A 144179-nucleotide genomic window follows, 5' to 3' on the forward strand; every position below is an offset into this window, starting at 1 on the left:
CATCCTAAGTTGAAATTCTGTCCAAAACTAGTCTATCCTAGTCAAAACTCAGTCCATCTCAGAATTGGTCATACTCAGTTGTCATACTCAGCTATTGAAAAACTTAGAATTTTTGTCTAATCTGAGAATAGTCATACAAATCTGATAATTTATCATCCTACTTCATATCCTATGTCATACGAGTCTAATTATTTGTCGTCTGAGCTCAATCCTCTATCATACGAATCCTAATACTCTATCGTATAAAGTTGAATCCTATGTCGTACGATATAGAATTTCCCTGAATCTTCTGTCATCCTAAACATACCCATCTGTCATACGGTACTAGGCAACAACTCGTATGAAACAAAACTGTTATCGTCCTAAAGCTATTAAATTGTCATCCGACTCAGTAAAACCTGCAGTACAAATCTCTGATTTTGTCAATACAAAGCAGTCAAACTTGCCTAAAAGAGTTTATAGCAAACATAATACTGGTTATCATCATCCTAAGCATAAACAGATCAAGACAATGTACCTCTGCCATTTGTATTGCACGATTTGGTCGATCATCTTCCAGCTAGTTCAATTAACTACTTATCAAACCTAAGTCACTTAGATAACATCTTATACAGGATAGATCATTCCTGAAACCAGACCGAATCTTAGTCACTACTCTCAGATCAACTTAGATAAATGTCTTATACAGGATAGATCTTTCCTGAAACCAGACTAAATCTTAGTTGCTTCTCTCAAACAATACGTTAATCGAACAACTAGCTTTGAAATTGATCTTGACCTCTGCATCACAAATAGCTTTAGGTCACACTAATCCATAAAAAATGCCTATTCAAACTCAGAGTTCTCATAAGAAAGAAGCCAAAGGAAAAGGACAACCCTTCACATATCAAGATAACCCATACTACATGAAGGACCCGCTCACTGACAAACCTTCATCATCAGGGGTACCAGTTTTTGATGAACCTGAATCTCCCACTATACATGAGATAGAATACAATGAAAAAGACAACCTTAGTATTCATGAAACCGATAATGATTCCTCATTAAGTGAAGCTGAAGAAGACACTGGAACTCTAGAAAAAGATATTCATGACTATCAAAAGGATAAAGACTTCCAAAAAATGATGAAATCTATCCTGGCTCGAGAAAAGGAAGACTATTTCTTAGAACTAGCAAAACAAGGTGCCAAACTTCCTACTGGATATGATGTTCAGACACTCATTACTAAAAAGGAATAATCACCTATACTCATGGTACACAAACAATTACAAGCCTTACAGACTGAGTTCATAGAACTGAAGAATAAGGATAAGTCCCCAAAACAATATTCTCTGGAGAAAATATGCCCCTTTCCATTTGACAAGAATCTATACATGCCTCCATTTCCTTCACGAGTTGAGATCCCAAAATTTGACTAATATTATGGTACCTTAGATCCTCAAGATCATGTTAGGGAATTTTGTGCTGCCTGTATGGAGTTCATGCACGATCAAACGTACCTCATGCACCTTTTCCCGAGGAGTTTAGGGGGTCAAGCAATGGAATGGTTCTCAAGTATCCCCAAAGGAATAAAAATGTTTGAAGAACTAATCCAACTGTTTTTACAACAATACTCATACAACATTCAACATCCCGTGACTATGATCAAGCTTTGCAATACAAAATAGAAAACAAGGGAGCCTTTTCTTACTTTCCTCCAACATTGGAGAAAGATGTTCTCTAGGTATTCTCAGCCTATCCCAGACTCTGACAAAATGGATATATTTGTCAACAACTTGATCCTGAAATTGAAATATAGCATCCAAATGCAAGTAAACCCATAATTTAACAAAATGGTAGAAAATTCTATTTGAATGGAAGATGTGCTCATAAAGAAGGGAGATATCTCACCTTGGAAAGAAACACAACCAAGATCTAGCTCTAAAGAGAAGACCAAGTATTGGAAATTTGGCAAAGATAACAATAAGAATGTTGTTAATGATGGAGTAGTAGAAACTGCTAAAACCAACTCAAAGCCCATGATATTCAACTTGTCTAGTGGCACACAAGCACTCAAAGCTGTTGAAGCTGTAGCAGAAAATTATCCAAAGAAAACAAAAGAGTGGTTCTGTTAACACTGATTAAAAATGGGCTTTTCTTTTCCCATGATTGGCTATGGTTTGTTGATTTTTTGAATAGGGTGCAGTTTCAAATGCTTCAGTTTTGTTTTTGACCTCAAGGGTTTAAGGGTTTTTGATTTTAGATCCTCTTGTGTTTATTTTAAACCCTCTGGTTTCTAATCTTTCATTACTTTATTCACTTAAGTAATGGGTCGTGGGGTCGTAGGAAGTGTCCCCCCTTTTTGTTTGCCTAGGCGGTCATGTTAATTAATCAAAAAATTTATGCCTCATATATTTTTCTCCTAAAGCTGTCGGGCCCAGTAACTGGTGAGCATCCCGTGGGTGGATCCACGGCTCACGTTATTTTGCTAGGCAAAGTTGCGCGTAATTTAAAACCAGTGAAGTTGCAAAAATGACATGGCATGCCACATAGACAGTCCAGCTGGTTGATGATAGCGAGTAAAATGGCAGCACGCGGCGTAAGTTACAACAGTCAGTGGGTCAGGATTAAAGGCTAAAAGGCAGGCCCCAGAGGTGAGTCAGGTCGCAGTCAGGAGATGACCTGGCAGGTATAGCTGTCAATAGTAAATTGTGGCCCCGTGGTTTTCTCTTGGCAAATGAAAAAGTGACAAGTCAGCTCCGAAGGTGACTGGACGCCAGGTGTTCACAGTGAGTCAGCGGGCCCACCCCTCCCGAAAGCCTTTTCAGATGATTAAAAGCCGATCAACTTAAGAGATGATCCGATGGCCCACGCTATTTCGCAAGGGTAAGATGCTTGTTCTTTATACCCCGCAAAATAGTGAGAGTGCATGAGAGCCGTCCACGTGTCATGATGGCGGTCCTGGAGGATACAGCTATTAAGAGTTTGTTGGGGCCCCATGGTTTTCTCTCGGCAAATGAAAAAGTGACAAGTCAGCTCTGAAGGTGACTGGACCTCAGGTGTTCACAGTGAGTCAGTGGGTCCACCCCTCCCGAAAGCCTTTTCAGATGATTAAAAGCTAATCAACTTAAGAGATGATCCGACGGCCCGCGCTATTTCGCAAGAGTAAGATGCTCGTTCTTTATACCCCGTGAAATAGCGAGAGTACATGACAACCGTCCACGTGTCATGATGGCGGCCCTAGAGGATATAGCTATTAAGAGTTTGTTGGGGCCCTGTGGTTTTCTCTTGGCAAATGAAAAAGTGACAAGTTAGCTCCGAAGGTGACTGGATGCCAGGTGTTCACAGTGAGTCAGCGGGCCCACCCCTCCCGAAAGCCTTTTCAGATGATTAAAAGCCAATCAACTTAAGACATGATCCGACGGCCTACGCTATTTCGCAAGGGTAAGATGCTTGTTCTTTATACCCCACAAAATAGGGAGAGTGCATGAGAGCCGTCCACGTGTGCGGCGACACATGGTCTAAGAAGAAAGTTGTGGGCCCGCCAAGGTGGAACCGGCGGTATAAAAGAAAGACATGCGGCCAGTATCAAGTGGAATGCGAAGGAAATTTCAAGGCCAATGGTTGGGTGCCACGTGGTATCATGTAGCCAATAGAAAAGTGGGACCCAGTGCGGAGCCAAAGCTGTTAGTTAATCTAACACTCGATCAAGTTTCTTTTGATCGGATGGTCGGCGCTATTTCGCAGGAACAAGCTGTCTGATAGTTATGCTTCGCGAAGTTGCGAAAGAGCAAAATGAACACTTGCAGAAACGTTGTGACCCGTTGGAGCGAAAAATACGAATTCTCTTATGAATTCAATTTTGAAGGGACGGTCGAAGCATGTGGAATCAATGTTGTAGTTAAGGCCCTGAGTATAATATTTGATTTCCTATCAACCGGGTGAAGATATCTTTTAAAGAATTTTGCAAAAGAGCGGATGCAGAGTTATTTTCTTCAGGTACAGAGCAAGTCAGTTCAGTTGCAGAGCAAATTCCTTCAAGCGAAGAACAGGTTCTCTCGTATTCTTGTGTAGCAATTCCTGTGTAGTGTTTTAGATAAGATAATTGATTCATCACATAATTTTTTAAGAGTGGTATTCATTTCTTACATTTTCAAAATGGCTCCTAAAAGAGAATTTTCTAGCAAAGTTAACTATTTAGAAAGGAGTGTCTGTGATAATTTTTTAGAACAGTTGACGTTATCAACTAATCAGGCATCAAAGGCAAAAGAATTAGTGCCCAAGGCTCCCCATTTAAAGATAGGAGAAGGATTATATGACAAGGGTAACTGGTTGAGAGACCCACAGGTTGGATTGTCTAGGTTGGGGTTGTTTAAAGTTGGATTCGGAATGAGAAATTCTCCTACCCCACAAAACAATATCTAGGAATTAGATGTCGGGAAATTAGTAGTCCTAGGGGTATTTATGGACACAAATTTGCTGACCCAAATTGCACTCAACTATGATCCAGTCACAAGAAGCATTCGAGATGTAAATGGGAAAAACCTTGTTGAGATTAATGCTAAAGAGTTCAGGACAGCTTTTGGGCTTAATGAGTTCACCAATTTTTAGAACCTATAAATTTCACATCATTAGCCCAAATTTACGGTGCACAAAGGAGTCATCTCAAGAACGGGCCTCTCAAGGATTTTTTTGTGAAGATAGGAGGGTTAACAGTTGTAGGACCCAACACACAAGAGCCCTTTTCATTAAGTATGTTCACCTTGAGGGCTAAAGGAATGTATTGGGCACTTTGCCAAGTTTTGGGAGAAGACGCTGAAGCAAATATGTCAAATCATTACCTATTAATGATTGCTCAGATTTTGAATCCTTCTCTCGCAATTACATTTGATTATGCCTCTTTCATTGCTGATGCTATTCATGGAGGGTTAATAGTCATCAAGAATGGAAAGGTGGATAGGCCTTTCAAATGGTACTCACTCTTGATGCATCTTTTTCTCTTCAAAGGTGGTGATTACTTTGCTAGTGGACTGGACCTTGTTAAGGAGAAAGAAGGAGAAAAAATGTCGGTACAATTATGGAGTACTGTGTTGTCATGGGATAGAGAGGATGCCAGTTTTTTTAAGTTTGATAAATATTTTGCATCCAAGATAAGGACTCTCCTCTGCTCTGAGAACCCAAGAATCCCCAAAGTTCTTCTGGAATTCATAAGACCAAAAGAATTCGCAGAGAACATAAAAATTGTCCATAACTGGGGTGACATTTACTTGTATCCAGTCTCCACAGTTTTCAGAGTGTTTGGTTTCAGAGGCACCCCATTTTTGCTACCTTACCAGGTCCCTCTCAAAGTGGGAATCGCAGAGATCCTTACACAAATTGGTGGCTTACAAGAGGCAGAGTTAACTGGTAGGGGTAAAGGGACTATTTTCCCTGCAGCTACCATAGCTTACCAATTTGTAATAACAAAAGGAGGCTGTAATTGCTTTGAGGATTTCCTCAAGCCTTATCATTTGTCCACTACAATGTCCAGGTGTGCTGATCCAGAAAACTTCTTCAACAGTATGTTTAGAAAGAAGGTAGCATGCAGAGGTAGGCCTCATCAATTCCAGTTTCCTGAAGACCTCATCAGAAATGAGTTTGATCTAGATGAGCAGGAGCTAAGGAAAGAGAAGTGGGTGGCTTATAAGAAAGCCTTGGATTTTGTGCATCATTTTGATGCCAGCTATGACCCATTGTCTAGCTTTTTCCCACTAGAGGAGAAAATAAAGTTTTTGATTGTTTGCTTTGAAGATGTGATGCAGACACTGAAGGAGAAGAGGGAAGTTGTAATCAAGAGCAACCCTAAGAAGGCAAGAATGATCCTAAGTAGGTCAGCTTCCAGCAAAGCAATCCCTCCTGGTGATTATAGACTGCATAAGAAATCTAGTTATAGTGTGTTGATGCCTACAACAGGGGAACCCTCTACCTCCAAAGGAAAGAGGAAGATACAAGATGTCATTGACATCCAAGAAAGCCCAAAGAAGAAAAGGGTGGGGAAAGAAGTACAATCAAATACACCTTTGTATTCCCCATCCCAATCCCCTATCCATATAGGAAATGAGCAAGCAGCAGCTGAGCAACTCCTACATTTAGGTAGTCTAGGGGAAATTGAATACACTTATGTTGAAGTGGAGGAAGGAATGCCAGAAAAACCCATTGCTGCTGAAATGGATATCACTACCACTAAACTCAAAGGCCAGGAGTGGGATCCTGAGATAAAGTAGGCAAGTAGTGCCTTTTTAGCTGATAACAATTTTGTCACATCAGAAGCATTTATGTAGTTTATATGGAAACAGCACATAGATAAATATAATGCTAGATGTGAAAAGAGAAAGGCTGAGCAGCCCAATAAAGATCCATCCCTGGTGGAAGTGGAAATCAAGCAAGAGATGATGGAAGAATTCAAAACCATTACCCCTGAGTAGGGAAGAGATATGGTAACACAAGCTGGAGTGCTTATCTTACCCATATGGGATATAGCAGACGCCCTGGTACTAAATGAAGTGAGAAAAGAGACTAAACCCATGGAGGGGATTACTTTCAATAAGGATAATGCTACACTCATCATGTGGTCTCTCAAGAAAAATGAGAATAAGAAAAGCAAAGACACCCTAGGGTCAAGTTACCTTGGTGGGATGATGGTGAAGAGAGTGCAGAGTACAGGGGTAATGGAGGCTGCTAGCACTGTGTTAGAGACTGCAAAATTTAGTGTTGCAGTAGCAGAGAAGGAAGCCAAAGAGAAAGAGGCCCTCCAAGTCAAGTTGGAAATAGTTTTGAAGGCCTATAACAATGCCAAGGAGGAGGTAAGAGGTAAGGATAGCATCATTGCCAAGCTGTAGAGCCAGTTGACTGGACAATACCATCAAGGTGAGTCTTCAACACTGATGATTTCCACTTCTCCTACAAGACCTCCACCTACTAGCCCTATCATTGAGTTTCCACCATCTCCAGCACCCTCCAGCTCTCAAATGGTTGAAATTACCCCTCAAGAATTAGAAAACCTGAAACAGGCTCAGGCCTTATATGCAGAGAAGTATGAGGAGAGAGTAAGGGCTACAATTTCTAGTTTTGCAGATACAATAAATGCCTCATTGCTCTACAACAATGTAGGTAAAATTATGGATATATGGAATGAGCTCAGGAGAGACAAGGCCATTTTGACATCTATTTTTGACAAATGGAAGCCTAGGGAGCAAGATTTAGAGTTTATGTGTGTATCCTGTGATGAAGCAAGGGCCAATCCCATCATCAAATCCACTTCTGATGTCGCTAAAGTCTTAGTACAATTAGCAGCAGAGGTGGATAATGTGGATAGGAAGGTTAGTTTGTTCAAAAAGGAGTACACTGATCAAGTTTTTGAGTTGCTCCTAGGAGTTTATGCTAGCCCGGATCAATTAAAGGACAAACAAATGTGGCTTAAGAAGATAGAAGCTAAATTGTCAGCAAGAGTTAAAGGAATTATTGATCTAGATGATGCTTCTTTCTTTGCTATGACAATACAAGAGATAGAGAAAATTAAGTCACATTATGGCTTTCTCAATTCAGAAGTCAACAAAATAAGAAATTCTTGGAAAAGGTTGACTAAGACCAAGGATAAAGTGATTAATTTCTCATGGCCGACAGAAGAGGTGTATGGTGAGTGGACAACTAAATATGCCACCCATGATCCAGAACAGTTGGAGAGCGCCCCTGAAAAAGTAGAAGAGGTTGCAACTGAACAGCTTGTTGAAGAAACTGCAGAGGCCAAAAAGAGCTTGTAACTGTTTTTGCGAAAAGCTTGTAACCTCTTTATTTTTGAAAGAAATGATTGTAACAAACTCTCCTCGAGAAGTCCGAAGCTTTGTGCATCCATGTTGTTATAAATGGATACTAGGACTAGAGGAAGAGGGATCACAAAGAATTGTAAGAAAATGCTGCAGAAATTAATCTGAGCTTTTCTAAGTCTAATGGAGAATACTCAAAATTTCTTGTAATATTTCTTGAACTAAATATCAATATACAGACCATCGGTTTTGAGTAAAGCTTTGTGTTGTCTTCAAGTGTGTTTACAAATTTGTTTACTGCTTTCATTTTGAATAATTTAGGGTTGTTCTGTTTGAATGGAATTGCAAAGCAATTTTAGTAGAAGTGTTCGTTAGCTTTTCTCTTTAGGAGGGAAATTAAAGATGCGGGGATCACTCATACCAGTAAACTCTTTGGAAGAGACTTTGAATTTTAATTTTCATAGCTTAATTTGGAATGAATAAATTCTTGTAGGTGTCAGGCATATACAAGGATTAATAGGAACCAAGCCAACGGGATGCATAAAGATGTTTTGTTTGAGGAGTATTATCTGAGTTTAGATGACTCTGTGACCTTGGATAAGGCACTGGTATTGATTGAAGTTGTTTATTGCATGTTTTGTTGATCGAAATGCTAAATTTAACTATAGTTTCCATTTTTTGTTTTCAGTTGATTTTAAGGTGAATAGATCCAGTGGTTTTCTGGACTAGTTTGCTGTGGGTTTATGTTCAAAAGTCTGAATTCAATTCACAAAGGTATACCCACCTGGGCTCTGAGTAAGTCCGAAGTGTAGGAGGTTCAATCAAACCTTGTCATATGTTGTCTTGAGAATTTCCTCATCTTTGATGTCTCTTCTGCACCGAGTTTAATCATATTATTTTAAGGATGTTAAAGGAAATCAGATTTTGAAGACAACAAAAGTGGCGACTCTGCTGGGGAGAGTTACAATAAAGATATAAACGTAGATCTGTGTTGAGGTTTATAAAGAAAATTGTAGTGTGTTTGTGGATAAGACTGCTTGTTTTCATAATTCCCATAGTTTTGTGGGTGGTGACTCTATTACTTTTGAACCAATCCTTGTGAGATACAAATATTTCTAAAAGGAAGACAAGCGAGATGCAAGGAGCAAAAAAAACAAGATCATTCATGGAGAAACATCCTCGTGAAACCTTGCAAGAAGGTTTGCTAGAATAGCCACAGAGAGGCCAGAAAAGATCCGTGTTGCATGAGCCATCAAATGCTGCTTGGGTACAAAAAACAATAATATTGGTAAGATGCCTGATCGACCTATTTATGCAAAGTCTAATTCATCTTCCAGAGTTTCAGAGCATGATATGTTAGGTTTCCATTCGAGATTGTTTGGAAATATTGATGATGCACCTATTTTAAATCAAGATTTATCTCATGTTAGTGTTTCTGCAAAAGATAGAACCAGTTCAAATGCAATTAGGCACTCCGTTCCTAGGACAATTGATGGGAACATTAGTCTGATTGACATAGATCAAGTTAATGCATCAGACTCTGAAGAAAACTTCCCTGATGAGGATAAAGTGTCTCAAGAGATTGAAGATTTAAATAGAAGAGTCCATCATTTAATCTCCCTAAGAGCTCAAAAGGAGGCAAATAAGGAGAAGGAAGTTAAAGCCAAACTAATGGAAAGAGATAGGCTTCTTAGATAGATAGCTGATCTTGAAATGCTTGCTAGGGAAAAGGAAAAAAGTGATGAGGAATGCCCTGTGATTAGAGAAATCCTAATCCCCAAAACTAGACAACCTTGTAAGTTAGTAGCCCAGCCAACTAGGGAAGTATTTAATGACTCCCAGCTTCCAAAAGCCAATCTAGATAAAGGAAAACAAAAATGGGTGGATGATGAAATAGGATGATGAAATAGGATGATGAAATAGAATCTAAAACTGTGGAAGAGATCTCTTATAGGCTTTTAGCACATGAGAAAAAAATGGAAAGGATGAGGAAAGAAAAAGAAGATCTCTAAATGGAATTGGAAAAGGCTGAGTTAGAAGCAGCGAATCAGGAAGTGAAAAGAAAGATTAATTACTTAAAGGCTCCCCCTATTACATTCCCATTAGAAGATCTTAGCAAGCCTAACCCCCAACACATTTCCTTTCCTCAGGTTAATACTCAACCTGCAGTACAAGCTAATATTGCCTCAGTAAGCCAAATACTTGTGAATAAAGAGTACACCCCAGTACCTCAATCTCCAATCCCAAAAACTAAAATGACCATGGGAAATAATAGTGCTATTACCCCTTTTCAAATAAGGCCAATCAATCTAGAACAATATAGATAATTGTTCTTTGATGGGATCCCGGGATATCCAAATCATGTTCCCACTGAGTTAAGAGACAGACTCCATAAATTTGCTGGGAACAATGCAATTAGTGCTGAGAAACATCTGAAATATTTTGGGGATCTGATAAATGATTATGAGATAGTAGATGAAGATGTTATTATGAAACTATTTGTTCAATCCCTGGTTGATGATGTAAGAGATTGGTATAGAGGTCTTCCAGTCAATAGCATAGGTTCATGGGAAGATTTTTAAAATTGCTTTCAAGAGCAGTATGGTGACAAGACTAATGTGAGTTTCTTGCTAAATGAGTTCAACAATATTAGAAAATCTAAAAATGAAATGGTCACTGATTTCAATGCCAGATTCCAGAAAGCCATGCACAGATTGTATCAAGTGATGAGGCTAGATGATAACATGTGTCTTAATACATATTACAATGCATTTGATTCCAAGATGGCCTATATCTTAAGAGATAAAAATCCCCATAACTTGAGAGATGCTTTTAGAATTGCCATAAATGTAGAAAGTAACAGAAAAGCATCTGGAAAATTAGGAAGAAGGACAGATGGTAGATTATGGCAAGAAACCAAACAGCAACCTAATAAAGTTGCTAAAGAGGATGATAAAATAGAGAAATTGGTTACTGCTATGAAAGATTTGACTGCCAAGGTTAACAAAAATGATAAACCTCATTATAACTGGCAAGATAGACCCCTTACATTACATGATATGCCCTATAATACCAATTGGAAGGATAGTAAACCCCAAATTGAGAAGCCCAAAATTACCCAAAGTCAAGACACACCGGATCCCTTAAAAGGGAAAACTGTTCACAATATAGAAAATACTCCTTGGTGTATTGCTTGTGATGGACCACATTCTCCTCATCAGTGTGCAGTGGCTCAAGCTCTTGAAGAATCTATAAGACCAGAAGCAGAGCCTGACATTAATATGTTTGAAACCATCGTAGAAAGTGATGAGGAATCTATGCAAAGCGAATACAGTGATGTGCTGGATAATGAAAAGCTAGTGCAAGGACAGTTAGCCTTAGGATGGCATCCTACATTGAATGTGGTAACAATTGAAGATGAAGAGGTTCATCTTAGGAGGCCCAATGAGGAAGAAGTTAGAAATCTCACTAAGGCTGCAATTGCCAAAGCAAAACATAATTATAATCTGAGAAGCATTAAGAGAGACACTGATCAGGGTGAGCCGGGTTCTGTGTTTATAAAGGAAGTTACAAAAAGGGGGGCATCAAGTAGTGCTACTACTGTTCCTAAGGTCAGTCAAGAAAAGGGGGAACAAGTTAAGGGTGTACATAAAGATAAATATGATAAAAATATTGGTGATGTACAAGGAGCAGAGACAATGAAAAGGGCAAGTCAATTCAAAATAGAAAAAGTTAGGGTTAATACTGGAAAATGCAATAGTTCTACATTTGATATGGCCCAAGCTTTAACTCAAATGAAGGTCACTGTTCCATTAGTAGAATTACTAAAGATTAAAGAACATAAGGATGCAGCTTTGTCTTTATTCTCTAGTATATCTGAGAGTGACATAGTATTACCCACCGGTTTAGCTAAAGTTGGAAAGGATCAAGACTTCCAAACCCCAGAGGTTTATGTTGGAACCACTATCACTCAGGAGCCTTCTCAGGTAGATCCCTTCTATGTTACCTTGTTAGTCAATAACCGGTTGATTAAAAACTGCATGATAGATTCAGGAGCCACTACCAATGTAATGCCCTATGGTGTTATGAAAGAATTAGGGTTATCAGTAACCACTGTGTATGGGAAATGCTATGCCATGGATAATAGAGAAGTACCTGTGATAGGTACAATGAAAGATGTAGAAGTACAAATAGAAGCATTCCCTGAAGCCACTTACAAAATGGATGTTATTGTTACTGACACTAAACCCCACTATGGTATGTTACTTTCCAGGTAGTGGGCAGCAGCAGTAGGGGGAAATATTCAACTAGACTTATCTTATGCTACCATTCCTATTAGTAGTAATCAGGTCAAATTATACAGAGAGCCACAAGCTCCTAGGGTAGTTGAAAATGTAGACCCTAATATGCTTAATTGTATGATCGATGTAGATTTGGATAACTTTAGACTTCAACCAATTTCACCTCAATTGAAGAATACTGACCCTATTGTGGTTGAGCTACAAGCACAGCAGTATGGATTGTGGCAGATGTATTATGATGGAGCTTGCTCTAAAGAAGGATCTAGAGCAGGGGTTCTTTTTGTGTCCCCATCAGGTATAACTTTCAAGTACTCATTTTTATTGGCATTCCAATGCACAAATAATACTGCAGAGTATGAAGCCCTCTTACTAGGACTTGAGGTTGCAAAAAGGCATGGAATCCAACTATTGAAAATAATGGGGGATTCAGAATTGGTTGTTTCTCAGGTGAGATCTAAATATGCATCCAAGAATGATAGATTAAAGCAGTATAAGCATGTTGTTTGGGATTTTATTGAGCATTTTGATGCATTTTCTATTAATTGGATAGAGCGAGCAAAAAATATTATGGCAGATTTCCTAGCTAATGTTGCTTTGAAAAATGATGATGCAATGCTAACCGGTATTTCCACTGTGGAAATAAAATCTAGGCCTGCTATTCCTGATAATGTGTACAATTGGCAAGTTTTTGCTGAAGATGAAGACATTCTTAGGTTTATCCAATGTGTTGATGATTATGATGGACAAAATATTGATTGTAATGCATTGGTGGAAGTGGTAGACAATAGAGAGACAGTGTTTGGAAATGATGTGGTTCAGTTGGAAACTAATGAAATACCTAAAGGGCTGGTGGAACTGGAGAGCATGTTTAGTTATAATGATAGTCATTTACATCAGCAGTCTACCACCAAGTTGGAAGAGTTAGAGGAGGTAAACCTAGGGATAGAATCATCCCCTAAGTTGGTATATATTGGAAAGAAACCACCCCTCATGTCAGGACTAACCTTATTAATTTATTGAAAAGGTATAAGCATGTATTTGCTTGGTCTTATGAAGACCTAAAGGCGTATAGACAAGATCTTTTTCAGCATGAAGTTCCTTTACTTTCAGATGTTAAGCCTTTCAAACAGAAACAGAGGCCTATCAATCCCTTGTTAGAAACTAAAATGCAACAAGAGTTGACCAAATTGAGAGAAGGGGGGATTATCAAACCAATAAGGCATTCTTCATGGGTCTCCAATTTGGTCCCAGTGAGGAAGAAGAATGGAGACATCAGGTTGTGTGTAGATTTTAGGAATCTAAATGTTGCTTCTTTGAAAGATAATTACTCATCCCCAAATATGGAAGCCATGCTACAGAGAGTGACAGGATGTGATCTTTTATCCATAATGGATGGTTTCTCAGGATATAATCAAGTGTTGGTAAAGGAGTCTGAACAGTTTAAGACAGCTTTCACTACTCCATAGGGAACTTATATATATGTGAGAGTGCCATTTGGATTAAAAAATGCAGGAGCTACATTTCAAAGAGCTATGGATGTAGCCTTCAAAGAATTCATAAACATCATCATGGTTGTTTATCAAGATGATCTAACTTGTTTCTCTAAAAATCTGATGATCATTGTGGACATCTAGAGAAGGTGGTCAATAAAGCCTTGGAATTTGGTGTATCACTAAATCCCAAGAACTGTCATTTTGGGATCACTGAGGGAAAGCTACTGAGACACATAGTTTCCAAGGAGGGGGTAAGAATAGACCCTGAGAGAATTGAAGCAATCAATAGGGTGTCTGAACCTAAAAATGTGAAAGGTATCCAATCCTTTTTAGGTAAAGTAAATTTTGTCAGGAGATTCATTGCAAACTTTGCAGAGATAGTGAAGCCTATCGTCAAATTGCTTAAGAAGGATACAAAATTTTATTGGGATCAAGAAGCTTCAAAAGCTTTTGCTGAGATTAAGAAGGCAATCCAGGAGGCACTAGTGTTGAAATCTCTTGATTATAGTAAGCCTTTTTCTCTGTTTTCTTTTGCTTCATATCATACGGTGGTTGCAGTATTACTACTGTAGCGTCCTAAAATTGCGACACTTGCAATTTTGACTGCATTTGGGTCTTCACGATGGCGATGCAACACTGAACCTGAATGGAGACCCCGAAACCTGATTATGACACTGAAAACTGCATTTTCTTGCACCCTGGCCTGAACCTCCTTTGCACCCTGTTGTCCCGGGAGGTGGGACCAGAGCGCCCAGCGCCCTGGTCCCTGGGTCCTATTTTGGGCCCAGTCTCTTTTGGACTTCGGGTCTTTATGTTTGCAAATTGGAAAATTATCTTTCTTGGTCGGCCTAAGGTCGGGAAAATCAGTCTTTTAACCCTAATTGGCAAGTATATAAACTACATTTTCCTCTCTCATTTGGACATATACATACATGAGGGAAAAAGCATGGAAACTATACTCAAGCATTCAAGCATTCAAGCATTCTTTCAAGCAATTGATCATTCTAAGTCTCCATTCAAGGCTAAGTGTTGCATTCAAGACAAGGATTCAACCATTGAAGAGGAGATCACATACTACATGCTACATACAACATACAACAATACAACAAACAACAACATCTATACCTTCGCACATAAGGATACAAACATCCTTACAACAAGGTATTAGTACTTGTTTTACATTACATACATTTACATCTACAGCATTTCTCATTTCTTGGTTAATTCCAAAACCGAGGTTTGACCTAAGGGCAAACCCCTAATCCCTAACCCCCCAATCATCTTCGCTTTTCTGTGTGTAGGTTGTAGGTACGCGGCTGAAATTGAAGATCTGGAATCCTTGTGTAGAGAGGAATAGATCCCCCTTCGTTTCACGGATTTTTCGAAGGACCGTGGCGTCGGGCGCCATCGTCCCGACAACTTTTGCTCAAATTTGCAGGACATCGCCATATCGACATTTTACTGCTAATTCCAGGTCCGCAGCTTCATCCTATATCCCTATCTCAGTTTATAAGCGAATCTTTGTCACTTTCTATGCATTCCTAGCTTAATTCTTCTATCAACATTCTTTACAAAAGAGGGTAGCCTTGCTGTCTTAACCCTTGAAACGCATTTAGCATCCAATCTTGCATTGTGTGGGATTGGATCTTGTGGGTTTCAACCCCTCTTTTGAATGTAAAGTCCCTCCTAAGTGAAAACCATCAACCCTAGAGTGACTCTCCCTTCTCTCTCCTTGGAGTTGGAAGAGGGGAGAGCAACTAGGGTTCGATCGCGATTTTCCGCTTTACATTTTGGTGAACCTGATGTGAACATCCTTTCTGATTATTCATAATTAGATCTGAAAATTGGATTCCTTGATTACATTTCCATGTTTGATCTTTTGCAAAATTTTAGAGGTTAATTGCATAAAAACCCTAAATTTTCTTTTTAAGTAATTAAACTTGTGAAATGTTTAATTGTTAATGCTTGTTTCAGATCTGCCCTTCGATTACAAATTATCAATTCATATTTGTGCATTAATTTTGAAAATTAAGTGGTTAAGTGTCAAAACCCTAATTTTTGAAACCCTCTTGATTCAACCTTTGTCCGACAATTTCACTGATCAAAACATCTCCAAATCAGCTGTAACTTTGGATTCCACAATAAAATCACAATATCTTTCATCCCTGAAAATTTGGAAAAAAGTTGCGAGGACCGTGTGCACTCCGAGCGCCATCGTCCCCGACATTTTTTCCGAAATTTCGGGAGCTAGATCTTACTGTATTTTTCTACTAAAATCCAGAATTTTGGCTAATTTTATCAATTACAACACTTTCAAAATTAAAGTCAAAATTGGTCTTGTGATTGCTTGGATTGAGGCTTCTAATCATTCAAAAATTGTTGAAATTGAAATTTGTGTCAAAATTGTGTTTCTTACAGTCCTAAATCTGAAAAGTGTGTTAGCATTCATTCAAAATTTCAGTGATTTATTCAAATTTTTGCAATTTGTGACTTTTGAAATTAAGTGCTTAATTACAACAGCTTTGATTTCCGCTTTCAAAATTGAATTTTGCATGAAATTGAGTCAACTTTCAAATTTCAAAACTTGCATTGCTTTTGGTATTCCCTCTAAAATCATAAAATTCAAAATTTCAGTTTCCCTCTCTTTTTCAAAATTCAAATTTTGCATTTTTCGACAATCTTGGTAGGGTTCAATTTTGAGATTGCAACTTTAATTTGGCCTATCTACAGATCATAAAATCACTCAATTTTTTCAGGTTAGCTGTAAAATCATCATAACTTTCATCCCTGCAAATTTCGAAAAAAGTTGCGAGGACCGTGTGCACTCCGAGCGCCGTGGTCTCGGACATTTTTTTCGAAATTTCAGGAAATTGTCCTGATTGTATTTAACAGCTTAAATCTGGAAGATTGGCTGGTTTTACTGAAATTTGCTACCTTTAAAATTCAAAATCTTCTCTCTCTCTTTAGTGCATGAGTTTTACAACAATAAGCCCTACCTACACTATTCCCGTTAGACGAAGCCTTAGAATTAAGTCTTTCCAAGGTTTAATTACTGAGGAGATGGAACCTAATTTGAATGGTCTTTTTAACGAGGACATGGGTAATTCCTCGAATCCTCTTAATGATGAAGAAGCTCTCCATGAGGTTTCTGTAGAACAACTTTCAAAATTGGATAACCAATTTGACGATTTTCGACAATGGATGTCTCAAGAATACCCTGATAGTCAAGCTCTTCCTTTAATTGAGGGTCTAAAATGTATGCTTCAAAGTGATAAGAATGGAATTGATATTTTGCGTGGTATTGCACACATTATGGATTCAAATGTGATGCCTATGAAAACTTGTGCCGAAACCTTAGGTTATACACAACCTCCTACTCAAGTCAATCATTCTATTCCTTTGACGACTCCTATTGCTAGTATACCTACTTTTACATCAAACATAATGACTACTTCAATACAAGACATTCCTCCTATGATCACTAATCATGGGGGCAATCCTTCTTCTTCAATCAACCCTCTTCCTTCATTCAATCTGACTTCTTCATTCATTCCTTCAATGAGTGTGCCTATTATATCACCACAAATGAACATGACACAAGGGGGCAACTCGTTTAATCATTCCATTCCTCCTTGTAGTGTTCCTCCTGTCCAATCATCTCCTATGACTAACTATCATAGTGTCCCACCACCTTACTCTCTACCTTCTTTCAATAACACAACACCTCCATCACAATCTAACACGTCTAATATGAACTCTTCGACTGAAGCGACCATTAACAATCTTGCACAAACTGTCTCTTCTTTACAGCAACAAATTGCCTCTATGAATCAATCTAAGTTTAGTGTGCCCACATTTGACGTTGCGAGCCCACTTTCTCTTGACATTGTCCAAGCTATTCCCCCTAAACATGTTGAAATTCCGCACTTGGAACTTTATAATGGTAAGGGTGATCCTCTAACACATGTTAAGACCTTTCAAACAATATGTACTGATTTTGCTTATGACCAAAGGTTGCTTGCAAAATTGTTTACTAGAACATTAAGAGACAAAGCCCTACAATGGTATTGCTCGTTGCCTTCCTATTCTATTACTTTTTTCGAACAACTTGCAAATGCTTTCATTCAACAATTTCAAAACAATATAAGTCCTAAAGTTACTTTGATTGATTTAATGCATTGTAAACAAGGTGTTAAAGAAAAAGTGATTGATTTCATTGGTAGATATAAGCATTTGTATGCTCAAATTTCTTTTCCAGTGCCTGACAATGATATTCAAAGAATCTTTATTTCTAATTTACAAAAAGACATTAGAGAAAAACTCCTGTTTTCTGAGTTTACTTCTTTCCAACAGTTGTGCGCAACTCTTCACAATTATCAACTGACTGTGAGTCAAATGGAACAATCACATCCTATGGCTCCGAGTGATAAGGGTGATAGTAGTCAACAACCATTTGGGAAGTTTAAACTGAACAGAGAGTCCATTAAATTTAATGAAAACATCATCAACAACAATGTGAATGCAGCATCAGGTGTGTCTCCTATTTCTAAGTTTTTCAAGAGAGAAAGAAAGTTTACTCCTTTGAATGAATCATTGCATAGTATTATGAATAAGTTATTGGAACAAAATGTGCTTACTCTTCCTCCTATAAGGAAAATTGATCCTGCAAAGATTAATTCACCTTATTTTGATAACAAATCCTTTTGTCAATTTCATTGTCAACCTGGGCATGATACTGAAAAATGTTTTGCTTTAAAGGGGAAAATTCAAGATTTGATTGATAATAATACTATCTCTGTTTCTAGAGTGAATGATAAAGGCAACAAATCTGTAGCTCTTCCTAACCAAAATCTTCAGATTTTTACTGATCCATTACCTTCTCATACCTCTAATGTGATTGACACTACTGATTCCTCTGTTTCACCTGATGATCTCGTGTCTATGACTCCGAATGTGATTAACTTTGTTGAGCAGCAGAAAATCCCTAAAGAACCTTCCATCACATTTGATTCTAGTGAAACCATTAGGGCACCTGATGGTCCTTTATATATAGTTGCAAAAGTCAAGAATACACCTTGTCGTGGAGTGCTTATTGATCCTTCTTGTATGGTTAATATCATTACTGAAGAATTTCTTTTTACTTTGCAATTGAATCAAGTGATCTATGACAAAACAGATGTGATTGTGAAATTATTTGATGCATTTTCTTCTCCTGCAATTGGTTCTATTACATTACCTATTGAAGTTCATAACAAATCCCTTGATGTGGACTTTGCTATTATTCCATCGTCCAAACAATTTCGTGTGAAGCTTGGTTATCCTTGGCTGTCTTCCATGAAAGCTATTGCTTCTCCTATTCATAAGTGCTTGAAATTTCCCCATAATGGTGAAGTTGTTACTATCAATCATAGTCTCTTTAAACCAGCTGAAAGAACTTCTAGCGTTCCTATTGATTACTTTTGGCCTAAACAATTCCAATCCCTTCCTCCGCGAAGTGATCCTCTTTTCAAATCTTATCAAAAGTGGAAAAAAGATATGATCCTATCTCTAAGTGAACCTAGAACACCCAAACTTGACATTCCTATCGTTCTTGAGAAGGAAGTTCTTCCTTTGAAAGATAAAACCAATGTCTTTCCTCAAGAAGATTCCCAACCCATCCCTATGGATGTGACTATGTCTATATCTAATAAACTTCCTAAAAGTAGACCTATCCCTCCTCGTCATGATGGACTTGGTCTCCTTCCTAAACCAAATATTCCTCCTTTATATGGAGCAGTTCCTCCTCCTTCCTCTTATGGAGAGAAGAGACCTTCCTCTTCTCCTATTGTTCAACCTAAGAGACCACAACCTAAACACCCAAGTGATAAGGATGAGAACATTCCTCCTCCTCAATCTTCTCCACTTCCTACTAAGACTAGATGAAATCGTTCTGCACGTGAACGCCGGCGAAAGCGTCGTCTTAGAGCTCAAGCTTTGCAATCCCCAAAAACACCTTCAACAAGCATTATTCCATTTTCTCCTCAGCCGATGATCGAGCCGAAATCTTCTAAGCATAAGATGCATGATGGTCTTGATCCTGTGCGAGTTAAAGATCCTATTTTTATAAATCTTGATGATGATATAGATGAAAATGTTATTCATGATGAAAATGTTACTCTTGTTCATTCTGATAGTGAATATGAACTTGTTGATATCGATGACCATTTATCTAATGAATTTTCTAAAGCACTTATCCTAGCTCCTAGACAAGAACACCGTGGCTTGGGATATGAACATAGCCCTTGTTTGGATCTTGTGATAGCTCCATCTGCTGTGTTGGATGTTCCTCCTCTAGCGTGTTCCCTACCTTCCCGAAACATTGATCAGCAAGATCGGGGGGTAGATGACGTGCTAGACTAGTTTCATTAGCATAGCAGATTCTCTCCTCCTCTCTTTTGTTACTTCTTCTATGTGTTATTCTCATTCTTCTATTTGTTGTCCTTAGTGTTGTCTACTTGAGGACGATGCAAAGCATTGAGATCTCTTTTGGTCTCTCTCATGTTGACTCAAAAGACACATGTGTTCCCTTCTTCTAGGTGACCTTCCTTGATTGGGTAATGAAGAACAATTATGCATACATACATATGATATACATGAATTATCATACAGCATACTGACCCCGAGGAAAGCGAAGTTACCTTGTGCTTTGTGTTTTGTGTTTATTATCCTTGGGCTTATCTCACACTTGGGGGCTAAATCCTTGCGATAACGTGCTCCTTTCCCTTCTCATTTCTTATATGTATCACTACCTTAAAGCAATCACCCCCGGTGAGGCGTGTGTGATCGCTTTAACGTAGGGGGGCATACATCCCGTTCATATCTTTTCAAGATACTTGAAAATTTCTTGACAAAGTTAGCTTTGCCTTGAAAATTTTTGATATCTTTCTTGCATGACTCATAGTGAGGGAACTTTACTACTGACAGTCATGGTTCTCCCTCGTGATCTTCCCTTTTACTTTGTCAATCGAAGTCGTAAGATCCTTAGTCCACCGGGGGCTTGGTGTATCTTGCGTCCTTGACATGGTGAAAGTTTTTCAATGTTGTTTCCTTGTACTTTACCGGAAGTATGAGCGTACGCTTATACTCCCGCTAAAGTGGGGGCTAAATTTAGCGTCCTAAAATTGCGACACTTGCAATTTCGACTGCATTTGGGTCTTCACGATGGCGATGTAACATTGAACCTGAATGGAGACCCCGAAACCTGATTATGACACTGAAAACTGCATTTTCTTGCACCCTAGCCTGAACCTCCTTTGCACCCTGTTGTCCCGGGAGGTGGGACCAGAGCGCCCAGCGCCATGGTCCTTCAGGACCAGGGCACCCAGCACCCTGGTCTCCCAGGACCATGGCTCCCAGCGCCCTGGTCCCTGGGTCCTATTTTGGGCCCGGTTTCTTTTGGACTTCGGGTCTTTATGTTTGCAAATTGGAAAATTATCTTTCCTAGTCGGCCTAAGGTCGGGAAAATCAGTCTTTTAACCCTAATTGGCAAGTATATAAACTACATTTTCCTCTCTCATTTGGACATATACATACATGAGGGAAAAAGCATGGAAACTATACTCAAGCATTCAAGCATTCAAGCATTCTTTCAAGCAATTGATCATTCTAAGTCTCCATTCAAGGCTAAGTGTTGCATTCAAGACAAGGATTCAACCATTGAAGAGGAGATCACATACTACATGCTACATACAACATACAACAATACAACAAACAACAACATCTATACCTTCGCACATAAGGATACAAACATCCTTACAACAAGGTATTAGTACTTGTTTTACATTACATACATTTACATCTACAGCATTTCTCATTTCTTGGTTAATTCCAAAACCGGGGTTTGACCTAAGGGAAAACCCCTAATCCCTAACCCCCCAATCGTCTTCGTTTTTCTGTGTGTAGGTTGCAGGTACGCGGCTGAAATTGAAGATCTGGAATCCTTGTGCAGAGACGAACAGATCCCCCTTCGTTTCGCGGATTTTTCGGAGGACCGTGGCGCTGGGCGCCATCGTCCTGACAACTTTTGCTCAAATTTGCAGGACAGCGCCGTATAGACATTTTACTGCTAATTCCAGGTCCGCAGCTTCATCCTATATCCCTATCTCAGTTTATAAGCAAATCTTTGTCACTTTCTATGCATTCCTAGCTTAATTCTTCTATCAACATTCTTTACAAAAGAGGGTAGCTTTGCTGTCTTAACCCTTGAAACGAATTTAGCATCCAATCTTGCATTGTGTGGGATTGGATCTTGTGGGTTTCAACCCCTCTTTTGAATGTAAAGTCCCTCCTAAGTGAAAACCATCAACCCTAGAGTGACTCTCCCTTCTCTCTCCTTGGAGTTGGAAGAGGGGAGAGCAACTAGGGTTCGATCACGATTTTCTGCTTTACAACTACAAAAGGACAATGAAGGATATGAACATCCCATAGCCTTCTACAGTAAGTCTTTATAGGCAGCAGAACTAAAATATGAAACCATGGAGAAACAAGCTTATGCCCTAGTTAAAGCTGTTAAGGCTTTTAGGCCATATTTAGTGAATGCAAACATCATTGCCTATGTCCCACATGCTGCAGTTAAAGATATTTTGTCTCAGTCTGAGGTTACTGGGAAGAGATGCAAATGGATTAATAGAATTCAGGAATTCAACTTGGAGATAAAGATCACCAAATTGGTGAGAGGTTTAGGTTTGGCTAAGCTCATGACTGAGTCGAATCTCATGAATGTAGAAATATACAATGTTGAGGTTAGGGATGCTTTGGTCACTAGTATTGAGAGGCAACCCTAGTACACAGAGATAATCCAAATTTTGAGAGGTGATACACTCCCAGAAGAAATGACATACAATCAGAAAAGAACTCTGAAACTCAAGTCACAAAAATATGTGCTCATTCAGGGTGATCTTCTCTGGAGAAAAAGAGATGGAGAGTTACTAATGTGTTTGGATGAATTTCAAGCTAAATAGGTGTTGACTGAAATGCATGATGGAGTATGTGGAGGTCACTATTCTGCTAACACTACTGCTGGTAAGATAATTCGGGCTGGGTATTATTGGCCCACCTTATTTAAAGATACCCATGCATATGTTCGGAGATGTGACCCATGTCAGAGATTCTCATCCAAGTTCAAGTATGAAGGAGCCTTACCCCTAAATCCAGTCTCTGTAGAAGCTCCTTTTGTCTAGTGGGGCATTGATTTTATTGGAGAAATTGTTGAGAAGTCAGGGAGAGGTCATGGATGGATCATAGTGGCCACTAATTATTTCACCAAATAGATAGAAGCCATCCCTAAAAGAAGAGCTACTAGTAAAGTTGTCATTGATTTCGTGATGGATAATATTGTAACTAGATTTGGAACACCTACAAAATTGGTGATGGATAATGCCATGTGTTTCAGATCAGAAGAATTTGTAGGCTTTTGTACTAGTCACGGTATACTCATGTCATACTCTTCACCTTATCACCCTCAGGGGAATGGACAAGCAAAATCTAGTAATAAAAGCCTGTTGAATATCATCAAGAAAATCTTAGAAGAAAATAAAAGATCTTGGGATCAAAAGCTGAAGTTAGCCCTGTGGGCAGATAGAATAATGGTTAAGAAATCCACTGGAATGTCACCTTTTGAATTAGTTTATGGTGCCCAAGCCAGATTGTCGGTAAATAACCTTCTTCCAGTGTATAATTTTTTGCAAAATGAGGACATGGAGGTATCTGAACCAATGGAAAACAGAATGATCCAAATTGTAGAAATGGAGGAGCTCAGGACTTCTGCCCATAAGAAAAATCAGAAGCTCCAGTTGTAGTCAAAGTATCTTTTTGATAAACGGACATCACTAAGGAAGTTTCAAATTGATGACATGGTTCTTCAATGGAATGCAAAAGGACAGGATAAGGGAAACCATAAGAAATTTGAATCACTATGGATTGGCCCTTTTGTGGTTTGTGACTTAAATGGTAAGGATTCATATTTCTTGAAGAATATGGATGATGAAATGCAGGAATTTCCAACGCATGGACAATTCCTGAAGCATTATTTCTCTTAATGTCCATGCACGGTAGGTCCTTTGTTTGTACATATTTTGTTCCTTTTCTGCTTTTCTGTTTTGGTCTGTGTTTTGGTCTGTTCCTCCAACGTTTCTGAGTTTTCTTGTGTTGACCTTGCGATCAACCATCCCTAGTCAGAGCCACTGTTATCACTGATTAAAAATGGGATTTTCTTTTCCCATGATTGGCTATGGTTTGTTGATTTTTTGAATACGGTGCAGTTTCAAATGCTTCAGTTTTGTTTTTGACCTCAAGGGTTTAAGGCTTTTTTATTTTAGATCCTCTTTTGTTTGTTTTAAACCCTCTGGTTTCTAATCTTTCGTTACTTTATTCACTTAAGTAATGGGTCATGGGGTCGTAGGAAGTATCCCCCCTTGTTGTTTTCCTAGGTGGTCATGTTAATTAATCAAAAAATTTATGCCTCATATATTTTTCTCCTAAAGTTGTCGGGCCCAGTAACTGGTACGCATCTCGCGGGTGGATCCACGGCTCGCGTTATTTCGCTAGGCAAAGTTTCGCATAATTTAAAACCAGCGAAGTTGCAAAAATGACATGGCATGCCACATAGATGGTCTAGCTAGTTGATGATAGCAAGTAAAATGGCGGCACACGGCGTAAGTTACAACAGTCAGCGGGTCAGGATTAAAGGCTAAAAGGCGGGCCCTAGAGGTGAGTCAGGTCGCAGTTAGGAGATGACCTGGCGGGTATAGCTGTCAAGAGTAAATTGTGGCCCCGTGGTTTTCTCTTGGCAAATGAAAAAGTGTCAAGTCAGCTCCGAAGGTGACTGGATGCCAGGTGTTCACAGTGAGTCAGCGGGCCCACCCCTCCCGAAAGCCTTTTGAGATGATTAAAAGCCGATCAACTTAAGAGATGATCCGACGGCCTGCGCTATTTCGCAAGGGTAAAATGCTCGTTCTTTATACCTCGCAAAATAGCGAGAGTGCATGAGAGTTGTCCACGTGTCATGATGGCAGCCCTGGAGGATACAACTCTTAAGAGTTTGTTGGGGCCCCATGGTTTTCTCTCGGCAAATGAAAAAGTGATAAGTCAACTCCGAAGGTGACTGGACACCAGGTGTTCACAGTGAGTCAGCAGACCCACCCCTCCCGAAAGCCTTTTTAGATGATTAAAAGCCGATCAACTTAAGAGATGATCCGATGGCCCGCGCTATTTCGCAAGGGTAAGATGCTCGTTCTTTATACCCCGCAAAATAGCGAGAGTGCATGAGAGCCATCCACGTGTCATGATGGCGGCCCTGGAGGATACAGTTGTTAAGAGTTTGTTGGGGCCTCGTGGTTTTCTCTCGGCAAATGAAAAAGTGACAAGTCAGCTCCGAAGGTGACCGGACGTCAAGTGTTCACAGTGAGTCAGTGGGCCCACCCCTCTCGAAAGCCTTTTCAGATGATTAAAAGCCGATCAACTTAAGAGATGATCCGACGGCCCATGCTATTTTGCAAGCTCGTTCTTTATACCCCGTGAAATAGCGAGAGTGCATGAGAACGGTCCACGTGTCCGGCGACACATGGTCTAAGAAGAAAGTTGTGGGCCCACCAAAGTGGAACTGGCGGTATAAAAGAAAGACACGCGGCCAGTATCAAGTGCGAAGGAAATTTCAAGGCCAATGGTTGGGCGCCATGTGGTATCATGTAGCCAATAGAAAAGCGAGACCCAGCACGGAGCCAAAGCTATTAGTTAATCTAACGCTCGATCAAGTTTTTTTTGATCGAATGGTCGGCGCTATTTTGCAGGATCAAGCTGCCCGATAGTTATGCTTCGCGAAGTTGCAAAAGAGCAAAATGAAACACTTGCAGAAATGTTGTGACCCGTTGGAGCGAAAAATACGAATTCTCTTATGAATTCAATTTTGAAGGGACGGTCGAAGCATGCGGAATCAATGTTGTAGTTAAGGCCCTGAGTACAATATTTGATTTCCTATCAACCGGGTGAATATATCTTTTAAATAATTTTGCAGAAGTGCGGATGCAAAGTTATTTTCTTCAGGTACAGAGCAAGTCGGTTCAGTTACAGAGCAAATTCCTTCAACCGAAGAACAGGTTTTCTCATATTCTTGTGTAGCAATTCCTGTGTAGTGTTTTAGATAAGATAATTGATTCGTCATAGAATTATTTAAGAGTGGTATTCATTTCTTACATTTTCAAAATGGCTCCTAAAAGAGAATTTTCTAGCAAAGTTAACTATTTAGAAAGGAGTGTCTGTGATGATTTTTTAGAACAGTTGACGTTGTCAACTAATCAGGCATCAAACGCAAAAGAATTAGTGCCCAAGGCTCCCTGTTTAAAGATAGGAGAAGGATTATATGACAAGGGTAACTAGTTGAGAGACCCATAGGTTGGATTGTTTGGGTTGGGGTTGTTTAAAGTTGGATTCAGAATGAGAAATTCTCCTGCCCCGCAAAACAGTATCTGGGAATTAGATGTCGGGAAGTAAGTAGTCCCGGGGGTATTTATGGACACAGATTTGCTGACCCAAATTGCACTCAACTATGATCCAGTCACAAGAAGCATTCGGGATGTAAATGGGAAAACCCTTGTTGAGATTAATGCTGAAGAGTTCAGGACAGCTTTTGGGCTTAATGAGTTCACCAATTTTCTAGAACTTATAAATTTCACATCATTAGCCCAAATTTACGAAGCACAGAGAAGTCATCTCAGGACCGGGCCTCTCAAGGAGTTTTTTGTGAAGATAGGAGGGTTAACAAGTGTAGGACCCAACACACAAGAGCCCTTTTCATTAAGTATGTTCACCTTGAGGGCTAAAGGAATGGATTGGGCACTTTGCCAAGTTTTGGTTGAAGATGCTAAAGCAAATATGCTAAATCATTACCTGTTAATGACTGCTTAGATTTTGAATCCTTCTCTCACAATTACATTTGATTATGCCTCTTTCATTGCTGATGCTATTCATGGAGGGTTAATAGGAATCAAGAATGGAAAGGTGGATAGGCCTTTCAGATGGTACTCACTCCTGATGCATCTTTTTCTCTTCAAAGGTGGTGATTACTTTGCCAGTGGACTGGACCTTTTTAAGGAGAAAGAAGGAGAAAAAATGCTGGTACAATTATGGAGTACTGTGTTGTCATGGGATAGAGAGGATGTCAATTTTTTGAAGTTTGATAAATATTTTGCATCCAAGATAAGGACTCTCCTCTACTCTGAGAACCCAAGAATCCCCAAAGTTCTTTTGGAAGTCATAAGACCAAAAGAATTCGTAGAGAACATAAAAATTGTCCATAATTATGATGAAGTGGAGGAAGGAATGCCAGAAGAACCCATTGCTACTGAAATGGATATCACTACTACTAAAATCAAAGGCCAGGAGTGAGATCCTGAGATAAAGCAAGAAAGTAGTGCCTTTTTAGCTGATAACAATTTTGTCACATCAGAAGCATTTATGCAGTTTATATGGAAACAGCACATAGATAAATATAATGCTAGATGTGAAAAGAGAAAGGCTGAGCAGCCCAATAAAGATCCAGCCCTGGTGGAAGAGGAAATAAAGCAAGAGATGATGGAAGAATTCAAAACCATCACCCCTGAGTAGGGAAGAGATATGGTAGCACAAGCTGGAGTGCTTATCTTACCCGAATGGGATATAGCAGACGCCCTAGTACTAGATCCATGAAAAAAGAGACTAAACCCATGGAGGGGATTAGTCTCAATAAGGATAATGTTGCACTCGTCATGTGGTCTCTCAAGAGAAATGAGAATAAGAAAAGCAAAGACACCCCAGGGTCAAGTTACCTTGGTGGGATGATTGTGAAGAGAGTGCAGAGTACAGGGGTAATGGAGGCTGCTAGCACTGTGTTAGAGACTGCAAAATTTAGTGTTGCAGTTGCAGAGAAGGAAGCCAAAGAGAAAGAGGCCCTCCAAGTCAAGTTGGAAATAGTTTTGAAGGCCTATAACAATGCCAAGGAGGAGGTAAGAGGTAAGGATAGGATCATTGCCAAGCTGTAGAGCCAGTTGACTGGACAATACCATCAAGGTGAGTCTTCAACACTGATGATTTCCTCTTCTCCTGCAAGACCTCCACCTACTAGCCCTATCATTGAGTTTCCACCATCTCCAGCAACCTCCAGCTCTCAAATGGTTGAAATTACCCCTCAAGAATTAGAAAACTTGAAACAGGCTCAGGCCTTATATGCAAAGAAGTATGAGGAGAGAGTAAGGGCACAATTTCCAGTTTTGCAGATACAATAAATGCCTCATTTCTCTGCAATAATGTAGGTAAAATTATGGATATATGGAATGAGCTTAGGAGAGACAAGGCCATTTTGACATCTATTTTTGACAAATGGAGGCCTAGGGAGCAAGATTTAGACTTTATGTGCGTATCCTGCAATGAAGCAAGTGCCAATCCCATCATCAAATCCACTTCTGATGTTGCTAAAGTCTTAGTACAATTAGGAGAAGAGGTGGATAATGTGGATAGGAAGGTTAGTTTGTGCAAAAAGGAGTACACTGATCAAGTTTTTGAGTTGCTCCCAGGAGTTTTTGCTAGCCCAGATCAATTAAAGGACAAACAAATGTGGCTTAAGGAGATAGAAGCTAAATTGTCAGCAAGAGTTAAAGGAATTTTTGATCTAGATGATGCTTGTTTCTTTGTTGTGACAATACAAGAGATAGAGAAAATTAAGTCACATTATGGCTTTCTCAATTCAGAAGTCAACAATATAAGAAATTCTTGGAAAAGGTTGACTAAGACCAAGGATAAAGTGATTAATTTCTCATGGCCGACAGAAGAGGTGTATGGTGAGTGGAAAACTAAATAAGCCACCCATGATCCAGAATAGTTGGAGAGCGCCCCTAAAAAAGTAGAAGAGGTTGCAACTGAACAGCTTGTTGAAGAAACTGCAGGGGCCGAAAAGAGCTTGTAACTATTTTTGCGAAAAGCTTGTAACCTCTTTATTTTTGAAAGAAATGATTGTAACAAACTCTCCTCGAGAAGTCCGAAGCTTTGTGCATCCATGTTGTTATAAATGGATACCAGGACTAGAGGAAGAGGGATCAAAAAGAATTGTAAGAAAACACTACAGAAATTTATCTGAGCTTTTCGAAGTCTAATGGAGAATACTCAAAATTTCTTGTAATATTTCTTGAACTAAATATCAATATACAGACCATCAGTTTTTAGTAAAGCTTTGTGTTGTCTTCAAGTGTGTTTACAAATTTGTTTACTACTTTCATTCTGAATAATCCAGGGTTGTTCTGTTTGATTGGAATTGCAAAGCAATTTTAGTAGAAGTGTTCGTCAACTTTTCTCTTTAGGAGGGAAATTAAAGATGCGGGGATCACTCATACCAGTAAACTCTTTGGAAGAGACTTTCAATTTTGATGGTCATAGCTTAATTTGGAATGCATAAATTCTTGCAGGTGTCAGGCATATACAAGGATTAATAGGAACTAAGCCAACGGGATGCATAAAGATGTTTTCTTTGAGGAGTATTATCTAAGTTTAGATGACTCTGTGACCTTGGATAAGGCACTGGTATTGATTGAAGTTGTTTATTGCATGTTTTGTTGATCGAAATGCTAAATTTAACTATAGTTTCCATTTTTTGTTTTCAGTTGATTTTAAGGTGAATAGATCCACTGGTTTTCTGGACTAGTTTGTTGTGGGTTTATGTTCAAAAGTGTGAATTCAATTCACAAAGGTATACCCACCTGGGCTCTGAGTAAGTCCGAAGTGTAGGAGGTTCAATCAAACCTTGTCATATGTTGTCTTGAGAATTTCCTCATCTTTGATGTCTCTTCTGCACCGAGTTTAATCATATTATTTTAAGGATGTTAAAGGAAATTAGATTTTGAAGACTACAAAAGTGGTGACTTTGCTAGGGAGAGTTACAACAAAGATATAAACGCAGATCTGTGTTGAGGTTTATAAAGAAAATTGTTGTGTGTTTGTGGATAAGACTGCTTGTTTTCATAATTCCCATAGTTTTATGGGTGGTGACTCTGTTACTTTTGAACCAGTCCTTGTGAGATACAAATATTTCTAAAAGGAAGACAAGTGAGATGCAAGGAGCAAAAAAAACAAGATCATTCATGGAGAAACATCCTCGTGAAACCTTGCAAGAAGGTTTGCCAGAACAGTCACGGAGAGGCCAGAAGAGATCCATGTTGCATGAGCCATAAAATGCTGCTTGGGTGCAAAAAAACAATAATACTGGTAAGATGCCTGATCAACCTGTTTATGCAAAGTCTAATTCATATTCCAGAGATTCAGAGCATGATGTCTTAGGTTTCCATTCGGGATTGTTTGGAAATATTGATGATGCACCTATTTTAAATCAAGATTTATCTCATGTTAGTATTTCTGCAAAAGATAGAACCAGTTCAAATGCAATTAGACACTCCATTCCTAGGACAATTGATGGGAACATTAGTCTTATTGACATAGATCAAGTTAATGCATCAGACTCTGAAGAAAACTTCCCTAATGAGGATAAAGTGTCTCAAGAGATTGAAGATTTAAATAGAAGAGTCCATCATTTAATCTCCCTAAGAGCCCAAAAGGAGGCAAATAAGGAGAAGGAAGTTAAAGCCAAACTAATGGAAAGAGATAGGCTTCTTAGGCAAATAGCTGATCTTGAAATGCTTGCTAGGGAAAAGGAAAAAAGTGATGAGGAACGCCCTGTAATTAGAGAAATCCTAATCCCCAAAACTAGACAAGCTTGTAAGTTAGTAGCCCAGCCAACTAGGGAAGTATTTAATGACTCCCAGCTTCCTAAAGCCAATCTAGATAAAGGAAAATAGAAATGGGTGGATGATGGAATAAAATCTAAAACCGCAGAAGAGATCTCTTATAGGCTTTTAGCACATGAGAGAGAAATGGAAAGGATGAGGAAAGAAAAAGAAGATCTCCAAATGGAATTGGAAAAGGCTGAGTTAGAAGCAGCGAATCAGGAAGTGAAAAGAAAGATTAATTACTTAAAGGCTCCCCCTATTACATTCCCATCAGAAGATCTTAGCAAGCCTAACCCCCAACACATTTCCTTTCCTCAGGTTAATACTCAACCTGCAGTACAAGCTGATATTGCCTCAGTAAGCCAAATACCTGTGAATAAAGAGTACACCCCAGTACCTCAATCTCCAATCCCAAAAATTAAAATGACCATGGGAAATAATAGTGCTATTACCCATTTTCAAAGAAGGCCAATCAATCTAGAACAATATAGACAATTGTTCTTTGATGGGATCCCGGGATATCCAAATCATGTTCCCACTGAGTTAAGAGACAGACTCCATAAATTTGTTGGGAACAATGCAATTAGTGCTGAGAAACATCTGAAATCTTTTGGGGATCTAATAAATGATTATGAGAGAGTAGATGAAGATGTTATTATGAAACTGTTTGTTCAATCCCTGGTTGATGATGTAAGAGATTGGTACAGAGGTCTTCCAGTCAATAGCATAGGTTCATGGGAAGATTTTTAAAATTGCTTTCAAGAGCAGTATGGTGACAAGACTAATGTGAGTTTTATGCTAAATGAGTTCAACAATATTAGAAAATCTAAAAATGAAATGGTCACTAATTTCAATGCCAGATTCCAGAAAGCCATGCACTGATTGTATCAAGTGATGAGGCTAGATGATAACATGTGTCTTAATACATATTACAATGCATTTGATTCCAAGATGGCCTATATCTTAAGAGATAAAAATCCCCATAACTTGAGAGATGCTTTTAGAATTGCCATAAATGTAGAAAGTAACAGAAAAGCATCTGGAAAATTAGGAAGAAGGATAGATGGTAGATTATGGCAAGAAACCAAACAACATTCTAATAAAGTTGCTAAAGAGGATGATAAAATAGAGAAATTGGTTACTGCTATGAAAGATTTGACTGCCAAGGTTAACAAAAATGATAAACCTCATTATAACTGGCAAGATAGACCCCCTACATTAAATCATATGCCCTATAATACCAATTGGAAGGATGGTAAACCCCAAATTGAGAAGCCCAAAATTACCCAAAGTCAAGACGCACGGAAAACTGTTTACAATATAGAAAATACTCCTTGGTGTATTGCTTGTGATGGATCACATTCTCCTCATTAGTGTGCAGTGGCTCAAGCTCTTGAAGAATCTATGAGACCAGAAGAAGAGCCTGCCATTAATATGTTTGAAACCATCGTAGAAAGTGATGAGGAATCTGTGCAAAGCGAATACAGTGATGTGTTGGATAATGAAAAGCTAGTGCAAGGACAGTTAGCCTTAGGATGGCATCCTACATTGAATGTGGTAACAATTGAAGATGAAGAGGTTCATCTTAGGAGGCCTAGTGAGGAAGAAGTTAGAAATCTCACTAAGGCTGCAATTGCCAAAGAAAAACATAATTATAATCTGAGAAGCATTAAGAGAGACACTGATCAGGGTGAGCCGGGTTCTGTGTTTGTAAAGGAAGTTACAAAAAGGGGGGCATCAAGTAGTGCTACTACTATTCCTAAGGTCGATCAAGAAAAGGGGGAACAAGTTAAGGATGTACATAAAGATAAAGATGATAAAAATATTGGTGATGTACAAGAAGCAGAGACAGTGAAAAGGGCAAGTCAATTCAAAATAGAAAAAGTTAGGGTTAATACTGGAAAATGCAATAGTTCTACATTTGATATGGCCCAAGCTTTAACTCAAATGAAGGTCACTGTTCCATTAGTAGAATTACTAAAGATTAAACAACATAAGGATGCAGCATTGTCTTTATTCTCTAGTATATCTGAGAGTGACATAGTATTACCCACCGGTTTAGCTAAAGTTGGAAAGGATCAAGACTTCCAAACCCCAAAGGTTTATGTTGGAACCACTATCACTCAGGAGCCTTCTCAGGTAGATCCCTTCTATGTTACCTTGTTAGTCAATAACCGGTTGATTAAAAACTGCATGACAGATTCAGGAGCCGCTGCCAATGTAATGCCCTATGGTGTTATGAAAGAATTAGGGTTATCAATAACCACTGTGTATGGGAAATGCTATGCCATGGATAATAGAGAAGTACCTGTGATAGGTACAATGAAAGATGTAGAAGTAAAAATAGCAGCATTCCCTGAAGCCACTTACAAAATGGATGTTATTGTTACTGACACTAAACCCCACTATGGTATGTTACTTTCCAGGCAGTGGGCAGCAGCAGTAGGGGGAAATGTTCAACTGGAGTTATCTTATGCTACCATTCCTATTAGTGGTAATCAGGTCAAATTATACAGAGAGCCACGAGCTCCTAGGGTAGTTGAAAATGTAGACCCTAGTATGCTTAATTGTATGATCGATGTAGATTTGGATAACTTTAGACTTCAACCAATTTCACCTCAATTGAAGAATACTGACCCTATTGTGGTTGAGCTACAAGCACAACAGTACGGATTGTGGCAGATGTATTTTGATGGAGCTTGCTCTAAAGAAGGATCTGGAGCAGGGGTTCTTTTTGTGTCCCCATCAGGTATAACTTTCAAGTACTTATTTTTATTGGCATTCCAATGCACAAATAATACTGCAGAGTATGAAGCCCTCTTACTAGGACTTGAGGTTGCAAAAAGGCATGGAATCCAACTGTTGAAAGTAATGGGGGATTCAGAATTGGTTGTTTCTCAGGTGAGATCTAAATATGCATCCAAGAATGATAGATTAAAGCAGTATAAGCATGTTGTTTGGGATGTTATTGAGCATTTTGATGCATTTTCTATTAATTGGATAGAGCGAGCAAAAAATATTATGGCAGATTTCCTAGCTAATGTCGCTTTGAAAAATGATGATGCAATGCTAACCGGTATTTCCACTGTGGAAATAAAATCTAGGCTGCTATTCCTGATAATGTGTACAATTGGCAAGTTTTTGCTGAAGATGAAGACATTCTTAGGTTTATCCAATGTGTTGATGATTATGATGGACAAAAGATTGATTGTAATGCATTGGTGGAAGTGGTAGACAATAGAGAGACAGTGTTTGGAAATGATGTGGTCTAGTTGGAAACTAATGAAATACCTAAAGGGTTGGTGGAACTAGAGAGCATGTTTAGTTATAATGATAGTCATTTACATCAGCAGTCTACCACCAAGTTGGAAGAGTTAGACGAGGTAAGCCTAGGGATAGAATCATCCCCTGAGTTGGTATATATTGGAAAGAAACTACCCCTCATGTCAGGACTAACCTTATTAATTTATTGAAAAGGTATAAGCATGTCTTTGCTTGGTCTTATGAAGACCTAAAGGCGTATAGACAAGATCTTTTTTAGCATGAAGTTCCTTTACTTTAAGATGCTAAGCCTTTCAAACAGAAACAGAGGCCTATCAATCCCTTGTTAGAAACTAAAATGCAACTAGAGTTGACCAAATTGAGAGAAGGGGGGATTATCAAACCAATAAGGCATTCTTCATGGGTCTCCAATTTGGTCCCAGTGAGAAAGAAGAATGGAGACATCAGGTTGTGTGTAGATTTTAGGAATCTAAATGTTGCTTTCTTGAAAGATAATTACTCATCCCCAAATATGGAAGCCATGCTACATAGAGTGACAGGATGTGATCTTTTATCCATAATGGATGGTTTCTCAGGATATAATCAAGTGTTGGTAAAGGAGTCTGAACAGTTTAAGACAGCTTTCACTACTCCATAGGGAACTTATATATATGTGAGAATGTCATTTGGATTAAAAAATGCAAGAGCTACATTTCAGAGAGCTATGGATGTAGCCTTCAAAGAATTCATAAACATCATGGTGGTGGTTTATCAAGATGATGTAACTTGTTTCTCTAAAAAATCTGATGATCATTGTGGACATCTAGAGAAGGTGGTCAATAAAGCCTTGGAATTTGGTGTATCACTAAATCCTAAGAAATGTCATTTTGGGGTCACTGAGGGAAAGCTACTGAGACACATAGTTTCCAAGGAGGGGGTAAGAATAGACCCTGAGAGAATTGAAGCAATCAATAGGGTGTCTGAACCTAAAATGTGAAAGGTATCCAATCCTCTTTAGGTAAAGTAAATTTTGTTAGGAGATTCATTGCAAACTTTGCAGAGATAGTGAAGCCTATCGTCAAATTGCTTAAGAAAGATACAAAATTTTATTGGGATCAAGAAGCTTCAAAAGCTTTTGCTGAGATTAAGAAGGCAATCCAGGAGGCACTAGTGTTGAAATCTCTTGATTATAGTAAGCCTTTTTCTCTATTTTCTTTTGCTTCATATCATACGGTGGCTGCAGTATTACTACAAAAGGACAATGAAGGATATGAACATCCCATAGCCTTCTATAGTAAGTCTTTGCAAGCGGCAGAACTAAAATATGAAACCATGTAGAAACAAGCTTATGCCCTAGTTAAAGCTGTTAAGGCTTTTAGGCCATATTTAGTGAATGCAAACATCATTGCCTATGTCCCACATCCTGCAATTATAGATATTTTGTCTCAGTTTGAGGTTACTGGGAAGAGATGCAAATGGATTAATAGAATTCAGGAATTCAACTTGGAGATAAAGATCACCAAATTGGTGAGAGGTTTAGGTTTGGCTAAGCTCATGACTGAGTCGAATCTCATGAATGTAGAAATATACAATGTTGAGGTTAGGGATGCTTTGGTCACTAGTATTGAGAGGCAACCGTGGTACACAGAGATAATCCAAATTTTGAGAGGTGATACACTCCTAGAAGAAATGACATACAATTAGAAAAGAACTCTAAAACTCAAGTCCCAATAATATGTACTCATTAAGGGTGATCTTCTCTGGAGAAAAAGAGATGGAGAGTTACTAATGTGTTTGGATGAATTTCAAGCTAAACAGGTGTTGACTAAAATGCATGATGGAGTATGTGGAGGTCACTATTCTGCTAAGACTACTGATGGTAAGATAATTTGGCCTGGGTATTATTGGCACACCTTATTTAAAGATACCCATGCATATGTTCGGAGATGTGACCCATGTCAGAGATTCTCATCCAAGCTCAAGTATGAAGGAGCCTTACCCCTAAATCCAGTCTCTGTAGAAGCTCCTTTTGTCTAGTGGGGCATTGATTTTATTGGAGAAATTGTTGAGAAGTCAGGGAGAGGTCATGGATGGATCATAGTGGCCACTAATTATTTCACCAAATGGATAGAAGCCATCCCTACAAGAAGAGCTACTAGTAAAGTTGTCATTGATTTCCTGATGGATAATATTGTAACTAGATTTGGAACACCTACAAAATTGGTGATGGATAATGCCATGTGTTTCAGATCAGAAGAATTTGTAGGCTTTTGTACTAGTCATGGTATACTCATGTCATACTCTTCACCTTATCACCCTCAGGGGAATGGATAAAAAAAATCCAGTAATAAAAGCTTGTTGAATATCATCAAGAAAATCCTAGAAGAAAATAAAACATCTTGGGATCAAAAGCTGAAGTTAGCTCTGTGGGCAGATAGAATAACGGTTAAGAAATCCACTGGAATGTCACCTTTTGAATTAGTTTATGGTGCCCAAGCCAGATTGTCGGTAAATAACCTTCTTCCAATGTATAAGTTTTTGCAAAATGAGAACATGGAGGCATCTGAACCAATGGAAAACAGAATGATCCAAATTGTAGAAATGGAGGAGCTTAGGACTTCTGCCCATAAGAAAAATCAGAAGATCCAGTTGCAATCAAAGTATCTTTTTGATAAAAGGACATCACTAAGGAAGTTTCAAATTGATGACATGGTTCTACAGTGGAATGCAAAAGGACAGGATAAGGGAAAGCATAAGAAATTTGAATCACTATGGATTGGCCCTTTTGTGGTTTGTGACTTAAATGGTAAGGATTCATATTTCTTGAAGAATATGGATGATGAAATGCAGGAATTTCAAGTGCATGGACAATTCCTGAAGCATTATTTCTCTTAATGTCCATGCACGGTAGGTCCTTTGTTTGTACATATTTTGTTCCTTTCCTGCTTTTCCATTTTGGTGTGTGTTTTGGTCTGTTCCTCCAGAGTTTCTGAGTTTTCTTGTGTTGACCTTGCAATCAACCATCCCCAGTCAGAGCCATTGTTTGTTAATTTTTTGAATAGGGTGCAGTTTCAAAAGCTTCAATTTTGTTTTTGACCTCAAGGGTTTAAGGGTTTTTTATTTTAGATCGTCTTGTGTTTGTTTTAAACCCTCTGGTTTCTAATCTTTCGTTACTTTATTCACTTAAGTAATGGGTCGTGGGGTCATAGGAAGTGTCCCCCCTTGTTGTTTACCTAGGTGGTCATGTTAATTAATCAAAAAATTTATGCCTCATATATTTTTCTCCTAAAGCTGTCGGCCCAGTAACTGGTGCGCATCTCGCGGTTGGATCCACGGCTCACGTTATTGCGCTAGGCAAAGCTGCGCATAATTTAAAACCAGCAAAGTTGCGAAAATGACATGGCATGCCACATAGACGGTCCAGCTGGTTGATGATAGCAAGTAAAATGGCGGCACGCGGCGTAAGTTACAATAGTCAGTGGGTCAGGATTAAAGGCTAAAAGGCGGGCCCCAGAGGTGAGTCAAGTCGCAGTCAGGAGATGACCTGGTGGGTATAGCTGTCAAGAATAAATTGTGGCCCCGTGGTTTTCTCTTGGCAAATAAAAAAGTGACAAGTCAGCTCCGAAGGTGACTGGACGCCAGGTGTTCACAGTAAATCAGCTTGCCCACCCCTCCCGAAAGCCTTTTCAGATGATTAAAAGCCGATCAACTTAAGAGATGATCCGACGGCCTGCGCTATTTTGCAAGGGTAAGATGCTCATTATTTATACCCCACAAAATAGCGAGAGTGCATGAGAACCATCCACATGTCATGATGGCGGCCCTGGAGGATACAGCTGTTAAGAGTTTGTTGGGGCCCCGTGGTTTTCTCTTGGCAAATGAAAAAGTGACAAGTCAGCTCCGAAGCTTACTGGACCTCAGGTGTTCACAATGAGTCAGCGGGCCCACCCCTCCTAAAATCCTTTTCAGATGATTAAAATCTAATCAACTTAAGAGATGATCTGACGGCCCGCGCTATTTCGTAAGAGTAAGATGTTCGTTCTTCATACCCCGCGAAATAGCGAGAGTGCATGAGTGCTATCCACGTGTCATGATGGCGGCCCTGGAGGACACAGCTATTAAGAGTTTGTTGGGGCCCTGTGGTTTTCTCTTAGCAAATGAAAAAGTGAAAAGTCAGCTCCGAAGGTGACTGGACGCCAGGTGTTCACAGTGAGCTAGCGGGCCCACCCCTCCCGAAAGCCTTTTCAGATGATTAAAAGCTGATCAACTTAAGAGATGATCTAATGGCCCATGCTATTTCACAAGGGTAAGATGCTCATTCTTTATACCCCATGAAATAGTGAGAGTGCATGAGAGCCGTCCACGTGTCCGGCGCCACATGGTCTAAGAAGAAAGTTGTGGGCCCGCCAAGGTGGAACCGGCGGTATAAAAGAAAGACACGCGGCCAGTATCAAGTGAAAAGGAAATTTCAAGGCCAATGGTTGGGTGTCATGTGGTATCATATAGCCAATAGAAAAGTGGGACCCAGCGCGGAGCCAAAGCTGTTAGTTAATCTAACGCTCGATCAAGTTTCTTTTAATCAGACGGTCGGCGCTATTTCGCAGGATCAAGCTACCCGATAGTTATGCTTCGCGAAGTTGCGAAAGAGCAAAATGAAACACTTGCAGAAACGTTGTGACCCGTTGGAGCGAAAAATACAAATTCTCTTATGAATTCAATTTTGAAGGGACGGTCGAAGCATGTGGAATCAATGTTGTAGTTAAGGCCCTGAGTACAATATTTGATTTCCTATCAACTGGGTGAAGATATCTTTTAAATAATTTTGCAGAAGAGCAGATGCAGAGTTATTTTCTTCAGGTACAGAGCAAGTCGGTTCAGTTGCAGAGCAAATTCCTTCAAGCGAAGAACACGTTCTCTCGTATTCTTGAGTAGCAATTCCTGTGTAGTGTTTTAGTTAAGATAATTGATTCGTCACAGAATTGTTTAAGAGTGGTATTCATTTCTTACATTTTCAAAATGGCTCCTAAAAGAGAATTTTCTGGCAAAGTTAACTATTTAGAAAGGAGTGTATGTGATGATTTTTTAGAACAGTTGACGTTGTCAACTAATCAGACATCAAAGGCAAAAGAATTAGTGCCCAAGGCTCCCTGTTTAAAGATAGGAGAAGGATTATATGACAAGGGTAATTGGTTGAGAGACCCACAGGTTGGATTGTCTGGGTTGGGGTTGTTTAAAGTTGGATTCGGAATGAGAAATTTTCCTGCCCTGCAAAATAGTATCTGGGAATTAGAAGTCGGGAAATTAGTAGTCCCAGGGGTATTTATGGACACAAATTTGCTGACCCAAATTGCACTCAACTATAATCCAGTCACAAGAAGCATTCGGGATGTAAATGGGAAAACCCTTGTTGAGATTAATGCTGAAGAGTTCAGAACAGCTTTTGGGCTTAATGAGTTCACCAATTTTCTAGAACCTATAAATTTCACATCATTAGCCCAAATTTACGGTGCACAGAGGAGTCATCTCAGGAATGGGCCTCTCAAGGAGTTTTTTGTGAAGATAGGAGGGTTAACAGTTGTAGGACCCAACACACAAGAGCCCTTTTCATTAAGTATGTTCACCTTAAGGGCTAAAGGAATGTATTGGTACTTTGCCAAGTTTTGGGAGAAGACGTTGAAGCAAATATGCCAAATCATTACCTATTAATGATTGCTCAAATTTTGAATCCTTCTCTCGCAATTACATTTGCTTATGCCTCTTTCGTTGCTGATGCTATTCATGGAGGGTTAATAGGAATCAAGAAGGGAAAGGTGGATAGGCCTTTTGGATGGTACTCACTCCTGATGCATCTTTTTCTCTTCAAAGGTGGTGATTACTTTGCCAGTGGACTGGACCTTGTTAAGGAGAAAGATGGAGAAAACATGTCGGTACAATTATGGAGTACTATGTTGTCATGGGATAGAGAGGATGCCAGTTTTTTGAAGTTTGATAAATATTTTGCATCCAAGATAAGGACTCTCCTCTGCTCTTAGAACCCAAGAATCCCCAAAGTTCTTCTGGAATTCATAAGACCAAAAGAATTCATAGAGAACATAAAAATTGTCCATAACTGGGCTGACATTTACTTGTATCCAGTCTCCACAATTTTCAGAGTGTTTGGTTTCAAAGGCACCCCATTTTTTCTACCTTACCAGGTCCCTCTCAAAGTGGGAATCACAGAGATCCTTAGACAAATTGGTGGCTTACAAGAGGCAGAGTTAACAGGCAGGGGTAAAGGGACTATTTTCCCTGGAGCTACCATATCTCACCAATTTGTAATAACAAAAGGAGGCTGGAATTGCTTTGAGGATTTCCTCAAGCCTTATCATTTGTCCACTGCAATGTCTAGGTCTGCTGATCCGAAAGACTTCTTCAACGGTATGTTTAGAAAGAAGGTAGCATGCAGAGGTAGGCTTCATCAATTCCAGTTTCCTGAAGACCTCATCAGAAATGAGTTTGATCTAGATGAGCAGGAGCTAAGGAAAGAGAAATGGGTGGCTTATAAGAAAGCCTTGGATTTTGTGCATCAGTTTGATGCCAGCTATGACCCATTGTCTAGCTTTTTCCCACTAGAGGAGAAAATAAAGTTTTTGATTGTTTGCTTTGAAGATGTGATGCAGACACTGAAAGAGAAGATGGAAGCTATAATCAAGAGCAACCCTGAGAAGGCAAGAATGATCCTAATTAGGTCAGCTTCCAGCAAAGCAATCCCTCCTGGTGATTATACACTGCATAAGAAAACCAGTTATAGTGTGTTGATGCCTACAACAGGGGAACCCCCTACCTCCAAAGGAAAGAGGAAGATACAAGATGTCATTGACATCCAAGAAAACCCAAAGAAGCAAAGGGTGGGGAAAGAAGTACAATCAAATACACCTTCGTATTCCCCATCCCAATCCCTTATCCATATAGGAAATGAGCAAGCAGCAGCTAAGCAACTCCTACAGCTAGGTAGTCTAGGGGAAATTGCATACACTTATGATGAAGTGGAGGTAGGAATGCTAAAAGATCCCATTGCTGCTGAAATGGATATCACTACCACTGAACTCAAAGGCCAGGAGTGGGATCCTAAGATAAAGAAGGCAAGTAGTGCCTTTTTAGCTGATAACAATTGTGTCACATCAGAAGCATTTATGCAGTTTATATGGAAACAACAAATAGATAAATATAATGCTAGATGTGAAAAGAGAAAGGCTGAGTAGCTTAATAAAGATCTATCCCTGGTGGAAGAGGAAATAAAGAAAGAGATGATGGAAGAATTCAAAACCATCACCTCTGAGCAAGGAAGAGATATGGTAGCACAAGCTGGAGTGTTTATCCTAGCCGAATGGGATATAGCAGATGCCCTGGTACTAGATGCAGTGAGAAAAGAGACTAAACCCATGGAGGGGATTAGTTTCAATAAGGATACTGCTGCACTCGTCATGTGGTCTCTCAAGAGAAATGAGAATAAGAAAAGAAAAGACACCCCAGGGTCAAGTTACCTTGGTGGGATGATGGTGAAGAGAGTGCAAAGTAAAGGGGTAGTGGAGTCTGCTAGCACTGTGTTAGAGACTGCAAAATTTAGTGTTCCAGTAGTAGACAAGGAAGCCAAAGAGAAAGAGGCCCTCCAAGTCAAGTTGGAAACAATTTTGAAGGCCTATAACAATGCCAAGGAGGAGGTAAGAGGTAAGGATAGTATCATTGCCAAGCTGCAGAGCCAGTTGACTGGACAATACCATCAAGGTGAGTCTTCAACACTGATGATTTCCTCTTCTCCTACAAGACCTCCACCTACTAGCCCTATCATTGAGTTTCCACCATCTCCAGCACCCTCTAGCTCTCAAATGGTTGAAATTACCCCTCAAGAATTCGAAAACTTGAAACAGGCTCAAGCCTTATATGCAAAGAAGTATGAGGAGAGAGTAAGGGCTACAATTTCCAGTTTTGCAGATACAATAAATGTCTCATTGTTCTACAACAATGTAGGTAGAATTATGGATATATGGAATGAGCTCAAGAGAGACAAGGCCATTTTGACATCTATTTTTGACAAATGGAGGCCTAGGGAGCAAGATTTAGAGTTTATGTGTGTATCCTGCGATGAAGCAAGGGCCAATCCCATCATCAAATCCACTTCTGATGTCGCTAAAGTCTTAGTACAATTAGCAGCAGAGGTGGATAATGTGGATAGGAAGGTTAGTTTGTGCAAAAAGGAGTACACTGATCAAGTTTTTGAGTTGCTCCCAAGAGTTTTTGCTAGCCCGGATCAATTAAAGGACAAACAAATGTGGCTTAAGGAGATAGAAGCTAAATTGTCAGCAAGAGTTAAAGGAATTATTGATCTAGATGATGCTTTTTTCTTTGTTGTGACAATACAAGAGATAGAGAAAATTAAGTCACATTATGGCTTTCTCAATTCAGAAGTCAACAAAATAAGAAATTCTTGGAAAAGGTTGACTAAGACCAAGGATAAAGTGATTAATTTCTCATGGCTGACAGAAGAGGTGTATGGTGAGTGGAAACTAAATATGCCACCCATGATCTGGAATAGTTGGAGGGCACCCCTGAAAAAGTAGAAGAAGTTGCAACTGAACAACTTGTTGAAGAAACTGCAGAGGCCGAAAAGAGCTTGTAACTATTTTTGCGAAAAGCTTGTAACCTCTTTTTTTTTGAAAGAAATGATTGTAACAAACTCTCCTAGAGAAGTCCGAAGCTTTGTGCATCCATGTTGTTATAAATGGATACCAGGACTAGAGGAAGAGGGATCGCAAAGAATTGTAAGAAAACGCTGCAGAAATTTATCTGAGCTTTTCTAAGTCTGATGGAGAATACTCAAAATTTCTTGTAATATTTCTTGAACTAAATATCAATATACAGACCATCGATTTTGAGTAAAGCTTTGTGTTGTCTTCAAGTGTGTTTACAAATTTGTTTACTGCTTTCATTTTGAATAATCCAGGGTTGTTCTGTTTGAATGGAATTGCAAAGCAATTTTAGTAGTAGTGTTCGTTAGCTTTTCTCTTTAGGAGGGAAATTAAAGATGAGGGGATCACTCATACCAGTAAACTCTTTGGAAGAGACTTTGAATTTTGATGATCATAGCTTAATTTGGAATGCATAAATTCTTGTAGGTGTCAGGCATATACAAGGATTAATAGGAACCAAGCCAATGGGACGCATAAAGATGTTTTGTTTGAGGAGTATTATCTGACTTTAGATGACTCTGTGACCTTGGATAAGGCACTGGTATTGATTGAAGTTGTTTATTGCATGTTTTGTTGATCGAAATGCTGAATTTAAGTATAGTTTCCATTTTTTGTTTTCAGTTTATTTTATGGTGAATAGATCCACTGGTTTTCTGGACTGGTTTGCTGTGGGTTTATGTTCGAAAGTGTGAATTCAATTCACAAAGGTATACCCACCTGGGCTCTGAGTAAGTCCGAAGTGTAGGAGGTTCAATCAAACCTTGTCATATGTTGTCTTGAGAATTTCCTTATCTTTGATGTCTCTTTTACACCAAGTTTAATCATATTATTTTAAGGATGTTAAAGGAAATCAGATTTTGAAGACAACAGGTTCAAAGAGAAACCTTGGCTTTCCAAACCTAAGTGTGGTTTCACTCCTCTTGAAGAATCATATGAATCCACTTTCAAAACTATGTTGGCAAACAATCTGATAACGCTACCAAATAATTTTAGGCCATATGATCCGGAAGTCAAACCAAAATGGTGGAGAGAAAATGAATACTGTGACTACCATCGGAATAAAGGTCATAACACAAACAACTACATGAAGCTCAAACATGACATTCAAGATCTCATAGACGTTGGTAAAATTGTTGTTGGGAATCACCCGACCAATGCTGATCACAAAGCATTTAAGGACCCTTTACCTATTTACGAACAAGCTGATTCCTCAAATACCAAAGGAGGTACCAAAGTAAATTATACTTATACCAGCAATGACAACGCCATTAACATGATTGAGCCTTCCCAATCTAAATATTGCAATGTGATTATAGTCCAAGATAAACCAAATGAATCATGATATGCAAGAGCTCTGACCCATTCTCAAAAGAAAGTCACTATCCAAGGAGCTAGTTCTTCCAACTTGGCTCAAGCAACATCAAACCTACCAGCCTCATCAAACAAACAAAAAGAATCAACCTTGGATAAATTTAAAAGGCTAACTTCAACATCATCCTCTGGATATAGCGTTGTTGAACAATTGAAAAGGACAAATGCTTAAATCTCAATCTTTGAATTGCTAAAAATCTCTTCTGCTCACAAAGAGATCCTGCCCAAAGCATTGCTCACCACTAATGTTCCAAAAGATTTAGATATTGTTCGGTTTCAGTCTATGGTGGGTCATCTAACTTCACCTCACTATCTGACCTTCTCTGAAGAAGATGACAACTCGCTAAATCATCCACATTACCAACCATTTCATATTGAAGCCATGATCCATAAACATAGAGTTAAACATGTTTTGATAGATGGAGGCACGGGGTTGAATATATGTACTTACAGTCTACTTACACAACTAGGATTTTCTGAAAATGTCATTGATCCCGCCAAGAAAATAACAATTAAAGCCTATGATGAAGAAGAAAGGACCTCTAAAGATCTGGTATCATTACCAATCAGGATGGGACCTATATAAAGAGATGTCATTTTTCAAGTACTTGATCTCCCTCTATCATACAATATCTTACTGGGTGGGCCATAGATTCATGAAATGAAGGCAGTTCCATCAACATACCATCAATGCTTAAAATTTCCTTATAATGGAATAGAAGTCAGTATTCCTGCTGATACAAATGTCACTTGTAATGCATTAACAAAAGGTGCTGATACTTATGTACCTCATAATAGGGCATCCTCTACATATGAAAATCCAGAAGATTTGATGAAAGAATTAGAAAATAAATTGAAGATTACAAATACCGGTACTTTCATTAGTCTCTCTCCCTCCATCACCAAAACAATTGGGCAAACCATCAAAGGCTATGAGAACACAAAATTCAACTCCGAATATCATATATGACAGTCTTATTGTACAGTCTTCTACTTCCCTAGAAGATGAAATAGAAGAGGATATAGTTCTTAAATGGCTTTTCAAAGAAGATAGTCAAAACGAGGAAGTATGATATTGTGAGATTTCCCCAACCCAATATGGTCTAGGCTACAAAATGATTCAACACATGGGATATTCAGGTACTGGTCCTCTAGGAAAACATCAAGAAGGTATTGTTGAACCGATTCAGCTACAAACAAAATCCACAAATGATAAGGCTAGACTGGGATACAATCCAGGAAAAACATCAGACCATAAACATGCTTCTAAAACAAAATGGAGGAAAAAGACACTGCCTTTAACATTACAGGTAGTAATCACTCAACAACTTCAAGACAACTATGAAACAGAACAAGAGGAACTAGCAAACAAGAGAGAAGGAATAGTTAGTGCTCAAGTTCCGATGGTATCAGCCACAATGCTACAAGAAGTAGAAGTCTCGAAAGATATGAAAGAGGAAGTAGAAAGATACAGGGAATTGTTTACACCGCTGAATATTCCAGTTACATACACTGGTAGGCAACAAGTAGAAGATTCAGAGACTGACTCAAATGAGTATGAATGGGGTCTAGATCACCTCTCAGATACATCCACTACAGAAACTCCAGAAGAGTCTACTAGTACCATAGATGATACTCAAGAGCTGATGTGCATAAAACTAGAAAAAGAAATATTGGAAATTAGACAAAAGAGACAAGAAAACTACAAACAAGGACTAAAGGAAGGAAGAATACCAGAAAGCTTTTCATCTATGTACCCCTATACTAAGACAAAACAAATCAGGTATAGCACTACACAAGAAGAAATGGAAGCAATAGAAGCAGAACCAGTCATCAGTCCAGAGGAAGGTGAATGGAGTAGACGACGGGGAATCAGAGAAACATCAAGATCATGTCAATAGGTATGTCAGATACAAATGATAAATGAGACAAATCTTGGAGGAACTTGTAGCATTAAAGATGTTGGTGTTGATACCATACATATACTCACTAAATCACTTAAAGAAGACTTGGAAACTTCATCCAATGACTTTGATGACTCTGACAATAGTCCTATTCATGACAATATCTACTCAGCATCAAATTTTGAATCATCTAATGTAAATAATGAAAATAAGTCTACTGATCTTATTGCTATTGAACCACGATATGAAGTCCAGTCTGGCATAGAGAACGATGCTACAAGTATGTCTATTGGATTAGGTCAACTAAATATTAATGTGCACTTTAATAATCATGTTCTGACTCTTCCTAGTCTCAAGACATTTACGCAAGGTATCCTTCTGGAACTCGACTTTTCAATCAGTAGTTGTGATGACAATACCGTGAACTCCCTTGAACCTGTCCAACATTTATCCTTATTACATCCAGAACTAATTGAATGTACTTTATAAAACCAACCCGTGAATATACCTACTTCTGCCAATGACTATACGTTAGCCTATTATCTCATTGCAGTTGAACCTATGGACTCTTCCACTAGTGAACAGAGTGAAAACATGACTGAAATAGATATCAAGTATCTTAGTCGCAAAAATAAGAAAATGAAAAATAAAAGATTTGATGGCGAAAACCACATTGTGGTGGTGTTAGAATCTAAAAAAGAGAAAATAAAGGACGTACCTAAAGGTGAAAACCTCTCTAAGGCGTTTGAAGGTGAGATACTTGATATAATGCCAAGTCATTTTTAGGAAAGGTCTTCTATATTGATTGAGACGACTCAGCCAATGAACATTGGGAGTCAAGAGACACCACACATCATTCATGTAGCTCAATCACTATCAGCAAAGGAATTGAAATATTTCACTCATCTATTTGCAGAAAAGAAGATCAATTTTGCATGGACATACTCTGATATGCCAAGCCTGGATCCTGATCTTATCATGTACTATCTTTCTATCACACTAGGAGTTAAACCAGTCAAGAAAAAACTTTGTAAGATGAACCCTCATGTGGCACTGCTAGTCAAGGCTGAGCTAGAAAAACTGCTAAAAGCTGGATTCATCAGAGCTATAGACTATGTTGAATGGATTTCAAACATAGTACCTGTGTCAAAGGTAGACAAATCTATTAGGGTTTGTACAGACTTCAGAGATCTCAACAAAGCTTGTCTAGAGGATGACTTTCCATTACCAAACATTTATATGATAGTCGACATGACTGCTGGGTATGAGATGTACTCACTAATGGACGGATTCTCTGGATATATTCATATCAAAATAGCTCCTAGAGATCAAGAAAAGACAACCTTCACCTGTGCATGGGGAACCTTTTGCTGGAATGTCATGCCATTTGGGATAAAGAATGTAGGAGCAACATACCAAATAGCAGTAACTATTATCTTTCATGACATGATGCATTAGAATATGGAAGATTATGTTGATGACACTTTAGTAAAGACTATGAAGAGATCCACACATATTCAAGAGCTAGGCCCTATAATAGATAGAATGGAAAAATTCAAACTCTGGTTAAATCCAAAAAAGTGTGCATTCAGAGTGACATCTGGAAAATTACTTGGCTACATCATTTCAAAGAAGGGAATCAAGGTTGATCCTGAGAAGGTCCAAGCTATAATGGAAATGCCACCTCTAAAGAACATCAGTCAAATGAGAAGCTTATAGGGATGTCTCCAATCAATCAGAGGCTTCATTTCTCAGCTGGCAGACAAAGCTCAACCTTTCACAAAAGTATTGAGGAAAGGAGTAATATACAACTGGGATCGAGAATGTGAACAACACCTTCAGAAGATCAAAGACTACTTGTCCAATCCACCAATATTGATGCCACGAATTTAGGGAAAACCATTGATCTTATACATATCAACCATTGATTCATCATTGGGGGCACTTCTGGCACAACAGGATGAAAATAAAAAAGAGAGAGCTATATATTACATCAGCAGAACATTGGTGTCTTATGAAATGAACTACACTATAATAGAAAAAGCATTCTTGGCATTAGTCTTTGCATCACAAAAATTGAGACACTACATGTTGGCACATTCCATGAAGATAGTAGCTAAGATTGATCCGCTCAAGTATCTTCTCAACAAAGCAAAACTCACTGGAAGATTGGCAAAATGGGTCATGGTACTTACAGAGTTTGATATTGAATATGTGGAATGCAAAGCCATCAAAGGACAGATAATTGCATATGAACTCGCTGAAGCTCCACTTGAAGACACTCAACCATTGCATATAGAGTTTCTAGATGAATCAATAATGCACCTTACTCAACAATCATGGAAGATGTTCTTTGATGGATCTTTCACCCAAAATGGTTCCGATGCTAGAATACTATTTATCACTCAAAATATTCAATCCTGAAGGCTTACACGATTATTTTTCCTTGCGAAAAGGAATGGTTCTTTTAGAGAGGATGGCTCTACGTGTGCGTGGATGTCCTTCTAGGGCTAAAGTTCCCTAGCCTGTGATTTGCGCTCTGCTTGCTTCGTTCCAGGGGGGGGAGTTCTTGCTTGCTGGGGGTCGACTTTTGCTTACCCGTGGTCGGGTTTTTTGGGCTACCGTAGGGTTTTTCTGCAACCCTCTTCTGTTTCTTCTGCTCTGGGTTGTCATTGGGGTTTGTGGGGTTTTGGGGTTGGGTTTTCCACCCCTTTTATTTTTCTTCTTTTGGTATTTTCTCTGGATCCATGGAGAATAGAGGAGTATCCTCTTCTCAGATGGTCTCTGGAGATCTAGATATGGCAGATCCATCTCATTTGATGCATGCATGTGGAAAGGAACACATTGTTCATTCCCAATCAGGGGCAAGCGCTTCTTCTTTGAAAGAGCCTTTTCACATGAAAAAGGTGAATGGTTATTTGGAGAGATCCCAAGATCGTCCAGTTCTGGTTATTCAACCTGAACAAATTTTAGAGGATGTTGAATATTGGTGCAACCATGCTCTCATATGCAAATTCATCGGTCTTCGTCTCTCTATACCTATTTTAGAGTCTTGGGCACACCATTTCTGGAATCCTGAAGGAGACATGGAGCTACTTATGGCAGCCAATAACTATTTTCTGGTTATTTTTTCCAACCTAGCAGACAGGAACAAGGCTTTTGAAGGTGGCCCTTATTTTTTCAACCAGGTGGGACTCTTTATCAAACCTTGGCATATTGGCTTTAATTTTTTTGTGGAGCTCCCCTCTCATGTGCCTGTGTGGATTCGATTGTCGAGGCTTCCGCTGGAGTTCTGGAGAGAAGATATTCTTCACTCAATCTCACTGCTTATTGGTAAACCTGTGGGTTCGGCTTCACAAACACAAGATTGAAAGGTAATCTCCTATGCTCGCATATGAGTAGAAGTTGATTTAAATAATCCTTTGCCAGACTCTATGGAAATCTATTTGGGGACATCTTCTTGGATCCAACAGCTGGACTATGAAACCCTACCATTTAGATGCGAAATTTGTCATGAATATGGTCATTTACAGTGGAGATGCCCCATAAATAAATCTTCTAAACTGACTGTTTCTGATCCTCCTCACTTTGTTCTGGGGGAAGATAAGGGGAAAGCCCATATGCCTAATGGTTCTACTGATAAAAATGGCTTCATTCCTGTGAAACCTCGAAATAAAGACAAGGGAAAGAAGAGAACCTAGTTGGATAGGAAAAATGATGTCACCCTAAATAGGTTTGAGGTTCTAGAGGATTTGGTCCAAGAGGAAGGAGTTCTAGTTGAAATATCCTTGGGTGCCCAGTTTCAGCATGAGGTGTTGGATGGGGATTCCAAGAAAGAGGGTCAGGCCCTATCTTTGGAGAATCAATAGGATGTTCAAATGGTTACGGATTTGCCTTCCCATGTTCAAGACAACAGAGATCCTAGGGAGTCATAGGTCCCTGAAGATGCAGTGGTCATGGCATCTACTCCTCCTTCCACTATTGTGGCCTCAAGTTCAGTGAAGAGTAACAAAGCCCCACCTGTTTTAGGCTTGCAGTAGAAGATCCTCAAAAAGGGTTCTTTAGACAAACCTTGAAGGAGTGGACGAAAGACGGATCAAGAAAAGGTTAAGCTTATTGCTAATACTTTGGTTGAGTCGAGGTCTGTAAAGCCCATTGATTCTCACTTCTCTTAACCACATAAATGATTGTTCTCTCATGGAATGTAAGGGGGTTGAACAACATCCCTAGACAAAAGGTTGTTCATAGATTAATTGACTCTGAGTCTCCTGATGTTGTTTTTATTCAGGAAACCAAGCTTTCAGTGGATGGTTTGGCCAGCTGTGCTTGTCATGTCTGGCCGCAGGGCCTTTGGCAGGGAGTGAGCTCTCATGGTAGTTCAGGGGGGGTTGCTTGCTTCTGGAACCCAAGGAAAGTTTCCCCTTTGTGGTGGTTTTCTAGCAGGTCTTCCATTTCTATGGTCACTTCTAGCTTTGAGATAGGAGAAAGATGCCTCTTCTCTAATATTTATGATCCTATGGATCTTGTTGGTAAGTCTAATCTTTGGGCTCACATCAATTTTGTTCGGGCTCAGGATCCTTTTCTACCCTGGATTTTGGCTGGAGATTTTAATGCCGTTACTAGTTTGGAGGAAAAGCGAGGTGGGTTATTCAGGCTTGATCCTTCCTCAAATTTACTCAGAGATAATATTGGTCTCTTAAATCTCATTGATGTAAATCCAATTAATGGTATCTTTACTTGGAATAATAGGAGGAGTGGTGTTGAGGCTATCTCTGAAAGGCTTGATAGATTTTTGGTTTCTTGCTTTTGGGTGCATGATAGGTGGTCCACCAGTTCAGAAATTCTTGATTGGAGGTGTTCTTATCATTGGCCTATTAAGATTTCTATTACATCTTTTAGAACCTCCAAAAATCCCTCTTTCAAATTTCAATTAATGTGGCTTCGTGATCAGTCATTGAGGGAGCTTATGGTTGATTGGTGGTATGAAGGGGTGCCTGCACATGGGCGAGCTATGTACTCCTTTGGGAAGAGATTACAACATTTAAAATATAGGCTGAAAAGGTGGAATAAACAATGTTTCGGGAACCTGCATAGACACAAGATGGAAGCTCAATCCAAGCTGGATGAGGCTATGCATCAAATAAGGGATCAAGGGATGACTGTGGAGCTCAGTATGGCCAAGTCCCTTGCTCTAAAGGACTTAGAAGAGTGGGAGTTGCATGAGGATATTTTCTAGAAACAAAAGTCTCGTGTGGATTGGCTCCAAGAAGGTGATAGAAACACTGTTTTTTTTCATAATTTTGTTAGGGCTCGTAGATATGGTAACTCTATTACCTCTCTCATTTCTTTAGAAGGGGTTCGTCTTTCATCTAAAGAAGAAATTGCTACAGAAGTTGTCAGTTTTTTTTTCTAATTTGTTTACCAAAGAGGATCCTGAAGCTATGGTGGAAGAGAGGGCCATCCTGAATTGTATTCCCCTCTTGTCTCTATTGAAATGAATGATGCTCTCTTGCGCCCCATTTTGTTGTCTGAACTTGAGGGGGTTGTGTTTCAAAATAAAAAAGGCAAGGCTCCTGGCCTTGATGGGTTTCCTATTGAGTTTTTTCAAGAATTTTGGGAGATTATAAAGTATGATCTTCTAGATGTGGTTCAAGAATCTCATAGGAATAAACAAATGCTCAAATCTATGAATTCTACCTTCTTGGCTCTCATTCCTAAGAAGGAGGGGGCTAATAGCTTGGATCAGTATAGGCCTATTGCTCTATGTAATGTTGTCTACAAGATAATCACTAAATTGATTGTTGAACGACTCAAACCTCTCCTCTGCACTTTGGTTTCTAAGGAGCAAGGTGGTTTCATTAACGGAAGACAAATCCTTGATGGATTTGTGATAGCAATGGAGGATATTCATTCAATGGCTTCCTCTAAGGAGAAGGCTATGTTTATTAAACTTGACATGGCCAAATCTTATGATAGGGTGAGTTGGGATTTCTTACAGAAGATCTTTTTGGCTTTTGGTTTTGGAGAAGAATGGGTGAATTGGGTTCTTAGTTGTGTGACTTCTACCTCTTTCTCTATTCTTATTAATGGGGAACCCTCAAAATTGTTTAGTGCTTCGCGGCGGCTTTGGCAAGGGGACCCTTTATCTCCCTATTTATTTATTCTCATGGCTGAAGGTCTTGGCAGATTTCTCACTTCCCAGGTGAGACATGGTCTTATTCAGGGCTGGAGTTGGAATAATGCTTTACCTCCCTACTCCCATCTTCAGTTTGTGGATGACACAGGTTTGATGGGCAGGACCAAAATCACTGAGGCGGTGAATTTCAGGAGAGCTTTGGATATCTATTATAAAGCCTCAAGTCAGAAAATTAATGAAGATAAATCATCCATATATTTCTTTAATACCCCTCGGCTTATTTAGAATAGGATTGCCAGGATCCTTAGATTTCAGATGGGGTCTCTTCCTTTGTTGTACCTTGGGATTCCTTTAGATTTGGGGGGTCAGTGCGGAGATTTTTGGCAAGGAATTTTGGATAAATTTCATTGTAAGGTTAATCATTGGACCTACAAGTGGTTATCCTCTGCTAGAAGAGTGATTCTTTTGAAGACTATGGTGCAATCACTTCCCATTTATAGGTGTTTTGTGTAGGCTCCCCCCTCCAGCTTTGTGAGAGAGTTTGATGCTCTTTCTCGTCAATTTCTTTGGTCTAGTAGTTTTCTTTCTTCTAAGTGGAGTTTAGTTAAATGGGACTCTGTTTGTAGATCGAGACATGCTGGGGGTCTTGGCCTCAGATCTATTGCATTGGTTAGCAAGGTCTTGGTAGCTAAGCTGTATTGGAGGTGGTGTAACAGTCAAGATCAGGACTGGGCCAAGATTTTAGCCCACAAGTATCTCCCTGGTGCTAATGATTATGAGGTGCCTCATCTTAGTTTAGTGGGCAAGGGCTCTTGTATCTGGGATACTCTTAAAAAAGGTGCCCAACTTATTAAAGATGGTCTTTTCTGGATTTGTAATAGAGACTCTGAAGCTCTTTTTTGGCAGGACTCTTGGGATGGTCACCCTCCTATTTTGTCTAGTTATCCACAGCTTCAGCCTCTTTCCAACATTTTCACTGATGCTGGATGGGTTAAGGTGGAGAATTTCAAAATGGTTAGGCACATTGGATAGGTTGAGATGACTTGTTGGAAATATCCTCTTGAATGGCCCTTGGGTGGTTTAGATGAAGATCGTGCAGTATTGTTTAATATCTTGGAGGGTAGGTTATGTAGTTCCCTCAAGGAGAGAGATATTTTGGCTTGGGGTCCTAATCCAAAAGGCAAGTTTTCTATTGCTGAAGGTTATGCTCAGCTTGATAGGAAATTGCATGGCCTAACGGATGTTCCCTAGTGGAAGAAGGTATGGAATAGCTTTTCTTGGCCGAAATGTAATTTCTTCATATGGCTGGTTGCTCAGAGGAAATGCCTCACATGGGAGAATATTCGTAAGAGAGGCTTCCAGGGACCATCTATCTGCTATCTTTGTATGCATAATGAGGAAGACTGCTCCCACTTGTTTTTTCTATGCCCTTTCTCTAGGGATATTTGGCAGAAGTGGTGGGAGGCTTGGTAACATGCTTGTTTTCATGCTACCTCCTTAATTGAATTTTGGGATAGCTTGGGCAGACCCCCAACAAAGACCTCTTTTCTTCAAGTGGCCTAGGCTATTGGGCCAGCTCTTATTATCTGGAATTTATGGCTGGAAAGGAATCGGAGGGTCTTTTGTGATTCACATATAGGGAGTTCTCAGTTGTGGCAGAAGATAGTTAATAGGCTTCAAGAGACAATCTTGGCTAAATGCAATTTGTCTGTAAATGTTGATCTAGGTGATTATGCTATTGTAAGGAATCTGCAATTGGAAAACATTAAAATTGACTGTGCTGGTGGAAATAGATCTCATCATGCAAAGCAATGGATAAGTAGAGTTGGAAGGTGGATTCCCCCTCCTGTGGGAATCTTGAAAATTAATACTGATGGCTCTTCTCATGGGAATCTTGGACATGCAGGTATTGGAGGTATAAGTAGAGGTGAGGATGGTTGTGCAGTTTTTTTCTTCTCTATTTATACAGGGCAACAATCCAACAATCTTATGGAGGCCCTAGCTATTAAGATTACTATTGAGCGAGGCTGTTCTTTAGGATGGAGGAAGATTATTTGTGAGTTAGACTCTCAAATTATTGTGGACATGTTGAACAAACAAAATTTGAATGATGTGAGTTGGCAATTAGCTTCTATGGTCAGACAGATTTTGCAAATGTGTAACAAATTGGAATTTGTCTCCTTTTGTCATAATCCCAGGGAGTGGAATAGAGTGACTGATTGTTTGGCCAAGTGGGCTTCAGAGCATGTTGATGGTTGGGATTTTAGTGGAAGGGATGGTATACCTCAAGATTATCTGGAAACTTTAGACAGGTTAATGCTAGAAGACAGGATGTTGCAAGAGCACCCTGTGGTGTAGGATCTATTTCCCTTTTATGTTTGTTTCATTTTCATTGTCATTTTTGAGGCCCTTCGAGGCTTCGGATGAGCTTGATTTTTTGTGTAATTCCAAAAAGGTATTGTCTTTGGAAATCCGATGGTCGGATCTATTTCTGTGGTCACTGGAATTTGTAGTGGTGGTGCTGGTGGTTCCTTTTAGTTTTTGTTGTTGTCTTGGTGGGCCTGAGGCCTCTTCTTTGTAATTCTACGATTTCTGAATAAATCTTTACCCCCTTTTTTCAAAAAAAGATTATTTTTCATTGCACAAACAATATTGTAGAGTATGAAGCTTTGGTAAATGGGATCAAGCTAGCTATTGAATGGAAGGTTGTTAAATTACATATCTATGGAGATTCTCAACTAATTATCAATCAAATCAATGATATATATCAGACTCAAGATGAGAAACTGATGCCTTATAAGAGGATGGTTGATGATCTCAAGAAGTATTTTACCTTTCTATCATTCCAGCAGATTCCCAGATCAGCAAACAGAGCAGCAGATGCTATGGCCACCTTGGCATCTATACCCGAGTTATAGGAATCTAATTTTTGCTTTGAATTCCTAGTGGAAGGGTTACATTACCCTGCCTATGATTCTCCTAAGTCCCAGATAGTCTATTCTATTATTGGACATGACTCATCTCGATATAACCATATTTACACTTATCTGCATGACCAAATTGTTCTAGAAAATCTTACCCATAATGAGAAAAGGAACTTAACCTGAAATGCTTCATGGTATGTCATCATTGCTAGCAATTTGTTTAGATGAAGTTTGGATGGTACATTGCTTACGTGTCTAGAAACTAAAGAATCTAAATGTGCATTATTAGAAGTCCATGAAGGTATTTATGGATCTCATTCGAATGGTCTTACTTTAGCTAGGAAACTACTAAGGGTTGGATACTATTGGCCAGACATGGAGAAGGATGCTATACAGTTTTCTAAAACTTGTGAGAAATGTTAGCTACATGGAAATCTCATACATGCTCTAGCAAGGGATCTCATACCCTTCATCACACATTGGCCTTTCCAGCAATGGGCATTTAATCTCATTAGTCAGATATATCCAACATCATCTAATGGACATAAATTTATCATAACTTCCACTGAGTATTTCACCAAGTCGGTAGAAATGGTTTCTCTCATCAAAGCAACTGGTAAACAAGTAGCTCTATTTATCCTAAACTATATCATCTACAGGTATGGGATACCTTTGTCCATCGTGACTGATAATGGAGGACAGTTCAAGAATAAAGACCTGGACAAGCTCTGTGAGGAATTCAAAATTAGACAATACTGGTCATCTATATATTACCCTCAAGGTAATGGACAAGATGAGGAATCTAAGAAAAACTTGTTGACTATCTTACATAGAACAATAAACAAATCTGGGAAGGATTGGCATTTGCAGTTCAATCCTGCATTATCGGCTTATAGAACAAGTATCAGAATACCTACTGGGGCTACACCTTTTTCTTTGGTGTATGGGTCCAAAGTAGTATTACCTATAGAAGTAGAAATATCATCTCTAAGAGTTTCTTTGCAAGGTCTTGTTACTGATGAAGACTATAGAATATCTAGATTGCAAGAACTTGAATTGTTGGATGAGCGTCGACAAGTGGCATTTGATCATATCAGAGTGTATCAAAAAGAGAATGTCTAGAGGATATAACAAGAAGGTTAGACAAAGAGAATTTCAGGCTGGTGACCTAGTTCTGAGAGAAAATCCTAAAAATCAGCAGTTTCGAGACAACAAAGGGAAGTTTGAACCCAACTGGCTGGGTCCCTACATCGTTACTGCAGTCTTCAGCTCTGGTGCCTATCAACTCTCAACATCAGAAGGAGAATAGCTCCATGAACCGATTAATACCATCCACTTGAAGAAATTCTTCACTTAGCATTCTCTGCTCTAGCAACCTGTATAGCTGAAAAAGTCCTGAAAAAAATCATAAAAATCAGAATTAGTCCTAAAAAAATCATAAAAATCAGAAAAAGAAAAAGAAAAGAAAAGAAAAACGGAAAAAGAGAGAAAATGCCCTGGTGAAAACCTGGTAAATAGACACCTTGGTAAAAAAAGAATCTCTGCTAAGCAGGTGAAAACCTGGTAAACAGGCACCTCTTGTACTCAAGCGCTTCATCTATCAACACAATGTTGGCATTCTCACTTTCCTACATCTTTTCTTTCGCTTGTACATATATTATAGTCACTTTTGTGACATCCTGGTTCGTTGGAACCCTCAAGACTTGAAACTAATCAACGTCCTAGTCTTAGGTTAATCAACAAAGCAATTTACATGTCCTAAGCAGTATCAACCAAGTCATCTTTCTGTTTGTGAAACCTGGTCATCCACTCTGAGTCAGTCACATGTCTCCTAACTATCAAAGAGTTTTATCACTAAGTACACAAGCAAAATGACAAAATTGAAAACAATCACTTAACAGTTTGAGCTATGAATGAAAATTTATTTTGAATGTTGTCTTTTATATTGATTTTCGATTATTATCCCTCTGAGTAACTTGAGGAAGTCTATCTTGACTAAGAGGAGCAAGAATTGGGGGCATAATATTTTCTTTGTTTTCTGCTTGTAGGAATGATCCCAATGATCTGGAAACATCTAATTAGCTAGGTGTCTATGATAAGAGCCTTCACATCAAGGTGAAATCACCACACATACCTTGACTCCTCTTATTTGAATGCTACAGGGAGGTCCACGTCATTTCTTTGTCTATTTTGAGGGAATTTCTTTATCATGCAATCCGGGTCCCTGCGAAATCTGTCTAAGGATATGAATGAAAAAAGGGTCATTGCAGACAAGATAATTAATATTACACATGAAAAGAAAGGAACTCTAATATGCTTGTTATGTTTGTTATGCTTAGTGATGAAACTTAAGCATTTTAAATCCAGTGACTAGGTTTAGGTTGCATTTCACTTTGCATCTCATTTTGCATTTCATTTTGTATTTTTTGAATTTAGAGTGATTTCGGTTTGATAATAATGATCTCTTTATCTTCTAAATGAGAGTTGGAAGCATCATCATTTTTTAGCTAAGTGGTCTCTTTTTCATCATTTCTCTGATTGAGTACTTGTGTTTTAGATGTTAGCTACATACATAAACATCTTATATAGATTCATACATTTCATTATTACTCATTTGCATTCACCTTATTGCATAGAAAAAATAATTTTTTTGCATCATTCATTACTCATTCATTTATTTGCATATGAAAAGAAACAAAAATAGACATCCATAATCATTTGAATTACATACATCCATACTGAAAAAAAATGCATACATATAGAATAAAGCATATAGAAAGGATCTCATAATCGAATCAACACAAGTACGATGAAGTCAAATCAGGTCTCATATATATATATATATATATATATATATATATATATATATATATATATATATATATATATATATATATATATATATATATATATATATATATATATATATATATATATATATATTGTATAAAGTCTCAGAGTACAAAATGATGTCAACTGACATATACAAACTCCCATCAGAGGAAGGATCATATAGGCTACAAAAAATGGGTGTGTCTACGAAAAAATATCAGAGCTACAAAAATAATATCTAACTCTCGGCCTCTCCCTCATCACCAGGTGGAGGAGGAGGAGCCTGCTGACTGGGATATTGCCTAGGTTCCCAAGCTCCCTCTGATCATGCCATGTACTGTGAGTAGGGGACAACCTATTGCGCTAATGGAACTGCTACACTGTAAGACGCAACATAATAAGCCACCCTACTCGTCTCGTGAAGAACCTCTTGCTGCAAAGTGTTTCACTCTGTCCTCATCGCTGTGACCTGACGGTCTCTCTTAGCTCTAAGCTCTGCTAGCTATCAGTCTCACTCCGCTAGCTGAGTCTGTGCCACTATCAATTGTGACTGTAGCTCTGATAGACGTACCCTCATCAACTATGCTGCATTGGCCCCCTGCTCTCTCACAAGCTCTCCACTACCATCTCCACCTCCAGCTCCATCCTGCTCCTCCCACCTCTGTTAGACCTATCTAGGAGCTACTCGCTCCTCCTCACCCCTACCCAACCTCACACCAACACTCCCTAGGGATCCACCCTCACCCCTCTATTGTCTAACTCTAGCTGGAACCCTGCTACTACTAGCACCAAGATCACCACCTGTCTGTCTTGAAGCCTCGACTCTCTGTCCTTGTCCCTGTCCCTATCTTTTTCCCCGTCCCTATCCCTATGTGGAGTATCATCCTCAATCTCCTTAATACAAGGTGCCTACTCTGTCAAATCTGTAAATCTAGGGAATGGATGTTGTTGGAACCAATCCCTGTACTAGGGTAATACCCCCGCATCTGCAATGTCATCCATGTAGTCCCACCGGAGTCACTGCAATCTAGTCAACTCCTGCATACCCAAGGCATAAGATAACCTTGGTGCCCATCCCCACCTCTCCTCATCAACATATCTCACATATGTTGTGAACTCCTGTGAGATCCCTTGAGGCCTACCATATTGCCTCATCACTCGAGATACCACAAATCGCTCCACCATAGTCTACGATCTGCTAATGAGTGGGCGAGTAACAAACAAATTTCTCCAAACAATCCTCCAATCATCCCATGGCTCTAGGCCCCTGTAAGGTCTCCATGCCATAGCTATCAAGTCATCTAACTGTCATCACCAGAAATCAGTCTTGCCCAGATGGGGCTGAGTGACATATCCTGAATATCTATATACAATCATCTGACAAGTCTCCCTGTCATCATCTATAATCGGCCTACAAACTAGGAGGTGCTCCTAGGCCCATACCTGTAATATCAAGACTCCTGCAGCCATGCTCTTCCCCTCCTGATAAACAATCTCATGCATCTCGCGATACATGTGGGACAATATACAAGAACCCTAGCCTAGTCTCTGAGGGGTCTCAACAAGCCTCTCCAGCATCCCGCCCCATCCACAAAGGAATCCCTACTGTCCTCTATCTAACATAAGAAAACAACTGATAAACCCTGTTATAACACAAGCTAGAGGAAAAGCCTCACTATACCTGCTCATCATAATGTCCCAACTGATAGAACATGTCAAGATATCTAGATCCCTGAATACACGTCTGACAACCTGTAATCCAGGAAGTTGTGCTGCATCATAATCTACCTTACCCCCAACAAAAGGGATATAGAGAATCCTGTAAATGTCCTTGAGAGTGATGGTCATCTCCCCAACTGGCAAATGGAAGGTGTTATGCTCAGAATGAAATCTCTCTACTAACATTGTGAGCATCCTGTGATTCGCATGGACATCGGGTAACCTAAGAAGGTGGGTGAAACCTCACAAATCAATATGTGCCTGCTCAACATCTAGAAAATGCTGAACTAATGTCATAGTGGGTTGATAGACGCATTTGAAAAGAACATGAGGCAAACGAACTTGCAAAAATCAAACAACAAAGCATCAGAAAACATTCCAAAAAAGCCTACAAGAGAAGTAAGAAATCATGCAAATTCAACTACGTCAATTGCCAAGTCAAAATTTCAAGTTTGAACCTTCAAAAATGCTCACTGTTTTCCAAATGATAAAACATAGAAGGGCAAAAACTCGTACGAGTCAGGATTAGGGCCCATATGACAAAATACGCCCATATGACAAAATACTCCCATACGATACAAGACTAGACTTGGGACGACAAAATGGTCTCTTATGAATGTTGTCGTACGATACAAGGGTAGGCCTCGCACAACAAAACTAATGACTCTAAATGACAAAATACACTTTATCAGTTTGTCATACAAGATAGGGTCTTGTCTTGCACGACAAAATGAGAAAATCCGACTTTAAACATGCCAAAAACTTGAAAAATCAACAAATAATTCAAAATTGAAATGAATAACAGGCTTAAGATCAATCACTTACCACTGGCTCATAGTCCCGAGGTCAATTATGTCGTCTCTGTCACTCGAATTGATGCTCATGGATGGGAACCACCATTTTATTCACAGAAGGCTTTTTGAAATTTCAAACTTGGAAGGTTAAAATGAATTGAAAATGACACTTTTACCCCTTATATAGCCAAAACCCTAATTTTTCAACTTGCTCCGATGAACATGAAAATTGTACCCTTAGCTAATTCGCTTGTTTTGATTCCATTTTTGAGATCGAAATCAAAATCTGAGATTATTTTGCTAGTCAATTTCACATAATTTGGACCACTTAGCGCTTTTTCATCAAATGCTCATTCTTTCTTCAAATTGCACTCAATTTCTCATGAATCAACATTGAATCTCAATTTTATTCTACACAACAACTTTGTGCTCAACTTCAACATCAAAACCAAATATTCAAATATTCCTTAGAATAATTTATGCTCAAATAACTTATCATCGCCAACAATTTCCTATAATCATGTACCCTTGCTATCTTTCGATTTCACTCTCGAGGGGGCATACTCATGACCTCATATCTTCAATGTCGAGAAAATTTTCAAATCTCTACCAAAAGTCAAGCAAAAATCTTTTTCAACTAAAGAAAATCAAATTCTTATTGCTAAGGGGCATCTCAGCTTCATCGCTTCACATCAAGTTGAGATCTCTCGATCATCTGAATCGAACCAATCGCTAGGGGCATATCAGTTTCATCACTACAAATCAAGCTGATATTTGTCTTCTTTTGAATCAATCTCTCAACATTAATCAATTTCATTGTTTTTCATCAAGCTGATTGTTCGTTTAAACTCAATCAAAAGTTTAAAGAGTATCTTTGATCACACACTCAATCTAAGCAAGTGTTCAGTTTCATCGCATCAAATCAAGTTGGACAGTTTATCTTTGCTCATCGTGTCTTGATCCATCAAGTTCAAGATCCATTTTATCTTCACTCACTGTGTCTAGTTCAATCAAGTTCTAGATCAATATGATCTGCTTCTTGATCAATCAAGTTCAAGTTTGGTATCTTTGCTCTCTATCATTCCTAGTTCAATCAAGTTCGGGATTGGTATCGCTTTAATCAAACTATATTCAGCTTCATCACTTCAAATCAAGCTAAACACCTTGCTCTTCATCTGGTTCATGATCAATCAAGTTCAGAACTGGTATCTCCTAGACATCACATATTCTTTGAACCAACGCGCTGCTCACACATTAATTCAAAGAGGGGCAAATGTAATACCCTAAAAATGTTCATCTAAACCATGGGCCCCTAATCTTGACAACATCACCAAGGTCCTAACCAAAGGCAATTAAATCAATCTTGAGCACATGTTTAATTATTTAATCATCAAATGTTGCATGGCAAGTCAATTACTCAATATTAATTAAATATTTATTTAATTAATTGAATCATTCCAAGAATATCATTTTTATCAATTATCCTATTTTAATTTATTAAATATCCTTGCATATTTAATTAATTAATAAATTTGCCATTTAATCATGCAAAAAAAGAATTAATTTATTACAAAAGAGGAATTAATTACAAAGCAAGAGTTGAATTGAAAATAAAATAACAGAATTGAATTGAGAGAGAAATCAAACTTGAGATATTATTTCTTTTTCTAAATTTAGAACTTGAAATTGGAAAAGCAATTAATTGAATTATTGATCATTCTCTAAAATTGGAACTCAAAGCTTTTCAGAAAAAGAAGTTCAGTTGCATTGAAAAGACTCTTTTCTTGAATAAATCAAAGAATTATCTATTTTTATCACAAGTGCATGCAATTAATTAAATCTTATTTCCAATGCAACTTGAACTTCTAATTTAGATGCATTTCAATTAAACTATAATTGGAATCTATCTCAAGGTTAACTGAACCTGATTTCTCAATTATTTTCAATTAATCCTAAATTGAGCTTTTTTGTAATTCTCTACAAATTCAGCCTTCAGCTCTCATTCAAAACACCCCAGAGATACTTGAGAAACACCTTGGAGATTATTATTATGTTGAGTTTTCTCTGGAGTCATTGAAGATATTGTGCTTGCTTTTTGAGATTATTGCATCTTAGTTTAGCTTTTTTGTATATTTAGATTATTTCATTATTGCTTGAATCCATCATTGCTTGAATTAATCATCCATCTTGCATCTATTTAGCTTAATATCATGCTCATATAGATTAAATCCTTCATCTTGGTGTAGTCTAGTCACTAGTATTGCTTATACAAATCTGAGAGCAATCTTACACTCGCATCTTTTAGAAGGCAATTGGTCGATTTGCTATGGTTTTATTATTCATGCTTATATCTGTCTAACCATACATGTAATGACTTAATTGAAGTGTTGTGTCTTGCAGATACAAATCCGTATTCCACTTTTCACACACACAATGACCAGGTAAAATTGATTTTCCATCCTTTGAAGGGTTCCAAATATTGCTTCCTTGCTAGTTTTGATAGAGAGATTGCTGGATGTAGATCAATTGTGCCAATGTTAACTGCCTCTACTGGTTCGATCGAGATAGATGACCTTTCTTGATAAAATTTAGGTAAGGTGTGAAATCTCGCATCTTTTGGTGCCTCAAGGATGTTTTCACCGTTAGATGTGTCCTTTCTTTTTACTTTTTTGTGGTCTAATGTTGCCAATAAATGGTTTTCAGCATTATACCTGATATTGTTTTCTTGGTTTTCACTTTTGCGACTAGGAGATTTAACGCCCACTTGACTTGAAGATACGTTAGCGGAATCCCTGGTGAAATTTTTTGCAGGTTTGATTTCATTAAGATATAAGGATATGGCATGCTCATTCAGAAAGGTATCAATGGCAACATGTCCTTCATTTTCCTAGTCCATTGGTTCAGGAGAGATTAAGGATAAAGAATCCTCATGTTGAATTATGTCAAAGGTATTAGGGGTCATGATAGAGATGTCAGAGCTTTCAATATGTATTTCCATGTCTAGAACAATACTCTCATCAGAATGACCTCACACAAGGAGCTCTCGATCGTCCTCGATTAAGTCCAGGTCAACCGAATGTGATCCTGATTTAAGTGGGCTAGTTCCTAACATTTGTCTTGCATACATGTGAACTACATCGACTCCTACATCTTCTTCTTCCCTTTCAATTTGAAGTTTCTCTTGTTTGTTTTTCCATGCTAGCGAATATTCTCCATTCCCTCAGTCTCTTAGCTACATTTGTTTTTCCATTCTTGACAAAATCTATTCAAATGATTGTTCCTTGGATTGTATGCTTGAAGATGTTGCCTCTCTGTTATGTGCAACAATGACCTCTTGAGATGGTTTTAGATTACTACAACTCTGCAATGGATTTGAGTCTATTGAGATCGTGATTTCCTATCCATTGTATGGAAATTTTAGGCACTGATGACATGTTGATGGAATAGCTTGTATGTCATGTATCCATGTTCTTCCCAATAGTATGTTGTATGGTAAGTCCAAGTCAAAAACTTGGCATGCTGTGTCTTTTTGCAAAGGTCCCACTCTGAGGGGTAATATCACAATTCATTTAGAGGAATGCTCTTCTTCATCCTAGGCTTTGAATGTGATCTTTTTCAAGGGATCAACTACATCTTTTGAATAACCTAGAGCATAGACAAGACTTAAAGAGAAAATGTTCAAGCCAACTCTCCCATCTATTAGGACACGTTTAATGAGTGTTCTATGAATGTGGACTTCAATTTGCAAGGAAGAATTATGGTAATGTTGCAAGGAATCAATGCTTGGATATGAAGGAGATTAGCTTTGAATAGGATCCTCTAAAATAGGTTTGATGGGTATATTTTTTGGTGAGGATGCTATGGAAGATTCTTGCAAGTTTTGAAGAGGTGTAGGAATAGATGCCTTTGTAGAGTCAATTTGCTTATGGGGGGATGAGCCTTTTCTAGACATAGGTGTTTGATTGTGATCTTTCTCATCAAAATCCCTTAGGGATCTCTTTAAGAGTTGCATAAAAGAGCCACCTTTCTTTGAATATGCATTTGAATCGTTGTGAGATTTTGACATAGTTGGATTTTGATTTTGGACTTGTTTGATTTCTCTGATATGTTGGTTTGTTATGTCTTCTTATTTTATTTTTCTTTGGTATTCCATGTTGCTTTGATCTTCAGTTATTTCTAATGTTTCGATTTCCATTTCTGCAATCTTTCATCTCTGAGCTCTACTTAGAATGGGCATACACGTGTGTTAGATATTGTGCTAGGATTTGATTGTCTAAAAGTTGTTTTGATATGTGATCAATTGTCAATGTAAATGTGATAGAGTGATATGACCCGAAAAGATGGTTTAAGTGTTTAAAAGTTTGCAGGTTTTTCGATCTTTGGTTTAGGAGTGCAATGATGATGATTTGATAAAAACCAAGTCCAATAGGAATGATATATCCTACGATGTGGGACAAGGTTATCTTGACCAAATGTTGTAGTTTCATGATAAAGGATGATAGATCCTGATGAGAAACTATGTTTTGAGTGATCAGTTTATCAAACAGGGTGATAATGCACTTTGAGATGTTTAGATCTTGAACTTGTTGAAGGTGAATACTTGAAAATCTTGAGGTGCTTATCTTCTAGAGTTTGATTTGATAGATGATAACTTGACCAAGAAAACCAAGGAGACAATCCAAGCACAGAATGACAGATAACAAGTGTTTATGATCACTACAAATTGATCGAGCAAATAGGACAGACCCAAAAAATATGCGCAAGAAGACAACTCTGGACCAACAGAGATAGAAATTCATATGATAGTTTAAGTAGCTTTAGATGATAATACATACAGGCCCATACGACAAATAAGGAATCTCATATGATAAAGCACAAGCTTGTATGACAATTCCCACTAAGAAAAATGATAAACCAAAGGCCTCATACAACAAAATTTACAGAGCAAAATGATAAATCAGAGGACTCGTACGACAAACTTACTGAGCAAAACGATAAACCAGAGGACTCGTATGACAAAACTTTCTAAGCAAAATGATAAACTAGAGAACTCGTACGACAAAAAATTATGAGCAAAATGATAAACCAGAGAACTCGTACAACAAAACACAAGCTCATATGACTCAAACAAAATAAAGGTAAAAAATGTTGTTTGGATAGATTTTTTATCATTGAAGTTTAATGTTTTGCTTATGTTTTCCAGTTTTAAATGTTTGATTTTCTTGTTTCAGGGATGAATACACAACAAACACACGATATGATAAGTGACCTCAAACACAATACGCTACCTAAGGAACATGGCTAAGAGAGAAAACCTTTTGTTTGCAAGATTAGGTACACACCCAATAGCTAATCAGAATATGACCGCTAAGTCTCACGCAATGGATTCTCAATGCCATATTATCTGACTCTAAATGCTAATGGGGGCACTATATGGAAAGCATCTTGGGAGAGTTACTATCTCTCTTGCAAAAAGATTATCACCCTTTCGAAGGTGAATCGGGTAGCTTCTAATTTAATTTGGAACTACTAAGGGATCTGTTCAGTACGTCAGGGTATAAACTCAAGATTTGATATACCCGAAGGTACAGAGGAGAGATATTCCTGAGAACTACCGTTGACTTGATTTTCATCAAATCACATTTATTTTATAGTGGGTTGGAATACTTGGTGTTATCCATTCCCACTTAGGTTGTTCCCCTATCACCAGCCTTAATGGCTAAGAGCTATTAGATCCTTGGGAGGGTAGACCTGCTAAAGAAATGCACTAATGAAAGCAAAGGATGAGTCTAGATTTTTTATCACCTAAGAAAGGTGAGAGCATACTCGCCTATCATCAAAACACATAATACATGATTGTTCATTTCCATTAGCAAAATCAAGTGTGCTTAGAAAATTTAAAGAAGACATAAGTTTGGTTGAGTCCTTCTAGGCAACCTACAAAATAAATGCATTAGTAGTCATGATGTGTTTTGTTGAAATGAATCTTTTACAAGCGTAATCTTTGACAATCATCTTGCAAAAAATAGTTAGGTTGTCAAAAAATTCACAAACAGACCAGGGTTAGCATTAGTAATGATCAAATTGAAGCATGAAAACCCTAAAATGCAATCTTCTTTGAAAACACAAAAGCATAATTTCATATGACACAATTTACCTGACCATATGAGTATCCTTTTGGGACCGTACGAGTGTCAAATAGAGCTCGTACGACAATTCAGTATCCTTAGAAGCTCGTATGAGTAAGAAAGAATTATCGTATCAGTGCACAAAGGAGCTCGTACGAGATTGAAAAGGGGTTCATACAAGATTCTGATTCAGACCTGGCCAAAAATGAAGATTTGATGATGCTTGAGAGGCCAAAAATAAGATTTTGAGCCCCACGGTGGGTGCCAAAATGTCATGCTCTGTATGAAGTGTGATACCTGCAGCTGCAACACAAAAACACTCAATAGATCATTACAATCATGGTTAGCAAATCATAAGCAAAAGAAAGATAAAACCATGACAAAGCGACCTATCGCCTCCTAAGAGATGCGAGTAGGGATTTTTTCTCAGATCTGGATAAGCAATCCCAGTGACTTGACTACACCTAGACGAAGGATTTGAAATGATAATGATGTGCAAAGATGAGATTGATTATGCTAGATTGATCTAAGAGACTAATTAAGATAATGATGTGCATGATTAAGCCATGATGATGATGCAATTAAGATAGAAAAGAGATTGATTAAGCTACATGATTCAACAATTATGCTAGAAAATGATCAAATTAACCTAGATCTAAGATGCAATTTCCTATAATAACAATGCTCAAATGATATGCTAGAATGGATATGCCTATAGTAACAATGCCTATATTGCTATGAGATGAGATCCTTATTTCTCCAAAATGGGGGATATTTATAGGATTTCCAAGGCCAGGGGTGAGGTGGCAGGAATCAACGGTCAAGATTGAGTCTGAAGATATCAAGGGTGAATTGAAGGAGGTTGGAGAAGAGGCTAGAGGAAGAGACACTTGTCATCTCTGTGGTGACAAGTGTCAAGGAGCCTTGCTCATAAAAGGGCAAGTGTCCAAGAGAGGAGACATGTGGCCAAAGTGCCATGTGTCTCAAGAAGAAAATATCCACACCATAGGAGGTTAGGATAAGGAGGTTAGAATGTGCAAGATAGGATAGGGTTAGTTAAACCCAAGGTTAGGTGGAATGGTTTAGGCTAGAGAGATGGTTAGGTTAGGTGGTTAGAAGTTAGGAGGCATGTGGGTAATTTGAATTTAAAAATTCAAATAATAGGAAAAGACTAATTAATTCTCAACAACTCATAAATTGATTTGTTTTAATTAATTAGGGGATTAGAAGAATTGATTGAAGTTGGGGGAGGATTAATTAATTTGAATTAATTAATCAAAGGGGACTATGGAAATGAACCTATTAAATAAATCCTTAGATTTATTAATAAGTAGATGAAAGGGAGAATTTAATCAAATTGATTAATGAATATAATTAAATTAGGAAGGGGGATTAATTAAATAATTGCTTATTTAATTAATATCTCAAGACCATTTTTAGGTGTATACACTTAGGAGCTTGCCATTTCTACCAGCCAAATTCCTTTGGATTATTTCTATGATTATGTTCCAAAAGGTGTTAGGGACCTCTTTAACTATGAGGGGCATCCCTAAGTAGACCCTAGGTAGGGTAGCACTCTGGCATCAAAGAATAGACCTGATTGTATCTTACAGTTTCACCAAAGTATTGAAGAAATAAATAATTCTTTTTTGTAATTTTCGTGCTATTTTGAGGCTTCCACATACTGGTTGAGTAAATCCTTCCATTCCCTTGCCTCAACCATTGAAGCCACACCAAACAATATGGTATCATAAGAAAACTACTACAAAATGGTTGGCAGTAGGGAGGAAGCATTCTTAACCCCTTGCTGATAAGATTTAGTAAAAATCTCCCTAGAACCTCAGCCAAAATAATGAACAAGGAAATAAGGGGTCCCCTTGCCGAATTCCTCTATCCACTCTGAAAGATCCCCTAGGTACTTTGTTGACCAACATAGAATACCTCCCAGTAATAACATACTCTCTGATTAAGCTAATTTGTCTGCCTCCAAAACCAAATTTCATTAGGACTTTAGAATGAAAGTCCTAATTAAATCTATCATATGCCTTAGAAATATCAATCTTGAGGACCATCCCTGGCTAATGGATCCTATCCATAGAATGAATAATTTCATGCATGGTAATTAAGCATCAAGAATCTACCTCCCAAGAATAAACCCCTTTTGGTTAAAATTGATGAAACCATTCAGCAAGGCTTAATCCTATTCACCACAATTTTAGATAAAATCTTATAAATAGTATTGCACAAACTAATAGGTCTAAAATCTATAAGCCTTAGGAGATATTGGATTTTAGGGACTAGAGCAATATAAGAATTATCTAGTATTTTCAATAGTTTACCAGTTTTGAAGAAATCCTTGGCAACCATGGTCACATTAAATCCCACAATATCCCAAGACTCCTAAAAAAAATCCAAAGGGAAACCATCAGGTCTTGGGGCTTTGTAGGAACCCATAGAAAAAATTGCACTCCTAAGCTCCTCATAAACAATGGGAACTAGCATCAACGCATTCCCAGCCTCATCCAAGGCATTAAGAAGGCATTGTAGAAGTTGTTCCTCTAATAACAAATTCCTAACCCTGCTCTCTCTTCTCTAAAAGTATTACAAAAGTAAGTAGAGGCCAAAATGACCGAGTATCATCCTTAATTTCTTGGTTTGAGTCATCCATAAGGATTAAAATCCCATTCCTCCTTCTATGTTTACTAGCTGATCTATGGAAGAAGGCCAAATTTTCGTCACCCTCTCTCAAGTACTGAAATCTAGACTTTTGCTTCTAGTATATTTCCTTCTATTTTAGTTTTTCCTTCCACTTTTCTCTTAGATTTTCCTCATCCCTATGGGTAGATTTCGAGGAGTCACCCCATGCCATTCTTTCCCAAATAATAACTAATCTTGAATTAATCTCTTTTTCCTTAGCAAATATATTTCCAAATGTGAACTTATTCCACCCCCTCACAATATTCCTTATCAAATCAAGTTTTTGAGCAATTCTATCCATAGGAGTTCCTTGAATTGGGGTCTCCACCATTAATTGATACAATCTTTTAACTATGGGTATGTTTTCCATATGATTTCTTAGAAAAAAGGAATACATCCACTGACAAGTCTATCAAACCATTCCAGAAGAATGAGGCTATGATATGAAAATGTCCTAGGGAGGGCATGGAGAGTGGCATTGTATCTAATATCCCAGTTAACAAAGACAAAAAACCTATCTAGCCTAACCTAAATAAGGTGATCTCCCTTCCTATGATTGGACCAAGTGAATGGCTGGCCCCTTTAGTCAGCATCAATCATGCCATTCTTACTAATAAAGTCTACCAGATCAGACATACTATCTAAATAATCCATCAAGCCTCCACTTTTCTCCAAAGGAAATAGGGAGGAGTTAAAATTGTCTGCCATAATCCAATGGTAATCTTGGTCCCATTGAATCAAGGAGGAGATCTCATCCCAAAGAACCAGATGAATAGTTAGGGTATTAGGTGCATACATATTAACAACACAACAAGAGTTAGATTGAGAAGTAAACTTGATAGTTAAAGAACTGACAAAGGAAGATATAAGAGAGCCTCCCAATTTCACAGGGTCCCACATAGTGACCACTCCCCCTGAGGATCCATTAGCATTACTAATAAAAAGAGGAGCCTGACCAAATGTTTCTTGCAATATTACTAAAAGAGAAGTCTATCATCTTAACTTTTTGAGGCAGCAAAATATCAATCCTTTTTTAAAGAATGCAATCCCTAAGGGCCAACTATTTCTGGGAGCTGTTTAGGCCCCTCATATTCCATGAGAGGAATTTCATTTTTAAATTTTGATTAAAGAATCAAGGTTCCTCCATGTCCCATTGGCGATTTCCCTTACCAAGTTTCCTTACGTCTAGTGAGTCTCTATGATGGGCATCTAGTCTTCAATTCAAACCCCATATCTGTCTTCTTATTCTTAGTTTTCCTTTTCTGAGTCACCAAACCATCATCACCTATTTGTGCACAACCACTAGAGGATGCACTAGGTGAGGAGAAAGTTCATACCATACTTGGGGAGGGGGAAATAGAATCAGCAAGGGGGGCAAAAAAGACCTTGTGCCCACTCGATTTATATATACCTGGAGTAATAAGAGTTGGGACCTCATCAACAATAGTGTAGGTGGGAGGGGTAGATAAGAGAGGGATCTCCCCCTCCTCAAGGGGTCCCGTTTCCACTGCATTGTTCAGTGTTCCCAATAAAATCACATTAGTAGAAGGTAGAGGCGTCTCTCCTTTAGACTGGGAACCCAATTTCTCTAGAGTTATACTCTTTTGGTCCCTCTGAGAAGACTTATTGGGGGTTTCAATCATCTTGAGGAGACCTTCCATGAAAGGGTATGTTAGGAATCCCACAGATATTGAGAGGGGGGGGTGAATCAGTATCTAACCGGTATATAGAATTTCTTAACTTAAAACATGCAGAACAAAATATAACAGTGTACCGGTATGCAAGAAATAATGCAATAAATAGAATCAAGAACATCCACATGAAAATCACACCATAACACAAGGTTTTAATGAGGAAACCCGGTGTGGGAAAAACCTCAGTGGGATTTGTGACCCACAATATTCACTCACTGGCCAATAAGAGAATATTACTTACAATAGGGGCCTGCACATGCAGGAAGGCCAATTGCCTAGAGCTCACTGCTCAATGGGAAGTCTCACTGACTTACAATGAGGATTATACAAATCCAATATCTTGTACTTCTTTACAATAGCATCTTCAATGCCTGATCTAGTACCGGTTACTACTCTGCTACTTACATAAACCCCTTAACCTATATTTCGCATAATAGATCTACCTAATATTTTTCCTTATTACTTACATCTCCTATATCAAATGTCTACAATGATCTCTTTTATATATAAGAGTCATTTTACAATTTTCCAAGTCAGCTTATAAAGTTTTACAATAATAAACAAAATATAATATAACAAAATCATGTCGGCCTGTGTGCCGGTATACTTCCTTTCTTCTGTGCCGGTGCTGGTGTCCTGAGTGCCGGTGTAGAGTGTGATCTGCTGATGCCGGTATAATGCCTTTACTGGTGTCATAGGATTGCAAGGTTGCCATCAATGACAAAACCTTCAATCACATACAATGTCTCATTGGAGTGTGCATATGCCAACAATCTCCCCCTTTGGCATTGATGGCAACACTCATGAGAAATTTCAAAAATGATCCAAAAATGTGAAGTCCAAAAATGTTACCAAAAATGTGTGTGCTCCCCCTGAGCATATGCTTCTTGTGATATTGAATTTTCTCATCCCACTACTCCCCCTTTGGCATCAATGACAAAGGTTGTCAAGATGTCAGTAGAGTTTGTAGTTTCAACCTTGTAACTGGGTGGTTACAATTTGAAAAAGATCTCCCAAAATCAAGTTTATACTATCCATAAACTTCTTGCTATCCTTTATTGTTGTCTTTGTTCTCTTCACTGTACCGGTGAGATGCTGCAAATGCTCTATCAGTGTTTTCTTTCCCTATATGAGTGCCTCAGATACTTCCTTCCATAGTGATGCTAGATAGTCCAATCTTGGACTTAGTTTTGATCTCAAATGCTTTGCCTTATTCACTATTCTTTCTTTCTCTCTTTCCAATTTAAGTAATTCTTCTTCAAAATTTGTTATCTTTTCCTCAAAAACTGATAGTGTATCAGGTGAGTTGACAAAACTATCTGCAAGTTTATTGATCTCATCCTGTACCTTGCTCATCTTCTTGTCTATATCTACAGTCAAAAATTTTGTTTTATAGGTATCTTTGTACAGATTTTTGTACTCTTTCAATAAATTACATAATTCCGGTAGAAGTGTGTCAAAATCTTTGTTACACTTCTTTATTTGCTCATCAAAGAATTTCTGTTTTTCAACTTCTACTTTATCCTTCAATGAGTCTTCCTTTATTTTCTCAATGTTTTCTGTGATATATTTACACAGTGTATCAAGTTGTCCTAAAGAATCTTTATTGTCTATATTACAGTTGGGAGCAATTACCTTCAAAATTGGTATGGTATCATCAATTGCTTTGTAAGCTTGTGAGCTGCAGTTGGTTATTTTCTTGATTGAGTCTAATAGTACCTTAGTCACATTAGTTGATTTGTATCCTGATGATGAACCAACAATCTGAGTATCGGTGGAAGTAACCAAGCTTGTATTGACCTTTGGTAGGTCTGTTTGTGTCTGCATTTCTTTAAGCAATGGTTTTTCTATTTCTCCAATTGTCGGTGGCACTGTTTCCTTATGTACCTGTTCCTGTTGCTGTTGATCCTATTCCAGAGCCTTTTGCTCTATTTGTTTCTCTGTTTGTTGTATTGCCTCAGTTTGAGTCTGAGTCTCTAGACCTTTTGCTCTTCGTCTTCTATCGGTTTCTTATGTGTGTTATCAGTTTCCTCAACTACCGGAGGCTCACTATCCATATTAGTCTTATCAGTTGTATCTTTGTCTACCACTATGTTGATCTTTTGAGTATCAACATCCACAGTATATAAGACTTCAGGATTAGGATTATCATCCTCTGCATGCATACTCTCAGCTACCAGTTGATCTTCTGTAGTTGTTGTTTTTACCGGTGGAGTAATTAAAGGAGGTGGGGGTAAGTTGTCTCTAACATTGATACTAGGTGGTCCCCCAACTTTACCTTTACCCTTGTCTCTATCTTTCTAATAAACTTTTATGGGTTTGGGGTTCCTGTACTCTTCTTGTTTTTCTTTCTCAACTAGGAATATGTCCCATCCATTTTCTATCTCCTCAATCACCTCATTAATTCTTCCAACCATTAAAGCAATGTGTCAGTGTGCAGGAGAAAATACTAACCGGTTGGCTTGAGAAATTAGGTCATCAATTTCTTTGGGTGAGTTTACTGGATAAACAGCAAGTAGCTTTTCAATCTTTATTTTCTTATCTAGTTCTATTACTGCTTGTCTTCTTGCTTCTAGTCTTTTAAATAGCTCATCTAGAATTTCATTGACTACTTCCATCAAAAATTTCTTATACATATCCATATGTAATATAACACTGTTTTCTACTTGTTCTTTTTCATCAGCTGTTAAGGTGTCCTATATTTTCTCTATATTTTTCAATTTACCTTCCTCTATGATTTCATTCAGTAATATATCAAGAGGGGCCAAGTCTTTGTTTCTCCACTTCTTCTTCTTGGGTGTCAGTTTCTTCTTTGGTGTAGCCTTTCTTACCGGAGATCTCACTGCTTGTTTCTTTTGTCTTGTCCTCTTGGGTGAGGGTGTGGTTGCCGGTGAGGGATCTCTTTTCCTTATAACTCTTTTGAAAGTTGCAGGCATGTCACCCTCTGAAGAAGTACCTACCGGTGATAGGTGAGTTTCAGGTTGTGGAGCTGTTAACTCATCCTCTATTATACCGGTTTTCTTCAACACATCTTCTTTGATGGCTTTTGCTTGTCTAGAACCTTTCCTTACAACTGCCTCAACCTTTTTCACTCTTTTCTTTGATTGTATTTGGCTTTCAATAGTTTCTGCACTACCAAATATGTTTTTCTTAGGTTCTTTGGGGGGTTCCAGAAGTGCTTTAGCATATGTTTCAATTATGTGATCATCTGTTTCATAGCCCATCTCGGTTACCCAAATTGTCCTAGGGATGACTGCTTCCATCCAAATTTCATCTTTCTTGATTACAAAGCATATTTCATCTTTGTATTTGTCGACAATCTTTTGTGATAACCTAATTCTTTTCTTCATTTTGGCTTTTAATGCTTGAAAGAAGTCATGAATATTGTTTTCCTTGTTTTCACCCATGTTATTGAATAGTTATGTTAACTATTTGCCTATCTGTATATCATATCCAAGTTCTTTGTAGCCTATACCGAGAACCTATTTGGTTATGTGTAGCATCAGACATACTAACAGATTTCCAAACCTGAAAGTTTTTTTCTTGTCCTTTTTAATCTTTCCAAGGTTGCCAATTAATTCATCTTTTAACCATTCACATATATCAATCTTTGCATTGTCTGTGACCATATCATAAGCACTCTTAATGCATAAACTTGAAACTAAATTGAGTCTATTTGCATGAGTAGCTTTATACCCTAATATCATGCTAATAAATCTCACATTAATGTCTGTTACATCATTAACTCTTAGGGACCTCTTGTCTAATGTTGCACCAGTTAGGTTTGTAACTAGGTCATTGGATACCTTCTTGGTTTTATCTGGCCTTTTATCGGTGGTCAGTAACCCTGTGACAGCTTTCATAGCTTCCTTGGTGATTTTGTGGACTGAGTCTAACCAGAAAAATTCACCATGTACCCTTGTAGCGTCCTAAAATTGCGACACTTGCAATTTCGACTGCATTTGGGTCTTCACGATGGTGGCGCAACATTGAACCTGAACGGAGACCCCGAAACCTGCTTGCGACATCAAAAACTGCATCTTTCTGCACCTTGGCTTGATCCTCCTTGCACCCTGCTGTCCCGGGAGGTCGGACCATGGCGCCAAGCGCCCTGGTCCCTGGCCCTATTTTGGGCCCGGTCTCTTGTTGTGCATCGGGTCTTCAAGTTTGCAATTTGGAAAATGATGTTCCTAGGTCGGCCTAAGGTCGGAAAAATCAGTCTCCTAACCCTAATTGACAAGTATATAAATTACATTTCCCCTCCCAGAAAGGGTGGTAGAAAAAAAAGAGAAAAAAACATATGTGTGCAAGATGCGGAAGCGATAGGCAAACATTCAAACATTCAAGCATTCAAGCATTCCTTCAAGCAATTGAGCATTCTAGGTCTCCATTCAAGGCTAGGTGTTGCATTCAAGACAAGGATTCAACCATTGAAGAGGAGATCACCTACAACATACAACATACAACATCATTACACCTTCGCATAGATAGACAGATCCCCCTTCGTTTCGCGGATTTTTCGGAGGACCGTGTGCACTCCGGGCGCCATCGTCCTGTCAAATTTCGCTCAAACTTGCAGGACAGCATCGTCTCAACATTTTACTGCTAATTTCAGGTCTGTAGCTTCATCCCGTTTCCCAATCTCCATCTACAAGCGAATCTTTCTTACTTTTACATACATTCCTAGTTCAATCCTTCTATCTACATTCTTTACAAAAGAGGGTATCCTTGTTGTCTCAACCCTTGAAACTCATTTAGAATCCAGTCTTGCATTGTGTGGGATTGGATCTTGTGGGTTTCAACCCCTCTTTTGAATGTAAAGTCTCTCCTAAGTGAAAACCGTCAATCCTAGTGACCTCCTTTCTCTCTCCATGGAGTGGGGGAACACCTAGGGTTTGATTTTCCGCTTTACATTTTGGTGAACCCAACGTGAACATCCTAATTCTGATTATTCATGGTTAGATCTGAAAAAAAAATTTGCTTCCTTAATTACATTTCCATGTTTGATCTTTTGCAAATTTTAGAGGTTAATTGCATAAAAACCCTAAATTCTCTTTTTAGTAATTGAGCTTGTGAAATGTTTAAGTGTTAATGCTTGTTTCAGATCTACCCTTCTATTGCAAATTATCAATTCATATTTGTGCTTTAATTCTGAAAATTAAGTGGTTAAGTGTCAAAACCCTAATTTTTAAAAGCCTCCTGATTCAACCTTTGACTGATGATTTCACTGATCAAAACACCTCCAAATCGGCTATAACTTTGGATTCCGCAACAAAATCATAATATCTCTCATCCCTGAAAATTTTGAAAAAAGTTGCGAGGACCGTGTGCATCCTGAGCGCCATCTTCCCCGACATTTTTTCTGAAATTTCGGGAGCTAGATCTTACTATATTTTTCTGCTAAAATCCAGAATCTTGGTTGATTTCATCAATTCTAACACTTTCAAAATTAAAGTCAAAGTTGGTCTAGTGATTGCTTGGATTAAGGCTTATAATCATTCAAAAATTGTTGAAATTGAAATTTTGTGTTAAAATTGTGTTTCTTACAGTCCTAAATCTGAAAAGTGTGTTGGCATTCATTCGAAATTTCAGTGCTTTATTCAAATTCTTGCAGTTTGTGACTTTTGAAATTAAGTGTTTAATTGCAACAACTTTGATTTCTGCTTTCAAAATTGAATTTTTGCATGAAATTGAGTCAACTTTTAAATTTCAAAGCTTGCATTGCTTTTAGTATTCCCTCTAAAATCATAAAATTCAAAAATTTTGTTTCCCTCTCTTTTTCAAAATTCAAATTTTGCATTTTTCAACAATCTTGGTAGGGTTCAATTTTGAGATTGCAACTTTAATTTGGCCTATCTACAGATCGTAAAATCACTCAATTTTTTCAGATTAGCTTTAAAATCATCATAACTTTCATCCCTGAAAATTTTGAAAAAAGTTGTGAGGACCGTGTGCACTCCGTTCGCCACGGTCCCCGACATTTTTTCTGAAACTTTGGGAGATTGTCATGATTGCATTTAACAACTTAAATCCAGGAGCTTGGCTGATTTTATTGAAATTTGCTACCTCTAAATTCGAAAATAAATTCAAAATTCAAGATCTCAATTTTCAAGATAACAATTAAAATTAAGTGCTACCCCCTTGGCCCTAATTTTCATTTGTGCTTACCTTTCTTGGAAAGTTGTGCATGAGTTTTACAACAATAAGCCCTACTTACACTATTCCCGTTAGACGAAGCCTTAGAATTAAGTCTTTCCAAGGTTTAATTACTGAGGAGATGGAACCTAATTTGAATGGCCTTTTTAACGAGGACATGGGTAATTCCTCTAATCCTCTTAATGATGAAGAAGCTCTCCATGAGGTTCCTGTAGAACAACTTTCGAAATTGGATAACCAATTTGATGATTTTCAGCAATGGATGTCTCAAGAATATCCCGATAGTCAAGCTCTTTCATTAATTGAGGGTCTAAAATGTCTGGTTCAAAGTGATAAGAATGGAATTGATATTTTACGTAGTATTGCACACATCGTGGATTCAAATGTGATGCCTATGAAGAGTTGTGCTGAAACTTTATTTTATACACAACCTCCTACTCAAGTCAATCATTCTACCCCTTTGACAACTTCTATTGCTAGTATACCTACTTTTACATCAAACATAATGACTACTTCAATACAAAACATTCCACCTATGATCACCAGTCATGGGGGCAATCCTTCTTCTTCAATCAACCCTCTTCCTTCATTCAATCTGACTTCCTCATTCATTCCTCCAATGAGTGTCCCTATTACATCTCCACAAATGAACATGACACAGGGGGGCAATTCATTTAACCATTCCATTCCTCCTTGTAGTGTTCCTTCTTTCCAATCATCTCCTATGACTATCTATCATAGTGTCCCACCACCTTACTCTCAATCAATACCTTCTTTCAATAACATAATACCTCCATCACAATCTAACACGTCTAATATGAACTCTTCGACTGAAGTGACCATTAACAATCTTGCACAAACTGTCTCTTCTTTACAGCAACAAATTGCCTCTATGAATCAATCTAAGTTTAGTGTGCCCACATTTGATGTTGCGAGCCCACTTTCTCTTGACATTGTTCGAGCTATCCCCCCTAAACATGTTGAAATCCTGCAATTGGAGCTTTATAATGGTAAAGGTGATCCTCTAACACATGTTAAGACCTTTCAAACAATATGTACCGATTTTGCTCATGACCAAAGGTTGCTTGCAAAACTATTTACTAGAACATTAAGAGATAAGGCTCTACAATGGTATTGCTCGTTGCCTTCTTATTCTATTACTTCTTTCCAACAACTTGCAAATGCTTTTATTCAACAATTTCAAAACAATATAAGTCCTAAAGTTACTTTGATTGATTTAATGCATTGTAAACAAGGTGTTAAAGAAAAAGTGACTGATTTCATTGGTAGATATAAGCATTTGTGTGCTCAAACTTCTTTTCCAGTACCTGACAATGATATTCAAAGAATCTTTATTTCTAATTTACAAAAAGATATTAGAGAAAAACTTATGTTTTCTGAGTTTACTTCTTTCCAACAGTTGTGCACAACTCTTCACAATTATCAACTGACTGTGAGTCAAATGGAACAAGCAAATCCTATGGCTCTGAGTGATAAGGGTGATAGTAGTCAACAACCACTTGGGAAGTTTAAACCAAATAAAGAGTTCATTAAGTTCAATGAAAACATCATCAACAACAATGTGAATGCAACATCAGGTGTGCCTCCTATTTCTAAGTTTTTCAAGAAAGAAAGAAAGTTTACTCCTTTGAATGAATCATTGCATAGTATTATGAATAAGTTATTGGAACAAAATGTGCTTTTTCTCCCTCCTATAAAGCAAATAGATCTTGCAAAGATTAATTCACCCTATTTTGATAACAAATCTTTTTGTCAATTTCATCGTCAACCTGGGCATGATACTGAAAAATGTTTTTCTTTAAAGGGTAAAATTCAAGATTTGATTGATAATAATACTATCTCTGTTTCAGATGTGAATGATAAAGGCAACACATCTGTAGCTCTTCCTAACCAAAATCTTAAGATTTTTACTGATCCATTACCTTCTCATACCTCTAATGTGATTGAGACTAATGATTCCTCTTTCTCACCTGATAGTCTTCTGTCTATGACTCCGAATGTGATTAACTTTGTAGAGCAGTAGAAAATCCCTAAAGAACCTTCCATCACATTTGATTCCAGTGAAACTATCAGGGCACCTGATGGTCCTTTATATATAGTTGCAAAAGTCAAGAATACACCTTGCCGTGGAGTGCTTATTGATCCTTCTTGTATGGTTAATGTCATTACTGAAGAATTTCTTTTTACTTTGCAATTGAATAAAGTGATCTATGACAAAACAAATGTGGTTGTGAAATTATTTGATGCATTTTCTTCTCCTGCAATTGGTTCTATTACATTACCTATTGAGGTCCATAACAAAACCCTTGATGTCAACTTTGCTATTATTCCATCATCCGAACAATTTCCTGTGAAGCTAGGCTATCCTTGGCTATCTTCCATGAAAGCTATTGCTTCTCCTATTCACAAGTGCTTGAAATTTCCCCATAATGGTGAAATTGTTACTGTCAATCATAGTCTCTTTAAACCAGCTAAAAGAACTTCTAGCATTCCTATTGATTATTTTTGGCCTAAACAATTTCAATCTCTTCCACCGCGAAGTGATCATCTTTTCAAATCTTATCAAAAGTGGAAAAAAGATATGATCCTATCTCTAAGTGAACCTAGAACACCCAAACTTGATATTCCTATCATTCTTGAGAAGGAAGTTCTTCCTTTGAAAGATAAAACTAATGTCTTTCCTCAAGAAGATTCCCAACCCATCCCTATGGATGTGACTATGTCTATATCTAACAAACTTCCTAAAGGTAGACCTATACCTCCTCGTCATGATGGACTTGGTCTCCTTCCTAAACCAGATATTTCTCCTTTATATGGAGCAGTTCCTCCTCCTTCCTCTTATAGAGAGAAGAGACCTTCCTCTTCTCCTATTGTCCAACCTAAGAGACCACAACCTAAACACCCAAGTGATAAGGATGATAACATTCCTCCTCCTCAATCTTCTCAACTTCCTACTAAGACTAGACAAAATTGTTCTGCGCGTGAACGCCGACGAAAGCGTCGTCTTAGAGCTCGTGCAGCAGCTTCTCAAACTTTGCAATCCCCAAAGACACCTTCAACTAGTATTATTCCATTTTCTCCTTAGCCGAAAATTGAGCCAAAATCTCCTAAACATAAGATGCATGATGGTTTTGATCCTGTGCGAGTTAAAGATCCTATTTTTATAAATCTTGATGATGATATAGATGAAAATGTTATTCATGATGAAAATGTTACTCCTCTTTCTTCTGATAGTGAATATGAATATGTTGATGTTGATAACCATTTATCTAACGCATTTTCTAAAGCACTTATCCTAGCTCCTAGACAAGAACAACGTGGCTTGGAACATGAACATAGCCCTTGTTTGGATCTTGTGATAGCTCCATCTGCTGTGTTGGATGTTCCTCCTCTAGCATGTTTCCTGCCTTCCCGAAATATTGATCAGCAAGATCGGGGGGTGGATGACGTGCTAGACTAGTTCATTAGCATAGAAGACTCTCTCCTCCTCTCTTCATCTCTTTTGTTACTTCTTCTATGTGTTATTCTCATTCTTCTATTTGTTGTCCTTAGTGTTGTCTACTTGAGGATGATGCAAAGCATTGAGATCTCTTTTGGTCTCTCTCATGTTGACTCAAAAGACACATGTGTTCCCTTCTTCTAGGCGACCTTCCTTGATTAGGGAATGAAGAACAATTATGCATACATACATATGATATACATGAATTATCATACAGCATACTGACCCCAAGGAAAGTGAAGTCACCTCGTGCTTTGTGTTTTGTGTCTATTATCCTTGGGTTTATCTCACACTTGGGGGCTAAATCTTTGTGATAACATGCTCCTTTCCCTTCTCATTTCTTATGTGTATCACTACCTTAAAGCAATCACCCCTGATAAGGTGTGTGTGATCGCTTTAACGTAGGGGGGCATACGCTCCGTCCATATCTCTTCAAGATACTTGAAAATTTCTTGGCGAACTTAGCTTTGCCTTGAAAATTTTTGGTATTTTTCTTGCATGACTCATAGTGAGGGAACCTTACTACTGACAGTCATGGTTCTCCCTTGTGATCTTCCCTTTTACTTTGTCAATCAAAGTTGTAAGATCCTTAGTCCACTGGGGGCTTGGTGTATCTTGCCTCCTTGACATGGTGAAAGTCTTTCAATGTTGTTTCCTTGTACTTTACCGGAAGTATGGGCGTACGCTTATACTCTTGCTAAAGTGGGGGCTAAATGTAGCATCCTAAAATTGCGACACTTGCAATTTTGACTGCATTTGGGTCTTCACGATGGTGGCGCAACGTTGAACCTGAATGGAGACCCCGAAACCTGCTTGCGACATCAAAAACTGCATCTTTCTGCACCTTGGCCTGATCCTCCTTGCACCCTGCTGTCCTGGGAGGTGGGACCATGGCGCCAAGCACCCTGGTCTTTCAGGACCATGGCACCCAGTGCCCTGGTCCCTCAGGACCATGGTGCCCAGTGCCCTGGTCCCTGGCCCTATTTTGGGCCCAGTCTCTTGTTGGGCATCGGGTCTTCAAGTTTGCAATTTGGAAAATGATGTTCCTAGGTCGGCCTAAGGTCGGAAAAATCAGTCTCCTAACCCTAATTGACAAGTATATAAATTACATTTCCCCTCCCAGAAAGGGTGGTAGAAAAAAAAGAGAAAAAAACATATGTGTGCAAGACGCGGAAGCGATAGGCAAACATTCAAACATTCAAGCATTCAAGCATTCCTTCAAGCAATTGAGCATTCTAGGTCTCCATTCAAGGCTAGGTGTTGCATTCAAGACAAGGATTCAACCATTGAAGAGGAGATCACCTACAACATACAACATACAACATCATTACACCTTCGCATAGACGGACATATCCCCCTTCGTTTCGCGGATTTTTCGGAGGATCGTGTGCACTCCGGGCGCCATCATCCTGTCAAATTTCGCTCAAACTTGTAGGACAGCATCGTCTCGACATTTTACTGCTAATTTCAGGTCTGTAGCTTCATCCCGTTTCCCAATCTCCATCTACAAGCGAAATCTTTCTTAATTTTACATACATTCCTAGTTCAATCCTTCTATCTACATTCTTTATAAAAGAGGGTATCCTTGTTGTCTCAACCCTTGAAACTCATTTAGAATCTAGTCTTGCATTGTGTGGGATTGGATCTTGTGGGTTTCAACCCCTCTTTTGAATGTAAAGTCTCTCCTAAGTGAAAACCGTCAATCCTAGTGACCTCCTTTCTCTCTCCATGGAGTGGGGGAACACCTAGGGTTCGATTTTCCACTTTACAACCCTACTTAAGACTATCCTAATCACATCCTTGGGGAATTTAGGAATGCTAAGGATCTTTGTAAATCCTAGGGTCTCAATGATCTTTTTCTCATCTTTTAGATTGTCAGTTTTATCACATATCACAGTTTTAAAAATAGTCTTAATTTCTTCATCTCCTAGTTCCTCAATGTTATAGTGGATGTACATTCTGGGGTCTTTGGCATAAACAACTCCCTTAGGAATTTGAGAAAAAGCACCTAAGGTATCATCTTTCTTTGCTACCTCGAGAACTAACTGAAATACAGGCCTAGGTCTTTTTATCACTTCAACAACAGTAGGGTTTGCTATATATTCAATTACAGAGGTGGATGCCATGATTAAATACCTTTTACTGCCTTTAGGATGGATGATTGCTTGGAGTGTTTTTGCTTCTTGCTCTAAATGCCTTAGCTCAGAATCTTCGTGCTCTTCGTAGGTTTGAAATCTCGGTGAAATGAAATGGAGCCAAAACCCTGATTTTATAGTGTCTTTTCGCCATCTACCACATTAATTGCATGCCGGTTAAGTATTCACTTAACATTGTTTGCCGGTAATAAGTAATTTTCAACTTCTTATCTCTAACCAAGGGAATAATAGCATATGTGTCATTAGATTGCCAAACCCTCAAGGAAACTTTCTTCAATTAGATGAAGAACTTCCTGTTGGTGGAGCACTGCTTTGTCCTTCTGATGAAGCATTACTCTGTTCTATCGGTGAAGCATTGGTTGGTTCTATCGGTGGAGGAGTATTCCCAATATTTAGATTAGCTTTTCTAATCCATTGTTTTGAGAATTCTTGCTTAACCTCTTCAACTTTTTCTTTACCTTTCAAGCTAGAACTTTTGTTGACCGGTGTTCCTTTACTTCTATAGAATTTAGCAATATGCCCAATCTTGTTACATGCATAACAAGTTACATTATTCTTCTTAATAGCTTTCCCATAACCTATGCCGGTTTGTGTTCTGCATTGATTAGATAAATGTCCAAATCTTCCACAAACATAACATCTCACATTCATTCTGCAGTTTTCAGAGTTGTGACCTATTTTGTTGCATTTAGAACATTGACCAGTGGGTGTGTTGATATTCTGATAATTTCTAGATCTACATTCATTTGCTCTATGACCATACTTATTACAGTTAAAGCATTTTCCATTGAATTTATAAGCATTAGGTTGTCTTACCGGTTTGTTGTGATCCTGAGTATTTGCAGTACCGGAGCTTTCACCAACTTCAAAGCCAATTCCAGAAGTGCCACCTTTAGGTTTTTGATTCTTTAGCAAGGTGCCAAGTTCCTCTGAGCTTTTCTTGAATTTTTCTTTATGTTGATTTGCAGTTTCTAGTTCTCTTTCTAAGACTTCTTTTTGTCTCATCAGTTCATTTGAATCATTCTGAGTATGCATCAGATCTGTCTTCAACATGCCATTTTCATAGCTAAGTCTTGCGTTCTCATTTGCTGCATCACTTAGTCTTCTGGTCAATTCTTCTTCATTCTTCTTCCTATCCTCATTCTCTTTGCAAAATCTCATAGTCATATCCTGCATCTCATTCTTTGTTGTCATGTTCTCTTGTTTCAACTTGCTTATCATATCATTAAGTGATTCCTTTTCATCATTCTCATTTTGCAATTTTTCACAAAGTTCTCTTCTCTTATTTCTTGCAACAGTAAAATTTTCTTGAAGTGCCTAAATGATATCTTGAGCTACCCTTAAATCATCTTCTAGTTTAATATTTTTCAATTTCTCTGTATCATAGTCTGAAAGAGCTCCTTCCAATTTCTTCATCAGATTTTCCATCTTTACCGGTGTCAAGATCTCCCTCAAGTTGTTAGGCTTCTGAAAATAGAGGACCAGGCTCTGATACCAATTGTTAGGAATCCCATAGATACTAAGAGGGGGGGGGTGAATCAGTATCTAACCGGTATATAGAATTTCTTAACTTAAAACATGTAGAACAAAATATAACAGTGTACCGGTATGCAAGAAATAATGCAATAAATAGAATCAAGAACATCCACATGAAAAGAACACCATAACACAAGGTTTTAACGAGGAAACCCGATGTGGGAAAAAACTCGATGGGATTTGTGACCCACAATATTCACTCACTAGCCAATAAGAGAATATTAATTACAATAGGGGCCTACACATGCAGGAAGGCCAACTGCCTAGAGCTCACTGCTCAATGGGAAGTCTCACTGACTTACAATGAGGATTATACAAATCCAATATCTTGTACTACTTTACAATAGCATCTTCAATGCCTGATCCAGTACCGGTTGCTACTCTGCTGCTTACATAAACCCCTTAACCTATATTTCGCATAATAGGTCTGCCTAATATTTTTCTTTATTACTTACATCTCCTATATCAAATGTCTACAATGATCTCTTTTATATATAAGAGTCATTTTACAATTTTCCAAGTCGGCTTACAAAGTTTTACAATAATAAACAAAATCCTATCGGCCTCTATGCTGGTATACTTCCTTTCTTCTATGTCAGTGTTTGTGTCCTGAGTGCCGATGTAGAGGGTGATCTGCTGATGCCGGTATAATGCCTTTGCCAGTGCTATAGGATTGCAAGGTTGCCATCAATGACAAAACCTTCAATAACATGCAATGTCTCATTGGAGTGTGCATATGCCAACAGGGTAATCCTCACTTTCATCCTCCGAGCCATCCCCTCCCGAAGTCTTGTCCATGGACTCTGTCTCTACAAACATGCATATTTCCATCTATTTTAGAGGCTTTATCGAGGGGGCCTTACAATTAGAGATCAAATGTATAGGTTTAGAACATTTTTGACAATAAACTATGGCATTCTCGTAAACTAATGCTTGAACCCAACTTCCCAACTTAGATTGCAAGGTAATAAAATTAGGAACATTCTTATTCACTGCAACCCTAGATCTCAATTTGGTCACCTCATCTATAGACATGTAATGCCCAAATGTGTTTCCAATCTGCCAGAATATTTGCTCATCCCAAAACTCAAGCAGGAGCCCTGGTAAACAGACCCACACATGAGCAATCTTGTTTAAATCCATTGCATGACCAAAACAAGGTTTCCATCTACAAAGAGAGAGAGATGGTGTTTTCTGTAATCCTATGATCCTGAGAGGACCGTAACTAAATCTTCCTTTGTTGTAAATTTGAATAAGAAAAGAGCACTAGGCATGACGCTAATATCAACACTTCCTTTCAGCCTCCATTTTAGAGACACCCATTTCTTTACCATCTCAATAGTAGGCCAGAAAGAGAAAAAATTACCAACCAAAGTATTATTCACTGAAAAAACAACTCATTCCACCACTGAATCTGATAACACAATAGCAATTCCTACCTCAGTTGCAAGCACTTTGGGAATATATTGAGGTCAACTTGACTATGCGTCTCACCAACATGCACATTCTTCCATCCATTGGAATGTGCTTTTTCCTTTGGATTCATCTAATCCAACTTATTGGAGTTATCAAAATTATTATTAATGTTTGGAATGGGGACAATAGAGCTCATAGGCAGAGAATTAGTAATAGCCAAAGTTGGGTCATCAGAAGAAGACACTTTGGCGGCAACCTGAGTGGAATCCTTTGAGACCGACATAATAGTAGTGTCTAAAGGATGATTCACAAGTGGAGAGAATGGCCCCCACCCTCCACGGGCACCATGTGAAAATATCAGAGGGTTTAAAATTTGAAAAATCCGAGCGAGAAGTTACGAAGCAAAAAATTCTCTTAAGAAAAAAAAAAAATGTTTTATTAAGAAAGCATAAGAATAATATGCAAAAGATATCCTTCCAAAAAAAAAGAATTTTCTTTAAAATATTAAATAATAAATTGTCTAGGATATCCTTCCCAAAAATGGATTTTATGTACATCCACTTTGTGTTGCCAGTGTATAATTAAAGTAACTTTCTAAATTCACAATTATAAAATATTAATGACAATTTTTTAAAATATTTAAAAAATAAAAAATATTTAATACTATCTTTAAATTTTGATTTGCATAAAAATTTAAAGCTTTTAAAAAGAGTTTCTCAAACAAAATAAAAATTATTTAACTAATTATAGAGATAGAATTAAAAAATGTCCGATAAAATTCTAATTGTTTTTTAATAAAAAATCTATAAAACTGATATATTCAAAATAATATTTTTTAGTTATGTAGTTTTTTACTTATTTGATTATTATTCATTCAATTAATTGCATTTCTTCTATTTTAATTTTTTTTATATGGATACAAATTTCATAATTTTAATTATATCTATTTAAATAATTTTCATAATTTTATTTATAAATTCCTTCCACTTGCATAGCTTTTTGCTTTTAATTTTTTTTGTTCTAGTTTTTTTCTTTATTTCTTATAGTACGAGATCTGACATAATAAGTTTTTTGAAGTCTTTGGATGTATTTATGACTTCTATAATATAATGAGACAGTTGTAACTCATTCATCTTCATTATTAGTGGTAACTTGATCAATTTTCACTAGTGCTTTGAGAAGCCAAGTCATGGTGCCTTGAGTAGCTAGTTTAGACTTTGGCAAGGGTATTCAATGTCATAAAAAAATACTCATAATAGTTCTCTTCCTAAATTACTTCCATTGTTTCTTAATTCTTATTTCATATGGTCTTGAGATAATGTAATGTGTGGTGATTCACCTCTAATGAAAATGAAATACCTATGATGGAACCTACTTTGTAGCAGTGAGTAATTTTTTTAATTGTTGCTAAGAAAATTTAACAAAATTACCAAGATTTTGGTTGGTTATTATGCAAATATAGGTGTTATTTGTTCCACTCATCTTTGCCTCTTATTGAAACAATATAATAATATTTATTTTGGTTTGGTTGATTTGGTGATGTTAATATGTATGGGAAAAAATCATTTTTTAGTCTAGGATAATGAGGGTTTATTCTATTGATATTACATGGGAAGCAATGTAGTGGAGAAGAAAGCAAATGATTATTATTATGTCAAGAATATGGCCTCTAAATGGGAGATTTAATGTTCTAAGTTCCACAACTATTTCTCATTTATAAATTATTATCTACTTCTATTAATACTCTTCCATGAAAGACCATTGCAAATTATTTCTGGTATTTATTGTTTTAATGCATTACCAATTTGGGTTTCTAGAATCTAGCTTTGTTGTTGGTCGATACCAGATATGAAAGTAAAAATTTGTGTAGAAAAATTATATAATATATTATTATAGATTATATTGATCATGATACAATTATAAAAGATTTGATTTTATGACTAATTAAGTTTAATATTGATAATCTAATCAATTATATTATACATATGCATGTGTCTTTGAATGATGATACTTTTTATATTATCAAAAAAATATAACTACCAACAACTTAAAATTTAAGAACCCAACTTCTTTGATGATGAGCATTAAATAAAAATTGAAAAACATATTTCTTTAAATTTTATTAAAAATTATTTAATAGATTGTAGTGTATAAAATTTTTATTGATTTTAAAAGAAATTAAAAATGGTATTCTTCTGTAAAACCCCGCTTCGCATATAGCTAATACAATCCTCAACTATTACAAGTTTTTCTTAAATAGATGGTTAAATAGATTTGAGGATTATAAATTAGATGATTGTATGTAATTATTCTTAGTATTCCCTAGCAAACTTGATGAAAAATTGATATAAAATAATATGACTTTTTATTGTGGTCTAACTATGCTTGTGAATGTGTTGGCTATGTGCAGGAAAGTAATGAGGACTATGGGAGAAACACCTATTCCAAATCAAATTTAATTTAATGAGAGGCTATAAGTTTAATCACTATGTTTTACTTAGAAGGAAATGAGGTTTTGTTATTCAATATAGATGTGTTTATGAGGTTTATCATTGTGGGTCTTTAATGTTAGTTTCTAAGTCAATTTCCTTGTTTAAATACCCTAGGACTTGATTTCTCTCTCCAAAAGACCTCATTAAGATGAGTGACAAATTTGGAGGATAGATGAATTGAGGGTAGCCACCCCACCCCCCATACCTCATCTATGATGGAACACTTGGGGAGTGGGGTGTCCTAATTGTTGTCCCCTCTTAAATGTGGAAAATACCTCATGGAGGAGAGGATGGGAAGGTGATAAGTATCACCTCTTCATCTAAGTCTTTCAAGTTAATCTCCCTTATATTGGATTTGTGAAGGGAGAGTGGAGTGTTACCCACTTCTCCATTTTTGGAGAACTCAAGAGAATTTTGAAGGAAAAGAAGAAAGATTTCATAGAGGGAGAGTTTGGAGAAGGATTAGCCTTTGTATGAGGAGATGAAGATCAATATGTCCAGCTTTAGATAGATAAGTCTTTCTTACTCCCTCTACCTTTCTTGTTCATATGTTGAAAGATAGAGATATGGTGTATGGTTTATTCCTAATTTTGATTTGAGCAAAATCTATTGTGTGATGTTCTATGAGAGGTATTTAACTTATTAGGAAAATTGTAGTCATTATGTGAAATAGATGAGGTTATGGTGTCCTTGGTTATTGTAGTATGTGAAAAGACTCCATGAATAAAACTTGGATCTATATTAGTTTCTTTCTTGAAGGTATGGCTAGAGCCTACGAGGATCCATGATGCCATTATGGCAGGGTGGAGAGCAAGCCTTTCGTCATTTTGTACCCATTGGTCTATTTTTTTTAGGTACAAATATTGTAATGGTAATTCAAGAGTTTATTTTGTAATGTTGGATTAAAAGTCCGTTATGTATTTGTAGAGAAGACATCACTTCTTTAATATGCTTCTTTTTAGATATCTAAGATAGATTTGTGATTTATTACCAAGTCTTCTTTCATTGGATGTGAACCTTCCAAAAGATCAATATAAAGTTTAAGTAGAAACATAGACCTTAACTTCTAATAGAAGTGAGAAATGATCTTCAATAAGTTTTGAATAAACAGTGATGGTATTTGTTTCAATTGAAAATGAAGTAAAGCTACATACTTGTGTGATTACCTTTATATATTATCACCAAGTAGGATTATGTTATTTCACTTAGAAACAATTATAATTAATGTTTTTTTCTTATGCCTTTTTTATATTTAAATATTTACTTGCAATAATCATGTTAAGTAAAAATAATTTATGCATTATGGGATTCTTTCTTTGTATCTATTTTTTTTCTTACACAAACTTGAATCAAGCCATCACATATTTTGGGATGTATCCAATTTTATCTATAACATACATTTGTAATCAAATATACATCTCTAAAATGTAATACTGGATATTCTTGTTGGGTATGTGAAGCCCAATGGTCACATGACCATTCGACTTCTCCAGACTCTTCGATTCATACCTAAATATGAATGTATAAATATATGTGTGCAGTCTATGTACTGGGTGTATTGGATATTTGGTTAATAAGATAATTCCCTACATTTCTAGTGGACGTAGCCACTTAGTGGTGAGCCACATTAAACCTTGTGTTGTGTGTTTTCTTTTCTGCTATTTTGTTTTTTATTCTCTGCTTGTTTTAATCTTTACAATTGGTATCAGAGCCATGGTTGGCTTGAGTAGAGATGGAAGAAGATGATGAATCTGATTCCATCATGGAAGAATTTCTTGACAATTTAGATTCGGCTAAAGAAGAGGATGCCGAGGTGAGTGAAGATGAACTTGAAGAAGATGAGACCTACGATGTTGAAAAATATCAAGAAGAGAAAATTATGCGGCTAAAGGAGGAGAATTTCTTACTGACGGATCTGTTGTATTTTATGGAAGATACCTTGGCAATAATTTTGGAGGTTGAGACTTCGAGACTTTTAAGAGAAAAAGAACTGATGGAAATCTTAAATGGAGAAAAAGTAAATAGAGGCAATCTTGATGATATATCAGTTGATCGATATCTTGAGCTAGAGAATCTCGTAATAGCTCTAGAAGATCATCATAGCAATACACAAGCTAAGCTATTTTCTCTTCAAGAATATTTGCAAAACACTTCTTTGAGAGAAGCTAAGTTTCAGACCAAGCTAAAGGATGTTAAAGAAAAATTGTTGAATGTCCAAGTAGAGGTTATGGTTGAAAAGGGAGAAGACCCTTGTGCAGACAATTTCATAGAAGAATATGAGCCTATGGAATTGGATAATGAAGTGCAAGATGTTGTACTTGATGCAATGGGAGGTGCTTCTATAAGCAGAAAGCTTCCTAGGATTCTACTTGATCATGAAATAGATGATGATGTTGATTACCGACCACACCAAAGACAATGTGTTGAGCCTCCAATCTTTGACCAAATTGAGGATGATGAGCCTCATGATGTGGTGGAAGAATTTCCCCAGACCAAGTCTGATTCAGGCCTTGTTTTGAATTGTCCTTAGGTTGTGGCGGAGATGGAATCTGACCCTAGCAGAGAGGGCTTCACCAAGGAGGCAGAGTTTGAAGAAAATGGTGGAAGCGACATGTTTTCACGCATCCTCGAGAATTAGATGTGGATTTTGTCTCCCAAGCTGAAGATCATCTTACTCTACAAGAAGTAGAAATGGGCATAGAGGAGACATATGCCCGTGCAGGAAAAGTTCCAATTTCCCGCTATTTATCTATGGCTGCAATGAACACTTATGAGCCAAATAATGATTCCTCATTGCAAGATGTTGTCCAATGCCCCCAGGGTATGGAGTCAGAGTATGATGATGTCATGGCAATTAAATCCATTGAGAAGCCAAAGGAAGATGGAGAGACACCGCTTTACCTGGAGGCTTTGCATAAGGAACATGTTAAGAAGAAAGTTTTTCGTGAAGTTGGGAATAAGGATTTCTCCGAGAAGAACATCAATGATGGTGCCAGAGAAAAAGATCTTGAACCTGAAACCATGGACAATGTCGGAACAGGGCCCTATGGCCAAATATTAAAGCCACCGGTTTGATCAATCCCAGATGAAATTCTATCGATTTGGAGAAGCTTGACGAGTTGGTTAGTGATGTCCATTCTGATAGGAATGACAGTATTGATACAAAGATTGACAAGTGGGCAAATACGGTGGTGCAAATGGTCAGGCATGAGAGTGTCCCTTCATTCTGGACTGGATCATATTTGATGGTGCAGAGGCCTATGACTGTTACAACCTCACAGGAGAGCATTCTTTCGCATTATTTAATGTTGGACGAACTTGATACTCATCTGAATACAAGTTACGGTGTCGAACTTGTGGTGGTTGTGGTTTTGAATCCTATGAATGTGGTGGGATAAGTATGCAACTTGTGGCAGGGTACGTTGAAATCGATGGGCCTGAGTTTTATATTGGGATTTTGCCCTATGTCAACCAATATCATAAGGAAGATGATAGTCCTTTAGATTTTCTATTATGGGGGGGCACAGGAGCAGTAGACTCTGATGAAGGAGTACATTTTACATGTGCAGACAGTGGTGTTCCAGATTATGGATTATCAGGTGCAGTATTTCAAGAAGATGTTTTTAACTCTAATTTAAATTGGAGACAACTGGTTCAGAGTGTTGAACAGAGTCTAGCGAAATTGAAATATTCTCAAGGTCTGGTTCTAATGTGAATTTTAAATTGCAAGAAGGGATGCCACAGTGCATGGCTATGTCGGTTCGCCTTCACGTGGGAGATTGTTAGGTTTGTGAAGCCCAACGGTCACATGACCATTCAACTTCTCCAAACTCTTCGATTCATACCTGAATATGAATGTATAAATATATGTGTGCAATCTATGTACTGGGTGTACTGGGTGTATTGGATATTTGGTTAATAAGATAATTCCCTACATTTCAGGTGGACATAGCCACTTAGTGGTGAACCACGTTAAACCTTGTATTATGTGTTTTCTTTTATGTTGTTTTGTTTTCGATTCTATGCTCGTTTTAATCTTTAAAATTCCAAGTATTCCCACTTGACCCTTAAATACATCCATCAGATTTATCATCTTATGATAATATAAAAAAAAAGGGATACTTATGAAAGTATTTGTTGAGGAATTTTGTTAGTGTATAAGATCATATTTATTTAGTACCATTAGCAGCCTGAAAAAAAAATAGAGAAAGAAAGAAATACTGGCTTCTTAATACACCAGTAGTTGAACCAAATATATGAGCAAACATAAATGTTGATCATCTCATTAGTAAATGCAAAGAAAAAAATTTGGAGAAGAGAGGGTACATTCTTCACAATAGCCCAAAGAACCTATCTACCACTTGCCTCATATTATAATTCAAACATCATACCACTTCTCAACGTTAACCTATCTATGCAACTTGGTCATCGTCTTTCATATAAAACTTGGATCTGGTTGTGAACCTCATGTTGCCCGTAGAGGATGCCCTTGCTGCTAAGAATCTTGAGTGAAGGAAATTAACATAGAAAAACAAAATAAAATAAGATAAAGAAATAAATAAGAAAACTATTATCAACATACATACCTTAAAAAACATGGGAAAACGTTTAAATATAAACATATGTTTAATCTTATAAAATATAGATTATAAGTTTTCTATTTGATTTTATAAAATCGTATAATTATTAGAGTACAAAATAAAAGTTTCTATATTTGATTTTATTGAACAATTTGGAAATGATATTAATAAAAATTATTTTCATATTAGAATGTAATTTTAATTTATAAAACATTGATGATAAGTTCCCTATTTTATTTTCTAAAATCATTAGAAATGATAATTAAAAAAAAATCATTTTTATATTAGAACTTAATTTGGTTTATAGAATATAAAAATATTTTTCCATATTATATTCTATTAAATAGATAGGAAATGATAATAAAATCATTTCCATAATAGAATGTAATTATGTTTTATAGAAATAAAATGAAAGTTTTTTTTAATTTTTTATCCTAAAAAAATAGTAGGAAAAGCATAATAAAACTGTTTCCATATTATACTATGGTTTCTTTTTTATTTTATTGGTCATTCAAATTATTTCATCAAATCTAAAATCTGTGAATATCAAGGCTTAATAAAATTTACTAATCTAATATTTAGGTGTACTTCTATAAGAATTGAAATAGATAAAGTTAAGGTATCTAGCCAATGAAATGAAATATTAAATATTATGCTATTTACAAAGCTACGAGTTTGGTAATTTTATTATTGAATTAATTATTAAATAAATTTAAGATTAAATGGTCATGTTGGTTATTTTAAAGGGCAAAATTGTTAAGTGTCACTTCCATGGTTAAATAAAATAAGTAACAAAATTATTCTATATAATTGATATAGATAAACGTAAAATTCAAAGTGATTGGATAGGATGTATGATGTCTAAAGAATATGGATTAATGAGAATAAATGTTATTTATTAGGCCTTGGGAATGATCTTTGTGAATCTAATCTTATTTGGTTGCCAATCCTTAAAGGAGTATAATAGGGTTTTCTAAGACAACACTCATTTTACTTCTTCCCCGCTCTTCCCTAAGAAGTCATTAATGATTTTACCTATACAATATCTCTAAGAGAATACATTACTTTACCTTAATTAAGCAAGACCAGTGTTGATATATAGTATTTCTTAAAAAAAAATTGTTAGTTGTATTTTTACTTAAGTGTTAAAATCTGGGCATGACATCTTCATCATGTTCAATTGTATAAAATGATTTGATTTTACATTGACAATATAATCAATTTTATCATGCATATATTTGTAAACGAATTTTATTTGATATTGTATTGACTTAAATGAAAATTATAACATTTAACTATGTTTGTAAATGACTTTGAATCTATATAAATTTGACTCTCATGAAAATTATAACTTGCCAACTTAAATTGAACAATAGAACTTACAACATTGTGGCCACCAAATGAAAATGTGATTTAAAGATTTTTCTTTGTATTTTACTAGAAGATTCTATCTTAAGAAATTTTAATGTACAAATTTGATGTAGACACCTTCCTCCTGCATCCAAAACACACATTCACATAGGCCACTACCCACAAACTCAAATAACAATGATATAAATATTGCAACTGATCCAGGAGGATCCAGAAAAAACTCCAAAAATTCACATTCTTAGAATCTGAAGAAGTTAGTATCATTAGAAAGAGCTCGCAGACACGATGCTAGCGCAACTTGAACCACATTAAAAGGAGGTCGTGTGCAGGAGTTATGCTCGGTCAAAATTTGGTCAACACATGGTCAAAGACGATCAAATGGAAAAATTGATGATTATGGAAAATTTCTCTAACAGTTCCATCATGTAGAGCTCAACGAGAGATATCCGACACATTTTGAACAGACCAAATCCAAGTCCATATGCGAAAGTTATGACTAGTCAAAGTTTTGGTCAAACTTAGTCGAAATGATGACGTGGCATCACCAAAACTTGACACTTGGTAGGAAGTGGCATATGACATGGCAGGAGTAGCTGGCATAATATGGATTAAACCATAATTATTAAAGGAAAAAAAATGTATGGTTTAAAAAAAAAATGAGGATTTAGTGGGATTTGATCCCTTAACCCATGCCTAAAAATCCTCTTGCTTACCCATTTTTCATGATAAAAGGAAAATCCCTTCCATATACATAAATATTTAAATAAGATTTAATTCCCCTAAATATAATGTCAACCTTGAAATATAAACTATACCCCTAAAAATGAATAAGCCAAATGTAAGTTGTAAAGCTCTGGGAACATGAAAAATAGAGGGCTAAGACAAAATTGAAGGTTATTTTTGTTAAAGGGAGGTTATAAACGAATTGTAAAATAGGTTATTTTGTTAAAAGGGAGTTATTATTAAGAGGGTTATTGTTTTATTTGTTCATGGGGAGTTATTTATTAAATAAGGAGGTTACACCCCATATAGCATTTTTTTATGTATAAAAAGGGGGTGTAGGTTCCTACTTGAAAAACCAAGTGATTTTTGACAAGAAATTCTCTTGGATAGAATAATTCAATTGGGAGAGAATTTTAATTTTTTTGTGAAGAAAGGCGAGAGGATCCTTAGAGGAGAAAATTTACAAGGTGATATTTTACACCAAAAATTATAAAATTGAGTGCGAGATTGTAAGGAATTTTATGCAGGTTTTGAAGCTTGAGAATTGTAAAAAGGCATTTCCAAGTGATTGGAAATATTAATAAAGTTTTCCAACATTGATAAGAGGACCCATAGATGTAGTCCTCATTGGACGAACTCTGCTATCAACCTGTGTTTGATCCTTATTCTCTTTTGTCTTAAAATTCTCTTCAGTATTTGATTCTCTGATTTTTTCCTTTACGAATTTAAGTAATTAGATGATGTCTCATTAATTTGGATAAATGATTAAGTTAATTCCATTTCCTATAATTTCAATGGTTTAAATACAGAACCACACAATTCTATTGGATCGGGAAAAATCTATAATTAGGAGTTAAGTGCAATTATTTTGTAAACTTCTAATTTCAAATCAAGTGGTATCAAAGCCATTTAATAGGAAAAAATACAAGTGGTGGATGTTAATCAGGTTGAAATTAAAGCAAGGAGAAGGTGCACTTGAATAGTTTAATGTAGAGATCGAATCAAGGCGAGTTACTCAAAGACCAACCATGGCACAACCAGAAGAAGGAAAATGTCTCATTCTTGAATTCTTTGAGAATGAAGAACAATTTCGTAAAGTGTTCCTAGACATGAAGATGATGGTGGAAGGGTTGTACAAGGACGGGAAGATGAAAAAGGAAGACAAGGACATAAAGAAGGAAGTTGAATCCCCATTGAAAGAAGACAAAGGTAAAGGAGTAGGAGGTGGTTGTGACCCTCCTGAACCTCCATCCCCATCTTCTTCATATTCTTTGTCTAATTCTAAAAATAAACAACATATGCATACACCTTTATTAAAACTGGATGTTAAATTTGAGTTGCCTATGTATAACGGTAAATTGGATGCAGAAAAACTGGATAACTGACTTAATCAGATCGAAGTGTATTACAAGGTTCAACAGACCTTGGATGATTCTTCTAAAATCCAGCTAGCTACTCGTCGAATGGGAGACACTGCATTGGTTTGGTGGGAGAGTAAGATTCAAGATGATCTTGCTACACTTGGTAAAATCATTTCATCTTGGTATGAATTTACTTCTACTTTAAATAAATAGTTTTATCCTTTGGGTTATATGGAACAAGCTACTATGGACTAGCAAAATCTAAGACTAAGTATAGTTCTAATTGAAGTCATTTTTACAACTGGAGAAAATATTTCATCATAAGCTATACCCTTTTTCTGTGGAAAACTTTTTACCACAAGTCTAGCCTTATATCTTTTCTCACCTCCTTCCTCCTCCTTTAGCCTATAAACCCATTTGTTAGGCAAAGCTCTTTTTTCTGCAGGTAAAGGGACTAAGTCCCAAGTCTTATTTTTCATCAAGGAGTCCATCTCCTCTTTCATGCCTAGCTCCCACTATTGTTTGGCATCCACCTGCATTGCTTCTTCATATTCTTCTGGTTTACCAGAATCAGTTAATAAAATAGAATACAAAGAAGGAGAAAATATTTCAGGGGTTCTACTTGACCTTGTAGAACGTCTAACACTTGTAGGAGTTTGTGGGACAATATGTTGTTGCTGAGCATCAGGTACCTATGGCATTTCATTTTCAGGAATCTCATCCAACACCACATATTCTTGTTTGTCCTGTTCATGCTTCTTTTCCTGCATCTGTTCTTTATACATAACCATCTCATTGAATATAACATCTCTACTTCTAATTATTTTCTTTTTTTTTCAAAATCCCATAACCAATAGCCATATTCATCTATCCCATATCCAATGAAGGTACATTTCTGAGATTTAGCATCGAGCTTGGTTCTCTTTTCTTTATCAATATGGACAAAAGATTCACAACCAAAGGTTTTCAAAAAAGAATAATTTACCTTTTTACTAGTCCATGCCTCCTCTGGAATACCACCATCCAAAGGGGTTGAAGGTCCTCTATTTATCAAATAGACAACAGTATGTACATCATCTGCCCAAAAATGTAAGGGCAATCCAACATGCAATCTCATGCTCCTCGCGCGTTCCATGATAGTCCTATTCATTCTCTCTGACACACCATTTTCCTGTGGAGTTCTTGGAACTGTCTTCTGCTTTCGAATCCAATTTAAGGAGTAGTAATCTTCAAATTCTTTTCTACAACACTCACCTGTATTATCCGATCTGAGACACTTCAACTTTTTTCCTGTCTCATTCTCAACCAAAGCTTTCCATTTCTTAAAAGTTTCAAAAACATCTAATTTTTGTTTTAGGATATATATCCATGTTTTTCTGGTTGAGTCATCAATAAAAATAACATAATAACAAGAGCCACCAAGAGATGATACCTGAGCTGGTCCCCATACATCTGAATGCACAAGCTCTAACTTCTCACTTTTCTTCTCTTTCCCAACCTTGAGAAATATGACTCTTTTTTGTTTACCATAAACACAGTTTTCACATAACTCTAAATCAATCTTCTTTAGTCCTGGCAATAGATTTTTGGAGTGAAGGATTTTAATCCCTTTCTCACTCATGTGCCCAGGCCTATGGTGCCACATTATCGAATCTGTTCTTGCAACATCTATTGTTGTTGTCCCTACAGTAACTTTATCTATAGCAGCTAGGGTAGAGTAAGTGTTACCAGTACATAGATATAATGTGCCTACCTTCATACCTTTAGCTACTACTAATGATCCTTTAGTGACCTTCCAGATACTATCTGAGAAGGTAGCTATGCAACCTTCACTACCTAGTTGCCTTGCAAAAATCAAATTTCTTCTTAAATTAGGAACATGTCTTACCTCCTGTAGAAACCAGTCATTTCTATTCTGCAACTTGATCTTTATCTTTCCTTTTCCAGCAATTTGACAGGGCTCATCATCACCCAAATATACCTGTCCAAAATCACCTTGAACATAATCTAGAAAATATTTTCTATGGGGTGTAACATGAAATGAAGCCCCAGAATATATTACCCTTGAATCATTAACATTATCCAAACATAAGATTAAAGCATCTTGTAAAGTATTACTTGCATTATTAGCTTCCTTACTGTGATTTTCATTTTTGTCTCCTTCTTTGTTTTTCCGAGACCAACAGTCTTGTTAGTCTCAAATTTTGATTTCCCTTCTATCCTTCCTATAAGAAATAAATCAACTTTGTCTGCATATGAAAAGATCAGGGGAATGGAACTCAACAGTAACATATAACAAGGTTTTGAGACCTTCTACACTTTGAACTTATCCAAAGTTCAGGTGGGTATACCTTCTATGAATACTTTCACACTTTAAAATTGAGATCCACAGTAAACCAGTGCTAAAAACCTATAGATTTCATCACCTCAATGAAACTGAAACACTAAAAGAAAAAATTGTATTCATTTTTAGTATTGATCTTCAAGAAAGATAGAAAGAAATCCTACAATCTGATACCAGTGCCTTATCGAGGCCACAGAGTCACCTAAATCAAACAAGATTTTTTCAAAACTGAACATTCTTATACATTTCATCACTTCGGCTTTCATGAACCCCATACATGCCTAACATATACATAGGTCCTTTCCTACTTAACTAAAACAGTTCATCAAATTCAAAGCACCAAACAATTGATCTACTGATAGAAATATTTCATGCACATTTAATCCCTCTCCTAAAGAGAAAACCCAAAAATATGTCTATAAGATTGCCTTACAATCCATGCTCATTTGAATAACCCTAGATTACTCAAAATGAAACTAGCAAATTAACGAATGCACACTAGAAGACAACACAGATTTAGGCCTGAAAAGTATTGATCTGTATTTTCATATTCATTTTTGAAAATGTTACATAATTCAAAGTAATCTCTGAGAGAACTAAAAAACCTAGATATATTTTGCCAGAGGTTCTTTACAAAATTCTTGTGATCCCTTTTCTAATAGTCCTAGTATCCATTTATAATATCATGGATGCATACAAGCTTTGGACGAACCTAAGAAAAGTTTGTTACAAATCTCAATGTTCTCCAAGAAACAGTTACAAGTCCTTTTCGGTATCAATGGCCTCTTCAACTTGTTGTCCCGCTGCAACATCTTCTAACTATTTGGGAACTTCTTCTTTTTTCCGGCATATTTATCCTTCCATTCTCGAAACACGTCATCTTTCGGCCAAGAAAAGATAACAATATTCTTCTTCATTCCTTCCAGCCTTTTCCAAGTGACTCTCAACTGCCCAATCTCTGTTTCTATGAAACCATAATGTGATTTTACCTTTTCAATCTCTTCAATTGTCTTGACAAATAAAGATGTGTCATCAGTGTTAATGATTTCATTAACCCTTTGGGACAATTTGTGATCCAGCTCTTCTAGCCATGCCTTCTCCTCTTTTAACTAAGTAGGACCAACAAAAACCCCTGGAAACAGTTCATACTTGTGAATAGAATATTCCTTTCTATATAGTTGGGCTTTTCTTTTTACACCTGCCCTTTCTTCTGATAGTATATTCATTTCTTTTATGAATTCACTAGTGGACCCGAGATTGTCATTTGCCTCTACATCTGCATGGGATGAACACATGAGCTCTAACTCCTTACCTCTAGGCATCCACTTATTAAGAATTGGTTTGAAGGTGGTTTCATCCTCTCTTAATTCGGTCAAAATATTCATAATCCTCTTCATAGAAATGTGAATGATAGGGGGCCTAATTGAATCAGCAAACTTCAAAATTGTGGCTTTTACATTTTCCTCATATTTGCATGCAAATAGGGCTTGAGCCTGTTTCAACTTTTCCAACTCATGTTGAACTATTTCAGCTGGCTGGAAACTAGAAGACATAGGAGAAGGGGGATATTCTATGATAGGGCTCGTAGGTGGAGGTCTTGCTAGAGAAGAGGCTATCATAAGAGTAGAAGATTCACTTGGATGGTTCTTACCTGCCAACTGACCCTGAAGTCTAGCAATAATACTGTCTCTATTGGCTATTCCTTCTTTGGCCTCATTGTAAGCCTTTAAGATTGTTTCCAATTTTAATTGGAGATTAGCCTTTTCTTTTGCCTCTTTTTCTGCCACTGCTACATTAAACTTTGAAGTTTCCAAGACTGTGCTTGCAACTTCCACCACCCCTTTATCTTGGACTCTTTTTACAATCATGCCTCCTAGGAGACTAGAATCTGATACATCTTTCCTTCTTTTATTTTCATCCTTATTTAGTGACCACATGACTAAAGCAACATTATCTCTGCTAAAGGTCACTCCCTCCATGGGTTTAGTTTCCTTCCTGACTGCTTAAAGTACTAAAGCATCAGCTATATCCCACTGAGGGAGGATTAAAACACCAACTTTTGATACCATCTCTCTTCCCTTTTCAGGAGTAATGGTCTTGAACTCTTCAATAATTTTTGGTTTCACCTCTTCCTCCATCTAAGTTACATCTCTGTGAGGCTGCTCACTCTTCCTTTGTTCACATTTGGATTTAAATTGTTCCATGTTTTGCTTCCATACAAATTGCATGAAGGCCCCTTTTGTAACAAAGTTACTATTAGCCAGGAACTCCTCATTGGCTTGCTTGACAGTAAGGTCTAACTCTTTACCTTTTAGCTCACCATCATTCAGGTTCATTTCAGCACTAGGTGGCTCTTCTGGCATCCCCTCTTGTGTCTCCTCATATGTATAGGCAATCTCCCTAAGACTCCCTAACTATAACAATTGCTTGACCACTGCCTGCTCATCTCCTATGTGGATGGGGGATTGAGATGGAGAATAAAAAGGCTCATTACTTTGCACTTACTTTCCCACTCTTTTTCTTTTAGGGGAATCTTGGATGTCAATGACATCTTCAATTACTCTTTTCCCTCTTGAAGTAGAAGGCTCACTAGTCACTAGCATCATCATATTGTATTTTGATTTCTTATGCATGACATAATCACCTGATGGGAAAGCCTTAGCAAAAGCAGGCTTAGCTAGAACCAATTTAACCCTATCAGGATCATTTCTGATCATAGCCTCCCTTTTTTCTTTCAAAGTTTGCATGAGGTCTTCAAAATAAAGAATTAAGAATTTTATTTTTTCCTCAAAGGGATTGAAACTAGAGAGAGGGTCATAACTGCTATCAAATTAATGAATGAAGTCAAGAGCCCTTTTATATGCAACCCACTTCTCTTTCCTCGGTTCTTGCTCATCCAAATTGAATTCATTCCTAATTAGATCTTCATGGAACTGAAATTGGTGAGGCCTACCTTTACAAATTGCTCTCTTCCTAAAGATGTCATTGAAAAAGTTTTTAGGGTCTGCAAATCTTGAAACGGCAGTTGACAATCTATATGGTTTAAAGAATTCTTCAAAATACTTACAACCACCTTTAGTGATCACAAAGTGATGTGCCATGGTAATAGTTGGGAAAATGGTCCCTTTACCCCTATTTGTCAGCTATGCCTCTTGTACACCTTCAATTTGCCTCAAGACTTCAAAAATTCCTATCTTCAGTGGGACTTGATAAGGCAATAAATATGGAGTGCCTCTGAAACCATATACTCTAGAAACTGTAGAAATAGGGTACAAATACATATCTCCCCAATTATGAACAATCTTGATACCTCCTGCAAACTCCTTGGGCCTGAGGAATTCCAAGAGAGCCTTGGGAATCGTAGGGTTTTCTGTGCACAAAAGAATCCTAATCTTGGATGCAAAGCATCTGTCAAACTTTAGATAGCTAGCATCCTCTCTGTCCCAAAATAAAAAAATACTCCAAAGTTGAACAGGCATCTCTTCCTTATCTTTCACCTTGACCAAATCCATTTCTTTTGCAAAATAATCGGCACCCTTGAACAAAAACATGTGCATTAGAAGAGAATACCATCCAAATGGTCTATCCACCTTACCATTTAGTATCCCTACTAGCCCTACATGAATTGCTTCAGTGAGGTATGGCACATAATCAAATGTTATTGCCAGAGAGGGGTTTAGAATCCATGGAATCATTAGCATGTAATGGGTTGGCATGTTTTTCTCAGCATCTTCTCCAAAAATCTGACAAAGTGCCCAATACATACCCTTAGCTCTTAGAGTAAATAGATTCAGGGAGAAGGGTTCCATTGTACTGGGGCCTACAACTGTTAACCCCCCTATTTTAACAAAGAGCTCTTTCAATGGGCCACTCCTAAGGTGATCCCTTTATGCATCATAAACCTAGGCCAGTGATTCAAAATCAATAGGCTCTAACAAATTTGAAGCTTCACTGAGCTTAAACAAATTTCTAATTTCATCATCTTTAATTTCAATCAGAGCTGATCCTTTCACATTCCTGATACATCTAGCTATAGGGTCATAATTTTGTGCAATCAGAGTCAACAAATCTACATCCATGAATACACCAGGAACTATAAGCTTCCCCACATCCAATTCCCATATGCTATTTAAAGGGGCAAGGGAATGTCTCTGACCAAAACCTACTTTTAACAATCCTAAACCTGACATCCCTATTTGTGGATCCCTTAACCAATTACCTTTGTCATATAGGCTATCCCTGATTCTCAAACGAGGCTTCTTTGGTACCAATTCTTTAGCCTTGGCCCCAACATTGGTAGACATAGTTAGTTGTTCTAGAAAATCATCACAAATATTCCTATCCTGGTAATTTACTTTTCCTTTTAACTCCCTTCTTGGTGCCATCCTATTAATGCAATTATACCAATTAAGATTTGCACAAAAATATAATGAAACAATTCACACAACAATCACCAATTTTTAGACTGCAATTGGCAAGAAAAAGCACAAAAATCCTGGTTATTCACCTGAAGAAACTCGCTCTGCACCATCTCCTCTACAACAAACTTGTCGAAATGATACCAATACTCAATTGATGCAGACCTTAATATGGCAAGTTGGCATTGAATTGAGAAATTAATCCCACATGCTTCGGCTATCACCTCATAATTGAATTCGCAAAAATCAAATTCAAAAACAAGCTCCAATGGACCACAAGTTCTCTGAGTTTTTCTCTATTTTAGTCTTTTTGCCATTTCACAGAGTTTAAAACCCCTGCACTTTTCTTTCATGAAGCAATGACGATCGTTGGGTCTCGGGAACTTGTACTAATTTTACTCCTTCCGGTCTTTCTATGTTAGTAATGGGCCCTACCTTCTTTTCGCCATTTCGCGAACACTAAACCATGCGCACTTTTACCCCACAAAACAACGTCGGTCATTAGATCATCATTTACTTGCTCAGTCTTTACTTCTTGCTATGACTGCCAGTCTTCTTAACTAACCACGCTTAACCATGACGGCTAACGGTTTTCACCATTTCGCAAAGACTAAACTACAGGCATCTTCGGGCTATGAAACAACGACAACCGTTGGATTGACCATGAGATGAACACCATTTAACACACTTTAGACCTTCCAAGTGGGCCCTTTAACTCAGAGACCACTTGCTTTATTGTATCACCGATTAAGAAACACCATGTGGCAGTCGGCTAGTTGCTCAGGAAGTTCCACTGGGTCCCATTCCGAAGCCGCCACGTGTTTTACTTCACCATTCTCAACATAACTGCCGGTTGAACCAAGGTGGGCCCTCAACTACCCTTCAAAGTCACATGTATCTAACAAGTCACTAATTATTTCCATGGAACAACCCATCTGTCCTGCCATGTCAGCCGTCATGTGATTGGCACATCATTTTGCTATTTCGCGAACATTAATCTCCACTTGACTTGAGGCTGCGAATCCACGACAACCATCCGATTAAATCCTACTTAATCGGCCTTTAAAACTTATGACCTGCCTGTCCTTTGGGCCAACCGACCCTTTTGCTATTTTGCAGAGCTTAAACCTCAAGCCACTTATCTTCACGAAGCAGTGACATCCGTTGGATCTCGGCAACTTGCTCGTCTGTTACCTTTGTCGTGACCACCTCTATCAGGCCCTCCACCTTTTCATAACTTTGTGAAAGGTAAACAATGAGTATCTTTAGGCCATGAATCAACATGAGTTGTTGATCTTTTCTGAGCTAATCATCCTTTAACCAATTACCTTACTCGCCTCCGAGACCCACCAAGTCTTTCGCTATTTTGCAAAGGGTAGACCACATGCATCTTGGGCTTGAGAATCAACATTAGCCATTGGATTTAAAACAAGATGCAATCCTTCAATCAGACAGTCAATCATCTGGTCGGGCCCGCCTGGCCTTTTCACTATTTCGCGAACATTAACCTGTTAGCATCTTTGCCTAGTGAAACAATGACAACCGTAGGATTAACAATGAGTTGCACAACTATTAAGGAGCCTGACAAACATTAGAACAAGACATAGGTGAAGGCGAAAATTTTTAAAATATTTGAAAAACCGCCTAGGGAAACCCTATGGGGGAACACTTTCAATGATAAACCGACCCTTCTTTAAGTGGCAAAAGTAACGCAGAAATAGAACATAAGGGTTTTTCAAACATAGGAAGGGTTAGAATCTCAAAAACCTTAAACCCTCATTTGACCCAAGAAACTCAGAGGTAACAAGGCCATGCTAAACACATTTTTGTAGACCTCTAGCCAACTATGGGACAAGAACACCCAATTTTTAAACAGTGATAACAGCAGCTCTAACTGGGGATGGTTGATTGCAAGATCAACACAAGAATTCAGAAACTCTCTGGAGAATAGACCAAACACAAGCCTAAAAAACAACAACAAAAGAAAACCTAAATATGCATAGACTAAGACCCATTGTGCATGGATATTAAGAGAAGTAATGCTTCAGAAATTGTCCATGCACTGGAAATTCCTGTACCTCACCATTCATATTCGGCAAAAAATATGAATCCTTTCCATTAAGATCATAAACCACAGAGGGGCCTATCCATAGTGACTCAATTTTTTTGTGTTTTCCCTTATCTTGTCCTTTCGCATTCCATTGAAGAATCAAATCACCAATTTGAAACTTTATCAACAAGGTTCTTTTGTCAAATAGATATTTGGACTACAATTGGATCTTCAAATTCCTCTTGTGAGCCCAAGTCCTAATCTCTTCTACCTCCACCATCTGAATCATCTGGTCTTCCATAGGTTCAGATAACTCCATATCTTCAGCTTGTAGGAACTTATACACTAGATGAAGATTATTGATTGGCACCCTAGATTCTGTGCCATAAACCAATTCAAAAGGTGAAACCCCAGTTGCCTTCTTGACAGTAACCCTATCAGCCCATAGAGCTAATTTTAACTTTTGGTCCCAAGACCTTTTATTTTCCTCCAATATTTTCCTAATAATGTTCAAGAGGCTCTTATTACTTGATTTAGCTTGCCCATTACCCTGAGGATGATAGGGCAAAGAGTAGGACATAACTATTCCATGGCTGGTGCAAAATTCAATGAACTCTTCTGACCTGAAGCTCATGGCATTATCCATCACTAGTTTTACAGGGACTCTGAATCTGGTTATGACATTATCCATCAGGAAGTCAATAACAACCTTACTTGTGGCTCTCCTAGTGAGTATAGCTTCAATCCACTTGGTAAAATAATCAATAGCTACTATAATCCACCTATGACCTCTTCCTGATTTTTCAATGATTTCCCCAATAAAATCAATGCCCCATTGGACAAAAGGGGCTTCCATTGTGACTGGGTTGAGGGGTAAAGCTCCCTCATACTTTAATTTTGATGAAAACTTATGGCATGGGTCACATCTTCAGACATGTTCATGGGCATCTTTAAACAAAGTAGGCCAATAATATCCAGCCCGAACTATCTTACCAGCAGTTGTCTTGGCAGAGTAGTGACCTCCACACACTCCATCATGCATTTCAGTTAACACTCTTTTAGCCTTGGATTTATCCAAACACATCAACAATGCCCCATCTCTATTCTGCCAAAACAGATCACCCTAAATAAGGACATATTTTTGTGACTTCAACTTCAATGTTCTTCTCTGGTTATGGGTCATCCCTTCTGAAAATGTTGCATCCCTTAAAAAATGTACTATCTCTGAGTACCAGGGTTGTGTCTCAATACTGGTGACTAGGACGTTCTCAATTTCAACATTATTCACTTCAACATTAAGAAGGTTTGATTCAACCATCAACTTAGCAAGGCCTAAACCTCTCACCAATTTAGTGATCTTAATCTCTAAATCAAACTCCTAGATTCTGGTTATCCATCTACATCTTTTACCAGTGACCTCAGACTGAGATAGAATATCTTTGATAGCCGCATGTGGGACATAGGCAATAACTTGTGCATTTACAAGATATGGCCTAAATGCTTTAACAACCTTGACCAAAGCATATGCTTCCTTCTCCATGATTTCATATTTTAACTCTGTAGCCTGTAAAGATTTGCTATAAAAGGCTATAGGATGTTCATATCCTTCAATATCCTTTTGTAAAAGAACTGCAGCCACTGTGTGATATGAAGCAAAAGAAAACAAAGAGAAAGGCTCAATGTAGTCAAGGGACTTCAACACTGGTGCCTCCTGAATATCCCTTTTGATTTCATCAAAAGCCTTTGAAGCTTCTTCATCCCAGTGGAACTTTCTATCCTTCTTAAGCAGTTTAACAATGGGCTTGACTATCTCTGCAAAATTTGCAATAAATCTTCTAACAAAATTTACTTGCCCAAGAAAGATTGGATACCTTTAACACTGTTTGGCTCAGGTACATTTTTTATAGCTTCAATTCTTTCAGGATCTATTCTAACCCCTTCTTTGGAGACAATATGCCTGAGCAGCTTCCCTTCAGTGACAACAAAATGACACTTTTTTGGATTTAAGGATACACCAAATTCCAGAGCTTTATTAAAAACCTATTCTAAGTGCCCACAACGGTCATTCGCCTTTTTAGAGAAACATGTCAAATCATCTTGATATACTACCATGATAATATTGATGAATTCCTTGAAAGCTACATCCATTGCCCTCTGAAAAGTAGCTCCAACATTTTTCAAACCAAAAGGCATTATGACATACACGTACATTCCCCAAGGGGTGGTTAAAGCAGTTTTGAATTGTTCAAATTCTTTTACTAACACCTGGTTATACCCTGAGAACCCATCCATCATAGACAATAGGTCACAACTAGTTACTCTCTGCAACATTGCTTCCATATTAGGAGAAGAGTAATTATCTTTCAAGGAAGCAACATTTAGGTTCCTAAAATCAACACAGAGTCTTATGTCCCCATTCTTCTTTCTAAATGGGACCAAATTTGACACCCATGATGAATGCCTTATAGGCTTGATGATTCCCCCTCCCCTTAACTTTGTTAATTCTTGCTGCATTTTAGATTCCAACAGGGGGTTGATAGGTCTTTGTTTTTGTCTAAAAGGCTTAGCATCTAGAAGCAAAGGGACTTCATGCTGAAATAGATCTTGTCTATATGCCTTCAGATCTTCATAAGACCATGCAAAAACATGTTTATATTTCTTTAATAAATTAATAAGGTTTACTCTGACATGAGGAGGTAAATTTGTTCCAATATACACCAACTTAGGGGATGATTATGTCCCCAAGTTTACTTCCTCTAGTTCATCTAACTTAGTGGTTGATTGCTGATGCAGATGACTATCACTGTAACTGAACATACCTTCCAATTCTACCAACCCTTTAGGTATTTCATTAGTTTCTAATTGAACTAGGTCATTTCCAAACACAGTTTCTCTATTTTCAACCACTTCTACCAGGGCATTGCAATCAATTTTATGTCCATCATAGTCATCAATGCATTGTATAAATCTGAGAATATCTTCATCATCAGCAAACACTTGCCAATTATATACATTGTCGGGAATGGCAGGCCTAGCTTTTACCTCAACTATGGATACATTGGTTAGTGCTATATCATCATTCTTTAATGCAACATTTGCTAAGAAATCAGCCATGATATTCTTTGACCTCTTTATCCAATTTATAGAGAATGCACTAAAATGCTCAATCACATCTCATACTACATGCTTATATCTTTTCAATCTATCATTATTAGATGTATACTTAGCTCTAACTTGAGAAAAAACCAATGCTGAGTCTCCTAACACTTTTAACAACTTAATCCCATGCCTTTTTGCAACTTCAAGCCCCAATAACAAGGCTTCATATTCAGTCGTGTTATTTGTACACTGAAAGGCTAACAGAAAAGAATATTTGAAGGATATACCTGATGGGGACACAAAAAGAAATCCTACTCCAGATCCTTCTTTAGATAAAGCTCCATCAAAATACATGTTCCACAAATCATGTTGTTGAGATTCCAATTTAGTCACAATAGAGTCAGTATTCTTCAATTGAGGTGAAATTGGCTATATTCTAAAATTGTCAAGATCCACATCGATCATACAGTTGAGCATACTAGGGTCTACTTTCTCAATTACCCTAGGGGCACATGGTTCTCTATAAAACTTGACTTGGTTTCCATTAATTGGGATAGTAGCATATGACAGATCCAACTGAACATTTCCACCTACTGCTGCAGCCCACTGTCTAGATAACAACATGCCATAGTGAGGTTTAGTGTCAGTTACAATGACATCCATCTTGTATGTTGCTTCAGGGAATGCTGCTATTTTTACTTCAACATCCTTCATTGTACCTATCACTGGAACTTCTCTATTAGCCATAGAATAACACTTCCCATACAGTGTACTTACTGATAATTCTAATTCTTTCATGACACCATAAGGCATTACATTTGTAGCTGCACCAGAATCTATCATACAGTTTTTAATTAACCAGTTATTCACTAACAAAGTAACATAAAAAGGATCAACCTATGAAGGCTCTTGTGTAATAGTTTTTCCAACATATACCTCTGGGGTTTTGATCCTTTTCACCTTCCATTGAACCTGAAGGCAAAGTTGTGCTACTGTCAGATATTTTAGAAAATAAAGATAAAGTAGCTTCTCTATGTTCCTTTATTTTCAATAATTCTGTCAATGGGACAGTGACCTTCATCTGGGTAAGCGTCTAAGTCATATCAAATGTGGAATTATTAATCAACTCAGTATTAGCCTTAACTTTCTCTGTCTTAGGCTAACTTGCCTTTTTTATTGCAGCAATTCCTTGTATATCACCAGTAGCATTATTATCCATACCTTTGGCCATATCTTTCAATTGGTCATTCTTTTTTTGACTATCTTGGGGCAAGGTGGCATTACTTGTTGCTTTCTTCTGGGATGTTTCTTTTATAAACATTGAACCAGGTTCACCTTGATCCCCATCCTTCTTAGTACTTCTCAAATTGTAAATGTGCTTGGCTTTGGCTATGGCAGCCTTAGTGAGATTTCTTACTTCTTCGTCACTGGGTCTTCTGAGATGAACTTCTTCATCTTCAATTGTTACTATATTCAAAGTGGGATGCCAATCAAGTGTCAACTATCCTTGATAAGACCTTTTACTATTAATCACATCACATTCACTAAGTTCACTTTGTAATGACTCATCATCACTTTCTATGATAGTTTCAAACATATTTATATCAAGCTCAACCTCTTGTCTCATGGATTCTTCAAGGGCTTGATCCACAACACATTGATGAAGAGAATGTGGTCCATCACAAGCCATGCACCAAGGAGTATTCTACATATTATGAACATTCCCTCCTTTCAAAGGATCTGGGGTATCTTGGTTCTGAGTGTTTTTTGGCTTCTCATTTTGAGGTTTTTCATCCTTCCAAGTAGTGTTGTAAGGCATGTCATGCAGCCTAGGAGGCCTATCTTGCCAATTGTAATGAGGCTTATCATTTTTACTCACCTTGGCAGTAGGATCCTTCATGGTAGTCACTAATTTCTCTATTTTGTTTTCTTCTTTAGCAACTTTATTGGGTTGTTGTTTTGATTCTTGCCACAACCTACCATTAGTTCTTCTTCCTACTTTCCGAGATGCTTTCCTATTACTCTCCACATTGATGGCAATTATGAATGCATCCCTCAGACTATGCAGATTTTTATCCCTCAATATATAGGCCAAAGGTATTGTAATAAGTATTTAGACACATATTATCATCTAACCTCATCACTTGATATAGCCTATGCATTGCTTTCTAAAATCTAGCATTGAAGTCTATGACAATTTCATTATCGGACTCTGATATTATTGAACTCATTGAGCATAAAGCTCACATTTGTCTTGTCACCATACTGTTCTTGAAAGCAATTTGTAAAATCTTCCCAAAACCCAATGCTATTCATAGGGAGACCTCTATACCAGTCCCTTGGATCATCTACTAAGGACTATACAAACAATTTCATGATGACATATTCATCTATTATTTCATAATCATTAATTAAGTCACCAAAATATTTTAATTGCTCTTCTGCACTAATTGCATTGTTGCTAGCAAATTTGTGGAGGCTATCCCTTAGTTCTGTAGGAACATGGTTGGGGTACCCTGGGATTCCGTCAAAGAAAAGTTGTATGTATAACTCCAAGTTAATAGGTCTTCTCTAGAATTGATTAGCAGCAAGATTATTTCCCATGTTCATTCTTACATTAGGGCCATGAGTTAGAGGGATTTGGTTACCTTGGTTATTAATAGGGGCTATATTAATTGGGACAATACTCATAGGTAAGGCTGACTGAATTTTGACTGGAGGGAGTGAAGCTTGCTGAGGAACAGGTTTATTTAGGTCTGCTGAGGGAAAAATTATAGGAGGAGCTTTTAGATAATTAATCTTTCTTTTAACTTCTTGATTGGCTACTTCTAATTCAGCCTTTTCCAACTCCATTTGCAAATCTTCTTTCTCTTTCCTCATCCTCTCCATCTCTCTTTCATGTGCAGATAGCATGTGAGAGATTTCCATTGTAGTTTTAGATCCAGACCCACCTTCCATGCACTTTTGCTTCCCCTTATCTACATTATTTCTAACAGGTTGTGGGTCACTAAGGACTTCCCTATTCGATTGCACAACAGATTTGTATAGAGGGTTGGCCTTGGGAACTAGAATTTCTCTGATGACTGGACCTTCATCCTCACTCTTGACTTTCTCTTGGGTAAATAACTCAAGATCAGCTATCTATCTTAAAATCCCATCTCTCTCCATCAATTTTGCTTTTACCTCTCTTTCTTTATCTTCTCCCTTTTGTGTTCTTAAGGAAATTAAATGATGGACTCTTCTATTGAGGACTTCAATTTCTTGGGATACCTTATCTTCATCAAGGAATATTTCTTCAGAGTCTAACACATTGACTTGGTCAATATCAATTAAACTGATGTTTCCATCAATTGTCCTAGGTACAAAATCTCTCTTAATATTTGAACTATTCATGTCCTTCCCAGACAAAATAGCTTGAGAGATCCCCTAGTTTAAAACTTGGACATCTTCAATATTGCAAAACAAACTAGAATGGAAGCCTAAGATATCATGCTCAGATTTGTGGGAAGAAGAATTTGAATTTGCATAGACGGGTCTCTCAAATGACTTACCCATATTGATGCTCTTCTGTACCCAAGTAGCATTATATTGCTCATGTACAACTAATCTTTTCTGGCCTCTCCGTGCATGTTCAGGTAATCCCTCTTGCAATGTCTTATGAGGATGCTTCCTCATGAAAGGCCTGGTGTTCCTTCCTCTCTGCATTATACTTGTTTTCTTAAAAGAGTTACACTTATTTAAAAGGACTGGTTATACTTGTCAGAGTTTCCACCCACAAAGACTGTGGGAAATAACAAAACAAGCTTAAAAAAATTACTTGCCAATATTTAACAAAATCATGAAGATTTTCAAAGAGACAGATAACACAAATGAGAGATCAGGCAATCTTCCACAACACAGATATCTGAACAACTTTTGAACTAATTTAGAAACCAATCTGTAACATAGATATGCACTATAACTCTCCCCATCAGAGTCGCCACTTTTGTTAGTCTCAAATTTTGATTTCCCTTCTATCCTTCCTATAAGAAATAAATCAACTATGTCTGCATATGAAAAGATCAGGGGAATGGAACTCAAGAGTAACATATAACAAGGTTTTGAGACCTTCTACACTTTGAACTTATCCAAAGTTCAAGTGGGTATACCTTCTGTGAATACTTTCACACTTTAAAATTGAGATCCACAGTAAACCAGTCCTAAAAACCTGTGGATTTCATCACCTCAATGAAACTGAAACACTAAAAGAAAAAAATGTATTCATTTTCAGTATTGATCTTCAAGAAAGATAGAAAGAAATCCTAATATTTGATACCAGTGCCTTATTGAGGCCACAAAGACCTAAATCAAGGAAGATTTTTTCAAAACTGAACATTCTTATACATTTCATCACTTCGGCTTTCATGAACCCCATACATGCCTAACATATACATAGGTCCTTTCCCACTTAACTAAAACAGTTCATCAAATTCAAAGCAGTAAACAATTGATCTACTGATAGCAATATTTCATGCACATTTAATCCCTCTCCTAAAGAGAAAATCCAGAAATATGTCTATAAGATTGCCTTACAATCCATGTTCATTTGAATAACCCTAGATTACTCAAAATGAAACTAGCAAATTAACGAATGCGCACCAGAAGACAACACAGATTTAGGCCTGAAAATTATTAATCTATAATTTCATATTCATTTTTGAAAATGTTACATAATTCAAAGTAATCTCTGAGAGAACTAAAAAACCTAGATATATTTTGCCATAGGATCTTTACAAAATTCTTGTGATCGGTTTTCTAATAGTCCTAGTATCCATTTATAATATCATGGATGCATACAAGCTTCGGACAAGCCTAAGAAAAGTTTGTTACAAATAACAATGTTCTCCAAGAAACAGTTACAAGTCCTTTTCGGTATCAAAGACCTCTTCAACTTGTTGTCCCGCTGCAATATTTTCTAACTGTTTGGGAACTTCTTCTTTTTTTCTGGCATATTTATCCTTCCATTCTCATAACACGTCGTCATTCGGCCAAGAAAAGCTAATAATCTTCTTCTTCTTTCCTTCCAGCCTTTTCCAAGTGACTCTCAACTGCCCAATCTTTGTTTCTATGAAACCATAATGTGATTTTACCTTTTCAATCTCTTCAATTGTCTTGACAAATAAAGATGTGTCATCAGTGTTAATGATTTCATTAACCCTTTGGGATAATTTGTGATCCAGCTCTTCTAGCCATGCCTTCTCCTCTTTTAACTGAGTAGGACCAAGAAAACCCCCTAGAAATAGTTCATACTTGTGATCAAAATATTCCTTTCTATATAGTTGGGCTTTTCTTTTTACACCTGCCCTTTCTTCTGATAGTATATTCATTTCTTTTATGAATTCACTAGTGGACCCAAGATTGTCATTTGCCTCTACATCTGCATGGGATGAACACATGAGCTCTAACTCCTTACCTCTAGGCATCCACTTATTAAGAATTGGTTCCAAGGTGATTTCATCCTCTCTTAATTCGGTCAAAATATTTAGAATCCTCTTCAAAGAAATGTGAACGTCAGAGCGCCTAATTGAATTAGCAAACTTCAAAATTGTGGCATTTACCTTTTCCTCATATTTGCTTGCAAACAGGGCTTGAGCCTGTTTCAACTTTTCCAACTCATGGTGACAGTTTCGGCTAGTTGGAAACCAGAAGGCATAGGAGAAGGGGTTTATTCTATGATAGGGCTTGTAGGTGGAGGTCTTTCTGGAGAAGAGGCTATCATAAGAGTAGAAGATTCACCTGGATGGTGCTTACCTGCCAACTGACCCTGAAGTCTAGCAATAATACTGTCTCTGTTGGATATTCCTTCTTTGGCCTCATTGTAAGCCTTTAAGATTGTTTCCAATTTTAATTGGAGATTAGCCTTTTCTTTTGCCTCTTTTTCTTCCACTACTACATTAAACTTTGAAGTTTCCAAGACTGTGCTTGCAGCTTCCACCACCCCTGTATCTTGGACTCTTTTTACAATCATGCCTCCTAGGAGACTAGAATCTGATACATCTTTCCTTCTTTTATTTTCATCCTTCTTTAGTGACCACATGACTAAAGCAAAGTTATCTCTATTGAAGGTCACTCCTTCCATGGGTTTAGTTTCCTTCCTGACTGTTTCAAGTACCAGAGCATTAGCTATATCCCACTCAGGGAGGATTAAAACACCAACTTTTGATACCATCTCTCTTCCCTTTTCAGGAGTAATGGTCTTGAACTCTTCAATCATTTCTTGTTTCACCTCTTCCTCCACCCGAGTTACATCTCTGTGAGGCTGCTCACTCTTCCTTTGCTCACATCTGGCTTTAAATTATTCCATGTTTTGCTTCCATACAAATTGCATGAAGGCCCCTATTGTAACAAAGTTACTATCAGCCAGGAACTCCTCACTGGCTTTCTTGACAGTAAGGTCTAACTCTTTACCTTTGATCTCACCATTAGTCAAGTTCATTTCAGTACTAGGTGGCTCTTCTGGCATCCCCTCTTGTGTCTCCTCATATGTATAGGCAATCTCCCCAAGACTCCCTAAGTGTAATAGCTGCTTGGCCACAGCCTGCTTATCTCCTATGTGGATGGGGGATTGAGATGAAGGATACAAAGGCTCATTGGTTTGCACTTCCTTTCCCACTCTTTGCCTTTTAGGGGAATCTTGGATGTCAATGACATCTTCAATTGCTCTTTTCCCTCTTGAAGTAGAAGGCTCACTAGTCACTGGCATCATCACACTATGTTTTAATTTCTTATGCATGACACAATCACCTGGTGGGATAGCCTTAGCAAAAGCAGGCTTAGCTAGAACCAATTTAACCCTATCAGGATCATTTCTCATTATAGCCTCCCTTTTTTCTTTCAAAGTTTTCATGAGGTCTTCAAAATAAAGAATTAAGAATTTTTATTTTTCCTAAAAGGGATTTAAACTAGAGAGAGGGTCATAACTGCTATCAAACTGATGAATGAAGTCAAGAGCCCATTTATATGCAACCCACTTCTCTTTCCTCAGTTCTTGCTCATCCAAAACGAATTCATTCCTAATTAGATCTTCAAGGAACTAAAATTGGTGAGGCCTACCTTTACAAACTACTCTCTTCCTAAACATGCCATTGAAAAAGTCTTCAGGGTCTGCAAATCTTGAAATGGCAGTTGACAATCAATATGGTTTAAAGAATTCTTCAAAATACTTCCAGCCACCTTTAGTGATCACAAAGTGATGTGCCATGGTAATAGTTGGTAAAATGGTCCCTTTACCCCTATTTGTCAGCTATTCCTCTTGTACACCTCCAATTTGCCTCAAGACTTCAACAATTCCTATCTTCAGTGGGACTTGATAAGGCAATAAATATGGAGTGCCTCTGAAACCATATACTCTAGAAACTGTAGAAATAGGGTACAAATACATATCTCCCCAATTATGAACAATCTTGATACCTCCTGCAAACTCCTTGGGCCTGAGGAATTCCAAGAGAGCCTTGGGAATCGTAGGGTTTTCTGTGCACAAAAGAATCCTAATCTTGGATGCAAAGCATCTGTCAAACTTTAGATAGCTAGCATCCTCTCTGTCCCAAAATAAAAAAATACTCCAAAGTTGAACAGGCATCTCTTCCTTATCTTTCACCTTGACCAAATCCATTTCTTTTGCAAAATAATCGGCACCCTTGAACAAAAACATGTGCATTAGAAGAGAATACCATCCAAATGGTCTATCCACCTTACCATTTAGTATCCCTACTAGCCCTACATGAATTGCTTCAGTGAGGTATGGCACATAATCAAATGTTATTGCTAGAGAGGGGTTTAGAATCCATGGAATCATTAGCATGTAATGGGTTGGCATGTTTTTCTCAGCATCTTCTCCAAAAATCTGACAAAGTGCCCAATACATACCCTTAGCTCTTAGAGTAAACAGATTCAGGGAGAAGGGTTCCATTGTACTGGGGCCTACAACTGTTAACCCCCCTATTTTAACAAAGAGCTCTTTCAATGGGCCACTCCTAAGGTGATCCCTTTATGCATCATAAACCTGGGCCAATTCACCTGAAGAAACTCGCTCTGCACCATCTCCTCTGCAACAAACTTGTCAAAATGGTACCAATATTCAATTGATGAGGACCTTAATACAAAAAGTTGGCATTGAATTGAGAATTTAATCTCGCATGCTTCGGCTATCACCTCATAATTGAATTCACAAAAATCAAATTCAAAAACAGGCTCCAACGGACCACAAGTTCTCTGAGTTTTTCTCTGTTTTAGTCTTTTCGCCATTTCGTAGAGTTTAAAACCCCCGCACTTTTCTTTCACGAAGCAACGATGATCATTGGATCTCGGGAACTTGTATTGCTTTTACTTCTTTTGGTCTTTCTGTGTTAGTGACGGGCCCTACCTTCTTTTTGCCATTTTGCAAACACTAAACCATGCACACTTTTACCCCATGAAACAACATCGGCCATTAGATCATTATTTACTTGCTTGGTCTTTACTTCTTGCAATGACTGCTAGTCTTCTTAACTAGCTGCGCTCAACCATGACGACTAACGGTTTTCGCCATTTCGCAAAGACTAAACTGCAAGCATCTTTAAGCTATGAAACAATGACAACCATTGGATTGACCACGAGATGAACACCATTTAACACGCTTTAGACCTTCCAAGTGGGCCCTTTAACTCAGACACCACTTTCTTTATTGCATCACCAGTTAAGAAATGCCATGTGGCAGTCAGCTATTTGCTCAGGAAGTTCCACCGGGTCCCATTCTGAAGCCGCCACATGTTTTACTTCACCATTCTCACATAACTGTCGGTTGAATCAAGTGGGGCCCTCAACTACCCTTCAGAGCCACGTGTATCCAACAAGTCACTAATTATTTCCAAGGAACAACCCATCTGTCCTGCCATGTCAGCCATCGTGTGATTGCCACATCATTTCACTATTTCGTGAACATTAATCTCCACTTGACTTGAGGCTGCAAATCCATGACAACCGTCTGATTAAATCCTACTTAATCGGCCTTTAAAATGTATGACCTGCCTATCCTTTGGGTTGACTGACCCTTTCCCTATTTCACAGAGCTTAAACCTCAGGCCACTTATCTTTGCGAAGCAGCGACATCCGTTGGATCTCGACAAATTGCTCATCTATTACCTTTTCCGTGACCACCTCTATCAGGCCCTCCACCTTTTTGCAACTTCATGAAAGGTAAACAACGAGCATCTTTAGGCTGCGAATCAATACGAGTTGTTTATCTTATCTGAGCTGATCATCCTTTAACCAATTACTTTACTCTCCTTTGGGACCCGCCAAGTCTTTCGCTATTTTGTAGAGGGTAGACCACGTGCATCTTGGGCTAGTGAATCAACACGAGCCGTTGGATTTAAAACATGATGCAGTCCTTTAATTAGACGGTCAATCATCTGGTCGGGCCTGCCTAGCCTTTTTGCTATTTCGCGAACATTAACTTGCTATCATCTTTGCCTAGCGAAACAATGACAACTGTAGGATTAACAATGAGTTTCACAATTATTAAGGAGCCCGACAAACATTATAACAAGACATAGGCGAAGGCAAAAATTTTGAAAATATTTGAAAGACCGCCTAGGGAAAACGTATGGGGGAACACTTTTAACGATAAACCGACCCTTCTTTAAGTGGCAAAAGTAATGCAGAAATAGAACATAAGGGTTTTTCAAACATAGGAAGGGTTAGAATCTCAAAAAACTTAAACCCTCATTTGACCCAAGAAACTCAGAGGTATCAAGGTCATGCTGAACACATTTTTGTAGACCTCTAGCCAACTATGGGACAAGAACACCCAATTTTTAAACAGTGATAACAAGTCTTTCTTTAGATGACCAGGCTTTCCGCAGTACCAGCGATGTTTCTTTCCTCTAGATTCAGAGCGTCCTTTCTTTGACTTCCCTCATGACTTCTTATTCCCAGGGCCTTTTCCTCTTTCCTTTGATCTTCCTTTGTTCTCCACATTCAAAACACTACTTGATGATGTTGTAGTTTGACATGTGCTTTTCCTTCGCATTTCCTCGCTTAGGATAACACCAACAATATCATCAAATATCAAAGTATTTTTACCAAAGACAATGTTACTTACAGCCATAACCAAGCTATTCCAGCTTTCCGGCAAAGAACATAAAATCAAGAGAGCCCTAACCTCTTTTGCAAAAGTAATTTTTACCAAAGACAATTGACTGGTAATTGTATTAAATTCATTTAAGTGCTCCACTACAGATCCTCCCTCACTCATTTTCAAATTAAACAAACGCTTCATAAGAAATATCTTATTCGAATCCGAGGGTTTCTCATACAACTTAGCCAATGTCGCCATCAAATCTAGAATCATTTTTGCTTCTGTTATATTGAAAGCTACAAACGATGCAAGGCACAATCGAATGGATCCCAGTGCCTTTCTATCTAATATGTCCCACTCTTCATCTGACATTGTGGTCGCTGTCTTTGCCTTTCCTTCCAATGGCCACCACAAATCCTTTTGATACAGGTAATCTTCCATCTGCATTTTCCATAACTGATAATTCTGGTTGTTAAACTTTTCGACCTTGAATTTGGAATCCTCCATTGCTCCCACTCAAATCTAAAAGTCCTGCCAATTTACTGAAAAACCTCGCTCTGATACCAATTTTTAGGGTTTCAAGCAGATCCGAAGCAAATATGAACTAACAATTATATGCAGATCTAAGTACAAAAGATAAAGGAATAAAATAGGACACAGATAACACATAGATTTAATGTGGTTCACCCAGAATGGGTTACGTCCACCATACACAACCATCCAATCTTTCTTATTATCCAACAAAAACAGTACATCAACCTCGCAATGCCTTAAGCATCCTAGCCACTTATAACATGCATTTTTAGGGCAACAAACAAAGTCAGCCTTTTTAGGGTTTTATTACAATGTTGGTTTTCATCATCAGTCACCACATATCAACACCCGGTTCTTGGCAATCTTAATAAAGCAGTCCAACATTGAGAAGCAAACCCATAAATGTAGTCCTAATTGGATGAACTATGTTATCAACTCGTGTTTGATCCTTATTCTCTTTTGTCTTAAAATTCTCTCCAGTATTTGATTCTTTGAGTTTTACCTTTACGAATTTAAGTAATTAGTTTATGTCTCATTAATTTGGATAAAGAATTAAGTGAATTCCATTTCGTGTAATTTCAACGATTTAAATACAGAACCACACAATTCTGTTGGATCAGGAAATATCTGTAATTAGGAGGTAAGTGCAATTATTTTGTAAACTTCTAATTTCATATCAGCAATAAAACTACTTAATTTTATTCAATTTCAATTCAAAATAAACTATACACATGCAACAAATTAATTACAAAGGTTGGATTTCAATTGACCTCTCTCTTTCTACGTACAATATCCTTTTATATTAAATTCAACTTTGAAAACTCCAATTTGCACGTATCATCACATAAGCCATAATGCAATCTACAATGCTCTACATCCTTAGTCGACTCCTATAATTCTCACAACACCCCACCTCTATCTCTGGCAAAACCCAATTTCTACTTATTAGTTAAATATTCCTCACAACTCCACCTCTTGGTTACAACCCACACTTCCTTGGTCAATACCTCTCTCTTATATTTTATATTTTGCAATTTCTATCAATTGTTCTGCACCGATTCATTTCTACCTATCAATTTTTTTGCATCAATTAATTTCTAGCAATCAATAGTTCAATAAAATCTTGACTAATTGGCATCCTATTTTTCTTAATTAATGGACGTGTCTTTTCAATTTTCTAACTTCTCATTTTTGGCATTCTACACTCTAATGAGAATAGTTGATGTTGTCATTGATGGCAACCAACTAGCAACCAATTGGCAACCATCTGGCAACAGGTTTCTACACAGGCACCGGCACCGGCAGACACTTTCACAGGCATCTAGATTACACCGACAATAAAGTATACTGACACTCAGGCTGACATGGGATAAAGTTTTTCTTATATGAATTGTATTGTAAATGTAATTAATTATTTGTAAGCTGACTTGGTGTATTGTAATAGACTCATATATGTATGAGGTAGTATAGTGGAGAGTGAAAGGTTTTTGTTAAGGTATATGACTGAGCTTAAACCTACACTGAACCAGGCATTAGAGATGCTATTTTGAGCAGTACATTGTATTAGATTTAATTATCCATTTTGTAATTAGGAAGACTCTTCTATTGAGCAGTGAGCTCTAGGATGTTGGCCTTCTTGCATGTGCAGGCCCATATGGCAAGTAATATTTATTCATATTGGTCTATGAGTAAATATTGTGGGTCACAAATCCCACCAAGGTTTTACCCACACCGGGTTTCCTCATTAAAATATCTTGTGTTATGGTGTGAATTTATGTTGTCTCTTTTATTTCTGTTTACTGCATTATTTCTTGTTTATCGGTACATTGATTTGGGTTGAGAAGTTATAAATAAGTTCAAATATAACAAAAACTGATTAGACACTGATTCACCCCCCCTCTCAGTGTCTTTGGAACTGTCATTGAATCTAACAATTGGTATCAAAGCCTGGTCCTCTATTTGCAAAATCCTAATAGCTTGAGGAAGATTCTAAAACCAGTACTGATGGAGAATTTAAGAAAATAGTTGGAAGGAGGTCTTGAAGATTTTGATGTAGAAAAATTGAAGAATATCAAACTTGAAGATGATTTGAGGACTGCTAAGGAATTCATTAAAGGACTTCAGGAGAACTTGGTTATAGCATAAAATAAGAGGAAAGAACTTCATGAGCAAATGCAGAAACATGATGATGAAAAAGAAACTCTTAGTGATATTGCAGACAAGTTGAGGCAAGAGAATAGTAACATGAGGAATGAAATGCAAGACTTAACCATGAGGCTAGGTAAGGATATTGAAGATAGAAAGAAGAATGAAGAAGACTTGACTAAAAGACTTAATGAAAATCTGAGACTTTCTCATGAAATTGATATGTTAAAGACAAATCTGATTCACATGCAACATGATAAAGAAGAGCTTGTGAGACAAGTTGGAATTCTTGAAAATGAGTTGATCACTGCAAATGAACACAAAGACAAATTCAAGAAAAGTTCAAAAAGACTTGATGACATGTTGAAAAGACAAAAACCTGATGGAGATACAATTGGACTTGGATCTGGACATGGAGAAAGTTCCGGGACTGCAAATAATCAAAATCATAGTAAACCGGTAAGACAACCTAATGCTTATAAAAGACAACCTAATGCTTATAAATTTAATGGGAAATGTTTCAATTGCAACAAATTTGGTCATAGAGAAAATCAGTGTAGATTTAGAAATAACCAAAATACAAACTTACCCACCAATCAATGTTCCAAATGCAACGAAGTTGGTCACAATTCAAAAAATTACAGAATGAATGTGAAATTCTATGTTTGTGGTAGATTTGGACATTTATCTAATCAATGTAGATCACAAACCAGTTAAGGTTATGGAAAAGCTATTCAAAGGAATAATGTAACCTGTTATGCATATAATAAGATTGGGCATTTGCAAAATTTTGTAGAAGCAAGACTATACCGGCGAACAAAAAAGGATCTAGTTTGAAAGGAAAAGAAAAGGTAAATGAAATAAAGCAAGAATTTTTAAAACAATGGATTAAGAAGGGAGATTAGAAAGTTGATGAATCTATCTTTGCACCGGTAGGAGATTCCTCAACCGACTAAGGAATAATCCTTAGGGGGTATTGCAACAAGTTGAATTTCATGCATTCTACCCTTGATTGATGGTAAGAAGACACATTTCTTCTTTACCGGTAGATATGTTAAGTTTTCACTTAACCGATGAGCATTTAATGCGGTTTTTGAAAACAAATTTGGTTATATAGCACCGAAAAACCCTCATTTTCATTCACCAAGAATTCAAGCATTCAGAGAGCGCAAAATTGAGCAAGGGCATTCTAAAGGCGAGTTGCAAAGTGTTTTTCAGGCATCCAAGGATTTCAAGCAAGAGGTATTTATCTTTCGAAATGGCATCTTCATCTTCTGCACCTGAGTATATTGCAAACCCTACTATGGTAGAAAATGTTAAGCGCCCTAGGCCCATGTTTAAAATCATCCCTAAAATTGCTAAACAAGATGATTCCATCAGAACTTTTTTGAAAATTCCAAAGGGATTCGCTTTTGCCAAAGACCCTAGAATCTACATTCACTGCAACATAGAAAATCTAGTAAACGATGATTTGGAGAACATGTATAGTGGTGTCATTACTGATGAACATGGTTTAATTAAACTAGAGCATAAGATAGTTGAAGACTTAGGATTCATTGAAATACTGAACATACCTGAATTTCCTAAGGAGGTAGTTTGTCTAGTTCCGAGTAGAGTTCATGGAGAGTTCATGTGGCTTGAATCTATTTTTAAAATATCTAAGGAAGCAATCAAGGCAGTTACTGGTTTACCCTCAACCGGTAGTAGGCCCGATAAAACTAAGAAGATACCTAACAAGGGAGTTATGGAGTTAACCGGAGCTACATATGACAACAGATCTCTTAGGGTTAATGACATTATTGATGCTAATGTGAGATATGTGAGTATGGTACTTGGATACAGAGTAACTCATGCAAACAGATTGAATTCAGTTTCTAGCTTATGTATTCATAAAGTATATGAGATGGTAAAGAAAAATGCTAGTATTGATATTTGTGAATGACATAAAGATGAATTAATAGACAACCTGAAAAAGATCAAGGGTGACAAGAAAGGGACATTTCATTTTGGCAGCCTACTTGTGTGTCTAATGCTTTACTTCACCAAAAAGATACTCAACATTGATCATAAGGACTTTGGATATGACATCTCAGTAGGCAAACAAATCAAGGAAGCTATTACCGGTATGAACTCTAACAGTGACATCATTATAATAGATTACTTCAAAAACTTTCAGACTAAGATGAGAGCTATAGAAAGGTTACCCCAGAGCATAGTAGACAAGTATGACAAACAAATATACTTTGTAATCAAATGTGATGAGACATGGATGGAAGGAGTTAGCCCTAGAACTATTTGGGTTACTAAAATGGGTTATGAAGTTGATTTACCGATTCTTGAAACATATGCTAAAACACTACTTGATGCACCTAAAGAACCATTTGAAGAAATTTTTGGTAATGTTGAAACCATTGAGAGTGTTGTTTCGATGCAGAAGAAGACAAAAAGGAGAGAAAAGGTTATCAGAGATGCTTCCAAGATGGCCAAGGAGGTCAAATAAAATGTAATGAACATAAGTGGTATATCTGCCAGTGAACTAGAAGGATTGAAATCAGAAGGTCATGTTTCACTGGTTTTTACTTCTTTGGATACAAATAGTGGGAAAGTAGCAGAGTTCAAAAGAGTTAAAAGAAAGAAGAGGAAACCCTCACTAGTACCCTCTCCTTCTCCCAAAAGGACTAAAACTTTGAGGAAGAAGCAGTAGGCTGTAAGGGAGCCTAAAAAGAAACTAACACCAAAGAAGTGATCTCCTCTGTGCGTATATTTTTCTCTTCACTATAGACTAAAAAATCAAAAGCAGAGGTACAAACACTGACAGAGGAACTGGAAGAAAATGTAAGTAAAGAGGAAGCAATTGATGGAAATAAGGAGGAAATAGTGAAGGTAATTGGGCAAGTATCTGTTGAGAGGAAATCCATAGCAGAACCAAGCACATCCACTGGAGAATTCAGACCCACTAACATAACAGATGTTCTATTGGATTCTATCAAGAGGATAACAGATTGCAATGCCTTAGCATTTAAGGCTATTGATGACTCAATACCTATCTTTAAAATGATTGCACCAACATGTAAGATAGATCACATTAAGGATTCATTAGGAAAATTGGACACATTGTCCAAATTTATTGCTAAAAACGTTCTAACTATTGATAAGGTGAATGAAGAAATAGTTAAGGAGAGAGTTGATAAAGAGAAGAGTGAATTATTTGTGAGCACTATTAAAAATTGTATAGAGCACTTAGATACACTATTACTGATACTCAATTCTATAATTTTGGAGTATAAGGAGTTGTATAGAGAAGCCTGTAAGTCGCACTATTTGACATAGGACATTGATGAGAATATGAAAAAGACACAAAAAGAGATTGATGACTTAGAAGACAATATGATAGCTTCTTCGTAACTTACATCAATTTTTGAATAGAAAATGACAGTGTTTGAAGAAAAATTGGAGAACTTGGAGAAAGAAAAGGCAAGAATAAGGTTGAAGGCCCAGGAGTTGAAGAGCGAACTTGGTCCAAGATTGGATAGTCTTATTACTCTGCAGGTTGAATTAAATAAGGCAACAATCCTTGGGCAAAGATCATCAGAGCAACAGATGCTCTATCTCACCGATATGATCCAACAAACTGAGAAAAATCTTTTTGACAGTAACAATTTATGCAGAGTTTGAACGTAGTTTTGGCTGATATTTTTTAGATTATAACCAACTGGTTACAGACTTTGAGGTATAAATTTTGTACTCTTTGATTCATTTTTTGACATCCTTTTTCATTGATGTCAAAAGGGGAGCAGTGAAGAGAAAAATATATGCACATAGGAGATCATCTGCTCAGGGGGAGCACACTTCTATTTGGATTTCATTTTTGGGATAACAGTTTAAGATTTTTCTCATGAGTGTTGCCATCAATGCCAAAGGGGGAGATTGTTGGCATTCTACACTCTAATGAGAATAGTTGATGTTTTCATTGATGGAAACCAACTGGCAACCATCTGACAACAAGTTTCTACACAGGTGCTGGCACCGACAGACACTTTCATCGGCATCCCGAGTACACCGACAATAAAGTATACTAGCACTTAGGCCGACATGGGATAAAGTTTTGCTTATATGAATTGTATTGTAAATGTAATTAATTATTTGTAAGCTGACTTGGTGTATTGTAATAGACTCATATATGTATGAGATCTCACAAGTCATTTTGCATTGTAGGAGATTATTGTATGAGGTAGTATAGTGGAAAATTAAAGGTTTTTGTTAAGGCATATGACTGAGCTTAAATCGGTACTGAACCAGATATTAGAGATGCTATTTTGAGCAGTACATTGTATTGGATTTAATTATCCATTTTGTAGTCAGTAAGACTCTTCTATTGAGTAGTGAGCTCTAAGCTGTTGGCCTTCCTGCCTGTGCATGCCCATATTGTAAGTAATATTTATTCATATTGGCTTGTGAGTAAATATTATGGGTCACAAATCCCACCAAGGTTTTCCCACATCGGGTTTCCTCGTTAAAATATCTTGTGTTATGGTGTGCATTTATGCTATCTCTGTTATTTCAGTTTACTGCATTATTTCTTGTTTACCGGTACATTGATTTGGGTTGCAAAGTTATAAATAAGTTCAATAACATAAACCAGTTAGACACTGATTCACCCCCCCTCTTAGTGTCTTTGGGACTATCATTGAATCTAACACTCATCTATATCAGTTCTTGTCTTCACTCTATGTTACTCATCTTATGAGCTTCAAAACCATGTTTTAATTAAAAATAGAGGCGTTCATTTTTAAACATCCCATATTTGATTTCAAAATTATTTTAAATGAAAATGGAGAATTTATTTGAAATTTTCTAAGCCTTTACTACAATCATTATTGTTCATACTTGTGGTGATCAAGACCCGAGTTGTACTAGCACAAAATTTGACCATAATTGCATCATGCCACAAACCCAAATACTAGCACCAGGTTTGGATATTTTTCCATGCTCGAAACACCCAATCCAACCTTGCTTACTCAATGATATATGCTAAAAAGGAATATAAAATAATTTATAAGCCTTGCCTATGTTTCCACATTTTGCATACATATCCACTAGGACAGTTGTAGTTTGAATATTTGACAAAGTTTCTCATCCCTTATGCTTCGATGGATAACCATACCCTACTCCAAGTCTCCCATGTAGATAGTGAGGATGCCAGCAAAAGTTGGGGAGACTGGATTTGCACCACCCAATTGCAAGTTTTCTTAAATTTTCTCATTATTATTCTCTATAAGTACATTTCTATGAGACATTATTGGGAAAAATATTTTAGCCTCATCAACCATGCTATGTGCATATTTTTTTCCAATGTTGATTGCTTCTCTTCCTACTCGCTCCTGCATCATAATTTCTTATATTGATTGTGTTGAATATTCGGGCAACTAAGAGGGGGGTTAATTACTTGTCAATAAAATTCTCTTTAAACTTTATTCACATATCTAGAGCAATTAATAGACAATCAGAAATAAATAAAGCATGAAAATATTTGCAAATAATAGATTAGACACAAGAAACACCAGAATTTATGTGGAAAACCCAAGAAGGGAAAAACCACAAAGAATGCTAATTCTTAATATATACAAACACTGGTTAAGGTGATTTTTACAAAGGATGGCTCACTGCCAAGATGCTCACTGTAGGTGGGCTCATTTCCTAGAAGGGTCACTGGCGAAAGGCTAACTACCCAAAAAGGTTCACTACCATAGAAAGAAATATAAAGAGAATCCACCACTAAAAAACATAGTCTACAGTGCCAAAACTATTTCTGATAACAATCCATAATACTACACTCACACAACAACTAAATTATTTGAATCTCGCATGTCTTCAACATAAAAAGCCACACTACAACTCATCTAGATCATACTCCTATATACTGTCTCTAGAAAAACATAGTCTTCAATGTCAACCAAGATAGAGATCCAAAATAGGTCACCACTAAACATTTTGGTGGTGGGAAGGAATGAGAAGTGGATGAAAAACATAACGTTCCTCATCGAACACATCAAAACACTACTTACATCACCAAAGCCAGACCCAAAATATTATCCACATGCTAAACAATTGTTGTTACACAACTACAATGTCCAAAACCCAAAAACATCGAATTCCAGAACAATCCGGACCCAAGAATAGCACTGAATAAAAATTAGCAACACATCTTCTGAAAAGCTAAAACATTCGGGAAATTTGAGAAACAACACCATCTCACACATATGTTGTTACTCAACATACCACATCTGGCCCTAATCCAGACCACAGGATTTGACATCAATGACAACATATAACATAATGCTAACAATCTCCCCCTTTGTCATTGATGGCAACATCCATCAACAATATTCATTAAGACAATAAACATAAACATTGTATTCCCTCTTCCCCTTTGATAACAATGACAAAGGCATGCAAAACTCACCCTTGCTTCCCCTAAGAGGAAGCACTCAAGAATCAATCTAGAAAATAATATGCAAGTTTCTCATTGAAACAATGCACATCAAAATGCACATTATTTCAAACTAGAAAGGGATAATTCCCCTAACTTTTATCATAGATATTCAAAAGTATCTTTGCATAATTATTTAGTGAATATATCTACAATCTATTCATTTGTAGGTACATACTCAAGTTTGACTCCACTGTCCAACATTTTTTCCCTCAAGAAAAGGGGAAGAATGGATATATGCTTTGTCCTAGAATGTTGTATCAAATTCTTTGAAATATTTATTGCACTAGTATTATCACACATGATTGAGATAGGATAATCAAACTTTACACCAATGTCCTTCAAAGTATGCTTCATCCATAAGATCTGTGGTCAACATGAATATGCCGCAATGTATTTTTCTTATGTTGTAGATAAAGACATAGAATCTTGCTTCTTACTCAACCAAGCAACCAACCGAGAGCCAAGAAAGAATGCTCCTCCACTTGTAATTTTCCTATCATAAACACTTCTCTCCCAATCTACATCTATATAAGTTGTCAAGGTAAAATTTGAGCTCCTAGGATACCACAAATAAAACTCTTATGTGCCTTTCATATATCTGAAAATCCTCTTTACTACCACAACATGTGATTCTTTTTGTTCTTATTGAAATCTGGTTGCCAAGCATATTGTATACATGATATCTGGTTTGGTAGTAGTCAAATATAACAGTACTCCAATCATTGACCCGTATCAACTTGTATCTTCCTTAGGATATTTATCATCTCTGGTTAAGTTACATGTGGTGATTATAGGTGTACATACTAGTTTGGAGTTCCCCAACTCAAACTTTTTTAGCAACTCTTTGGTGTACTTAGAATGAGAAATGAAAATTCCTTCATCATTCTGATTAACTTCCAAATCAAGAAATAAATTCAACTCACCAATTATGGACATCTCAAATTCTTTCTGCATCAGAGCAGCAGCAAATCTTATGCACGTATCTTCATTTCCTCCAAATATTATGTCATCAACATATACTACCACAATTAGGATTTTACCTAAATCAGTCTTGAAATATAAATTGTTGTTTGCCCATCCCTTCTTAAATCCTTGATTAGGTAGGTACTTGTCTAATATTCCATAGCAGGCTCCAGGGGCTTCTTTCAGTCCATACAAAGCCTTTTCCAATCTGCAAACAATGTTTGGATCATCTCTCAACCTAAAACCTTCTGGTTGTTCAATGTAAACTTATTATTTCAATTATCCATTTAAGAATGTTGAGTTTACATCCATCCGATAGAACTTGAAGTCCTTGAATGTTGCAAACACCAAGAAGGTATGGATTGCCTCCATCCAAGCAACCAAGACATAATTCTCATCAAGTCAATGCCTTCAATCTGAGTATATCCTTTGCAAACCAACCTTTCCTTGTTTCTTACAATATTTCCATCTTCATTCAGCTTGTTCTTGAATACCCATTTAGTTCCAATCACATTATTGTCTTTCGGCCTGTTAACTAATTCCCATGCCTTATTTTTCTCAATCTGATCCATCTCTTCTTTCATTGCCTTCATCCAATTCTGATCATTACAAGCTTCTTCTAATGTCTTAGGCTCAGTTTCAGATAGTAAACATAACAAGACTTGTTCTTGAGCTGGTTTGCTTCTTGTGATGATACCTTTTCTCTTATTTCCAATAATCTGATCTTTTGAATGATTCCTCAGAACATACCTAGGCTTTTTGATGTAGATGTCGGTGCATCTTGATCATTATTTCCTTTACTTTTGTTTTCTTCTTCCTTTTTCCTCTCTAGACTCATCAGAATCATATCCTGGTACAATTTTTAAGTCTTTTGAAGTACTTTCATCGACTCTCACATTTGCATTTTCAACAATCTTGTTTAGTCTCTTGTTGTAACACCGGTATGCCTTTCTCTTTGTTGAATAACCCAAGAATATGCCTTCATGTTCTCTGTTGTCAAACTTTCCAAGATTATCCTCATCTCTCCAGATATAGAACTTGCTTCCAAATACTGTGAAATATTTCACTATTGGAGTTCTACCATACCAAAGTTCATAAGATGTCTTCCCATATCTCCTCTGATATAGAATTTTGTTAAGAGTGTATGCCACTGTATGAATTGCTTCTCTCCAATAGACTTTTGATATTCTACTCCTTTTATCATAGTCCTAGATACCTCTTATATATTTTGGTCAATCATTTTCACTACACCATTCTATTGTAGTGTCCAAGGGGCAGATAATTATCTTCTAATGCCATGTTTCTCAAAGAAGTCATTGAGCTCATCAGAAATAAATTGTCCACCTTTGTCAGACCTTAAACACTCGATTTTCATATCAACCTCATTCTCAACTTTTGATTTGAATATGTTGAACTTCTCTAATGCCTCAAACTTTTCTCTTAAAAATGCAACCTGTAATCATATAATAATCATCAATCAGTAACATGAAATACCTCTCACCTTGCAGGCTCCTCATTTTGGTCGGCCGACATAGATCTGTGTGAACCAAATCCAGTACTTCAGTGGATAAATATTCCTTTCCTCTGAATGTTCTCCTTGTCTACTTTCCTACTTCACATTCTTTGTAGATGTTGTTCTTTGATTTGGTCAATCTCAATAAATCTCTCACTACGCTCCTTGAACTGATCTATACCAGCTTGTCAAAGTTGATGTGACACATCCTCCGGTGCCATAACTAGTTGTCATCAAGTTGTGATATTAGGAAGTGTCTTGTAGCTCCTTCCAACTGATACATATTTCCATTTGTCCTTCTTCTAGCTACAATAACCATTCTAGACTCCTTCCAGATCTCACAGATCCATTATCCTGAAAAATAACATTATATCCATTTTCACACATGTGTCCAACACTCAAAATATTATTATGCAAACCTTTCAAATAGTAAACATTGTCAGTGTTAGGTTTTCCATCAAAACTAATTGAACCAATTCCAACAACCTGTGTTGTTTGATCATCTCCAAATCTAATAGAACCTCTATCATACTTTTCAAGCTTTATGAACTTACTCTTATCACCAGTCATATGATTTGAATATCCATTATCACTCAACTATTCATTTGTATCTCTTCTAGCATGAAATGCATTAGAAATAGTCTTAAAAATATCAAACTTAGGAACATCCATTTCTAGTAGAAATAAACAACCACCTTCCTCATAGTTTGATTCATCATCTAAAATGTCAACATCATCCTTAACATAATAGGATTTCTTATTGAACTTTCCTTTGTTTTCCCTAAACTTTAATCTATCTCCCTTTTTCAAACATCTAGTAGCAATGTGACCAATCTTTCCACATCTAAAACATTTAAAGGGTAACAAACCTTTTTATTTACCCGTGCCTTTCTTTAGTTTTCTCATAAAGTTTTCTTCCAACTCATACAAACTCTCTTCATCATCCAGACCATCCTCAGATGCTTTGAATGTTGTCTTTGATTTGTATTTGTCCTTCCTAAAATTTCTTACTTCGAATACAATTAGGGTACCAAATAGTTTCTCTCTAGTCAACTTCTTCGGATAATTGGTTTCTTCAATAGCTAAGATCATATCACTGTAACTCATTGTTAAAGTCATCAATATTTTTTCTATCACATCTTCATCATTCAAGGTGCCTCTGAGTTCTCTTATTTCATTCACAATGTTTCCAACCTTCTCAAAATATCTTACAATGTCTTCTCCTTCTTCCATCTTTAGGTTTTTATATCTTTACTTAGCTGTTAGCCTCTTTGTCAACTTAACTCTCTCATTTCCTTCATAGATATCTTTCAGCTTTTGCCAAATCTAATAAGCAATATTTAAAGAAATAACCCTTGTCAATTTTGTCCTTGATAATGCACTAAATATAGCATACCTTGCTTTTTCATTCTCTTCATATGCTTGAATCTTATCCGTAGTATTAAGACCATTCGTCAGTTGAACATTCTTTGTCTCCAAAGCATTGCAAGTGTTGTAACCCATACAAACCAAATAACCTCTCATATTTACTTTCTAGAAACTATAATTGGATCCTTCATAGGTAGGAATAGATAACTTGTGTGCCATAAGATTAGGATCTACCTCAGGCAGTTAAGCTCTATATCAAGGAACCACAACTCTGAAACCAATTGTTGAATGTCTAGGAAACTAAGCGGGAGCGTGAATCAATTGACAATAAAATTTTATTTAAAGTTTATTCACAGATCCAGAATAATTAACAGACTTAATCAAAAATAGATAAAGCATGAAAATATATGCACATAATATATTAGACACAAGAAACACTCAAATTTATGTGGAACACCCAAGAAGGGAAAAACCACAAAGAATGCTAATTCTCAATATATAAACACTAATTAAGGTGATTTTTACAAAGGATGGTTCACTGCCAACATGCTCACTACGAGTGGGCTCATTGCCCAGAAAGGCTCACTACCAAAGAAAGAAAGATAAAGAGAATCCACCACTAAAAAACATAGTGTGCACTACCATAACTACTTTTGGTAATAATCTGCAACACTACACTCACATAACAACTAGATTCCTTCAATCATGCATGGCTTCAACATAAAAAGCCACACTACAACTCATCTAGATCATACTCCTATATACTGTCTCTAGAAAAACATAAACTTCAATGTCGGCCAAGATAGAGATCCAAAATAGGTCACCACTAAACATTCTGATTGTGGGAAGGAATGAGAAGTGGACGAAAAACACAACATTCATCATTGAACACATCAACACACTACTTACATCGCCAAAGCCAGACCCAAAATATTATCTGTACTCTAAACAATATCCGTTACACAACTTCAATGTCCAAACCCAAAAATATTGACTTCTAGACCAATCCACACCCAAGAATAGCACTAAATATCATTAGCAACACATCTTCCAAAAAGCTAAAACATCCAAGAAATCCAGAAAACAACACCATCTCATACATATGTTGCTGCTCGACATTCCACATCCAGACCTAATTTGGACCACGAGATTTGACATCAATGACAACATATAACATAATTCTAATAGTTTCTCCCCTTGTCATTCATGGCCACATCCACCAACAAAATTCATTAAGATAATAGTTATGAACATTGTATTCTCTCCCCCCCTTTGAAAACAATGACAAAGGCGGTCAAGACTCCCCCTAAGAAACTCACTCTTGCTCCCCCTAAGAGGAAGCACTCAAGCATTAGTCTAGAAAAGAATATGCAATCTTCTCACTAGACCAATGCACATCAAAATGCACATTAATTCAAACTAGAAAGGGGTAATGCCCCTAACTTATATTGGAGATACTCAAAAGTATCTTTGCACAACACCTTAGCCAATATATCTACAATCTATTCATTTGTAGGTACATACTCAAGTCCAACTTTATTGTCTAACACTTTTTCCCTCAAGAAATGGTATCAAAAGGATATATGATTTGTTCTAGAATATTGTACAAGATTATTTGAAATATTTATTGCACTAGTATTATCACACATGATTAAGATAAGATCATCGAACTTTACACCAATGTCTTTCAAAGTTTGCTTCATCCATAAGATCTATGTGCAACATGAAGATGTTGCAATGTGTTATGCTTCTATTGTAGATAAGGACACAAAATCTTGCTTCTTACTCAACCAAGAAACCAACTGAGAGCAAAGAAAGAATACTCCTCCACTTGTACTTTTCATGTCATCAAAACTTCCAGCCCAATATGAATTTGTATAAGCTCTAAAGGTAAAATATAAGCTCCTGGGATACCACAAACCAAACTCTTATGTGCCTTTCAAATATTTGAAAATCCTCTTCACTGCCACAACATGTGAATCTTTTGGTTCTTACTAAAATCTAGCTACCAAACATATTGCATATGTGATATTTGGTCTAGTAGCAGTTAAATATAATAGTCCTCCAATCATTGACCTATATTGACTTACATCTATCTTAGGAGATTTATCATATTTGGTTAAGTTACATCCAGTGGTAACAGGTGTACATACTAGTTTGCAATTCTCCAACCCAAAAAAATTTAGCAATTCTTTGATGTACTTAGAATGAGAAATGAAAATTCCTTTATCATTCCGATTAAATTACAAACCAAGAAATAAATTCAACTCACCAATCATGGACATCTCAAATTCTTTCTGCATCTCATTGGCAAAGCTTCTGCGCATATCTTCATTTCCACCAAATGTTATGTCATCAACATGTACTACTACAATTAAGATTTTACTTGAATCAATCTTGAAATATAAATTGGTGTCTATCGATCCCTTTTGAAATCATTGATCAGTTAGGTACTTGTTTAATCTTCCATACCAGGCTCTAGGGGCTTGTTTCAGTCCATACAAAGCCTTTTTCAATTTGCAAACAATGTTTGTATCATCTCTCAACCTGAAATCTTCTAGTTTCTCAATATAAACTTCTTGTTTCAATTGTCCATTTAAGATTTCTAATTTTGCATCCATTTGATAGACCTTGAAGTCCTTGAATGTTGCAAATGCTAAGAGAATCTAGATTGACTCCATCTAAGCAACTAGGGAAAAATTCTCATCAAAGTCAATGCCTTCAATCTGAATATATCTTTTGCAAATAAACCTTGCCTTGTTTCTTACAATCTTTCCATCTACATCCAGATTGTTCTGGAATACCATTTAGTTCTAATAACATTCTTGTCTTTCGATCTATTAACTAATTCCCATGTCTTATTTTTATCAATTTGATCCAGCTCTTCTTTCATTTCCTTCATCCAATTTCGATCATTACAAGCTTCTTATATTGTCTTAGGCTCAGTTTCAAATAGTACACATAATAGGACTTGTTTTTTAGCCGCTTTGCTTCTTGTGATGATACCTTTGCTCTTATCTCCAATAATTTGATCTTTTGAATGATTCCTCTAAACATACCTTGGGGTTTTTGATGTAGATGTCAAAGCATCTTGATCATTCTATTCTTCACTTCTATTTTCTTCTTCCTTTTTCCTTTATCTGAACTCATCAAAATAATATCCTATTGTAATTTCTGAGTCTTTTGAAGTACTTTCATTGACTCTCACATTTGCACTTTCAATGATCTTGTTAAATCTCTTGTTGCAACACCAATATGCCTTGCTCTTTGTTGAATAACCCAAGAATATGCCTTCACCTGCTCTATTGTCAAACTTTCCTAGGTTATCCTTGAAGAGGGAAAAAACAACAAACCAAGATTCAATGGTTAAATTCAAATAAATCATTCCAAACATAAAACAAAACCATTTATACCTTTCTATTTTTATCTTCTCCTTTGGATTGGGCTTGATGAAGTAAAGATGCACCCTTGTACTCCACTTGTTTGGATTTTCCCTTCTTGGTTGATTTGGATTGCTCTCCAAGATTGCACAACAAACATGGATGGAGTGGATGAACTGATGGATGCCAAAGTGGATGAGTAGATTGGATTGCTAGGTGACTATGGATGCAAAATGACTATAATGAGGTTGCTAAGGATGAATTCTAAGCTCAAATAGATAGCATGAGATTTCACAAGTTGAAGATGAAAAATGAAGGGGAGGAGACCCCAATTTATAGATTTGAAGGGGGATGAATCAACAATCAAGATTGAAGATGAATCAAGGGTGGGATTGAAGGAGAGGGAGCACATGGATTGAGAGGACATGAGAGGACAAGGTGTGGAGACCAAGAGATTTTCCATAAAGGCATTTCTTGTCTCCAAAATCCACAATATACATAGGGAAGAGATACCAAGTACATTAGGAAGACAAGAAGGAATTAAAAATTCCTTGGGGGTTGAACAAGAGAATTAAAAATTATTAAATAATGGAGTACATGGGAAAAGGAATTTAAAATTACTTGGGAAGATGAGAGACATGGGAGAATGTGAGATTTTTAATTTATTGAAATGACCCAATTAGGTGGATTTAAGGTTGGAAGGTGAGGAGGGCAAAAGTGGATTTAGCCATTTATGGCTATTGGTTGACTTGGTGGCTAATCATGGAGATTAGGCACTAAAATTAGTAAGGAGGTGATTAGGTGGGTTAATGAGAGATTAGAAGACAAGTGGGATTTGTAGGAGGATTTGACAAGAGGAGAGAGAATGAGTGGAGGAATTAAAAATTAGAAAATAATGTTAAGTAGGCTTCTAGAATAATTAATTAGGCTAATGAAGAATTAGGGAAAGGGAATTGTAGGAATCACATGGCTAAGTTAATTAATTGTCATTAATTAACTAAAAGGGGATTTAGAAGAATTAATTAATTTAAGAACCTTAGAAGAATAGGGAATAATTAATTTATTGAATAAATTAATTATCTAGACTATAGTGATAGGATTAATTAGATTTAATTTAATTAATTCTTAGAAGAATAAAGGTAACATAATTATATCAATTAATTATGCAGAAAGGATAAAATTAAGTAAATATTTAATTTAATTAATATCGAACTACATTTTGCCCCTCTTTTACATAGTGGCAAAATTGGTGGTGGGTAAAAGATAGAAAAAGGATGCCTCAGCGTGAAGACGGAGGTGGCATATGCCCCCTCAAGAATTTAACCGAGAATTCTGAGAAATGTTTTGGGAAAATTCTTGAAAATAATAAAATGATAGAAGGAATGAATAAAAATGTGAGATGAGAAAAGAAAAATGATGATGGTAGAAGAAAGTGAGTGAATTGATAAAGGGTGAGAAAAAAAAGGGCTATGGAGGGCCTTATATAAGTCACATAACGCCCAAGGAGGGGTCATTGTCACATACACCTTTACGAGATTGGAGAGCATAGAGCCCTTGGAGAGAGATGGATCGCATTCCCATACATGAGCACTATGTAGAGAGAGTCTGGCGATACCAGAGACCAAAGAACTATGGCCCACTGGTAGGTACCCTGACCCCACTTTGTGCTTTAGTAGGTTAGCACATTTATAAGGGGTAGTAAATAGGCTAGAAGATTAGTGGGGCGGAGGCATTGATTGTTGTGTCAATGTCTCCATAAGGGTTCAACGCCTATGCAGGCATTGAAAGGGGTAAGGAAGGGGGCCCAATTCCAGTTCTTTTGGTCTAACGCAAGCGTAGGCACTGATCAGGGTCAAAGGGATAGAAGGGGGGTGAATACTATGGTTCAACATCTCCACCTGTAGCATGATGTATGCATTGCAGTTTTGACACCTCCGCTAGAGGGGAAACAATGTCTTTGCCAGGGAAGCAAATGGGAGAAAGCTGAAGGGCAAGCAGAGAAGAAAAAGGGTTTGAGGGGCACATACATGCCCCAAGGAAGACATAGAATAGGAAATAGGATAGAATAAGGTAAGGTAGGATAGAATTATGAAGGTTAATGAAGTGAATTGGCTGGATGCAGAAAAAATGAGAGGCCACTTACGTTGCAAGAGAATTGGCCTCCAACAATGAGGATATATAGATAGCTCTAAGTGAACAAGAAGGAGATCCTAAGTGTGGTGGTCTTAGGGTTCATCGGGAGACAACCTAGGATTAGGGATCATACTAATATGATGACCACACCAGTGGAGTGGTGGGACAGCAGGAATTGCACCTTTCATCTTCCTACTAGAGAGGCCACTATCACACTACATGATGTATGGAGGATCTTGAAGATCCCCACCTGAGGTGTCATCCCTGAGTATAGGTTGAATGGAGGGGAGTACTATCTGCAGAAAATATGTAGTATGATGTGTTACTGATGGAGGGGATGCGGATGCATTTGGGCCAGGCTATGTAGATTCGACACATCCCACGACTAGTGTTGTTCATTTGTGGATTGATTAGTGGACGCTTGATGCTAGATTTGAGTGGGCATGGATTTTTTAGTGGGATAGAGAACATGTGTATATTATATGATTGAGAATGCATAGGAGTATGCTTGGGGGGCTGTTATGTTAGGCCAGCTCTATCATGATATGCACTTGTGTTTATACTGGGATTATTGGAATCTAGGTACATGGGTCACACTACTCCACATTTGGGCCTGGGAGCACATTGCAGTAACTCAATCGATAGGTCGCTAGGAGAGGAGGTGATGGTTCCCATACATCAACAGATATAGAGGGCTATTGCACTATCGCCACTTAGGGGATATGTGATTTTGGAGCCACACTTTTGAGTTGGAGCCACTAGTTGATGAGGTAGTGGGGGGAGATGAGGATGGTCCAGTAGACAGGGTGGTAGCTAGAGGGGGACAAAGATGAGGAGGAGGGGGAGGGGGGAGAGGAAAGGTTGCAGAGAGAGGGAGGAGGATAGATTAGGTGCCTCATGATGAGGCACCATTATAGGTACAACCGCCAGTAGTACAAATTGGATAGGTACTCGAGGAGGGAGAGGGTGGTGATGCCCAGCCTATGGACATCCCAAAGGTGAAAGGATAGGAGGACGGGACTGGATGGGGATGGGTATAGGAATGATGGGTCTCCCAGGCATAATATGACTAAGTTGTCCAGGAGAGGGATGGAGCGAGGAAGAGGGAGAGGAGACTAGAGGCCAGGCTAGAGGCCAAGGATGTTGGTCGGGGGAGGACAAAAAGTCTTAAGGAGGAGCTAGCAATGGAGTGAGCAAGAGAAATGAGTCTACAGTCTGAGGTTAATCACTTGAATAGGGAGGCCAATGGTTTGACAAAGACCCTAGAGGCAGCTCGGGAAGAGGTGGTAGCTCTAAGGTAGGAGAGAGATGAGATCGACCAACCCTTAGATGAGGCGAGGAGTGGGGAGGCTATCAGCCAGATGAGGGAAGAGTTATAGAGGATGGATGAGGAGATGGCCACACTCCATTCCCAACTTAGTAGGGCAGAGTTGGATATAGTTAGACTATAGAGTGAGAGAGATGTAGCCTGACAACTGCTGGAGCTAGTAGGGTTTGCGTAGGTTTATGCAGATTTGACCAGCCAATAGCACAGGGTAGAGAGTTTGGGTCGGGAGGTTGCGTATTATTGGGGATTATATCATGGGGTTGTATCGGTAGAGAAAAGGGAAACATCCTACGCATAGATTACTTGATCCCATAGGACCCACAATGAGCAGTCAAGAGGATCAGTGGCAATGAGGCCACCTCGAGGCCATGGGGTAGGATCGTCAAGGGGAGTAGCTAGAGGAGGTGGGGATGAGGAGATAGAGAGTGTGGGATATCCCTCACCAGATGTATGTGACACTTGATTATTTTGACCCTTCGGGGAGGACATTATATTGTATTATGATTGACACATTCATTCCTTTTCTGTATATATGAGATGTGATTTTGGTGGCGTATATGCATCTATGGACGTTATTGTGGACTTTGATGGTCTTTGATTATTGTTTTATGATGTGATGGATGATGATGCATGTGATGAATATTATTTGTTATATTTGTGATGCAAGATGGATGATTATGTATGCATATAATATTTATGATGTTTCTAACATGTTTGTGGATGAAGGATGCATGTGGATATTATTTCTATATTATATACATTTTTTTGTATTTTTATGTGATTATAATGCTTATGATATGTGATGCAAATAAATGTTCTATATGCATGTTAGAGATTATGTGATTAATGAAATGCGCCTAAATAAATTATAACTAAATATGTCGGGTGATGTAATGAAAACCCTTATTTAGCAACCAAAATGTGACTAATTAGCATGGTTAGCAATGCATGGACTACTTGATAACTTATCATTTGCATGAGATATTAATGTTTGAATAAAAATTTAATGGACCTAAAATGACCTGAGGGTGTAATGCAATGAGATTATTTTCAAATGTTTTATATTGAATAGTGTGATTATTAATGATTGCAGTGCTAAAATGAGATGGGGATTTAATTAACCTTACATCATTATTTATTATGAACATAAAATGTGCAATTGTGAACATGCATGACAGATACATTTTGATAGATATTCAAGATTGTATGTACCAACTTGCATGTCTCAAATGCAACTAAGTGGATAATGCAATTAAATGAACAATGCACAACTGGATGAATAAAATGATTATGCAACTAAATGAATAATGCACCTAATGATTATGAATAATATACCTAATGGTAAATTGATTTTGTTTGGAATATGCCAACCATAGTATAATAACATAGGAATAGAAGAAATTAGGAAAGTGAATAAATTAGGGTCTCCAAAATTCATAGTGATACGATGTAATACAAATGATGAGATTGAGATGGAAGGATTTGTTGTGTGAAATGTGGAGAGAAAACCTAGTTTTAATATTGCTAAGGATAGGCTACACCATTGATTATAAGAATCAAGATGTTATGAAAAATCCAAGGCATGGACTAACTCTCAAACAATAGGTATCCCTTGTACACAACTGTGTAAACATCATATAGATGTAGATATAGGGTTGTAGGTTCATGCAAGAGAAACCATCAAACATGCCATACCACAAAGACATGCCCCAGTATACACCCATCCAAAACATACAAGGATATAAAATGATCCTGACAGTCGTAGATAGGAGTAATCATAGGACAAAATGATGCAAACCAAAGCAACATACCAAATCATGCAAGAAAAATGCACGAGGCCAACTGACATCTCTTGCCAAGAGTAGGACTTGGGATTGTGGATACAATACCAGATAGGCGAAGGATGCATCCTGATGGGCAGGAGTAACTGATGAGACTAAATAGGAAATAGAGCAGGTGGCATAGACACATGAATGCAAATGTGGTACTTGACTACAAAGACTTGATTAGGCTCATGTGGATGGAATTTTGGATGATGCGGAAGCTAAGAAGAAGCTCAAGCTCAAGAATAGGGGTTTACCTCAATTTACTAGGATGGAAGCTCAGTATGATGGGATGAAGCTCAGTGTGATGGGGGAAAACCTCAGTGTATTGGGGGGATCCTTATTCATAGCTAGGATAAAGGATCATCATCTTAGGAAATATGGAGAAATGAAGATACAAATAACCTTGATATGCATGGTTGAGATAGCGAAGGTTTACGTGGTGACATGGACTAAAGAATGAAGGAGACAACCTGCTATAGGTGAGGCTTAGGGAGGGGTGTCATTATGTAGATTCATTAAGAGATTAGATGTTCTAAGAGTGGGATGGGAAGGTTTATGCAATGATGTGGATTGAAGATATGGATGGGTCCAATGGTTGCAAGCGAGCGAGGGGAATAGGACAAGATTGTCTTTTTTGTAGAATGAAGGAGACAACTGGTTGCAATAAAAGTGGGAGGAATGATGGCAGGAGTCATCCTACACAGATAGCCTTATACATAGGCTTGTATAATCCTCTTTATTGATAAGGGGTGGGGATGATGTCAGAATATTCAACTTTTATTATGAAATATGAGGATTGGGTGGGTGGGTGGGGGAGGGATATGCTATGAAGTGAAATTTGGTCATGAACACTATCAAAATTGTGAAACCATTAGGCGGGGGTTGATTTGAGTCTAAGTAGATGATGGATCTAGATTATTTACACTAGTGCCAAAAGCTAGGTTTTCACCAAGGTACTTTCTCATAGCACCACAGAGTGGTTTTCACTGATGGACATATTGATTTTTCTTTACTTTTTTCAATTTTTCATTTTTTTCAATTTTTTTTTTTTTTTTTTTTTTTTGAAAACTTGGTGATCTTTGAGGATTAAGCATAAAACTTTTTCAGGTGCATAATGTTCATGGGCTCATCCAATGGTTCACCTTCAAAGTAGCTAACTGGTAGGCACCTAATCCATATTTTGCAGTGATCGCGTAGGGTCCAAGCCAGTTAGGCTCAAACTTTCCTTTCTTTTCATGATCCAATAGGTTCTCTCTAATTCTCCATGAGAACATGATCATCGATTTCAAACTCCTAGGTTTGGATCTTCTTGTTATAGCTCAACCGTAGGTGGTTCTGATATACCCAGAGGTGATTCAAGGCCTTGAAGCACCTTTCATCCAAGAATTCAATCTCTTGTAACCTAGCGACTTTGTATTCTTCTTCTCGGAGGATATTTTGTAGTGAGACCCTTAGTGATGGGATCTTGGTCTCAAGGGGAAGGAAAACTTCAGAACCAAATACTAGTGAGTATGGGGTGGCACCTATGGGTGTACGAATGCTTGTGTGGTAGGCCCAAAGGGGAGGATGGAGCTGAAATTGCCAATCATGGCCAATTTCATTGACTATTTTTTGAGGATTGTGATGAGAGTTTTATTTGAAGCCTCAGCTTGACTGTTACCTCATGGGTAGAATGGAGTGGAAAAGAGGTATTGGATGGAGAATTTCTAACATAGTTCTTTAACATCCTAAATTTTGAAGGGTATTCCATTATCTATGATGATTGCCTTAGGGATTCCATTTTGGCAAATAAGGTAATTCAGGATGAACTTGGAAATTTGTTTGCCAGTTGTGAAGGTGAGTGGTATGGCTTCCACCCACTTAGTGAAGTACTCAATCATAGTTATTATAAATTTATGACCATTGTAGGAAGCGAGATGGATTTTCCCTATGAGATCAAGACCCCACTATGAGAAGGGCCAAGGTGTGATAAATAGTTGTAGATATTGAGAAGGTGCATGAATTTTGTCTCCATGTTTTTGACAAGGAACACATTTCTTCATGTAGTGATATGCATCATCTTCCATGGTTGGCCAGTAGTATCCTATTCGCAAGATATTTTTAGCTAATTTTAGGCCACTTGAGTGTGCCCAACAAATGCATTCATGCACCTCACATAGTGCCCATTTAGCCTCCTCTTTATCTAAACACCTTAGGAGGGTTCCATCAAAATGCCTTCGGAAGTGGGTGTCACCAAGGATAGTATATCGGGCAGATCGATGGATGAATGTTTGTTGTTGGGTTTTAGTGAGGTTAGGTGAGATGATGTTGTCTCAGAGGTAGGCGTAGGTTTCTTGATACCAGGGAGATTGGGGACCAACAAGAACACACACCATTACAGATTCAGGGAGGTCATATGTCGAGACCAGGAGTTGCTCAACCAAGAATTCACACTTCCGATTATTTTGCGACATCTGTAGGAGGGAACCAATTGTTGCCATGGCATCCACAACTCTATTGCTTTTTCTAGGAACTTGCTCAAACTAGATAACATTGAAGTGTTGTTTGATATCTTCAACCATATTGTGGTAAGGGAGCAATTTTTCATCCTTATTTTGATACTCATCATTTTCTTATTTGATGACAAGTTGTGAGTTTCCATACACTTGTAGCTCATTGAGCTTCCATTGTATGGCAAGGAAAAGTCTAGTGATAAGAGCCTCATACTCCATAATATTGTTGGTGGATGCAAAGGCAATCTTGTAGGACTTTAGGATTGCAATCTCCTTGAGGGGTTACTAGCAGGATGCCTACCCGGTCCATTTTATGTGTATGATTCATTGAAGTACAACTGTCATTTGGTGGATGTAGAGATAGTCATGATGTCATCATCAAGGAACTCAACAATTAAGGGGTGATCTCCTTGAAGAGGGGCTTTAGCTAGTTGATCTGCTATAACCTATCCTTTTATTGATTTTCAATCCACATATTCAATGTCAAATTATCTCAAGAGCATGACCCACTTAGCATTGTGGCCTATGAGGGAAGCCTTAGACAGTAGATACTTCAAAGGGTCAATCTTGGCTATGAGCTTTGTCTTGTTGTTGAGCATGTAATGCCATAATTTTTGTGTGTTGAATACTAGTGCAAGGCAGGCTCTTTCAATGGGAGTGTAGTTAATCTCATACCCTAAAAGAGTGTGACTAATATAGTTTATCGCATGCTCTTTGTCATTCTCATTTGTTTGTGCCAATAATACCCCTAATGCCACTGATGTTGCTGATATATACAAGAGAAGCGACTACCCTGGGATTGGTGGCATTAAGACTAGAAGAGAGGCCAAATATTCCTTGAGTATATCAAAAGCCTACTGAAATAGGCAATCCCACTTAAACTTGATGTCCTTGTGAAGGAGGTGAGAAAAGGTATGACACTTGTCTACTAGTTGTGCAATGAACCTTTGGATGGACTAGAGCTTTCCTTGGAGACTGCAAAGTTACCTAAGTGTCTTAGGGGGAGGCATTTCCATTATTGCTTTTACCTTTGCTGGATCTACTTAAATTCCTCTTCAAGAAACTATATACCCTATGAGCTAATAGTTATGATACTTAAAGATAAGTACAGATGCCAAGCTAATAAGATGAGAGGGGGGGTGAATCATACAAACTTAATCTTCCATAAAAACATCAGATTCAACCTTGGTAACATATACTTCAGTAATATAACCAAAACTACTAAACATGCAAACTCAAAAGCATATAAACATTATAACACTCATAACACCAGATTTAATGTGGAAACCCGAATAGGGAAAAACCACTGTGGGATTTCAGACCTACTAAGAAATATACTCTTCTAGAGTATGCTCGGTTAAAAGCAAATCTTGTTAAAGATTACAAAACACATTGCTAGATGTGACCCGGTTAAGGGATTTTCCTCAGATCTGTTAGGATCTTCACCTTGTTAGAAGTGACCTTGTTAAAGGATTTCAAACACCCAATCAGAATGTCACCTTGCTAGAGGGTTTTACAAATAAGACTATTAAGTCCACTTGTTTAAGAGATTTTCTGTCACTTCACTGAATAACAATAATAAAAATCTATCTACAACTTCACATCTAAAATGCTAAAGCAGATTCTTATTTGCTCAATACAATATAGACATAGAACTAATCTTGTCCATCTGATGGGCTCTATACTCTATTATTCAAAACAGATCTTCAAGCTTTTGTGCTCGGTAATCACTATGTAGCATCCCTGTGCATACACTTGCCCACATACATTGTTTATCAACAGTTCCCTATTTATAAACAATTCGCCAACCGCTTAATCTCCTTGATCACATTTCCCATGATCAATCATAGCCATCAAATCTTCAAACTTTGTCCAGGTTCAATGTATCCTTCAATCTGAAAATGTTTTACCCTGCCTCAGAACTTGCATACATTTCCTGGAACTTGTTCTAGGGTATTGCGGTTCAATCTAAGTTGTAGATCTTCCTGTCAATTTTCCTTTGCCATAGATTCTTTAACAAACTTCATTCACGGCATACCAATCATTTAATCAGAGCCAGCTCATCAGCTTCCTTCATTAAATAATGCATGTAATCATTTAATGTATTTTGTTATTACTCGGTTGCAACTCGGTAAATACTAAACT

This window comes from Cryptomeria japonica, chromosome 5 (genome assembly GCF_030272615.1).
Source record: "Cryptomeria japonica chromosome 5, Sugi_1.0, whole genome shotgun sequence".
In the NCBI taxonomy this organism is placed as follows: domain Eukaryota; kingdom Viridiplantae; phylum Streptophyta; class Pinopsida; order Cupressales; family Cupressaceae; genus Cryptomeria; species Cryptomeria japonica.